Source organism: Talpa europaea, assembly GCF_964194135.1.
Source record: "Talpa europaea genome assembly, chromosome: 2".
Taxonomy (NCBI): Eukaryota; Metazoa; Chordata; class Mammalia; order Eulipotyphla; family Talpidae; genus Talpa; species Talpa europaea.
The window spans coordinates 93,909,720-94,019,893 of record NC_140068.1 but is presented as its reverse complement, the minus strand read 5'-3'; the positions used below and the strand labels follow the sequence as shown (position 1 = coordinate 94,019,893).

General features: G+C 51.5%; 2 protein-coding genes across 4 annotated transcripts; one reads left to right on the top strand and one right to left on the bottom strand.

The window, feature by feature from the left end:
- Positions 1 to 3,609: 3,609 nt before the first annotated feature.
- LOC311187827 (galanin receptor type 1-like) lies at positions 3,610 to 4,653 on the top strand (the record flags this gene model as incomplete). The annotated part of the gene is made up of 1 exon (XM_084259206.1): positions 3,610 to 4,653. The coding sequence occupies one exon, from the start codon at positions 3,610 to 3,612 to the stop codon at positions 4,651 to 4,653; it is 1,044 nt and encodes a 347-aa protein (XP_084115332.1).
- Positions 4,654 to 9,922: 5,269 nt separating this feature from the next.
- CPNE5 (copine 5) lies at positions 9,923 to 105,184 on the bottom strand (the record flags this gene model as incomplete). 3 transcript variants are annotated; one of them, XM_084257573.1, is made up of 22 exons in its annotated part: positions 9,923 to 10,141; positions 11,346 to 11,419; positions 11,857 to 11,914; positions 13,043 to 13,145; positions 13,383 to 13,510; positions 14,350 to 14,531; positions 16,122 to 16,168; positions 20,043 to 20,104; positions 22,916 to 22,969; positions 28,316 to 28,391; positions 30,280 to 30,321; positions 38,729 to 38,833; positions 43,624 to 43,727; positions 56,352 to 56,415; positions 56,705 to 56,755; positions 58,751 to 58,810; positions 61,200 to 61,276; positions 61,465 to 61,504; positions 62,845 to 62,948; positions 87,159 to 87,205; positions 87,906 to 87,946; positions 105,090 to 105,184. In XM_084257573.1, 22 exons carry the CDS (start codon positions 105,182 to 105,184, stop codon positions 9,923 to 9,925), a joined length of 1,833 nt encoding a protein of 610 aa, XP_084113699.1. The 3 variants fall into 3 exon arrangements, with proteins under 3 accessions (XP_084113699.1, XP_084113700.1, XP_084113701.1); XM_084257574.1 differs by lacking the exon at positions 56,705 to 56,755; XM_084257575.1 differs by lacking the exons at positions 56,705 to 56,755; positions 58,751 to 58,810.
- Positions 105,185 to 110,174: the final 4,990 nt, after the last annotated feature.

The following is a 110,174-nucleotide window of genomic DNA, read 5'->3' as shown; positions in this document are numbered from 1 at the left end:
AGGAAACTGGGCTCAGAATCACCCAAGGACTCCTCTATGGAAACCTTGTGGGAGTTGCCAGAATTGCCCAAGTTCATATAACCTGGGGCTGGGGTTTTCAGTGCCCTGGGGGACCTGTTCTGAGCGTCTGAGAGAGAAGAGTCCTCTTAGCACAGGCCTGTCTCGCCATCCGCATTTGCCGCAGTCTGTCTCATCTGGCTGCTAACCACAACAACGCTCATCACGCTCATCACGTACTGCGATCCAGTGGGGCAGGACGTTGAGTTGAGGGCTTTGTAATCCTTCCAATTCTGGTGAATTCCTCTGCTGAATCAGAGGAAGCCCTAGTTTCATAGACAAGCAAAGACAGCTCGAGAGACAGGTACAGAGCAAGAGAATGAAGGAGAAAGCCCGGCAGGAGATGGAGGGCTTGCTTACTTAGTCCATCTGTCTCAGCTCCTGACCCTTTCCTGCTGCTCTGTTCTAAGGGGGTGTTTCTGCAGCGGTGAGCTCTCATCACTAGGAGCACATAAGCAGACTTTAGGTGACACTTGGCAAGAGGTGAAGTGAAGATTCAAGCAACAGAAGCACTGAAATGGGCATCAGATGCCCTTAGTGGACTCATTCAACCTGGAGACTTACTCTTTCTTACCTCCAGTGTCTCCTTTCCAGACCCTGTCAGCCCACAAGCCTCCCCCTGCTCTGAGAAGTTTCTGGGCTGTAGTATGGGAGAAAGGGAAAGACAAAGCAAGGTGGGCTGGAGTGAGTGATGCCAGCCCTGGGAGAGGGTGAGGCAGGACCCGCTGTTGTTAACGACTCTCTCTCTCTCTGGGGTCCAGAGGCCTAGCAGGCACCAACACCTCTGCCCTGTGGGCCAGTGAGCTAATGAGGCAGGTAGGCAGGGTGTGATTCCTGGGGGAGCCAATAGAGCAGATACAGACCCTGTCCTTTGGGGGATCCAGTCCAGAAGTAGCCCCTAGACCTGCCCCTCCTTACTTAGTCCTGATCCAGCCTTGGGCAGCTAGCTCAGATTCCCTGGAGGTGGGTGCTGGACGGGACCACACACCTCCCGGCTTCTCTGGCTGGATCTAGCTTTGGTGGAGAAGCTGTAGAGGGGCTGCCAGCTTTTCCTGGTGTCAAAGATCTCCAAGTCATCAGTGAAGGTCCAGGAAGCTCGGACCAGCACAAGTAAGTGAAAACAGCAGGAGGGGATACTCAAGGTAGACTTCATAGTGAACCTCCAGGCAAGTGTTGAGCTGTTGTGTGGGATTAAGAAAAGGTGGTGGGAGGACCTCCCTGGTGGTGCAAGGGGTTAAGAAGCAACCTATGAAGCTGTCCGTAGCCACTGCAGCACAAGTTCGATCCCCTGCCAGGGAGCAACCCACATGGCACAGCAGACCTCTCCTGACTTGCCCGCTGCTCCCCTCAGCAGTGTATTTCAGTAGATCTGCCTGTTCTGCTCCCCACTCTGTCTTTGGTGAATCCTCTCACCCCCACACCTCTGGCCTGTACCCCAGTGCTTGTATGCATAAATAAATCTTTAAAAGAAAAAGAAAAAGAAAAAGAAAAAGAAAGAAAAGGTGGTAGGATTGGGCTGATGAAGCTCAGGGTGTGGAGTGAGAAGGCAAAAGGGTGGGGGGAGTGGTTGGGTTGTTAGGGAAGAGGACTATCCTGGAACCAAGGGTGGGCAGTGGCAAAACAACACCTAGAGCAGCTACTGTGTGCCAGGCACTGTTCTGAGCTCTCACTTGTGTCACCTCATTTAAGCCTCACATCAACCCGCTGAGGTGGGGCTTGTTCTCCCCATTTTACAGGGGAGGAAAGGGAGGGCTGGAGGGCTAGATCACGTGTCCACCGTCACACAGCTCGTAAGTGGTGCAGTGGGGTTTGCAACCAGGCACCAGCCCCACAAGTTTAATTATGAAGTTAGGGAGCTTCGTACAGGAAGGCATGGAAGCGTAGGAGGAGCAGAGGCCAGGCTCCTTGGCTCCAAGCCGCCTCCTCCCCTCGCCCTTTTCTAGCGTCCTCTCCAGCCATGTCCCTTGTCACTGGCAGACAGGCAGAAGAAGTGAAAAAAGCAATGACGAATGCTGAGAGAGGGGCTTGATTACCCATCCTCTAGGGCAGTGAGGATGCTGGGCCTGGGACCTCAGTTCCTCCTTCCCCTCCAGTCCCGGGAACGAGACTGAGACCAGGGAAGAATGTGGGTGGCAGAATCCGCAGACACCACTCGGGGCTCTTCTCAGTTGTCCTCAGGCAAGTGGCTGCCGTGGGGCTCAGAGAATAAGCACAATCCCCAGGCAGGAGGAGCTCAGGAACCCCCCAAGTCCTGGCTCTGAGTCAGCTAATGTCCTTGCAGCCCTCACCCCAGGGTAGGAGAAAAGGGGATGGGAAGTAGCATCAGGCCCCAGTGGACTGTCTTATTTGCTGCTGGATCCCTAAGACCTAGCTCAGGGTAAACACTCAGGAAATATTTATTGAGTCACAGGACAAGCTCTCCCCACTAGAGCTGGGGGGTCCTGGCCTGGTCTGTGGGGTGACAGATAGTGATTATCTGCCTCTGGGCTGACTCTGGGATATGCAGATCCCACCTCTCTAGCATGTGGGGGTGAGGTGGAAGATCTGACAGCCAGGGTGCACGCTTCCCCCAGCCTGCCAGGTCTCGGTACAACACAACCATGCAAGGCTGCGGTTCCCAGGACGGTCTGCCCCAGCGCCATCTGGGGTCTTGCATGAATTGGTGGAACAATTAAATCATATCTGGGGGAGGGGGAGGCAGGCATTAGTGTCTTTCAACCTCCTCAGGTGCTCCCAACTCACAGATAGGGTGGGAACCTCTGGTTGGGACTTTACACCTTTTCAACATCTCTTTATACCCACTTGAACCTCAAATTAAAATTTGCTGGCTTCATAGGCAGGGCAAGGTTTTATAAAAATAAGCATGTGATAATATGTGTGTGTGTATACATATATGTATATATTTTTGGTATTAATTTATTAGATTCAATTTGTACTACCTGCAGAAATTTTAGAATTAAAGAAGTTAAAAAGAAAATAAAAACCACCTGACATCACTCATAAGTGACAATTACTTGCGACATGTTTATTTATTTTTATTTTTTTTATTTATACAATAGCTGGCGTACAGGCCAGAGGCGCGGGAGGGTGAGAGGATTCACCAGAGACAGAGTGGGGAGCAGAACAGGCAGACTGACCAAAAGCACTGCTGAGGGGAGCAGCAGACACGACAGGAAAGTGGGAACTGAACCCATGCTGCAGAGGCTGCGGACAGCTTCACAGCGCTGCGCTCAACCCGCTGCGCCACCGGGGAAGGCCCGGCATGTTTTATATCCTTTATTTTCTTGCTTTCATACAGTCGAGGAAATCCAGGTTGAGAAACATTAAGTAACTTTCCCGAGGTCAAGAAGCTACCAAGTAGCAGAGTCCGGATTTGAAGCCAGGACGGTGGTGGTGCCCATCCCATCAGGTTGCCATGAGGTCAGAGGGGCTGACGCATCGTGAGGGCACCCACTGGACATAAGGTCTGTGAAAGGAGGGGCTCAACAGGGAAAGAAGGAGGCGGCCCTCGGGCTGTTTTCTACGCTGCCCTTAGGTGTCTGCAGCCAGAGAATGGAGCCTGGGCCAGAGCCCAATGCCACCTTCCCTGCCGGGCTCACGGCCACAGCCGAGCGACACCTCCGACTCGTCTTTGCGGGGCTGTGTGGCCTCATCCTGCTGGTGGGGCTGCTGGCCAATGTGCTGATGCTGCTGGTGGTGGGCCGGGGCCCGGGCACCCCCCGCCCACTGCTCGCCCTCACCAACAGCCTCATGGTGAACATCACGCTGTCTGACCTGATCTTCCTGGCCTGTGTGGTGCCCGTGCTGCTGCTGAGCTTCCTGCAGCCGGACTGGTGGCTGGGCCCTGTCATCTGCACCACCAGCCAGGCCGCCAACAACGCCACCATGTTCTGCACTTTCTACAGCATGGTGGCCACGGCTCTTCTGCGCCATGTCGCCGTGGCCCGGCCGCAATTGGCCCTCCCGGCCAGCCTGGGCGCCCGCCTGCTGCTCTGTGGGGCCATGTGGGTCCTGGGCTTCACTGCCTCACTGCCCAACTGGCTGTTCCAGCGAGTGGAGGGAGAGGTCGCTGGGGCGCAGGCTTGCCTTTTGCTCCTGAACCCTGTTCAGACTTACTGCTACTTCACTCTGCTGGGTGCCCTGGCCTTCCTGCCTTGCGTGCTGGGGCTGGGCTGCTCTTTCAGCCACGTGGGCTGGCTCCTGTGGACACAGCCCCGAGGCCCCATAGGGGAGAGCCCCCGGGAGCACCAGGAGAACACGGGGCTCATCCTGATCGTGTTAGTGGTCTTCGTGCTGATGTGGGGGCCGTGCTCCGTGCTGGGCTACATGGCAGCTATGGGGGATCTGCCCGACACGCCGGTGACTTTCGTGGCATCCAGCCTCTGTACCATCATGGCCTACTCCAACTGTGCTGTCAGCCCCATCCTCTGCTTCTACCTCTCCCGCCCCTTTCAGGCAGGCCTCCGGGATCTCTTCTGCAGGCCGAGGGTAGCCAGGCACCCCAGAGACATGGGAGGGGCTGCTAGGGTGACTGGGCATGTCCAGTCTGGCCACGACAGGGCCCCAGGAGGCCTATGGGGCATGGCAGGGGTTTGAGAAAATAGCTGATGGGAGGAGGGCTGAGAAATAAGAGAAATGGACAGACGCTGAGTGATAGTACAGCCGTCCCCTCCATTTTACCCGTGTGTGCCTGAGTTGAGTGGACAGGTGGCCCAGCAGACACAACACAGCCACCAGAGAGCAACTAGGTTATTCTTCCCATCCCACCCTGCGCTCAGATAGCCACAGACTCTAGTGCTCTCTAGTTACATGATTTTGGACAAGTTCCTTAACCGCTTATGCTCAGTTTTCTCATGTGGAAAATGGGGGAATGACAGTACCTATTTCACAGGGTTTTGATGAAGATAAACTTACTGTTATGAAGATAAATCTGCTTACCACATGTAACATGACTAGAAGAGAGCTTTGTGCTTAGAAAAGGCCCATGAGTGGCCATCATTACTAGCGTTATCAGCATCATCTCATTTTTTTTTCCCACTCAGGGGCTTTTGAGGTGAGTATCCTAGAGGGTGGCAGAGGAACTTTTAAAGGCAAAGAAGTGGGCAGAGGGATGATCTGGAGGCTTATAGTCTGAGCTCCTTAATGCTGAAGGTCTGGGGATTAAATGCGAGGTGGAGAGGAGGGGCCGCCACAGCCTAGGTGGAGGGTTCTTAGCCCAGGAGAGCTTTTCAGCTGCTTTTCCCTTCTCCACCTGCCCTTCCTCTCTCTGTCACTCACACCCCTCAGTCCAGCAAGAGAACATAAATAAAATCAGCCATGGAATGATGAGTCTGTGTACTTCTGAACACCTGCTTTTCTTCTGTGTTTCTCTGCCCAGCAGAGAAATTTCTCGTCCTCTTTTGAGGCCCCTTTCTTCTCTCCAGATCCAACATAAGGTGTCCGTCTCCTCCAAGAAGCTCCCAAACTCTACCATCTCTTCTCCTGGAAGCAGACCTCAGGCCTCAGACTGCTTCTCTTGAAATCCCCAAGGCAGTACTTCCTGCTCAGTAACAAAGTTACGGCTATAGGGCCTCCCTGGTGGCGCACGGGTTGAACGCTGGGTTGCGAAGCTGCCTGCGGCCTCTGCAGCGCCGGTTCAATCCCCGGCTGCTCCCCGGTCACCGGAGGAGGGTCCCACATGGCGCGCAGACCTCTCCTGCCGCCCGCTGCTCCCCTCAGCAGTGTACTTCGGTCCTTCAGCCTGCCCTGCTCCCCACTCTGGCTCTGGTGAATTCTCTCACCCTCCCGCACTTCTGACTGTACCCAGTGCTTGTATAAATAAATAAATAAATCTTAAAAAAAAAACAACACAAAGTTACGGCTATAAGCACTGCACTGGCCCACACATACAGGGAAGTCTCTGTTCAAAGTTTGGGAAACAGGCGCCTCCTTGGTGGCATAAGGGGTTAAGTGCAGAACTATGAAGCTATCTGCAGCCTCTGCAGCACCCATTCAATCTCCAGCCAGCCAGGTAGACCTCTCCTGTCTCGCCCGCTGCTCCCCTCAGCAGTGTGTTTCAGTCAGTCTGCCTGTTCTGTTCCCTTCTCTGTCTCTGGTGGATCCTCTCTCCCCACACACCTCTGGCCATTACACTCCAGTTTTTGTATGCATAAATAAATAAATCTTTGAAAAAAAAAAAAAAAAGAAACAGGCCTCCCTGGTGGTGCAAGGAGTTAAGCACCACACTATGAAGCAATCCTCAGCCTCTGCAGCACTTCGATTCCCAGCCGGCCAGGGAGCAACCCACATGGCGCAGCAGACCTCTCCTGTCTCGCCTACTGCTCCCCTCAGCAGTATACTTTGGTCAGTCTACCTGTTCTTTTCCCCACTCTGTCTCTGGTGAATCCTCTTATCCCCCACATCTCTGGCCTGTACCCCAGCTCTTGTATGCATAAATAAATAAATCTTAAAAAAAAAACAAAAAAACAAAAAACAGGGCCTCCCCCGTGGCGCAGCAGTTGAGCGCTGGGTTGCGAAGCTGCCCGCAGCCTCTGCAGCGCCAGTTCAATCCCCAGCCTCCGGGCGAGGGTCCCACATGGTCGCAGACCTCTCCTGCCGCCCACTGTTCCCCTCAGCAGTGTACTTCGTCACTCTGCCTGTTCTACTCTCTGCTCTGGCTCTGGTGAATTCTCTCACCCTCCTGTGCCTCTGACTGTACCCCATGCTTGTATAAATAAATAAATAAATCTTAAAAAATATATTGTTAAAAAAACAAACAAAGTTTGGGAAACTTAATTGAATCAAGTCAGACTGCTCTCTGCTGCAGGACTTATCAGAGCCTCACACACCTTTTAACTGTCATTGGGACCTTCTGAGAGGGACTCAGAGCAGGCAGCTTCCCCAAATCTATGCTGGGGAACCAGTGTTCTATGTAACACATTTGAGAAAGAACCCAGGAAAGCAGCTACAGTGTGGAACACAGTCCAAGATGCTCTGGGGTAAAAGAGCTGAGCCTTGATTTCCCCTGCCAAGCAGGCATCTCCTCCCGATGCTTTCCCATAGCCAAGGTGAGGCAAAACAGGGCCGCTGGTCATGGGAACTTGCCTCCTCCCAAGCCGTGACTCCACCCCATCTCCACTCAAACGAGTTGGAATGCAAGCCAGAGGGGCATCTAATTATAGGGACAGCCATGAATCAGCTCTAACTTACTATAAAATCATAAAAAGTAAACAAATCCCAAACTTTGGGATAATTAGTGCTAAATTTCTTGTGATGCGCAGACTGGGAATGACTGCCTCGGGGCTGGAGCAAACCTTTCCAGAGAAAGGAGAGGCCCCTCTCCCTGTGGTGCTGGTCCTTGATGGCCACAGGGATTTCTGGTGAATAGGGGCCAGGAAGAAAATGGTATTCGTTGTGTACCTAAAACTCAGCATGTCTCATGCAGGTCCTACACTCCACGAGCACAGACTTTAGTGTTGCACCACTTGACCAATAATCCTGCAAGGGAGGGTGCTCCCCATAGCAGAAAGGAGCAATAACTTATCCTGAGCCTGAGTTGGCCAGACTGTGCCAGGAGTCGCTCCTTCGTGCCCACAGACCCTAGTCCCTCCCAATCACTGGGCATCAGCACCCCAGGATTGTAAGATTGCTTTTTCATTGCTGCAGAGCAGAGGATAACCCCCCGAGGGTACAACTGTGTGTGTGAGTCACTGTCTCCAGCCAGCCCTGAGCAGGGCCTAGCAGTATTGCTCAGTAAACACTTGGTGAGAGATGCATGACTGAGTGATCAAAATGCAACAAAGTGAATGGTCCAGCATAATCTGAACAGGTACTGACCCCTCTCACCTCCTGAATGGCTCCCTGTTTCACTCGGAGTAATGCTCAAGGCCTTAGGATCCATGTGATCTGTAATCTTTACCTTCTGACCCCAGCTCCTGCATTGTCTCCTCCTTAATGCAGCTCTACCACACCAGCCTCCTTACTGTCCTTCAAACACTATGCAGGCTCCTACCTGAGGACCTTTGCACTTGCTGTCCCCTCTACATGGAGCCCTCTTCCCTCAGATATCAGATGCTTCCCTCATTCATTTCCTTAGGGCTCATCCCAACTGTCACCTCCCCGAAGAGGCCCTCCCTGACCACCTCATCTAAACTATCAACCGTGCCACTCTATCCTCTTATTCTCGCTCTACTTTTTTTTGGTAACTCTTATCACCACATGAAATTGTTCTTTGCCTATCTGTTCACATGTTCACTGCATTTCCCCCTCTGACTGTGTGCTGCTATGAGTTCCATGTGGATCTCTTGCTTTGTGTATTCCTGCGTCCCCAGTGCCGACCACGGACTCTGGCACACAGCAAAGCCCAGTATATCCTCGTGGAACAATAGAACAGAGAGAGGGGAAGTTGGACTCAGCCAAACAGCAACATCTGTGCTATTTATCACAGGAGAAAGGAAAGCAAAGAACTTTAGTAAAAGAACCAAATTTACTGTAGTTTAAGGCAAATTCCACACGGAGACTGTCTCGGAGACGGGCACAAGACCAGACAGCAAAGAAACACCACCATCATGCATGACAGGGAGGGAAGCGGTGCTGGGCAGCAGACTGGGTGGGGCCTGGTCTGCAGTGGGCTGAGGGGCCCCATGCGGCAGGCGGGACCGGCATGCATGACCTGCTCCCGAGTGGGTAGAGTCTGGGTGGGCCAGGGGTGAGGTCGCCTTTCTCACCTTTCCCACATCAGAGACAGGGGTTTGGGCTCAGATTCCAGAACCCAGGACTAAAGGGTTAGGGTATATTTGGGGCAACAGGATGACCCGAAAGCCAAGACGGCCTGGGGGAGGGGTTGCCCTGGCCGAGAGTGGGAAGGGGAAGCTGGGCTTGGAATGCATGGACCCTCAGGACATCAGAGCCAGGGGAAAAGCGGGGCCCATCTCATCAACTCTCTTGCCTTACAGATGTGGAAACTGAGGGCCAGGGGGTTCCCACGGCAGGCAGGGGTGGAGGCAGGGCCTGAACCTAGAACTCCTGTCTCCTGTCCCCGTGGGTAGAGGAGCACATGGGAGTGCCGGAGCTGGGATACTCTGTGCCCAGACCCCCAGATGGGCAGCAGAGGTGTGGGCACCAAAGACTCTGGGTAGCCTCTGGGGGGCAGTGGGATGCCTGCAACCAGAGTCAAGTGTGGAGGTGCCTGTGGGCTCACACAGAGACCTGTGGCTCTGAGTGTCTGAACCAGCACCCCCTCACGGGCTTGAGAGGCATCATAAGGGACTCTGTGCCTGAAAAGTCTCCATTACTGGCCCATCCATGGCCTGCAGTTCACATCCCAGATGCCCCTTGTGGCTCACCACCTGAAATTATTCTGTGGGCTCTTGTCCCACAGGACCATGCCTGGGCGGGGTCCCATACTTCATGTACAAACCCCTCATGGGGCTCACTGGATACAGGGCACAGGGGAGATACTGGGCAGGAGCATACCAGGTACAGGAGTAGACACCATAGGAAGCTGCTAGGAGAAAGGGACTGGGAGGAGGGAGGCCAGTCCAGGCTTCAGGGCTACAGGAGAGCAGAAGGGACTGCCCCGGTAGGCTGAGGGGACCCCAACCATCTTGATTGTTAAAACTTTCCTAGCCGGGCTAGAACCCAGTGACAGGCAAAGAAAAGCTGGGGTCCAGAACCCCATTCCCACCACCTACCCAGATCCCCCAGCCTGGATTTGAAAGGAAGTGAGGCCAGAAAATTGGGGAGGAGACTCCATAAGCCCCGCCCCCTGCCTGGGCTCCCAGGCACACAGATGTCCCAAAGGCTGGGCTCCCGACTGTTGTGGGGGAAGCCTGGGTATCCTGCCTACCATTCTCCAGGCCTCCCCAGGGCCCAGCCACCTGCTGGCTCAGATGTGCGTGTGCAGCGGGGATGCAGGGGGTGTGCGTTCAGGGGACTGGGGGGGCGAGCTCCCGGGGGCTGTTGGCGGAGGTCGGGGGCGGATGCCCTGAGCCTTCATGTAGGAGACCAGCTGATCAGGGATCTCCGCCAGCACATCGCGGGCCAGGCGCGCCATGCTCAGCACGTGGTTGCCGGTGCGGTCCACGTAGTCCCTAAAGGGCACGAACTGGCCAGCAGGAAAGGCAGCGTCAGGCCCCAGCCCCCCACCAGAAACTCCAGACCTGGGGTCCTGTTTCACCCTCAGCTCCACCCACTTCACTCAACTTTTTCCCTCATGGTGAGCTCCCTGAAGGCCAGTATGGTAGTCACTTCCTTCACTAGCCCACACCTCTCCAGGGCCTACTCCTCCGTGCCAGGACACACCACTGAGCAAGAGCCCTGAACCTCAGAAGTCTTGGCACCAACCAGAGGCACCTCGCGGGCACTCAGGAAATAAGGAATGAATCCCTGACTTCTGGAAAACAGACCCTGGGGTCTCCACCCACCTCTCTGGCAGAGCCCTTTGTCTCTGTCTCTTTGGCCCTACTGTTCCTCTTTGCTCTCCAGGGCCAACACCTGAAGTCAGGTCCCTCTGGTTTCCTCCCAGGGGAGTTCCTCTACCCCCCCCCCCCATTGCCTCAGGCCTAATCCCACCTCCAGGACTTTGCCCACATGGGTCCTGCCTCCCAGATTCCCTGGCTCTGGCTTCTACTCCCTTATCTCTGGTATGGAATGGAGTGCCATGCGGGGAATGGTCCTTAATCTACTTTAATTTTTTTCAGCTCAGGGGGTTAAATGTCAGGGAGACTGTCAGTTTTTCATTTTGAATCTCCTAAGCACAAGGGACTCGGTCTGCAGGAGATTCAGTGAGGGGTGAGCACTCTGAGGGATTCCCTGAGGACAAAGATCCATCTTCTCACTAAACCTGCATCCTACATGGAGGTGTTAAGACACTCAATGAACTGGGTGTCCTCTTGAACCTGTGGCGTCCTCTTGGAGAGGATTGTGGCAAGGCTCAAGACACGGCCTCCACCTTCTAGGGGTCTGCCATGTCACTGGGAAAGTGACCAGGCAGAAGCAACGGGAGGTGCGTGTAAGCAGGCCTGTGTTCTGCAGGAGGCCATGGCAGCCTGGGGGCACAAGAGGGCAGGTAGAGCATTCTGGTGAAGGAACAAGTAACATGTTAGCGGTGAGTTAGGGGCTCAGCACAGAGAGAAATGTGACCGTAAGACTGACTCTTATTCCCTTCTATGGTGGCCAGCCACTTTAGTGCTCCCAGTATCCCCCTTCCAGGACCCTTTCCCAGAGAAACCCCCACAGGAGGTATAAGGCAGGGCTAGCTAGAGAGAGGTTCTTGCATTTTCCGTGGGGCAGGCAGGTCTGGGCTTCACCTGGACAATGTCCCGCTCAGCCAGCTTGCCCCGGGAGGAGATCCGCACGTCATCACCATCCAGTTCCACCATGGCTATGGGGGGAGGAGAGGCATGGGGGAGGGGGAATTGGTGTTGGACATTTGGGCTGGCAGGAGAGTAGACTTGGCCTTCAATCCTTGGCCAATTCAAGGCAGAGACCACCTGCCTAACCCCCATGCTAGAGATCAGGAAACTGAGACCATGTAACAGGAGGAGCCCAACCAGGTGAGTCTGCGCAGCATCCCCACCCTCCTAGCTCATGGAGTTGGAGAAGAAAGGAAGAGTGACTTGGGGCCTCCTCCCCACAGCCTTGGGATGGGCATGGGGTGCACACCCTGACACACCCATCCCTGTGCAAACAAACACACCCTCACGCCCTGCCTGCTCACCCAGACGTCACACATGCCCAGGCGTCAGCTCTCACTCATTGGGAAGATTCATTCCAGGGGCTGAAGCCTCTAGGGAAACATCTAGGGTGATGGAGACTCACCATCGAACTCTGCCTGGCCCACGCCGATGATGATGATGGACATGGGGAGTTTGGCAGCCTGGAGGCAGCATGGGGAGCAGGGGGAGAAACTGAATTCAGCTGGGGGACCAGTTAAAAGAAAGGGGAGAGGGCCTCCCCAGTGGCGCAGTGGTTGAGCACTGGGTTGTGAAGCTGCCCGTAGCCTCTGCGGCGCCGGTTCGATCCCCGGCTGCTCCCCGGCCACCGGAGGAGGGTCCCACATGGCGCGCAGACCTCTCCTGCCGCCCGCTGCTCCCCTCAGCAGTGTGCTTCGGTCCTTCTGCCTGCTCTGCCCCCCGCTCTGGCTCTGGTGAATTCTCTCACCCTCCCGCGCTTCTGACTGTACCCAGTGCTTGTATGTATAGATAAATAAATAAATCTTTAAAAAAAAAAAAAGAAAGAAAAGAAAGGGGAGAGCATGTGTAGGGACAGAAAGGGTGGTCAAAAGAAGGTAGGAAGCCGGGGAGGACAGGGAAGATGTGGGGGAGAGAGCCATGAAGGCATGGAGACACAGGAAAGCGGGGAAGAGAGGGAGCTAGGGCAGCCAGGATGCAGACCAAAGAAACGCAGGTGGAGCACCAGAACAGAAGAGGGGTGGAAAGGGAGAAAGGCTGAAAGGGAGCTGGATCACCAGTTTATTTCTGCAAGGCACCCCCACCCCTTTTCTGCCCCCAGGCCTCTATCCTGTGCGACTCTTTTATAGGGAAGACCACCCAGTCAGAGGGGCCCTGTCCCTGGACATCCCCAACTCTGGGTCTGCCCCCATCCTCTACCGGGTCAGGCCAGACGGGAGGCTGCGGCAGCTGTGCTAGAGATGGGCTAATGAGGGAGTTCCGGACAACTGGAGAGAGTGTCCACCAGGGTGACTCAGAGGTGGGTTTGGAGCTCACCCGCTGGCTCTTTCACCAGCCAGACACCCGGCCCCCACCCCACACCCACAGCTGGTCTCTTCCTCCTGACTCAGCAGGAGAAGCCAGGAATAGGGTGGTGGTCCCAAAGGACGGGAGGGAGAACACGCCCAAGCTATGCCCGTCTCCCTAAAGAGCAAGAGGGCACCCCCCTGGAATCTGCTGTGTTCCTGTCCCTCCTCTGACTGGCCTCCCACCTCTGTCCCAGGCCCACAATTCCTCTCCAGTTCCCTGTCCCTCAGCCCCAACCCGCAGCTCACGTTGACAATCGCCTCCTTGGTCTGCGCCATGTCCGAGATGACCCCGTCGGTGATGATGAGCAGCACGGAGTACTGGGAGCCGTCCTGCACGGTGGCCGCGTTCCTGGGGGAGGCCGGGGCACGTGCGGCAGGACTCTGGGCAAGTCAGCCCCTTCCCCACGAGAACACTTAACACTTTATAGGGACAGCTCTTAGGTGGAGGGGTCACCCCAGGGCCAGGGCTCCCTGAAAGCCAAGTCAGTGGGGAGATATACTCCCTCCCACCTTCCTGAAGTGACAGATGCAGCAAGACCGACCTTGTGAGCTGTCGGGACGGGGGTCCAGGGATGGGAGCACTTACCTGGCCACATGGGTGACCACAGGGGCGAAGTTGGTGGGGCCGTAGAGCTGTACGGTGCGCAGGCTGTGGTGGTAGGCCTCCAGGATGCCATCGATGCCACAGCACGAGGGGTTCTCCTGGTTGCCATTCTGGGGTCACAGAGGATGGAGAGGCTGAGCCCAGGAAGGAAGGAGGGGTGGGAAGATGGGCAGCTGATGGTCTCTGGAGGCAGAGCCAGGGTGCAGGTGGCCAGTAGGCCTGGGATCTTCTAGACTCTTCTCTGGTGGGGTGTGGGGAGGAGGAGAGGGTGTCCCCAGGGCCCCGCAGAAAGGGCTGCACAAGCTCTCAACCAGCAGAGTCCATGCCTGCTTCTTGCCCCGCCCTCTCTATCAGCTCAGAGCCCCCCAGCAGAGCCTGGCCACTTCCCTGGGGGCTCCTTGGGCAAACCAGCACACCCTAAACTGACTACAGGGTCTGAGCAGCTCTAGAAGAGCCAGCGACTAAACCATCCTCCTGTGTCCTGTGCCCAGCACAGTGCCTGGCACTCCAGGGACACGTGAGGAATGTTTGCTGTGAGCAGTGGAGTGGGAAGGGAGGGAGAGGCATCATTTCCATGGGGCCTCCGTCACAGCACCAACTCAGGGAGTCCCTGGATTTACTGGACTTGCCCAATCCATACCCCTTCATCCCCTCTTTGGGATTTTGGGGCATAGTTCAGCCTTGGCTCCACTTTACCTCCACCTGGTCTTGTCGGGCTAAGGAGGCCAGAACCTGCTATGGGTGACTGCAGACAGGGCAGTGGGGGAGGTGCTTATGAGCAAAGTGGGGAGTGGGTTTCTGGAGGCCCTGATACAAGCCCCACTGCACATAGCAGGCAGCTTACCTCTCCCCCGAAAAGACTGCAACTTGAGTCCCCAGGTGGTGAGGACAGGAGATGCCCCCATCCCAGTCTGATCAACCCTCTGCCCTTTCTCCGGGGACCTCCTACCAGCGGGAACTCGTGGGACACCCTGCCATCAGGGGGCAGCTTGGCCCCAAAGCCAAGGGCAGGGAACATCTTGTCACTGTCGTAGTGCTGGATGATCTCCCCGACGGCGGTCAGCGCCAGCGCGTAGGCGTTCAGCTGGTAGGGGCTCATGTAGTGCAGGGACGTGGACTGCGAGGGGTTCCCTGTGACACAGGACATGGAAACATTTGCTGGACTCCAAATCGCTCCAAACTCAGAGTGCAGAAAGGGGTGTCCAAAGGCCTCCCTTTTATCTACTTCCCCTTGACACTTTCACTTATCCCATATTCATTCCTTTAGCAAACCCTGGTTGTGGCGCCTTCGAAATATATCCAGAACCCCACCTGTTGCTCCCGTCCCCCACAACGCCACCATCCTCTAGCTTGTGGGATGGCAGCTGCCTCCTAAGTCATCTCCCTGCTTCTATCTGCAGCCTGCAGTCCATCCCCGGCACACCAGCCAGGGGGAACCTGTCAGACCTCAGGCAGCTGATCACAGCTCTTCTCTGCTCAAAGTTCTCGTATTCACCTGCCATTAAACCCAAAGTCCTTACGAGACTCCACATGCCCGTCTCCTACCATCCTCCATGTCACTCACTCAGTCCCTGTCTCAGGGAGGCTCACAGGTCATCCCCGTCTCTAGCGCCCTCAAAAATGGCTGTTCCCCTGCTCTGGGCACTGTTCCCAGATATCACATGGTCTACTCCTTCACCTCTTCCAGTGACTCAAGGGTCACCTTCTGTGTGGCCTTTCCTGAGGAGCGAATTGAACGTCACAGCCCCTCCCAAGCTCCTATCCTTTCTCCTGGCTTGAATTTTCCCCACAGCTCTTATCTCCACTAAAGTCATCCATATTTTGCATATTTGTTGACTAATGAGAGGCAGTACAGCATAGACTTCCAAGACACCAATCCTGTCTCTACCTCCTATTAATTGTATGACTTTGGATAAGTTCTTTAACCTCTCAGCCTCAGCTTCCTCATCTGTAGAAGGGGTTTTAATTGTCCCCAGTTGTAAGATTGCTGTGAGGATTACATAGGTGTTGTTATTACAACTCTCGTCATTGACATTATCACCAAGGCCCCTCCCAACTCTGCCACCCTACCACTCTAGGAAGCTGGGACTGCAGTCCTGGCAGGGGTTTCTGACACACACACACACACACCCCCAACCACCACCACCAGAGTGCGAGACCCGGGCATCTTCTGCCTGACACAGTAATGAGCACCGAGCACCGCAAAGGGAGCTTTAGAATCCAAGGAAGATGGTGATGTTTCTAACAGCATTAACTTCACTGTTGGGATTGCTCCTAGTGACCTGGTCACAGCCCCAAACTAGAGAAGGTCAGAGGGAAGTAAGCCGAGGCAGCCCCAGCAACGCCGAGGCCCAAGCCCAGGGCTGCGTGCCTGCCCTCACCCAGGACCACAGAGCTCAGTGTGACTCTAGCTTTCCCCTCCAGACAGTGGGATAGACACAGAGGACTGGGGTTTGATCCTGTGAAGAAACGTCTCTGCTCCAGGGCTCCTCACGGAGACAGGGTGTCCTCAAGGGCAAGGCTGTGCTAACGGTATGTAGGCCCAGAGTCCACAGCTCTTAGTGATCTTGGTCCAATCTGGTGATACCTTCGCCACTTGGATGGTATCTTTGGTCCTCCAGAGGCTCAGAGGCTCATCTCCAGTGAGGAGAGGAGAGAGAGCCGCAGCTCTAAGATGCCCTCTCTTCCCCCATGCCGTTCCCTGCCCATCCCCCCACTCACCATTGGAGGCGGTGAAGTCGATGGCCACTGTGAAGTTGATCTGGGTCCTAGCAGAGGGAGAAGGGCAGGAGAGTTACCTGGACAGAGGCAGGCCAGTGGGGAGGCTCACAGGTCAGGAGGGGGCTGAGAAACCTGGCTTCCACCCCAGCCTTGCTGCTTGCCAGGTTTCTGGCCTTGGGAAAGTCATTCATCTCTTTCCAGTGCTAGAAAACTGGGGGAGTAGTGCCAGCCTCACCCTCCCCCCAGTACTGTTGTGAGCATCAAAAGAGTTAAGCAGCATGAAAGGTCTTTGAAGATGATCTTGTACTCTGTGGGCACGTGGTTATAATTACTTATTTCCTCCCCAACCCTGCCCCTGGGCACACCTGAGGCCAGTGATGTAGGGTCTCACTGCATTTCTGGCTCAAATTTGGAGTCAGATTTGGGGTTAAAATTAATTTGACAAAGAAGACAAATAGACATCATGCATCTCCTGAGGGAAGAACAAAATACCACCTTATAGGTGTGTCTTGCCAAGAACATTGCACTTGAATTCCGTTGAGCTTCTAGAGCTACCTACCAGTTGTTTATGGGTAAATACAGGGGACTGAGGAACATGGGAAATGACACCATGGGGACAAAGCCAGTAGTACCCAGGCTGCAGGAAATTGTAGGAGCAGCAGGAAGAGAGGCCTAAGGAACAGCAGCCTGGGATCCTGTGGGCACTTGTGAGGAGTCTCAGGAGTCTCTGATTCTACTGAATCAGAATCCCTGGGTTGGGGGGCGTGTGCAGGAATTTGCTTCAGCAAACTCTTCAGGTGCTTGGAGGAATCAACCAATGAAAAGAGAATGAAGAGACCAATGAATCAATTGCAATATATAGCTCTTTGCCTGGATTTCTGATTTGAAAAGCTAATTAAAAAAAATTTAAGACAACTGGCGAAATTTGAACAGTGACTAGATATTTGGTATTAAGAAATTGTTTGATTTAGGAGTGTAATTATGGTAGGGTGATTACAAAGAGAGTCCTTATAGTTTAGAGATACACCCTGAAGTATTTGGGTGATGAACTATGTCTGGGATTTGCTTCACAATACCTGGATGAAGGGGAGAGTGCATGGAACAAGACTGGTCATGAGTTGGTAACTATGGAATCTGGGTAAAGGGTACTTGGGGGTTCATTTTACCACCTCTCCACTTCAGCTTGTATTTTTCCCTAACAAAAAATTAGGTTTTGAGGATTCAGGTTCAGGGTGAAACTGTCTAAAGATTTGACTGTTCTAGACCCTCATCTCTCAATGTGCTAGCTGCTGACAGAACAAAGCTACAAGACACAAGGCCCTGGTAAGGTCTAGTCTTGTGGTTCTCACATTGCAGTGAGCTAGCGTCGCCGGCAGAGCTTAGTTAAAAAGAAGATCCCAGGACCCATTCCCAGGGATGCCAATTCACTTGGTTTGAGATGGGCCCCTAGAATCTGCTTCCTTAGCAGACATTCCTTGTCCTCATCCAGGGATTCTGAGGAAGGGTTCTCGGATGAAATGTGAGGAAACCATTCTGGTGATTCCAAGTTGGGGCTAGTTACGATATAAAATGAGGCAGGGCTCATCTCATTGGCATTCAACAGATGGTCTCTATCAGAAACTACAGCCCTCTCTCCACTTATCACAGTTTAGCTGCTGCCCATGTAGTCTCCACCTCCCTTCCAGAATCCCACCCTGACTCACAATGGTCAAGGACACGGGTAGCAGGAGATCCAAGCCAGAGAAATCCTCCCAACACTCTCTCCCCCTCATCTGCTGCCTGAGGGCAGAGCATCCAGTGGACTCCACAAGAGAGGGAAAGGGAGCCACAACGTGGCAAGAACCTGGGTCTCTCACTGACTGCATGGAATATCTTCCACCCGACTACCCTGCATGTGAAAACCCTTCATTCATATTACACCTTGAGGTGGAGGGATTTTTGTTATAGCAGTTCATCTACTCTGATCATCTGTTTTTTGTTGTCATCTCTCAGTGTGAAATATAGAGACTGCATCTTTGTTAGAGGAAAGGAGACATATGGAAGGTAAGAACTCTGCTAGGGGTGGTGGAGGCTGAAGAGGTGGGGACAGCCTTGGGAGGGTGGTTCTGGCCTACAGGATTACAGCTAAGGGACGTTATCAGGGCTTCCAAATATCTGGTGAGGAGAGGCAGGCCTTACTCTATAACCACTCTTCTCTTGCTCTGGGTTCTGAAAGAACTCAGGGAAGGAAGGGCCTGGAAAGAGGTGCTTTTGTGGGAAAATTAGTCCCTGCAGACGCTCCTCTCCTGCCTAAGGGCAAAGCAGGGCAGAAGGCAGGCTGCTGAGCAACTAGCTCCTCCTCTGATGTAAGTGCAGAAGTGCCCACACCCCTCCTCCTGGTCCAGGTGGGTGGAGTGGGGGAGATCTTCCCTAGACAAATGCCGCCATCCACTGCCTGCCTGGACACGCAGGGCAGGCCAGCTTGCTCTCTCCCTGGAGACAGTTCTCTCACTCAGGTTCTCCCCAGAGTTCCCAGAGAGGCATGGGGAGGGCTGGCTCTGGTGTCCAACCTGCCCAGTGCTCCTGGCACCACAGGACCTCACAGCACCCAGCCCTTTAACTCCTCAGGCTCCACCTGAGTCAACACAACACCCCTAGTGGTAAAGAGGGCAGGGCTAGGTCTATTCACTACTAGGGGAGAAATGCAGCACATGGCAACAATGGAGCCCTGCCGTGACCAGGCTGTGGCCCCTACAAGTTGTGTAAAGTGAAGAAACATCCTCACTCTAGCTGTGTTCTCTAAGTTGAGGGCACCATGCAAATGAGGAGATAAATGGGTGTGTTGGAGAAGGAGCCATTTGTGGGGGGAGGGGAGGGTAGGGGGGGTCTGGAATGGCTCAGAGGGGCAGGGAGGCCTCTGGGTGACTGGAGGGAAGGTGTGTACTCAGCTGATAGAAGGAGAGACTGCAGGTTCAAGGCGGCAGGGAGGGGAGTCACGGGAGAGTGAATGCGGCTTCCCAGGACCTGACGTTTCCCTCTGCCCCAGAGAACCCAGCAGCCAAGTTACTTGGCTAGGATGAGTCTTTGGCAGCTGCCCCTACCTGTCTCCTTTCCAGACAGGTGTAGTTACTCACCTGCCTGCACCTGTGGACTCTCGGCTGCCCATGCCCTGACCTGGCACCTGTGCTGGCAGAGCATATGCTGGGCGTCCTAGGACCTCGCCTTGGAGTCAGGCTTCTTTCTATGAGCTCCTGGCTGGAGCCTCCAGACTGCCAGGCCTACCTGGGCCTGGACTGACCCCTCTTGTTCTTTCTGTTTCAAACTAGTGTTTGACAACTAGTGTTGACCACCTGCTGGCCCTAGGACCATCCCCTGGCTCATGCCCCAGTCTCTCTGGCCCCTTACGGATCCCCAATGACCCTGAACAGGTGAATCACTGTTCCCCTCCCCACCATCCCACCCAGAAGCAGCAGAAGCTCAGAGCTGGGAGGAAACTTACAACTCAACTCACCTAGTGCCAACCCCTTTGTGTAGGAAGGAGGACACTGATGCCCAGGGAGGGAGGGTAATCTGCCCAGAGCAACCCAGCAAGTTCATAGCAAAGAGGGGCCAGAGCCTGGGCCTCCTGACTCTAGTCCAGGGCTCTTCCCACTTCCCCAGGCCCTTTGTTCTTTTTTGTCTTGGTGCAGCTGCCACCTCCCAGCCCCATCTCTGCAGGGGCATCTGACATGACACAGGCAGTCTCTGTGTTCAGGGGCCCCTCAGAGCCAGGGGCATCAGGGCTCTGGGTGACTTGTCTGAGTTCAGACACTGGGTTTCTGCTCAGAGGCCAGGATGGCTTTGGCCAGGGCCTCAGAGACGCCAGCGTGGGGCCGGTGCTGTTCACATGGAGGTCTGGGGCCCTCTCCTGAGACTTAAGAATCTGGCTGCATCTCTTCTCACCCTCCTTTGATGTAGTCAAGAAATGTGCACTCCGACTCCACAGCAAAGGAAAGCAGCGTGACCTTGAAAACAAAAGGGAGCTTGGTCAGCGGGGAGCACAGCAGAGGCAGCCGGCTTGCGGACAGCTATGGGGCACTAGCCATGTGCCAGTTTTGTGCACAGCTGCACACAGCGCCCATAGCAACCCTCACAAGTACTATGCTTAGCCCCATTTTATAGCCAAGGAAACTGAGGCTGAAAGAGGGGATGCACTGAGCCCAAGGACACAGCGGGGATGCGAACGAGATGGAACAGGGTTTGCTTTCTCTAGACCCTGAACCACTGACCTCAGTGCCAAATAACATCCCCTGGGCACTGGGAAGCACAGGGCCTCACGCCTGAGCGTTTCCCCTGAGTTAGCACCAGCTTCTAGACCCCGGGCCCTGGCATGGGGTCTTGGGGGGCAAGGGGGCTTCCTGACACACTCTGCCAATGTTGACAAGTCCCACATTTGCAAGTGGGGTAACTAGTAATCCTACTAGTTACAAGTCCTACTAGTTACTAGTTACAAGTTACTAACTACAAGTCCTGGTAACTATAATCCCCTTTGGTCTGTGCTTACCTTACACCTTAACTTGTCCCATCTCATTCCTCTGGCACCTCTCAATCTCTAGCCTCTTAGACACAACACCATCCTTTCTCTGAAGGTAACTGGTCAGAGGCCTCTTGGCCCACGCTCCCTGGTGGCTTTAGGATCAGCTTTGCCAAGATAGGCAGCTACCTGGCAGCTCATTATAACAATTTAGGATCCCAGTGGCAAGTGAAAGCTGAGCAGACTGAACCAATTAAATGAGGGAGATTGGAGTAGGAAACATTTTACCTGTGGAAGAAACTCCACTCCAGGATTTAGGGAGTTCCCCTCCCACCCTCCCTCCCCCGCCTACCCCACAGGTGCAGATTCATCCATCTCTGTTGACTCACTGGGTGGGCCAGGTAGGGCCTCTGCTTGACAAAGCTTATGAGCCATTAGCCCAAATAATGGGAGGGCCTGTGAGTGCTGAGCTGGGCCTTGGAGTCGCCTACCCACTGTGGTTAAGGTGTAAGGCACCTGGATGGCCAAAGCCCACTTTCCCAGGAATGGACTGTGGCAGGGGCTCCAACCTTGACTGATGAGCATTAGATCCTTTGAGGCACTCTTAAAAAATAACCTCTTGGGGGCCTCCCCTGGTGGCGCAGCAGTTGGGGCGCTGGGCTGCGAAGCTGCCCGCAGTCTCTGCAGCACCGGTTCGATCCCCGGCCGCCGGGCGAGGGTCCCACATGGCATGCAGACCTCTCCTGCCGCCCGCTGCTCCCCTCAGCAGTGTACTTCGGTCCTTCTGCCTGCTCTGCTCCCCGCTCTGGCTCTGGTGAATTCTCTCACCCTCCCGCGCTTCTGACTGTGCCCAGTGCTTGTATAAATAAATAAATCTTAAAAAATAATAATAATAACCTTTTGAAGATGCCAGGCCAATTACTGAGCTTCTACAGGGGGGCTCTGGCCATGAATCTCCTCCACAAGTCTAACCTGCAGACGGGGACAAATACCCCTCCAGTCCCCAGATGAAGCTGTTCTCTAACCACCTAACAATATGGATTCACTCACGCTACTCACTGGCGACTCAAAGTGTGGTCCCTGGACCAGCAGTATCAGAATCACCTTGATACTGGTTAGAAATGCACATGGTAGTAAACTATTAAAATCACTAAACACAGGTTCCTGCAGCCCAGCCTGGCGCTCCTCAAATGGAACTCCTGGGAACTGGCCTGGGTATCTGTATTTTCATAACCATTGTGATTCTTCAGGGTCTGGGGTTGCAGTCTATCTGACACTGATGACTAAGTTTGACTGCATTAGATAACAACACTCCAGACCTCCAGAATGGGAGGGACACAAAGGGTATGTGCTTGGGTGTGTTTGTACTACAAAGACATTGGCTTGTCCTATAAATGCATTGTGGGTTCCACCTCAGGGCCTTTGCACATGCTGACTCCTACATCTAGAATTCCCTTTACCCAAGAGTCTCAATACTTGCTCTCTTGCTTCTTTGGAGCTCTGCTCAAATACTACCATCTCAGAAAAGTTTTTCTTGACTACCTTATATAAAATAATAGTTTTCCCTTTATGTTATTAAATATTTTCCCACATACGGTATATGTGTGTATGTGTGTGTGTGTGTGTGTGTGTTTTCTGTCTCCTCTACTACAATAGAAACACCATGAAGACAGAGTTTTGGGTCTATCTTGTTCCTAGCTATATCCCTGTGCCTAGAACAGGGCCTGGCACATGATATGTTCGGTGAATATTTGTTCAATAAAGGTCTGAAGGTCCTGAAGATGGGCCCCCAGGAGCCACCGGGCTGTGTGTCACTTCAGGATGATTGTGACTACAGCAGCCGCCAGCACTGACTTTAACTGCAGTGCTGAGTCCATCTCTACCACTTTCTAGAGGTGTGACCTTGCTTGAGTCACTTTCCTGCCTGAAGCCTTGGTTTCCTCTTTCATGACAAGGGGATGAGGATATCTGCCTCTCAGGGAAACAATCTAAGAAAAGCACCTAAATGGGGAATTTCCCAGAGTAGGGCCCATTAAATACTGCTCCTTTCCCTCTTCCTTCCTGCAGGAAGTGCCCCTGTGAGTTTCTCTCAGGAATTTCTCATTCTGTATCACAGTTGCTGAGCCACCTCCACCCTAGCCCCTGGGCTGGGCTGTTGCTCCATCGACTCCTCCCCTCCCCACCCCCAGCCCTCAGGGTCTGGTTCCCACACTCTGCAGACACACACGACTCCCTGACACCAGACTTAGCTTGGGGCTTAGAATGTCTACACCCAGGAGAGAGAGGGTAGCTAGCTACTCACTGTGCCAGAATTCACGTATTTCTTTTTCTTCATTTTCTTTTTTGGGTTTACCACCTGCAAGAAAACCAATTGCCACTTAAGAGCTTCCAAGCAGTCAGGGCTGCTTCCAAGGGTTTCCAGGACCCCTGAGTGTGGCCCCACCCCCAGCAAGCAGAGTGTGGGGTGCGCAAACCTGGGGGCCCAGGGGAGGAGGATTTTGTGGGGAGAATGCATTTAGATTTATGAAACTAGTCTTCCCAACTCGACCCAATGTCCCACGACCAAACACACCAGGAATAATATTTATTTAACCTTCTTTCCCACTGTTCCTCCAAACACGCCCTCTGCCCAGAACAGCCAAAAGAGGCTGGACGTCTCGATGTCGCAAAAGGGCCCCTGTCTGTGCCTGCCCCGTGTTGGCTCACGCTATTCCTTGGACCTGAAACACCCTCCCCTGTCCCTCCACCAAATCCTATCCTCTGGCTCTTCAAGATCCAGTCCAAGGGCCACGCTGGGGACCACAGCTCCACCCCCATCACCCTTGCACTGCAGTTAGAATCTCCCTCCCTGTTCTTCACCTGCCAGCTTTCGTTTCAAACCAGACCTATCAGTGGAGACTATCACAGGGCTGCGTACATAGTAGGTGCTAAAAATAAACCTGTTGGGCTAACTCAGTGGTCTCAATTGGGAGTGATTTTTGCCACCCAGGAGACAGTGGCAATGTCAAGAGACATTTTTGGAGTAGTGAGAGGCAAGGGGTGTTTCTAAACATCACACCACACACAGGACAGCCCCTCACACAAAGGTGTCCAGTGCCAGGACAGTGATGTGGAGGCTGGGGAGCTGTGGGCTCCGTGAGAAGGGCCCCCTCACCTTGGGAGCCCTCCACGGCTCTTTCATGATGCTTTTGTACTTGTTTGTGTCCGCTTTTGTGTGTGTGTTTTTCACATGGGACATCCAGGCACAATCTTTCCCTAATCTCCCACCAAACAAAGCAAGGCGATTTTCACACCATCTGTCTCTGCAAGTCTGTGGTGAAGTCATTTTCCCCCTCCCACATCTATTTCTGCTATGGGAGCCAGCCTCATCTTTACCCAAGGTCTCTTCTGCCTTAATGAGGATTCACATTCATTTCTGGAGATAAGGAAACCAAGGCACAGAGACACCAAGAGGTTCTGTAAGGTCATACAGAGGGTCAGGTAAGTGACAGGATTAGAAACCAGGTTCCTGCCCTTAGGCTAGCGCTTCAGACCTGGTGCCTCCCTGATAACAATCACAAACACATCTTTTCATAAAGATGTGTGGGCTAGACATTGGGACCAAGTCCTCTTCTCACAGATCTCTACTCCAGTCAGAAAAAGAAGATAATGAGGCTACAGGGGACAAGAGCCACCCACACAGGAGAGCCAGATTAGTGTGAGGGAGGCAGAGGAAGGAGAGACCACTGCAGGAAGCACAATCAGTGAAGGCTTCCTGGGGCAGGTGGTATTGGAAGTGGACTTTGAGGGACAGGAAAGATTTGGGCATGGAAGGATGGAGGGCAGGCATTGTAGTCTGAGGAGATATGAGGAGTAGGGTACAGGGAGCTCAGAACTGGATTTCAGCTTGATTGCAGAGTCAAAGAATGGAAGAGTAAATTGAGCTGTTTAGAAGAAAGCCTAGAACGCCTAGTTAAATGTCCGAGCATCACCCACCATCTATCCAGAAACTTCTCTAAGTAAACAGATGTCAAGATCACAGCAGACTAGGATGCTGGGAACTGGTGAATGCTGGGAGGTGAATATTAAAGAAGGGACACCTGGGTGATGTTCGCCAAGTTCTTCCTCCTAGCAGCTGTGTGACCTTAGCAAGTTAGGTAACCTCCCTGGGCCTCAATTTCCTTATGTGTAAAATGGGAATAAAAGGCACCAACTTCTTAGGAAGGTATGGGTGTTTCCGATGGAGTCTGGAATGCAGTAAGTACTATAACCATGTCAACTGCTACTTTTTATCACTACTCTACCACTACCCCACCATTCCAGGTGAGCGGTAATGAAGGACAGGTACCAAGCTACAGACAAATCAATATTGTCAAGAAGCGACCACAGATCTTGGGCTTTGAGAGTGGCTGTGAGGTAGGAGAGAGAGACAGGTAGACACAGAAGGAAGAACTGGACTGGGACACAGATGGGAAGTCCGGATGGAAACCCAGGGCCTGGAAGAGAGGCTGAGAAAGGAGCCCAGAAAAGCTGTGGAGCAGCCACAGGCCCCTCCGGCTGCCCAGATGAAGGGCGCTTAGGGACACACTGTGGGGAGTCTTACTAGGTAAGCTGCTGAGATGAGGGCACCATTGAAACCCCAATGCTACACTGTGCCTCAGCTTCCCAATCTGTCCCATGTGGGTGTGAAACTTAGAGCTGAGTGCAGCTCACGCTGTTACTCCACGACAGCCCTCCCGGCTGAGGAGCTTGAGCGCGGACTTTCGGGCGTCTGGGTGTGGTCCCAAGACCTGGCCACAGACACAACCTTCCTTTGAAGTCGTCAGTGCTCTCCTTAAATTAGCCCATATGCCACATTTCCACCCTTAATGATCACCGTTTTCATGTAAAAGCAGTGTTTTGTTCTCAGACCTTCATGTGAAGTGGGCACTGAAGCGCCCCGTCGATCCTGGGGTTTCATGGGCGCTCCCCAGCTCATACCCTCCCCCACCTCCCAGCCTCTACCGCCAGAAATAGCCGCATCCCTGAGTTCTGTGTGGGGAACCAGTGCCCCCTAGAGGCCATCCAGGAACCACCCAACTCCTGGGCTGAAATTCCAAGCCTCTTCTCCCTGTGGTCACCACCCTCCTCCTCTCCTCTGGGTCAGGGGACAGTGAGTGGCCCCCAGGGGCCAGGAGCTGTGCTGACTCGGGATAAACACCGAGTATGACAGCCCGTGCCTGAGACCGATGGTCTTTTCAGGGTGGGAAGTAGGATAAACAAGTAATAGAGACAGGGGCAGGGGTGGGGGGCACAGGAGCACCAGACACTGGGGGATAGAGTAGGTGTGCAGGCAGAGCAGGCTTCCTGGAGGAGAAGGTCCAGTAGATCCAACCAGGTGAAGGAAGAGGAAATCCCAGAGGAGGCAATAAATGTGCGAATGGAACCACAGAGGCCGAGCCAGCATGGAGGTCACAGAACCTCAGGCAGCACGATCTGGCTGAAAGTGGGGATGGATAAGGGAAGGGGCCAGGGCCAGACCCTAGGGCCCCCTAAGGGTGTGGGGTGTATGTGTATGTGTGTGTGTGTGTGTGCACACCCACTGCTTGTGCACAGCTTGCCAGAGGCTGGGGCATAGTGCCAGCAGGAAGCTCCATGTAAAGGAGCTTGGATCTACCCCACAGGTTAAAGGCCCTGTTGGATCTCAGCTGATGTGGAGAGTCTTTCTGAATTTCCTCCCTGCTCCCCTGTGCGGTCCAGGCTGAGGTGTTGGGTGAGATGCATGGCCAGATTTTAAGCAGGGCAGAGGATGTGGCCAGGTTACCATTTAGAAGGAGCACTCAGGTTACTGAGTGGAGGATGGAAATCAGCAGGAAGTGGTTAGGGGGCTGTTCAAAGTCCCCATGCAGAGGAGATTATGGCAGCAGGAGTGGACAGGAAGTGAGGGGAACAAAGGTCAGAATATTCCCGTGGCATAAGAGTTGGGGCTCAGCTGTGGATTGGATGTGAGGGTGGGAGGTGTCAAGGATGAACCTCCAGGTGCCAAGGACCTGTGAAACAGCTGACTGGCCAGGGGGCAGGAGAGCTGTGGGAAGGCTTTAGCCAAGGTGGTCAGTTTGGGAAGGCTGAGCGGCCAGCACACAGACAGCTAGAGAGACAAGCCTCACACACCCTGGGTGATGCCAGGGCCTGAGACTCTAGAAAAGCCTTCCTGAACCCAAATTGGATCCCCATCTGTCTGTCTCTGTCTCTCTGTCTCTCTGTCTCTCTGTCTCTCTCTCTCTCACACACACACATACACACACACACACACACACACACACAGAGTGCAAGGGCTGCTGTTAGCTTCCCAGCACTGCAGTTTCTCTTGTAGACTGCAAAGGAACAGGAATCAGCCCGAGAGCTGAGCCAAGCAGCCCGAGGAGTCAAATTCCAAGAGAGCTGACCCCTTCCCTGAAAATGTCCTTATAAGTGGCCAGAGACTGAACCTGTTTCTTTTTCTTGGGCAGTGGAGGTAGTAATTTGATTTCTTTGAAAGGGTCAGATCCCTTTCAAAGATTTCACCCACGCTTCATCTTCACAACAGCACCAGAAGTTCTTGTGATGCATGATCAGCACCTACTGTGTACCTGGCAGTGCCCAGGCCAACATGAAGGAGGCAAGAGAAAGTGCTGCCCCCTTCCTGGCATGGGGAGCTTGTCTAGCTGAACAAAGACCTGCCCACCAGAACAGCAATAGAGAATGAGGTCTGTGTTCAGATTTGGACTCCAGGATGGAAGTCAAATCTAACTTTTCAACGTCACTGGCTGAGTGACTGTTAATAGAGACCATTTGTAGGATGATTGTGAAATCTCCTGGCACACAGGTGCTGAACAGATGATGCTGAAAGCTAACCCATCATATTTACGAGGGGCTGGACATTGTTTTAGTGACTTAGATAATCTCAGTGTGCATGGCAGAGTGGTTGGGGAATCTTGCCAAGGTTACATGCCTAATAAGTGGCAGAGTTGGGATCTGAATCCTCCTTTTAGGGCTGTAAGTACCTGCCCTTAAGTGGGTTTGGCATGAACTGTGCTGTCTAGGAAGTTCAAAAGAGGGCGAAGTCTGGGAGGCCAGCATGGCAGCGAAGGTCGCTCAGAGGAGTGGGACCTGAGCTAGATTTGGAAAATGGGCAGGGCATCCCAGGAGGGAGAGCACACCAGCCAGGGCTCAGCGCAGAAATCGCCCGATGAGGGCAAACACGATTTATTTCCATGTCTAGATCAAGGTATCCTGAGTCCTGTTCCTTTGGCTCTTTCCTTCTGGAAAAGGTAAGATCTTCACAGGCCCTGAAACTGTTCTGATAGAAGGCAGAGGGCCACCTTGAACTCAGGACCTTGGGTCTCAAGCCCAGAAGCTTCCAATACTCTCCCCCACCTTCCGCCCCATCCCCACATCTATCCCTCACTTTGTTGGAAGTGTACTTTTGGGGAGCACTATAACTCAGTGATTTGGAGCCAGGCAAGCTTACGTGGTTTGTCTCTTGATTCTACCACTGACTGAATTATGTGTCTTTAACCAAGGTCCCTAATTTCTCTGCGATTCAGTCTCCTTAATTGTAGGATGGAACACTAGCACCCATTTCCCAGGAGAACACACAAACCCAACCCCCACCCACAGCTTAGCGCTTGGCTCCCAGCAGCCCTCAGCAATGGGGAGCTATGTGTCAGCAGAGCCAAGCCCAGACATGGGGTGTCCACCTCACCTCGTAGATGTTGAATTGGCTCTGCCCGCGGGCCAGCTCCCGGTAGCTGGTGGTGAATTCCCCAATGAAGTCATGGCTGTAAGGGAAGGTGGCGCTGAGAGTTGAGGCCCAGGCTGCATCCTGCCTCCTCCCAGTCCCCTCCCCGCCTCCCCTGCCTCCCATGCTGCTACAGGGCACATGCCAGCTGAGAGGCTGGGTCCCTGGGGAGAGTCCAGTGTCTCCCAGGGAGGAAGAAACCCAGTGGTCACCTAGCAGAGAGCAGGGTCCTGGAAAACAGACCCTGATCTTCCTTTGATTCTTGCCTTGAGTCAATGAAAGGTATGTTGGGAACAATTAGGGAAATTTGAATATGACATGAATATTAGATGGTATTCAAAAATTATTGTTCAATCTGTCAGGTGTGATAATGGCATATGTAGCTATGTAGGAAACGGTCGTTATTTTGTCGACATTTCCAATGACCTATTCAGAGGTAAAAATGCCGTGATGTCTGTAATTTAAACTAAATCAGTAAAACATAGCTGAAACAGAGATAAATAAGGCAATCTTTAACCATTGTTAAATTCAGGTGATAGGCTTAGAGGTGCTTATTAAACTTTTCTATTTTTCTGTGTATTTGACATTTTTCTAATAACCATTCTTAAAAAGACAATCAGAGCTGGGGGAGATTTCAACATTGTCTGCCCCTTTTGGGCTCTCCCTGACTAGTGAGTATTTATATATCAGGTGCAGCAAAAGTTAGTAGAAAGCGGAGCTCTCATCTCTCCTGTGGCCGGCTGCCTCTCACCCCGGCCCTGGCAGAGGGTGATGGCTGATGTGCTGGCATGGGAGTCCGCTAGTGAGTGATAGCAGGAACTGTCCCTGAGGCCTTGCCTGGAGCCTGGAGCCCACGTTGTATTCTGACTGCATATTTACAGTGCTCAACATTCAGATGAGCTCTTGTGGAGGCCCCAGTGGCACCTGGTGGCTGCCCCCAGCTGAGGTGGAAGAGAACATTCCCCGTAAAGAAGTGTGGGGAACTTATGGTAAGAAGAGGCAAACATGGGTGGAAACAAGAAGTTGACTTGGCTGGGAAGTGGTTAAAGAGGAGGGAGAGAAGGATAGGGCGGCTTAGTAGAGACAGAGTTGGCACTGGAGTTTCTCTATAGGAAGGTCTCAGGGGAGGTGGAGTCCTTGGGAGGGGCTGCATTTGCACAGTCCTTTACCCAAGATGAGACATTAAGTCCCATCCACACCACAGACTTGAGAGGCCCCAGTCATGATTATGGGCTTAAAGCCCCTCTAGCACAGCCCCTGGCATTGCCACCCAATGCAGGGGTCAGGAAGACATATTTGGATTTGGTTCAACAGCAAAGTAGGAATCAGTGTGGCTCCCGGACAAAAGCTGTGAGAGACCCTATCTTGTTCCTATCTATGAATTCCTTGGGAGGCACTGGACTTCCAAAGACCCTGATGGAACTGAACTCTCAGCATCCAAACTGGGTCCCACTTGGCACTGCCTTATGGCCCACCCCTCAGGCTCCTCACAATAGCTCCTCTGAGGAGCCAAGGGCTGCCTTGTAGGGAGAATCTGAGAGCTGAGCATGTCTTTTGCATCTCAGCCAGCCCACGGCGCTTAGCTCAAGGTCTCACAGAGAATGTGCCCATGAAGAGTCAGGACGTCACTGTTACTAAACTCTAGAACATGTACATTTTTAGAAAATGGTAAATTTCACCAAATGTAGGGAGACTGCATGTAATGGCTGGCTGTTAGGCAGTTGTTTGGGGGAAAAGGAAGCCTCTTGGGCCCCTCATACCACATCCTGCAGGACAGAGGGCCTCAGTGGGGCTAGGTGAGACAGGCGGCAGACAGCAGCTCTCCCACAGGAAACTCCAATTCCCCTCTCCCCAGATGAGAGCAAGGCCCAACCTCCCACAAGTGGCCGCCCCATCCCTGCTCACCTTCTGCCCTTTCACTTGCTTACCTGCCATCTCGATCCCAGTCATACACCTCCACCTTGATGGTCCTGTAAGATAAAGGGTCTGTGGTGGGATGGGCTTGACCTAACACCAGAGTGGGCTGAGGATGGAGCCCTCCTCATGCGTCTGGACCAGGAAATGTGGGGACATGGACCAGGGTCCAGAGCCCTTGGGGAAGAGGTAACAGGCAGGAAGACAAAGGGATGTTCTTGAGGCCTTTTAGCAAAGATCTGAGGGATGAGGCAGCTGTGCAGGGACTTGTGGCCTCAGACTTCAGCTCACCCCACCTTGTCCCGGGCCACCCCGGATCGGGCAGAGGTCCCGCCATGAAGCCATCTGTGCATTTAGCAAGGGGGGATCATCCTGGTGGGGGCGTGGCATTCTCAGGTCCCAGACCTCAGCAAGGTGGGGTCCTGGGGTCCGAGCAGTTTGAATAGTGAGGAAGTAGCCCTTGATGTTGGAGATGGGCCCAGGGGCCCTGATTTTCCATGCAATGACTGGCTCCTGAGTGAGGGTGTAATTATCTTCACATTTTAGCCTGGCTGCTTGAATTAGTTTGTTTTGACTCCTGTGCATGGGGCTGGGCTTTGGGAGCCCATTTTATTTTTAGCCGGTTTCCATGGCAACAGGCTAGCGGACCAGAGGCAGTAGGAGGGAGGTGGAGGGCTGCAGGTTAACCCTTAGTGCTGGCAGTCCTCCAGGGATGCCCAGGGATGGGGGAGCTGCCAGGGTACCACCAAGGGGCAGGGACTGGGGAGTGGGGAGAGGTCTGGTGAGCCCGGGTCTCCAGACTTCGGTTCTAAATGGGGCTCACAGAGGCGGCTGCGTGGGCTTGTCTTTTAACATATCATCTTGCCCATGGCCACAGCCCATCTCCTCGGGTCTGTGGAGTCAGTCTTGGGGTTCTGGAACTCCCAGAAGGAGGCGCTGTCTCCCTTCAGATGAACCTCCATGGGGCATAGGGGTGGGGGTAGAATCCCCTGCCTCAGGGCAGAAACTGTTTCCCAATGAAAGAATGCCCGGGAGGGACCGTGTGCACTGCTGGGATTTTGTTGCCAAATGGAAAAGGGGGTCAGGCATAGAATAATAATAAAGATTTCTTTAAATTCCTGTGGAAAACAAAACCTATGTCTCTTGAAGGGGAATTACTGTCAAAATAAAAAAAACTCAGCCCCTGGAGGTGGGCGGTAGTCTGGAGAGTGGGGAAGAAACTGCGTGCACTTGGCTTGACACAGGCACCTATCTGTGGGACCTGGATGTGACCTGGCTGACCACAATCTACCATTTTAAAGAGAGGATAGGGCCTCCCCGCTGGTGCAGCAGGTTGAGTGCAGCGCTGTGAAGCTGTCCGCAGCCTCCGCAGCACAGGTTCGATTCCCCGTCGGCCAGGGAGCTACCCACGTGGCGCAGCAGACCTCTCCTGCCTCACCCGCTGCTCCCCTCAGCAGTGTTTCTGGTCCGTCTGCCTGTTCTGCTCCCTGCTCTGTCTCTGGTGAATCCTCTCCTGCGCCTCTGGCCTGTACCCCAGCTATTGTATAAATAAATAAATCTTAAAAAAATAGAGGATAATAGTGGCCCTGCCAAACAGCTACAAAGACAATTGTAAAGCCCACTGGAAACCCGGGAGCGTCTCTATAAAAGTGCCTCCTCTCCACTTTATATTTGGCTATCCTAGGATAGTTTTTCACATGAAATTTACTTAAATCAGGGATACCTGAACCTGGGTGCCTGGGATCTGGAACTTTCCATGCCTCGGATGATAAGGCTAGAAATTACCTTGATGGCATCCCAGGAAGATTACACACAGACAGACTCCAGGTCCAGTTCTCTGCAGCTCTGGGTGGGGCCCAGGAATCTATTTTACAGGCTTCCCTGTATATGTGCTAGGGCGATGACCTCTAGTCCCCTCATTTGCAAATGGGAAACTGAGCCCTAAGGGTCCTAGTAATCAAGGGTCACATGCTGTGAGGATTCTGACTCAGGAGACTGTCCCACATTGCTAAGTCCCTCAGCCCTTCCCCAGAGTCCTCCAGCTCTGCAGGAGACCTGCAGGGACCCCAACAAAGAGGGTGTCTCTTCACACCACCAACGCCAGCCCCTCAGGTGACTAGATCAGGGACAGCCACATGCTCAGAGATTGTAGGTGGACCTGACAGTCCCCACAGTCACAGTCTTGAATAGCCAAAAAAAATCACTGAGGTTTAAAAAAATTCCCACAGCCAGAGGGCCTGATTTCATTGGTCTGCATGGTACTCTAGCACGGGTAGTTTTGAAAAGTTCCCTTGCTGGTTCTAATAGGCAGCCAGAGCTCCTACTTCTATAGAAGAGAGAACTGGTTCTCAACTTGGTTGCACACCAGACTCCCTGGGGAGTTTTGTAGCCTGATGCCCATGCCTCACCACTAGACATTAAGACTCAACTGGCCTGGGGTGCAGCCCAGGCAGGGCATTGTTAAAAGCTCCCGGGGGATTTGAGCTTACAACTGAGGTCTAAACCACCGAATGTGAGGTTCCTGTGTAAACTCAGTCCAACCACAGTGGAGACTCCAGAGATGGCTGCATTCTGGGGGTGAGGTTAGCCCCGAGGCTGTGACATCCAGCCCTGGGGGAGAAGGAGGTATGAGAAAAGGTTCCCAGAGGGAGGTGGAGACAGCAGCAGAAGCCAGTTACAGCTTTGGCCATTCTGATGACAGTTCTGTCGCTGCTCAGCCCTGGCCGTGCTGCCCCAGGTCACCTCACATGCCATTCATGGGCCGCAGCCTAGGGCTCCCAACCCCTTAGCATGGGCCCCACAAACATGTCAGATCAGCTGTGACTTCTAGGGACAACACCCAGGAGAAGGGACTTCTGGGTGTGGGACAATAAAAGGGGCCTCTGCTGCCCACAACGTTTGTCATGAATGGTCTGGAACATGGAGTCCCTAATCTGGGAAGCAGTGGGGTGAGCAGGGAAGACCATGATTCTGGGGTGGGCAGCCCTGGGGTGCAACCCCAGCTCTTCTGGGAACTAGCTGGAAGGCCCTGTGCAGCTGGCTTCACCCTTGGGACTATTTACTCCTCTGTCAAATGGGCTAATCACAGCCACTGTGGAGCTGCTGTGGAGGTCAAGGGCATCACTCACAGGCGGGCAGCATTGGACACGTGGATTCTGTTCCCATCTAACACACTCAAGCCTCTTCTCCGAGCTCCTGCCTCTCAAACAATTCCCATTCACCACAAAAAATGTCAGCTGTGCGGGGCCAGGGATTTCTGTTTGTTTTGTTCACTGCTGTCTCTTCAGTTTCTAGAATAGTGCCAATGCATATATTAGGTGCCCAATAAATATTTGTCAGCTGACTGATCGCCTAACAACTTTATGAAGTGGCCCACACAGTAACAACAGGTTCACTCCACACAAACACAAAGGGAGCCCAGAGAGGCGGCTTCCCCAAACCACACAGAGCCAGCAGGGACTCCAGGCCTCGGGAACCTGGGCCCTCTGGTCTCTGGATGCTTGGGTCAGAGCGACAGAGGTCAGAGCTGGCGGGGGTGTGTGGGGGCAGTGTGAGCCTCAGCGGGCCCACAGGGGACAGGGACCCTGGCAAACAGGCCAGGCTTCCCTCCCAGTGCAGCAAGCAGCACTATCCATAGTCTCCCCACAGCCCAAGTGCAGGTGTGCTTCCTAATGAGCCGCTCCCAGGCAGGAGAAGGTACATTTCACTGCTGCTCACAAATGGGCTGGGATTGGGGGGGGAGGGGGGCTGTTGACAGGCCCTGAAGGGTTCTTCTCAGCTGACTGAGTCATTCCAACAGTCAGAGAAGCTTCAGGGAGGAAGGGGAGCAGGGCCTCACTGAGATGAAACGGGACTGGGACTGGAGGGCACAGAGCAAACACCAGGGGGACTGTGGGCCTCAGGGTCATGGCAGTGAATTTACCTCCTCGGTCTGCGCTTAGCTACTGCGAGTGTGAGCGAGGGGTGCTAAGAGGCCCTTCAGGAGGGGCACACATGTTCATCCTGGGACCTGGTGATGGGAAAGCTCTGCATTTCCAGGAATCCTCTGCTCGCTTCAGGTGGGGACCGAGTGTATTAACACTCTCTTAGAATCCACTCACTCAACATTAGGCTGAGAGGAAATAATAACGGCCAGATCCAGGGGAACCTAACAGGGACAAGCTGTCAAAGTCACAATGGGTCAAGGACAGAGTAAGGAGGGCTTTGGGGAAGGCAGGGGAGTGCTTCTTGCCATCACCCCACTTCACCCCACAGCAGGGCTGCACTGGCTCTCATCCTGAGGCCATCTCCTCTGACTCCAGCTCTGCTCAGTTGGGTCTCGCAGGTTTGACCTCACATGGACTGAAGATACAGCAAGCCATGGGGTCCCCAAAACAGAGGGCCAGCCCAGAGGTGACTCCTGGAGAAGGGACGTGTATCTGCTCCTGTCCCAGCAAGTTACACGATCTCTGATCCTCTGCTTCCCTATGTGAAATGGGCATATCACTAACACCCACCTCCTAGGGTTACTGTGACATTTAAATTCACAAAATAAGAAAATGTATTTAAGCCAACTACAACACAATTTGGCCCATGTCTTAAATGTGCAGTAATTTTGTTAATATTAGCTGGTTTCCACCCCCCATCATTCCAATGAAACTGCCCTTTCTTAAGAGGTCCCTGGTGCTCAGCTCTGGCTGTTTTTCACAGTATACCAGGTCCTCAAATAACATCCTTTCTTTCAAGTAATTCCCTTATAAAGTTGACGAGACCAATCTCTACCCAATGCTGAGACATTATTTGAAGACCCACTTTCACTATACATGGAAGTTTCTGGAACCTGTCGATGAGTTAATTGAGGACTTACTGTAAGAGCTGATACTTCTATGTGACTTTTCCTCTCAGTTCCCTGCCCATGCCAACCTCCTCCTGGCCCTTCCTGTTGCTTTCTGCTCATCAACTCTTCTTTTTCCTATTCCCAACCTGTGGCACATGGCCTGGGGACTTGGGGTCCCGACCTCCATCAGAGTCCCCTCCTGGGGGGCTCCCAACCTCTCTCCTTTTTCCGTCCTCCTCCAAGGAGCACCTCAGGCCTGTCCCACAGCAGCCCACTCTCCACGAGGCTAAAACTAGGCCCACCAATTCTCTCCCCTACCCTCAACTGTAGCAACAAATTTGTAAACACAAACATCATTCTTATCATTTAAGGAGGCTCTTTTTAAAAAAAAAAAAAAAATGGGTTGCGTATGGTCTGTAAAAGAAAAACACAAAACAATATCTGTGCATGTGAGGGACTCTGGCTCCAGGCACACTCGCTGTTTCTGTCTGGGCTACCACCTTCTCTGGTGCCCCAAGCCCGAATGATCTGTCTCAGATCTGATCAGTCTTTTTTGAGTCTTCCGTCTGCCTGCCCCTCTCGCTTCTTCTCTTCTCTTCTCTATGAATCATTTGGAAGTGGATGCTTGAGTCTGGCACTTTAGACCTCTAGGCCTTCTCTCAATCATTTGGGGTTAAAGTAAAAAGGACAGGCAATGCTTTCAGGACTAAAACCTGCCTGAGTACAAATCCTGGCTGTGCCATTGACTGGGAGTAAGACACTGTGTGAGCTACTTACTCTTCCTGGGCCTCAGTTTCCTTAATTGTAAAATGTGAAGAGTACTCCTATTAATACAAATGGCTGGGACGATGAAGTTAGTTCACACACATAAGACACTTAGAACAGGGCCTGCCCCACGGTAAGACCTACAGGAGCCTCTGCTATTATTACCACCTGTCTGTCTCCTGCACCGGCCTGGGAGACTTGGGTCTGACGTCTCAGAATGCGCGCAGCATGCAACATAGTGCCTGGCACCTGGCTGGATGGAAGCCACTGCTGCTGGGGCCAACCCACTGCTCTGTGAGGCTACAGAGTTGCCTCAGAAGTAAAGGGGAATGGCTTCATTCTCCTGCACAAGGCCCTCCCCCTCCTGCCCTGAGAGTCTGGACATTCACACCTCCCTAATGGCTATTGGGTATGTGGGTTACCCTGGGGCTCAGTGCAGGACAGGGGTCACTGTTGTTCACCAAGCCAGCCTGGCCCTTCCAGGAACATTAGCCTCACACTGTCAGCCTGTTCCCTGTTATGAAGAAGGGCCCAAGCTGCCCAGTCATCCTGGAGGGACACCAGGCCAGGGATCAGCCTGGCAGGGGCAGATGGGAGCCTGCCTGGGCTCTCCCACCCCCACCTGCATCCCCTAACTGTGTGCTCACCCACTCAGTGGCTGAACAGTGAACCCAGGCCTCTGAGTCTCTGTCCTCCTCACTGTTCTGACAAGACTGGGTTCTGAGGTCTTAGGAGCCCCTCCTTAGGGATAGTCTGATAGTGGGTTGAAGTGGGGTCAGGTGGACCCCCAATACCTCTGGGCAACAGGGCTTCCACCCTGTGAGATGTCAACTGCCATGCTTTCCCATTCCCCAGTTGTGAATTTCCTCTCCATCCCAAGCATTCTTCCCACATCCCTCTCCCCAGGAACCCAACCCCACTCTGCCCAGTCCTCCTGAGCCTCCTTTAGACCCCACTTCCCCTACCAGATTGTCCTCCCGTCTCCCACCCACTTCAGAAGCCCCAGGACCCAGCCAGACATGTAATGTTTCGTTTGGCTGAATGCCTCTTTCAGTTCCAGCCTCATTTTGCTCAATTATGTAGCTATCTCAGATACAAGTACACACACGGGAGCTCCTGTGGTCAAGCTACAACTCCCTGAAGACAGAAATGTGGCTCCATTGCCCTGACTACCGCGCACCTGGAGGCCTAAGGCACATCTTGATGACACCTATGAAGCAGATTGTGGCTTTTCTGTCCCAGCCAAGAGGCAGGAAAAGAAGCCACCTCATCCGCTGTATCAGTGGCCTAACAGCAGCCTACGGGTTTCCTGGAGGGAGACAGGGGTGCCAGTGGCCTTTTGTCGGTTCACTCTTGCACCCTCCACCCCCACCACTGTCAGAAGCTGCTGTGAGAAGGATTCCTGGGCGCCCATGTCACCAGTCAGGATGCCCTGAGTGTCTGTTTGACACCCCAGTGTTCCCACCTGAGTGGCCAGCAGAGACCTGGCTTGCTTGAGACTGCTGGGCATCCTTGCCTGTGAGGTCCTTGCCAGCTCGCCCACCAGCTGCAGAGTCAGCAGGAAGCAGGCTGGGTTCTTATGACTTAGCACAGACCAGCGCCATCCTGCAGCTCCTGCCTCACAGGCCGCCCCACTCCCCGGCACTTCCACAATTTGTAATTATATGTTTCTTTGTGAGATTATTGGATTAATGTCTGCCTCCCCCACTAGCACACAAACTCCTTGAGGTTGGGTGAAGGGTGAGGACTGTGTTTTTTTCCCTGCCAACTTCCCAGCATCTCGCATGGTGCCTAACACAGGGCAGGGAGTCAGTCGGTAAACACTCGGGGATGAAAGGCTGAATTTGGTATTTTATGCCCACCAAAGCCTTCTTGTGTGGGCTGTGTCCTGTGAGCTTCAAAGCAGTCCTATGAGGTAGGCAGGTGTGTCAATGCTCATTTGACAGATAAGAAAGCTGAGGCTGGGGTCTCCTTGGTGGCGCAGGGATTAAAGACACAGTGCTATCAAGCTATCTCCAGCCACGACAGCATGAGTTTGATATCCCTGGCCAAGGAGGTGACCCATAGGGTGTACCACACCTCTCCTGTCTCGCCTGCTGCTCCCCTCAGCAGTGTATGTCAGTAGATCTGCCTGCTCTGCTCCCTACTCTCTCTCGTGAATGCTCTCACCACCCGCACCTCTGGTCTACACCCCAGTTCTCGTATGCATAAAATACATAATTCTTAAAAAAAAAAAAAAGAAAGAAAGAAAGAAAGCTGAGGCTCAAGCAGGGGGAAGCTTGCCCAGGTTACAGTGTTTTTGAGTCAGAGAACCAGATCTCCCATATCTACACTCAAAACAATCTACACTCAAACGATGATGGTGACGAAGAAGAGGCTAATGTGTACACATCTGCTGGCTAAGTCACACCGAAAAATTCCGCGAGCTCCTTGCACCACACATCTCCCCAGTTCCTGGGGAGAAGGATCTCACCCCCATTTATGGGAACTTCGTTGTCAGAGTGCTCCAGGATTCTGATACCCCAGAATCTATCAGTCAGGAGTTGGGGCTAGTGGAGACCAGGCCAGCTCTGTCTGCATCTGGAGCCCTTGCTCCCTCCCCTCACCCACCCCTTCCACTGTGAACACGGGAGAGGCAGACTGCTGAGTTCCAGCCCTGGACACCCTCATACCCATCAGGTGCCTCCCATCCCCTCAGCCTGGGTGGTTCTTAGCACTGGGCCTGCCTGAATGGGAGAGAGGAAGTAGAGGAGAGGGAGGAGGGAGGAGGGTGGAGGTGGGGAGGGAAGCACAGGCTCTGCTCCTATTGACAGGACCGGCAGCATCAAGGGGAACCACGCCTCCCCCACCTATACTTGTGGAGGGACATTTTCTCATCTCACCGGTCATAGTCGCCATTGCAGAGCGCTCTCACAGGAATGGAGAACGTTTGCCAGACTGGGTTTAGGGTGTTCTTCATGACCTCGGTTTTGTGGCAGATGGTGAACCTGGTAAAGAAAGGAAAGTTGTCAGGCCCGAATCCAAGTGAGGCAGAATCCAGGGAGCGGGGGACCTCCCTGGTGGTGCAAGGGGTGAAACATCAGCACTATGAAGCTGTCTGCAGCCACTGCAGCACGAGTTCAATCCCCGGCCAGGGAGGTGACCCACATGGCACAGCAGACCTCTCCTGACTCCCCGATGCTCTCCTCAGCAGTATATTTTGGTCAATCTGCCTGTTCTGCTCCCCACCTTGTCTCTGGTGAATCCTGTCTCCCCCCACACCTCTGGCCTGTACCCCAGCTCTTGTATGCATAAATAAATAAATCTTAAAAAAAAAAACAGAGGGAGCAGTTAGTGAACCCCCATAGTTGCCAGACAGTGGACACTGTGGCCTTAGGAGGAGATGGCTGCCTGTCACTAGCAGCGTCTGTTTCCTGGGGAGGCTAGGGAGGGGCTCCCTGCTCCAGGGGGCTGTCAGGACACAGGGTTCTTCTTTGCAACCCTTTCCTCACGGGTAACCGCAGGGAGGTGGCCATTATCAGACATTCTTCAACTGATATCCACGGAAGAACCTGAGGGTGAGCGCGAGGGGCCTATGAGCCATGGAAATCACAGGTCAGATTGAGAGTTGACTCTCATATGTTTGCTGTCCCTCCCCACCTGGAATATTCTCCCCAGATTCCACATTCACAGCTCACCTCAGGTCTTTACTCCAGTGTCACCTCCTTGATGTGAGGATCTCCCCTGAGCACATTATCTAGAAGTTACAATTTCCTACTCCCTTGGCCCTGAATACCACATGTGCCCTCCACACTTCACCTCTACCATCTGACATTTAACATCGTCTATTTTTCTCCTTAGCTCCTTTTTGGTCTGTCGCTAAAACCTCAGCTCCTGGAAGGGAAGGACTTTTGTCTTCTCAATCACTGGTCTAGCTCCAATGCCCAGAACAGTGTCTGGCAAATACTATATTTTTTTTTTGGAAGAACTAATGAATAAATGTGTCTCTCAGGAGAGGGACCCATAGCTTTCACTGGCATTTCATATCAGTGAAATTCAAGTCCCTGGTTTAAATGACCTCTAAGACCCTTACAGAAATTCCAGTCTAAATCCATGAGCTTGTTTTTGCAACTGAAAATGCAGAATTGGCTTACCCTAGCTGGGCCCCCATCCAGCTTCCCTGCCCACCCTCTATACCCTCCCGGGCTGGCCCCTTCCTGGAAGTTGGCCACAAGGAGGGGCAGCAGGGAGCCAGGGTGGAGCTGGGGCAAGGGTCACCCCCTAAGATTTCCAGCATCCACCCAGCTACCTCATGGCTTGGAAAGGTCAGCCAGGAAAGTGCCTGGGCTCCACCCAGGCCCACACAGCCTGTGCCATTTCTTCTCTGGCAATTTTCAAGTCAAAATGTCATTCCTGTCACTTCGGCTCAGCATTTCTCTTTTCTGCTCCTTCTCGCCCACCCACTGGAGTGTGGAGATATATGTGGGAGACCTCCCCCGAGGCCCCCAGAGCTGGTGATGAGGAATGGAGATGGGAAGAGGAGGGGCAGCAGCCGCCCCTGCCTAGGGCAGGCAGGTCGGGCAGGAGAGGGGGTGGGCAGTGGCAGGAAGGAGAATTAGGAACAGCAACTGGGCGGTGAAGGCAGCAGGCCACACTGCTCAGAAGACCTTTTGAGCTTCAGAGACCCTCTCCTGCCTATGCAGGGGGACTTGCCCCAGCTCTCCACCTCTGGAACCACTGTTTCTCTCTACTGTCTCTTGCCAGCTAAACTTTTAAACCAGGTCTTCTGAGCTATTAACCCAATTTCCTCCCTACTTGTTTCTCTCTGAGCCCTGGGTAATTGGGTTTCTGCTTCAGACTCTTATCTGAAACCACTTTCTTTACGTTACTCCTCAGTCCCAACATCAAATCCACAGGCCCTTAAATCCCTGCTACACGCACCTTGCACAGGCCCTAGTGTGGAAATGGTCTCTGTGGTCATCTCACTGCTCAGCTTGGTCCACGTCAACACACACGCAGTGTGAATGAGGGGTGTTAACTGACAGGCTCAGGCAGATGTAGGCTCAGTCCCAGGACTACTGCTCATCAGCTGTGCAGCCCTGAGCAAATGACTTTCCCTCTCCGAGCATCCCTCCCATTGCAAAATGGAGTAAGAACAGTAGCTCACTTGGCCAGGCTCGAATTCCACATATTAACTCATTTACTCCTCAAGGCCACCCTTGAGGGAGTTGTTATGATTATCCGCATTGTACATAGCAAGCAACTGAGAAGCAGAGGTTATGACTGCACTGTCCAGATGTGGCTATTGACATTTAAATTAAATGAAATTAAAAATTCAGTTCTTCAGTCTCACTAGCTCCATTTTGAGTGTTCAGTAGCTACATGTGGCTAATGGCCACCAGGCTGGACAGCGAGATGCAGAGCATTTTCATCACTCCAGAAAGTTCCACTGGGGTTAGTGACTTGCCTAAAGTTACACAGCTAATAAGAGCAGCACCAGGCAGGGCCCAGCAGGCAGACTGACGGAGCCCTGCTCTCCATCATCATGTTTTTTACTCCCAGATGAGTTCTTTGCATTGAACACGACCAGGGAGGGGCACCAGCAGCAAGAGCCTCCTTCCTTTCTCCTCCCTGCTGCTGCTGGTGTGGCTGGCCAGACATTTCATTCCCCACTCCCTCCCTCACCTTCTTCTTGCCCTTTTCCTAACTGGGGGTGTCTCCCAAACTTGCCATTCTTCTCTCCTCCATCCTCAGTGACCACCCTGCTCTCACCAGTTCAGCCTCACCTGTGCACCCACCTGTCAGCAAGTGCCCACACACTGGCCCACCTCTTGGGAAACCCCGGGGTCGGCTTTTCTAGCTGCCCTAGGTGTCCCCCACAAATAGGTCCAGGCTTGAAGTGAAACTCACCCCCCAAATAAACTCCTTCCACCTCCTCCTTGCACATTTTGAACACACTGGTCCCCACAGCACCTCTCCTAGGGTAGGGGCAGTGACTGTGATCCCCACCCAAGTTTGGCCAAGGGAGGTCTCCCGGCTGCACTGTCCTTTTGCCCCACTGTCCTTTAGTCTCTCCCCACTACCTCCCCTGCATTTCCACAGCTCAGCTCCCCCGGTGCTCGGAGCCTCCCACCTGCTCACCGTGTCAGTCACTGCAAGTCTCTCCCTTTCCCCACCCCCTCCCATCCATCCTACACATCGCTCTGCTAGAACAATCACTGGCAACACACCCCTCTCCTTCTCCAAAATCCGAATCTCTCCCTCCTCCTGGCCATAGGCCTTCACCTCAGAGACAAGCCTGGTGCCATCCTACCCTCTTCTCTGAAGGGGGCCTGTGCGGACGTACCGTGGGCGCCCAGAAAATGGCTCAGGCTTTTTCCTCCCTCCCTCAAGACAGTCAACGTCAACAAGAATTATTTAAAGAAATCCTGCTGGGAGTCCTTTGGTGAGACAAAGAATCCTTTTGTTATGCAAATGATCACACCTAATTTCCCTTGTTTTGTACTTTCAGGTTTAAAATTCAGTTTCCCCTTGAACTGAAACATACCTCCTCCCTGCTGCTCCCCTGCCCCCAAACTCTCTCTCTCTCTCTCTCTCTCTCTCTCTCTCTCACACACACACACACACACACACACTCATGCACTCACACATGCACTTCACACATGCACATACAAGACACACACACACTCTTGCTCACACATACACACACTGAGACATATGCATTCACTCTTTCAAACACGTTCACACCTACATACATACTTGCACACGCGAGTGCATACACACACACAGAATTTCAGGAGCAAGGGGAACTTGGTTCTTCCTGCCCTTTGCTCACGCCACACTTGCTCTGCATATGTCATCCATTCTCCAGCCTATTCTTCCCTGCTCCTCCCCCATGGACCCATTCTCTTCCTCTCCTTCAAATCCTGCTTCCAAGTTCCCCTTCTCCAGCAGCGGTTCTCTAATTAACCTCCTTGGCCCCATCACTTCCTCATTCTGCAGAATCCCAGCTGTAAGTGGCAGCAGCCTCCCAGAGCCAGAGCCGTGGTGCTTAAAGAGACCGTGGAGGCCACCTAATCCAACTGATTTACTTTTCTGATGAGAAAACAGGCCCAAAGAGGAAGCATAACTTTGCGTGGTCACACAGCTGGTTGGTAGGGAGGCCCTCAGTCCCCAGACCCTCAACCCAGAATCTGGCCCTCCGTGTGCATTGCTGACCTACATTTACCAACATGCTGTGTGTGTTTCTATCACACTGTGGGTGGCTTCTAGATTAGGGAGAGGAGAGGAGGAAACGGGGGCTTCAAAGACATTGGAGTTTTGAATGAAGACTGTGGTAGTGTGCTGGGGCCAGGAAAAGGGTGATTTTCCAAGCCTAGTGTCAGTAGTGATGTGTGGTAGTGGGGTGTTCAGAGGGCTGTGGGTGCAGAAGAATGGCTTGGAGATATGATTTGTGTGGAAGGAAAGAAAGAGCTGTCAGCGGGGTCCCTCAATCTTGCCTTAGCCCTGTTTTTGCCCACTCCCCTCACCTCCAGTGTATCTAGCACCCCCCATTGTTGAGGCCCTCAGAATGACGCTGTTGGCTTAGAGGCTGCCTCCACCCACACTGGCCCTATCCATGTGTTCAGGGTGATGCACAAGCCCCAGACTTCCTCCAGGTGTCCCTGCGCTCTCTGGAGCAGGGGCTGAGGGCAGAACCAAGAGGAGGGAGGTCCGAGCCTCTGTGCCCTGCAGGTCACCCCAACCTGTTGTCCAGCCCGGAACCCAGAAAGGGGGTGAAGTTTGCTGAAGAACTCACGTTCCGTCCTCGTTGCTTCTGTAGAACACCAAGAAGGGGTCAGACTTCCCAAAGAAATCCTTCTTGTCCAGCTTATTGGCGCAGAACTGCATTGTGGCCACATCCTAGAAAGAGGGGAGGAGGGAGAAAGAACAGGGATGTGAAGCAGAGGGCACCATGATTCCTGTGGAAACAGCCCCAGGACCCTGGGAAACATGAGGATTCCAGGTACAAGCTTGGTTAGAAGGGACAGCTCAGGCTAACAGCAGGTCCTGGGCTAACACTGGAGCGTCTCATTCCATCTTCAACCCACCCCACCCGGCAGATCTAGTAGAGCAGTTGGTTGGTGAAGCAGGTTAACTCTGGAACTGGGTGTCCCAGTTTGAACCCTGGCTCTCTCACTTTCTAGCTGTGTGATCTCCAGTAAAAGAGGCAAACTGCTTGGAGCCTCAGTTTCCCCTCTGTAACATGGGGCTGATTACAGTACACACCCCAAAGTGTCCTTGTGAGGGTTAAGCAAGACCAAGTGTGTGAAGTACTTAGCAGAGGGCAGGCATGTAACGTGGTGATTGTTAACACACATAATCCTATGACTATTTCACTGAGTGGCTCAGCGAGGTGAAATGACTAAGCCAGGGCCACCCTGAGCTTGGTCAGCCAACCCCAAAGCCCTTGTGCTGTCCACATCACCTCACTCCCTCACATATGTGTGTCTCTTAGAGGACATTCAAGTTTAGGCATCATTCACATCCACTAACTCACAAGAGGTCCACCCAACTCTGCAAGGTAGATATGGCTGGGACCAGGACCCATTTTACAGTTGAGAAGGCTGAGGCACAGACCAGGGAGCAACTCCCCCACAAATTCACCAAGCAGAATCCTAGGTTCCTGCCTCCTCTTGTTCCCCCTGACCAATTCACAGGCCCAGTGACCAAGAACACAGAGAAATACCTAGATCCTGATGAGGACTGCCGGGCCCTTCTCTTCATGTGGCCTCCAGCCCCTCAACTCACTGTACCTGATAGATGCCCTCCTATTCTCTTCTCCACCCATCCCCATATGGTCTCTTCCACCTGAAAGATCAGCATCCTGAAAGATCAGCAGGCCAGCACCTGGCCTGCCCTCAAGGGCCCATTTGAAAGTCACTCAGCTCTTCCATGATGCCCCCTTCCTCTTCATGAGGAAGAGTATCTCTTGAGACCTGTGTCTAAAAGATCCATGAAGCCCAAAATGGTGGTCAAGATGAAGATGCAATTTCCCATAAACTTGAAAAACAAAACCAAGGTTGGGGATGCAGGGTGGGTGTGACTAATCCTTAGGAACATGGTGGCTAGAACCAGCTGCCTGCTTTAGCTCTGTCCCTTACTAGCTGCGTGACCCAGGACAAGTTGCTCACCCTCTTTATTTTTTTTTTTAAGATTTATTTACTTATGCAGGGGGTGAGAAGATTCACCAGAGACAGAGTGGGGAACAGAACAGGCAGATCTACTGAAACACACTGCTGAGGGGAGCAGCGGGCAAGGCAAGAGAGGTCTGCTGCGCCATGTGGGTCACCTCCCTGGCCAGCCTGGGATCGAACTCGTGCTGCAGAGGCTGTGGATAGCTTCACGGTGCTGTGCTTAACCCCTTGTGCCACCAGGGAGGGCCCTGTTGCTGACCCTCTTGTACTCAGTTCCCTTATCTGTAAAATGAAGTAATGTCAGTGCCTACTCAGTCTTCTTGTGGGGATGTAATGAGTTCCTACCACGTCAGCACCGAAAATGGTATATGGGCTCACTAAGTGCTGTGTGCGTGATTATCTTTGGAAAGTCCCATCCCTTCTTGGTGTCTTGGTGTCCCTGTTCTACCCCCACCTCTCAAACCTTATTTGTCTTCCTTCAGGGACATCTGATGGCAGCAAATACAGAGCACCCCTCCATTCACTCATTCATTCATTCAACAAACATTTATTAGATACCATCTGTGTAGACCAGATACTGAGCTCCACAATTTATATCCTCATCATATTTGGCTCTCAAAATAATCCTTTGACGCTTTTTACAAATGAGGAAGCTGGAGGTTGGCAAGTTTAGGTAACCTGCCCCCAGATCACCAGCTGGTAACTGGTTGAGTGGAAAGCAAATATGTATGAGCTGATTTCAAAGTCACGCCTCTTGCAGCACACCAGCCTGGCTCCCTGCATTTCACGCATCCCCTTCCCTTTGTGCTGAAGGCTCTGGGCATGTGTGTGCAGGGAGGGGATGGACAGGTTAGCCTGGGCTGGAAGTGTCTGCTGAAGCAGGCTGGGAGAAGGTGGCGCTGAGGTCCAAAGGCCAACACACACAGGTGCCCAGGTAACCACAGACCCTCATCATGACTCCCGTAAAAGGGAGAAGGAGGCTGGACTGGAGGCTTCCAAGACCTACAGGTCCCAGGAATCCTAGAGCCTCCAGAGAAATCTAGGACTTCAGACCTGGAATTAGAATGGCTGACTGATGCAGCACTGACTAGACGACAGGCCTTGTCTGTGTACGGATTATTTCACTGAATCCTCATAACAGCCATATACAGTAATTTCTAGTCTCCCCATTTTACTGATAAGGAAACAGGCTTTTAGAGGTTGCCCATGCCCAAGGTCACACCGTGACCCGGGCAGACAGACTTCAGGGTTTTCCCTTTCACCCTCCCAGCATCAGGACACTGTCACTCCCTAGTTCCAACCCATCTATGCTGGATGGGGAGCTCCATCCCTCCAGAAAAGGGAGGAGGCTCAGGGCCTGGTGGGCTCCTCCCAGCACTGGCTATATAGCTTGTGGAGCCCAGTCAAAGGGAAAGCGTGGGGTTTCAAAGCAGTGACAGCAGAGCGCTAAGCCCAGCACAGGCCGGCCCCGTGTGATGGCACAGGTCTTATGCCCACGAAACTGGTCCTGGCTCTTCCCATGGAGATGACCAGCAGTGGCATCAGAAAACCACTGAGAGAGGAGCAGGCTCTGCTGAGGAGAGAAGTGGGGACAGGCTTGGCCAGGGACCCTCAGTTCTGAGTTCTTGTCAGTCCCAGCGTTCCTCAAGCCCTCTGTGCCTCAGTTTCCTTGTCTGCTAAGTGACAAGTTGGACAGGATGACCGCCACTGTCCTTCTAAGCTGGGAAGGACACTGCACAGAGCACATGCGACAGAGCAATAGCTAGAAAGGTACACGCTCAGGGAACAGCCTGGGAATATCCAGGGTCTCTCCAGCCTCCCTAGAACAAGGCTTGGTTGTTATCACTGTGACCTCTCATAACTCTGGAGGTCATCTGTGTGACACCCTCACTTGAGCAAACACAGGAAAGCTGCACCAGACAACTTGCACTGCTTGACTATAAAATACACAGATGGATTTGAAATAACTGAAACAGATGCCACAAAATCTGGGTGCAAAAAGCTCTTCTTTTTGCCTCCTTGGGGCTCTGCGGTAGGATTACTAGAAAATATTCATGCAAGAACATAATATGCCATAACGTCCAAGGTCATTCAGTGACCCCACACAGGACCTGACAGTCCAATGAACTGCAGTCACCTGGTCAGACCCCAGCTCTGCCCTCCAAGCAGCCTGGGGCAAATGACTTAACTAAAGTCCTGACGTTCTCCTCTGGTAAATGGAGTAATAACCCCAGATAAGCCTTTGGAGAAAACTAAAGGAGATGGCATATGTGCAGCGTCTGTCCACAGCGTCTAGCGCAGAGCTAAGAGCGCCACCTTTTACCAGGCATAAGATGTTGTCAATATTCAAAGAGAGTTCACCTACAAAAATGACAAGTGAATACAGTTCTACCTAATATGTGCAAGGCACTACTTTTTTTTTTTTTTTTGAAGATTTATTTATTTATGCATATAGGAGCTGGGTGCAGGCTAGAAGTGCAGGGGGTAAGAGGATTCATCAGCCACAGAGTGGGGAGCAGAACAGGCAGATCTCCTGAAATACACTGCCAAGGGGAGCAGCGGGCAAGTCAGGGGAATAGCGGGCGAGTTAGGAGAGGTCTGCTGCGCCATGTGGGTAGCTCCCTGGCCAGGGATGGAACTTATGCTTCAGTGGCTGCAGACAGCTTCATAGTGCTGAGACTTAACCCCTTGCGCCACCAGGGAGGCCTGGCACTACTTTTATACCTATTAATTCAGTTAATACTCTCAACAACCCATGAGATAGGTACTATTACTATTCTTCCCATTTTAAAGATGAGGAAACTAAGGCACAGAGAGATTAACATCTTGCTTATGCTACTTTAGTAATAGCTGGAATTGGAATGCTACAGTCTGGCTGCAAAGATTAATAACTGAAATTCCAAATGATGATCTTGGATCATCAAGATAAATTTAATTATGTTCTGGAGTCTTGGTTTGAGAAGTCAGAGAAGTGTGAAATTCATTTTAGAAAGACCTCTGTGCAAACTAGTTAAAATTAAAAAAAAAAAAAAAAGGACTGGCTCTGAAATTCAGCTAACTGGAAAAATCAACCAGTGAGTCACACCTCATTTTCCTGTGGATGGTACAAATGCTGGGGGCTTTTTTGTGGCTCAACCTGATCTGCCCTCCAAAACACAATCTAGACAAGAACATTAGCCAAAAGTCCATTATCATAATCATTATCGTGGCACTGTCGAAACCATGGGGATAAGACAAAACTTCAGAGAGATCTGTAGCTCTAACCAAGGCAAACTTCTTTCTTAATGGTGTGCACCCCCTAGGGAGTCCTCCAGACAAGGTAGTGTAGTTGTCTAAGGCTGTCCTTTAGAAGGTGGCTCTGACTTTATGTCAATAGTCATATGAACAAGACTTCAGCTGATGTCTTTAAATCAGGATTAGTGAGTGTGACCCGATATATAATGACCCCAGAAAGAGGCTGGGGCAATGGCCCTAAGGTGGAGTTGGCCAGCAGGATTAAAGGCACTGCAGGTTCTGCCCAGGGTCAGAAGTAGCAGTTTGACAGCCTTAGTCTGGGAGTGGGTAGTCCTCTGAACACATGAAATGCTGTGCCCAAACCAGAAGCATCTCTGGAACCAACTGTGGAGAAGATAAAGTAGCTCCTGCAATATAGAATTTCCTGCAATTTCTGCCTTTTCACCCTGTCTTTTTTAAAAAACATTAAGTTCTTCTAAAACAGCAGGATTGCCTCAATTTACATCTCTCCGCATTTTAATCAGGCTGTTTGGAGACTACAGCTAACAGCTTTTCTCTCCAGGGTGGCCTGGCCCACTCTAACATGTTTGCACTCCCTGCCCCAGAAGAGGGTCCTAGACGTCATAGGTTAGGCCAGAGGTTAGCTGGTGGGCTGGGAGAGGGTAGCACTACCCAGGAAGAGAGAATAGAAGGCTGCCTGGGCCTTGCTGGCAGCCCCAGGAGCAGAACAAGGGTGTGTGCAACTTTTAAGGGGCACCAAAACCTCATTGCCAGGGCCTCCCTGTCGTGCAGAGGTTGAAGTCTCAGTGGCATCAAGCTATCACCAGTCACTGTGGTCTGAGTTTGATCCCCAGCCAGGAAGCAAGTTCCCCAGCCAGAAAGCTAGCCCACATGGTACAGCAGACCTCTCCTATCTCCCCTGTTGCTCCCCTCAGCAATATATTTCAGTCAAATCCACCTGCTCTGCTCCCCATTCTGTCTCTGGTGAATCCTTTCACCCCCCAGCACCTCTGGCCTACACCCCAGTTCTTGCATGCATAAGTAAATAAAAATAATTTTAAAAAACCTCAGTAACCAAAATAAAGATTTTCATGTGATATTTTTAAAAGTCAATACAAAAGGGCCTCCCCGGTGGCGCAGCGGTTGAGCGCTGGGTTGCGAAGCTGCCCGCAGCCTCTGCAGCACCGGTTCGATCCCTGGCTGCTCCCCGGCCATGGGAGGAGGGTCCCACATGGTGCGCAGACCTCTCCTGCCGCCCGCTGCTCCCCTCAGCAGTGTACTTCGGTCCTTCTGCCTGCTCTGCTCCCTGCTCTGGCTCTGGTGAATTCTCTCACCCTCCCGTGCTTCTGACTCTACCCAGTGCTTGTATAAATAAATAAAAATAAATCTTTAAAAAAAATAAAAATAAAAAAAATAAAAGTCAATACAAAAATCTATGATAAAACATCAAAATTGTAAATAAAGCCATTTTACAAATGAAGAAATAGAGGCACAGGGGGCAAGTTACTCGCCCACAGTCACACAGCTGGTAAGCAATGGCATTTAATCTGGAGGCAGAGCCCAAGTTCTTAACCACTTTGCCCTCCTGCTGATCCACTATACCACTAAGAAGTACTTAAAATAACTAAGTAGTCATTTATTGTCTTCTCCTTAAAGTTTGCTGTGTCTTTCAAATTTCCTGGAATTAGTACATTGTCTTTTTTTAGTCAGGAAAAAAAGAAGACATGGATTAAAAAGAAGTCTCATAGGCTAGGACTCTGAAATTCAACATTCTAGCAGGAGGGACTACGACCCAAAGTTGGGTGTGATTCTGCGAGCAGTGGCCTTGAGAGGGTTTCTGCATTCACAGAGGAGCCCAGGATCCTCTTTTGGCAGGATAGGACTGCAGAAGAAGAGATCTGGGGTGCAGACAGCTGTGCAGGGGTGTCAGTGAAGACCCCATAGGTCACAATTATCCAGACACAGATATGCCCACAGATGGTGGATGTGAAAGTTGGTCTAGGAGACTGGGCCCATCTTTGTGCACTGAATATCATCATCACGTCAAGATCACACTGGTTTTCTTTACTAATGAATGACTTCTCAAACAGTCCAACCAGTTGTGCATCTGTTGAGTTATTCATCCAGAGTTTTGTCTTCAGAAAACCCCAGATTGACCATTTTCCTTCCCACTCACTGAGCTTGTGTGACAGGATACTAACCAAGACTCACCAACTAAAGTTCAAAGGAAAATGGAACAATTCAGCTATAGGGATGCTAACTGCAGTATTTGTTATATTCCTAAAAGATAATATAGTCTACAAATGATGACCCATCCTGCCAAACATGCTGCTATTAAACACACATTATCCAGAAATATCTATTGATATGGAAAAACACACCTGGATATCATAGCTTATTAATTATAAGAAAATATTTACATATACATACACTCGGAAAGAAATTGTTTTTGCATCAAAATGTCAAAAAATTGGGGACTCCCTGGTGGCACAAGGGGTTAAGACGCAGCACTATGAAGCTATCCACAGCCACTGCAGCACGAGTTCCATCCCCAGCAGGCCAGGGAGCTACCCACATGGTGCAGCAGACCTCTCTTCCCTCGCCCGCTGCTCCCCTCAGGAGTGTATTTCCATTAATCCGCCTGTTCTGTTCCCCACTCTGTCTCTGGTGAATCCTTTCACCCCACACACCTCTGGCCTGTACCCCAGTTCTTGTATGCATAAATAAATAAATAAATTTTTTTTTTTAAAGTCAAAAAAATCATCTCTTGGTGATTTTCCTATTTTTTATATTCTGTATTTTCCAACTTGCCTATAATGAACACTTTTTTAACATCAGAAAAAGACTCTTTTTTTAATCAAAGGAACTATTTCTAGGACCAAAAAATCACAAACTAACCTTTCAAAGGGTGATGTTAGAATGCAGGACACTTCCATCCATGCTGACCTGATCTATCTTCCACAAACAACAACCTGCATACTTCTAGAAAGACCTTCACTGCTTCTCCCACCCCAGTTCTCCTGACCTCTTCCTTATGCTCCTGCCCTCCCAGAGCTCTTCCCTAGTTCACAGGGAGATCCTGGGCTCTCCCACAAGTTGGTCTAAAGACAAACTTTAGAACAATGAGAGTTCTGACTTTATCAGATTCAAAGCTGCTGAACTCCTTCTGCTGCAAAGCCCTGCAAAATCTGGTCTCCACTTTCACCTCCACTAGTCTCCCACATCATTCATCCCAACCTCAGGGCCTTTGCACGTACTGTTCCCACTGCCTGGACGGACTCAACTTCCCCCAGGTAGCTTCAGAGGCTCATTCTCTCACCTGCATGAGTTTTAGCATATTAGATGGATTTATTCATGATTTTTATTTCAGAATAGTAAAGAAAGCTATAAAATATTTGTTATTAAAAAGAGGCAATGGTCTGACGGGGTTGAGGTTCACCGGTTAATACGCCTGTATCTCACACTAACCTGGAAATTCTGAGATAAAGCAAACTTGCTGATATGAAATGAATGAACACATGAGCAGGCTGGTAATACCTGAAGCAAGGTGCAGGAGGTGGGCAGCTGCAGTATGAAAAGTAAGTCTCCTTGGCTTGTAAGAGGTGAGGCACACTTGCTGGTGAGCGTAGGGACCCAACGGGGAGTCAGTGAGGACAAGCTATCAGGAGCCATGAAGTCAGGACTCCAGAGTGAGGCAGGTCTGGCTGCCAGGTGGGCATAGGGGAAGCCTTGGGTCTGGGAAGTGGAGGGGGAGGAGGCCAGCACCAGCAACAGCCTCCCTCCTCTCTCCAGAGAAAGGCCCAGCTGCTCGTCAAGCTGGCTAATGATTCCTGGTCCCACAAAGACTACAAGGCCCGTCCCCGTTCTGTGTACCACGATGGCTCATGGCTCCAGGTGAAGGCAAGCCTCCCTGAGGATTTGGAGTCCAAGTTTGGGTTAGAATCCAGGCCACTCAGACCTCTGAATCTGTAACCGAGGTCACTCACATACCATCCTGCCCCCAGTCCTGCCGTGAGAATCAAATAGCCCCCACACAGGAGAGTCTGGCCAACCATAAGTGTAACAGGGTGGTCCCCCAGGAAAGGGGGAGGTTCCAGGTTCCCTGCCCCACCCAAATGGAGGGTGGAGCTGAGCAGGGAGAGAAGAAACTGCAGAGGAGACTGAGGAAGGAAGTAGGATGGAGCCAGGAGACCCGGAGGAGGCACGTGGAGCAGAGAGACACGTGAAGAAAATTGCTTGCTTTTTGTCGTGGCCTGGGTGACACAGATGTGGGTGAGACCCGTGGGGAGGTGACAATGGTGGTTTTTGTCTTGATTTTGATTTTGCTCTTTGCCCTCCGGACTTGTCTGGTTGTTTCTGATGCTTTTCCGTGTGTCCCCACTGGAAGATGCTTTAGACTTGGGGCAGGCTTTGGGGCCTTGCTCTGGGCCAATCCTGCTTGGGTGGACTTTTACCCACGAGGGGACGGTAACTTTGGGTGCTTGATTTAGAAACTGAAAGGTTCAGCGCAGTAAAGAACAAGAGAGCCAGGCTAAATTTCTCAAAGGGAGGGAAAGTTTATTGCGCCCCGGGCGGACCTCACACACCCAAGGTGGGGGTCAGTGAAGTCGCGCACGTTGTTAGGGGGAAGCAGGGTTTTATAGGGTAAGGAGGGGTCAGGTGGGAAGTTGGGCTCCTATGGAGGGAAAAAGTTTGTTGGGCGGGGGGAGTTTCGTGGGGCAGGTAGATGTTCTTTGTCTGAGAAGAGACTCGTAGCGGGAGTGGGGAGGCTTACTGCCCGAATCCTCCAGGCAGGTATCCACATTCCTGCCCCCCAGGTGGGCTTCCTGGTTGGCTTCTGCATTCCGGCCTCCTGCATGGACCTTTCAGAAACTATATTCTTTGCCTTTCCTGTATTGTTTCCTAATTGTATTAAAGTTCCTTCCCATTAAAGTCTCATGTTTTGTGTTAATGCGGCGGATGTCAGGACCCATTTAGAGTAGGCAGGTTTGTGGGGTCTGGGGTGCCCCTCTCCCTGCCCTGTAACATAAGGACTATACAAATGTTGGTCAGTATTACTGGGATTAACAATAGTTTAACTGCTGAGCATAATTCAATCTTTGGTGAGTCAGAAGATATTCAGATGCTTAAGCCCATTATTGCCAACCTCAAGTATCAGTGAATAGTATTTTGGATCAAATTCTGATTGTTGGGACTTTCTTGGTATTTAAATTCTAGCCGAGCAAGGCTTTTCTATATAACCTTTCAAAGCATGTGGTGACACGCCAGAGTCCACTCTAATCCTTTGCTGGTCCCCGCCCGCGCGCAGCCTCCTCAAGGGAGAACGGAGGGTTTGTCTACTTGGGCAGAATGTATTCATTTGAGCAGGAAACCCTGCTCGGTGAAAACCAGCTTTCAGACTCCACCCTCTCCTTTTGATCCTCCCCCTGAATGCAGAGCTGGCACGGCAGAGGCAAAGCCATTCAGATGTAATTATTTTAATTCAGCCAGATGCTGGGAATTAGTCTCTTTTCCTTGCAAGTATTCTAGAAAAGACAGAACTCAGCCAAAGATGCCCCAAAAGAAAAGAAGCTGACAATCTCAGGAGAAAGGAAGGGAAGGCCCGCACCCCCACCCTACTTGCAATGGAATCATTTAAAGCTAGGAAATTGCTGCCATCCCTGGATGATGGAGAGGAAGGGAGGAATGGGTAGCTGGAGGAAGAGGGAGGCGCCTAATAGGTGTTAAAAGCAGACTGTTTACCAATCTCGGAGAACTAGACCAATAACAGCGCCAGTATTGTCTAGAGCTTTAGAATTTCCAAGGCATTTTCACTTCCATTACCTTGCTTAATTATAAGCTAGGGAGGAAGTCACCAGTTGGCCTAGAAGTTTGGGGGGGAATGCAATTTAGGCTTCAGGGAATTCAGATTTAGTCTTTGGCAGGTATTCCTAGGAGCCAAGCGCCTCTTAGGCAAAGCCACCCCCATAATCTCCTTAAATCCTCAGTCAGCCCCAATATACAGGTGGAGAAACTGAGACATGGGGAGCTTAAAAAGCAGCTCAATTCTACATTTCAAGCAGTTTCTCTCCCTGGTCTGAACTCCAGGGGCATCCAGATCCTCAGCATGCACAAGCATAAGCGTTTTCATCATCACCTGCTACATGGATCTGCGCTTCCCACTCGCTCAGTCACATTTTCATGCCAGATACTCCCTGAGCATCTAAGGTGAGCCAAGCCCTCTGCCAGGTTTATATATTGTGGAGGTTTATTCCTGCTGTCGAGTTCCTCCAACCCAGCAAGGTAACAGAAGTAAAATCAGAATGAACGGCTCAGTTGGCTGGTCATTGCTATCCTGTCCTGTCCTGTTAATTCTGTTTTCATGTGTCTTATTCTGCAGCTGGAAGCCCCTGAAACAGTTTAGAACAACACAATCCAGTGGCTCAAGATCCTGGCTCTGGAATCAAACTCCCTGGATTAAAATCTCTCCTATTGATACTCAGCAGCTCTGTGACCTTGGGTAGGTCACTTACCTTCTGTCACTTACCTTATGAAGACCATAAAGTCAGTTATAAGACACTGTAATACATATTACATTACACAGTATATTCTTGCAAATAAATAAGTTGATACATGTAAACTACTTAGTACAGTGTGGCTCAGAATAACAGCTAAATCTTGGCTAATTCTACTATACTTCCCTGTGAGCAGGTCTCAAAGTATAGACCAGGAACCACCAAGGGGAGTGGGTGTGTGTGCAGGAGGCCAGGAGGCCACAGCTATTTTCATAATAATGCTAACAGAACATGGAATTTTTTAGAGGTTACCAACAGTGATAGCACAACAGATTGACTGCAGAAGCAGATATGAAACTCCAGTTCTCTTCTATTAAACCAAACAAAAATATAAAATAAGGCCACTCTTCACTACATGATTTTTGGTTTGGGAACTAGAACTATTTTTCAAAAAACGATGTTATTTATGTTAGCCTGTAATGGGTTAAATTGCTGTTATTTTTACCTTAATTCATACATAATTTTAACTCCCCAGAAAGGTCAGAAAATCTTGTTTCTCCTAGTTTCTCCCTCTATCCTGAGTTGAACTCTGCCCCATGGAAGTTGGGGTTCTGGGTTACCTTGGGCTTGATCTTATGCTCACTTTGCTACTGCCTTTACCTCTTCAGCCCAGGACCCAGCCCATTCCTACCAGTGACTCTTGGTTAATCTAAGAGGCATCTGAGTCGTTTGGGGGCATGAACCCTGGTTTCAGGGTCAGGCTGACCTGGCTTAGAACCCTGACTCTACCACTTATTGCCCTTGAACAGGTGAATTGGCCTCTCTGAGCTTCAGTTTACTCATCCATAAAATGGGAATAACAATGGTACTGACCTTTAAGGATTGTTGTCAGCAGTGATAATTTATGTAAAATGCTCTTCACTTGATGATAATCACTATCATCATTATTATGTTTTATCATTATTACTAGCCACTGCATCCCCTCAGCTCGTGGGGTGCTCAGTTACCCCTTCAGTTTTCTCCCTCACCTGCTTTCCCACAATTCCAAGGAAGAATCAAAACCAAGGGCAGCCTGGGATTGCAGACTCTAGCGTGTACACACACACACACACACACACACATGCCAACCCCACAGGCATTTTTCACTCAACCCCATTCAGGCTGTCACCTGACTCCAGAGCCGGAAGTGGAAGCATGACAACTAAATGCCAAGCGTTCAGGCTCCAAGACTGAAAAGACTTCTCTGCGGCCAGAGTGGGGCCAAGGCTGTCTTGGCTCAAAGACATGTGCACTGTAGCCATCGAGGGAAGTGCAGGGAGCCCCAGGTGGGCGTAGGGGAAGGTCAGGGCTTCCAGTCAGATCTGCTGGTGACTAGGGGTGAGTTCCTGGCCCATCTGGCCTCAGTCTGCTCAGCTGTAAAAAGGGGCCTCCTCGCTCTAATGCCCTGGAATTCTATGACAGTGAGGTCAGACCCAGGAGCTCTGTCTCCCCCCCACCACACACACCCTCTACTCCCAAACCCCTCCAGAGACTTAGCTCTGGGGTGACAGGGAGGCCAGCCTGGCTTCCACCCCCTTCACCCCACAGGTCAGGACCCATCTCAGAGTCCGTCTGCCACTCACCCTACAGTTGCTGAGCTCCTCCGCGGACAGGATGATGGTGCCACATTTCTTCCCTGGGACACCACTGGGAGAGAAGATCAAAGCATGGAGCGCAGACAAAGACAGAGACACTCCCTGCATCAGCCCGCTGCACCCTGCACCCTCCCCACGCGCACCCCTCACCAACCAGCAGATCTGCCCCATAGCCCCTGAGGGTCGTGTCTCCTGAAATACTGTGGCAGTGTGGCCTAGTGCACTGCTTCCTGGACCAGGCCCCCAAGCCTTGAGCTGCCCCGCCCCTGCTCCCCGAGAGCCCATGGGAAGGGTATTATCTGTAGTGAAAGTCCTAGAATCGGAAAAGCATCCAGACTCACCCGGAGGCTTCCAGACCAGTGGTTCTCAAACTTTCCATCCAAAGACCACTTCTGTGGGCAAAAGACCTCATGGGCTAGCCACCCCACCCTGTACCCAGCTGACCCCCAAAGTCCCAGAACTTTGCAGGTGGAGCTGCTCTGATTCACCATGGGAGAGAGAGCAGCAGGAGGGAGTAGGCAGAAGGGCAGCACGCTCTCAGCTCTCAGGCAGTTCTCTCCCGTGGCTACCTCCCCTTGAACTCCCTGGCTGGGGTCTCTCTGAAGGAGAGCGCCTGGCCAACCACACAGCTCCTCGGTGAGGTGGGCCACGGGACAGTTCACTACGGAGTCCCCCCTAGGAGTGGCTCCATCCAGGGGACCTGTATAGCCTCTTCCCCTGGTCAGGTGGGACCCCTCCCCCAGGCACCAGCCCATCCCACTCCGTGTTTGGGACTAACTCAGGGAGTCCCCAGTGCAGCCAAGGGCCTCTGGGAGGAAGAGGGGAATGTCAAGTGTCCAGCAGCTGTGTGACTTTGTCTTCATTGCTGCACCTCTCTGAGCTTCAGCCTCCTTGCCCATAAAATGGAGGTGACAGTCACATCCATTTTTCTAATGAAAATGCGCCACAGTGCCCGCACACAGAAAGCCCTCAAAGAGCATCATTTCCCTCCCTGCCCCCTTTCCAATTGGGCAAAGGTGATGAAATCTAGCCCCACAGCTCAGGCCAGCCGGGGAGCCACCAGCATGCTGTCTGTGGAACACACTTTGAGAACCACTGATGGAGCTCTTCCCAGCACAGCTTTTGGAGGGAGAGGCTCTCAAACAGAGGAGGCAGGACAGGCCTGGGAACCAGTGCCCTGGGCTGACAGCCCAGATGGCTCCAGATCAGGTGAGCAGAGCAAGGGGTACGACTGCAGCTTCCTCTGCCAGGGGCAGTTGGAGGTGCTTGTCGGCTTGTCCCCCACCCAGGACATGGGCAGCCCCAAGTCCCCTCCCCACCCCCAGCCTGGCCCTCCTTGGTAGTAGAGCTGTGATTTGCTTGACCAGGGAGGCAGAATTCTCACACCAGCCTTCTCCATCCAACGTTTCTCCATCTGTTCCTCCCATTGCCCCAGAGCCCTTGTCTATTTCCAGCTCTCTTTCCCTCCTCTCCAGCCCCAACCTGCTCCCACCTGCTCTGCTTGTCTTCCCTACTCTCCCTCCCTCTGTTTTTCTCTCTGTCTCCTGCTCCTTCTCCTTTCTGATTCCTGCTCCCCCTCTGGCTGTTTATCTACCCTCCAAAGTAAATTGGTGTCCACACCCTTCCTGTGCTGTGAGCCTTCCTGGGTCTCCCGGAGACCCCTGTCCCACAGCCAGCTGCTGGGACCCCAACTCCTGGGAGCCTGCAGCAAAGCCCTGTGGAGCGCTGGTTACCCAGCCACACTGCGCATCCACCACAGGCTCCTCCAAGTCAGGCCCCCAGGCAGATGCTTCTACCCTCCCCGCCTCCGCCTCTGGGGTGAAGACCTCCCTCCAAGAGAAAAAGAAAGGGAAGCAGGGGGGGGGGGTCTAAGTTGCCCACACTTGCCAAACACAGATGGTCAGAGTGAGGGCTGGGGAACAGGCTGGCCCACCACAGCTGGTGAGCAAATGCAAAAAGTGAGGCTTTAGCTGTGTCTGCTCTGTAAGGAGGAGACTGAACGCCAAGCGGAGGAAGAAGCTGGAGGGGCGAAGGGTGAGGAGACAAAGAGCAGGGGGAGAAGAGGAAGAGAGTACAAAGAGAGGGTGGAGGTAGAAGAACCAGGCTGAGGGAAGGGAAGGGAAAGTGGCTAGCCCCTGCCTGTTCCTCTGGGCCCCGCCCTTTCCCCCAATTCCCGTGAGCCCTTGGGACTGGGAATGCTTCAGCCTGGACTGGGGAGGGCCAGCTGCAGAGCAAGGTGGGGGAAGGGGCTCTGCCCAGGGCCCAAAGGTGTCTGGGTCCTTGAGGAGGGACCCAGGGCCTTCTCTGTTCCCCTGAATTCACAGTGTCAGGAGCAGACCTGGCTGGATGTTTGAAGACTCCAGGGCCAGAGATGCTCAGTGACCTACCCGTTGGACACAGCTGGCATGGGTTTGCCCGTTCTGGAATTCAGGCTGAATGCTCCTATCCTATGAAGAGAGGAAGAGAGAACATGCCATGATCAAGTGTCCCTGTTTTGAGTGACCAGAGCACTTAGCATCGATACTTAGAGTGTCTGTTCTGGATCAAACATCAAAATAGCACTGAAAGCCACAGGCCAGGGGAGAGGTCTTTTTCCCAAACCTTACTGTGAAGGCCTGAGCAATGCTACCTCAGTGTTTCCCAAAGGGTGTTTCCTGGGGTGAACATCCCCTGGGAACCTGTCAGAAATGTAAATTCTTAGGTCCCATTTCCACCAGCTCAATCAGAAACTGGAGGCAGAGCCTCCAGGATATACTAATGTCTGCTACAGTTTATGAACCACCTACCTCTTTGAGCCTCAGTGTGTGGGGGGCTGTGAAAAGGGGAGACGGCTGAGAACCACTAGCTCATGGAAGAAAGCACTGTGTGGCCCAGAATAGACACCAGGGAAAAAAGCAGCTGTTCACAGCAGGAAGTCAACTGGATTCAGGCCCAAGAACCCTCCAGCAGTGTCCCTGCTTCACCAGTGCCCAATATCAGCCCCCACTGGGACATAGATCCTGCTTGCTCTTGAAGGCTCAGCTCAGTCGCCATCTCCTCCCCAGAGCCTTCCTCCAACCCCCCAAGTCTGCCCCTCCAAAGCTGGACAGGCCACAGTGGGCAGGAGACAGACCCAACTGGCTCATGGATGTTTAACCCTGGAAGTTAGGAGCTGAGAGAGGCAGATACACTCATTCCTGAGGCACATCCAACATCAATCCAGGTAAAGCCATGGGGTGCAGAGGGAGGGGGAGATATACGTTAAGGGGTACACAGGATTTAGCAGGCAGTGAACCCTTCAACAGACAAAGGGAGCCAATGCTCCCAACCCCCAGGAATAAAATTATAAATAGAAATTGTTTGAGACATGTCCAAGGAGGGGGCCTAGCTAATTTGAATGTGAAATTTTCATTCTCCTTTTTTAAGAGGCCCTAAATTGGGCCTCCCTGGTGGCACAAGGGGTTAAGCACCACACTATGAAGCTGTCCACAGCCTCTGCAGCACGAGTTGGATCCCCGGCCAACGAGGGAGCAACCCACACGGCATAGCAGACCTCTCCTGCCTCGCCCGCTGCTCCCCTCAGCAGTGTACTTCGGTCAATCGGCCTGTTCTGTTCCCCACTCTGTCTTTGGTGGATCCTCTCACCCCCCGCGTCTCTGGCCTGTACCCCAGCTCTTGTATGAATAAATAAATAAAATCTTTTTTAAAAAAAAGAGGCCCTAAATTTTCTATGCTTCAGACCTCCTCCCCCAAACCTGGGTTTGTTCCCTATTCTCAATCAATGACAGCTATTGTTTTTAGTGAACTCCAAGGAGGAGACCACCTTCAGAAACAGGGAGGCCTTTTTCTGTCTCCTGAAATTACCAGTTACTGGGGACAAGAGTCAGAGAGAGAGATTCACCACCCCCACTCCCACCATCACACACACTAACACATTCTGTTCTTATTGATGATATGTGGTTTATTGATTCTGTAGTTATGGATGACGGTGAGGGGAAAGCATCCAAGGTGAACAGATATGAGCAGGGGGTTGAGATATAGGGATGAGAAGTCACCCCACACCAGGCCAGCTCTGGCTCTCAAGCTGAAGCCACTCTCAGCCTCCATTGTGAGAAGGCTCAGGAATCTTCCTCCACAAGTTGCTCAGAGTAACAGCTGTCCACCAAAAGCACTTAATAAGGCTGGCAGTGCAGACTGTCAGGGACAGGATGAGGTTAGGAAGGTCTCATCATTATCACAATGTGTGGACCCAAGGAATGTTCCACGTGAGCAGAATCCTGTATTAAAGCTTAGTTCTCACACGATCTAGCTGTGTGACCTTGGGCAAGTCATTTACCCTCTCTAGCCTTCAGATTTCTTCCCCTATGCAAGGCAAGAGGTGCAGGGTGGGAAGGGACCAAACAGTATTTCAGGGTCATCCTAGGGCTCTAATAACCAAGTGTGGATTCCTTCAAGATAACTGGGTTTGCAATAATACACTCTAAAAATGTCTCACTGCAAATCTGAGACAGCTGGGGGGTGGGGTGAGGTGCAGAGGGAGGGGCCCAGTGGAGCGTGGTGGAGGACCACTGGGATAAGGTGGTGGGCACATTTGTAGAGGTTTGAACCTATAGCCTCCAGAGTAGGTACAAAGATGTAAGCCTGTTATTTTACCTCAATAAACAAAATTTGGGGAAAAAAGATAACTAGTTTTAAAGCTACAGGACATGGTCTTTGGATCTCTGGATCCTCATCATCCCTCCTGCTTAACTGCCTGCTTTGCCCCTACCCAGAAACCAACCCTCAGCAGGGGTGGGTGGAAAGGTAGCCCATCACTGAGGAAGTCCCCCAGACAGGGCCACTCCCCTCTACACTTACGTGAGGGGCTTCTCCAGCCGGCTTCCGGGTGACCCCACAATTTCTCCAAGGGTGCAGAAGGCCTGGCCCAGGAAATCCTGTATACACAAAATGCCAGGTTCACCCCCCCTGCTCATAGTCTCCCCTACCACCCACCCCTGCCAGTGCACAAGCTCTGGACACCGCACCCAGCCTCAGACACACTGTCACAGTGAAGCTCTGGGCCGGCCCCGAGTGGCATTTAAAAGACCTTCAGAATCGCAGCGCAGTCACTGGCAGAACTCACGTGTTTCGATAAATCAGGGCTCTTTGAGTCAACATCGTACCTGCAGGGAACAGAGAGATAGTGAAGGCAGGCGGGGCATCCTGCCCAACCCTGCTTGGCTCCCCCTAAAACAGGCTCCAACACATTGGATCTTTCTGGGAATAATGACTGAGAGGCATGAAAGGGAGCCATGTGGGTGCTGGACTTGTCCCGCCTTTTGATCTGGATGGTGGTTACATGGATGTAAACAGACATAAAATGCATCCACGGGGTGAACTCTTTAAGATCTGTGGACATCATTCATTAAAAATTGAAAAAAATAAAATTAATTTGGTCTGCCACCCTCACTGGTCCACAGGGGACTGAGCCATTTTGCCCCTCACTCCCTGTTAGCCCATCTTCCCGGTTAAGGCTCAGAGGCCCTTGGAGCTCCGCATTCCTTGGTGTGTCACCTTGCCCAGTCCTGCCCAGACTGTCTTTGGGGCTGGTCACCCAAAAAGGAGGGAGGCATTAACATCTTCACCTCAGCCAGCCACACTCGACACCCCTGTTGCCTGGAGCCCTTCCCTGGCATCCCCCATCCCCACCATCCTGGTCATCTCTGCAGCTGAACAGCCCCTGTAGGCCCAGGCAGCCCCTGCTGAGAGGCTGTCATTTTTCCAACTGCTGCCACCCTGAGCACTTCTCTCTCTTAAATGTCACCACAATGGACTGCATTGCGTATTCCCGGCTCAGGTCAGACATCACTCCCTCCACAGTCATTTCCTTCCACTGTGTTTTTTCCTTTGTTCCCACAGGCCCCAACTCACCCCTCTCCCCCATCTTTCCCACTCCGTCTACAAATCTCTGGGAAATAGTCCTTTCTAACCACCTCACAGCCTGTAAAAAAGGACAAACTCCCCCATCTATTCACCGGGCTGAATTCTGCCCCCACCTTTAGCCTTCGGAGAGGGGCACTCTGGATCTTTGTGATGAACAGGCAGTCACCTTAGGCCCCATTAGCCTGGTCACCACTGGGAGGAAGGCTGGACAGGGTGCTCCCCCCATTCAAGCTTTAACAGAGGGAGATGTCACTGGGACCTCTGGGAGAAAGGGTTTGGTGGGGACAGGGGGTAGTGGTAGTGTTGCCTCCAAGATCTTTCCGCAGTCTTACCCCTACTCCCAAGCATCTTGCTCAATGCCCTCTCAATTTAAAGGAAGCATATTATGGGGTTGCTTTTTTCTACCTCCCACCTCCTTACCAACTCCCGATAAAAGTGGGGCTGGATTTCAGTCAATTGTCACCGTTATCCCAGACCAACCCTGGACACCCTCTAATATCACGCCCCCTTCCATGGTGCTGTCAACCTGCCGGCAGCAGTTTCTCCCCCAGGTCCATCCTCAGCGGCCCCTTCCACTTACAGGTCGAATCGGAGGTTCTGCTTCTCCTCAAAGAAATAATCCACGATGAACTTGCGCACGAAGTCTGGGTTGAGCGTGTTGTCGATGACTTCGGTGCGTCCAAACTGCAAGAGGAGATGGTGTGGACCTCAGGGCCAACCGGGGGTGGGGAGAGCACTGGGCTCGGAACCCCTCAGCTCTGCCCCTGGTGGTCATGGAGGCCATGTCGCTCCTGGGTCAAGGTGAGGGCACCTCCACCTAACAAGGGGAACTGTCTGGGATATGGCTGCCATCTTCAGCGTGAGCTCTGTTCTCCCAGTCTCTATGTTGGATGGTTTTGACACCTGGATATATGAGTAGACCCTTCATTTCTTCACCTCACCACCTTTGCTTGTGCTATGTCCTCCACTTGGCCAACCCTTCTCAGCCAGTGGATGTTCTCCATTCCTTAGAGGACCTTTATTAATGCCACCTCCTCCAGGAAGCCTTCCTGACTCCTCCAACCAGTTTTACTTCTGTCTAAACAGCCATTGAACTTGTCCCCACCCTAATGACTGATACATAATTAGGTGTCTACTTATTTAATATTCCAATTAAACACAAAGGCAGAGATGGGGTATGGGACCTTTAAAGATCCCATCTCCTGGTGCATGTCTGGGTGTAGTCCCCTCCCCTTGAATGTGTGCTAGACCTAGTGACTCCTTTTTAATGGATAGAATAGAGCACGAGTCACTTCCAAGATTATGTTATAAATGACTATGACTTCATCTTGGGCACCCCCTCTTGCTTTCTCTCACTTGCTCACTTTGATGAAGCATCTGCCACATAGTAATTGGCCTTAGGGAGAGATCTGTGTGGCAAGGAGGGAAGGCAGACCTGGGCAAGAGCCAGCCAGGAACCAGTGAGTGAACTGAGACATAATCCTGCCCAGTTTACCCCTGAGATTGAGGTTCTGCCAACACTCGGATTACAGACTTGTGAGGGCCCCACAGGTAGAAGACCCCACAAAGCTGCACCCAGATTCATAAACTTGTTGTTTAAGAGGCTACATTCTAGGCTAATTTGTTACCCAACTACTAGATAACTAAAACTGGGATTCACTTTCTTGGTATCCCCCATATTTTGCACACATTAGACACTCAATTCCATTAAACTCCCCAAATGATTTAAGTCACTCCCTGTTTCTAGGCAGCAACATCACTTGAAGCTTTTGTTTAAACACAGACTATAGGCCTCCCTCCCAGAGAGTCCGATTCAGTAGGCTGAGGGCGAGGCCTGGGGATCTGCATTTCCAAAATTTCAGGTGATGCTGACTCTGCCGGTATGGAGGCCTCCTTTTGAGAGCCACTGGGCTGGTGCCCAGGGCTCTAAGCTCCTCAGGGTCTTCCTGTGCCATGGAGGAGGGCAGGTGGGCATGAATCCAGACTATCAGTTCCCCCAAAGCAGCGCTTTTACATCTATTCAATATACTGGACATTTCTGGTGAGAATTTGTTTCAAAAAAGACCATGGGACTAAAAGATAAAGCCTAAAAGCTCTGGACCGCTTTCTCCATGGAGGCAGGGCACAGCAGTCCCTAAAGTAAATAAGACAGGGGCCTCCCTGGTGGCTCAAGGGGTTAAGCACAGCACTGTGAAGCTATCTGTAGTGGCCAGCCAGGGAGCTACCCACATGGCGCAGCAGACCTCTCCAGTCTTACCCGCTGCTACCCTCAGCAGTGTATTTCAGTCAGTCTGCCTGTTCTGCTGCCCACTCTGTCTCTGGTGAATCTTCTCACCCCCACTCCTCTGGCCTGTACCCCAGGTCTTGTATGCATAAATAAATAAATCTTTAAAAGACAGACAGGTTTACAATCAATATTTTAAACAGGTATTTCACCTACCTTAACATATACACATGCTTTTTTCTCAACTTTGGCAGTAGTCACCAAAATAGAAAAATTCTGGGAGCTGGTCCTCCTTGATGAGTGCCTGTAGCCCAAAAGATTCCAGCACATGGGCCCTTTTCACCAGGGGTGGGCAAGATCTGGGTTATCAGGATTTATCCTGAGTGTCCCCTTATTGGAGGATCACTAAATTTGGCACCTTCTTGCCACCACCTCCTCATCACATCAACTGTCATTCCTGTCAATTCCATCAGCAAAATCTCTCCCCTCTGCTAGGCCAGGCCTCATTGTGTTGTCACCTCAATCACTGCAGCAGCCTCTTAGTGGGCCCCCCATGTGGGCCCACTCCTTGAAGATGTGGCTCTAACTGCCCACCCCTCCCCTGTGCTCGGTCACATCCCTGATAGAGGTCCCCATCAGCCTGAGCTTCTCAGCAGCAGGAGGAGCCAAATTCTCCTCATCTTCAAAGCCCAAGAGTCAACAAAGGGTTTAACAGAGTCACAGGCTCACATCCGTGAGGATGATGATAGCACTGAGAAATGTGTTAAAAATTTTGCATTGGGACCTCCCTGGTGGCACAAGGGGTTAGGCCTCAGCACTATGAAGCTATCAACAGCCACTGCAACATGAGTTCGATCCCCGGCCAGGGAGCTGACCCACATGGCACGGCAGACCTCTCCTGTCTCACCCGCTGCTCCCCTTAGCAGTGTATTTCAGTCAGTCTGCCTATTCTGTTCCCCACTCTGTCTCTGGTGAGTCCTCTCATCCCCTGTACCTCTGGCCTACATCCCAGTTCTTGTATGCATAAATAAATAAAATAAATCTTTAAAAAAAATTTTTGCACTGTATTTCCTCACTTACTCTTTTCATGGTAGGCTGCCCCATCTTTTAGATATGCACAGACCAGCTAAGTGATTTGTCCCGGGTCACACAGCTAATAATCACTGACTTCAAAGTACAAGCCATGTCTTCTGCCTCGTGCTGTCTGAGTCAGGCCACATGCCATGTAAGTCCTGACAGCCAGAATGGTAGAAGCTTACTGCTCCCAGTGATAAGAGCACAGTAGGTCCTCAGGAGTTGTTGAATGAAGCAAGACTGAATGAGGAAATTAATGAGTGGGTCTGAGCCCCAACTTCATCACAAGTTAATTGTATGTCTCGATCAGAGTCTTTCAAAGCCTCACTTTCTTCATCAGAAGAGGGAGAATAATACTACTTATCCCATTTATTTCTTAGAATTTCCACCCGATTAAATTCCTTGACAAATTCAACAGATGGTTTTTAAGCACTTAATGAAGGCCTGGCTGTGTGCTGTGTGCTGAGCTACAAACATAAACAAAACATGAACTCTGTACCAAAGGACTTCCTGATCATAGGTGGGAAACAGCAACGCAGCCTGACACCAGCGCTAACAGAGCTGCCTGCAAGGTCTGCGGTGGGCTCCTCAGCCTGGCTCCACGCTAGAATCACTATGGCAGCAGGAACGATATTAATGTGTATAAAAACAAGGACTACTGAGTGTCCTGTTTATCATACTAATCCACAGAACAGACTTCATAGAGGCTTGCACCTTCCATTTTATCTTTGAGTTACTTTACTGCTATGTAAATTGCAAAAAGCACAGAGTAATACAAATGATCCTTATCCACAGAAATGAAGATAATTTTGTTCAGTGAAATGCAATTGATTATTTCGTTGTAATTCTGGGATACTGACCAATCTTATATCTATTTGTAAATTCAGTTCAGCATTCTTGATTGCCTCTTTGTATGTGTTGTTTGAATCCCTGGTCTCCTCACTTAAATAGTTAAATATGTCTTAGCCAGGTTTTCATTTTATATTTCTATTTCTATTTTATATTTCATTCTGGAAATACATTTATATTTCATTTTATATTTGAGTCAAGGTTTTACCTTTTAAAAATGTGTTTTTCAACAAGAACTTTTGAAAAATACCCATGCTCTACCCCACCGCAGGTCAATTAAATCTGAATCTCAATGGGCAGGCCTGAACAAGTGTGTGTTTTTTTAAAGTTCGCTAGGTGACTCTGTGGTATAGCTGGAGTTAAGATAAATGAGCAGGAAGGACACAGGAAGAAAACCAGTATTTACTTAGCTCCTACTGAATGCTCAATAGGTCAAGTGGATCATTAAGTTATCTCATTTGATTCTCACAAAAACCCTGTGAATTATTAATTATTACCCATTTTACAATCAGAGAGGTTGAGCAATTTGCCCAAAGTCACACAGGTAGGCAGAGCTGAGATCTAAACTCAGGTAAGCCTAACTCCAAACCCGATTAAAGAGAGCACACTGGCCCTTCATAAAACTAGGCACCAGGGAACATGAGATAAGCAGAATCAGAGATAAAGCTGACAACAGTAAACAACTTCAGCAGAATTGATGCAGAGCCCCTCTGACAGAAGAGAACCCCTCATGTACACCAAAAATTCCGCAGTAGCTTAACCCTATAAAGACCCATGCTCCCATTTTGGGGTGCGACTCTTGGCCTGCAGAGAGTCATCACTTCAAGAACTTTCCATAAAACCTGCTTCAGTCTGATACTCTTGGCGCCTCTCTTTTCTAACATCTATTACATTTGTATTTCAAATATCTGCAAAGAATCCTCAAGCATCATGAAAATCAAAGAAAGATGAGGTTTACTTCATAAACATCTATAGAAGCCCGCTGTGTGCAAGGCAGTGGGGCAGACATCAAGTTGAACAAGACTGGAGAGCCTAAAAATCTTATAATGTAAAAATCTTATAATGTATAACACTTGTTCCAAAAAATTTCCTGCATTTTCCTTTCCTATCCTCTCTAATTCTTTTTTTTAAAACATTTATTTGTTTATGCATACAAGAACTGGGGTACAGGCCAGAGGTGTGGGGATTAAGAGGATTCACCAGAGACAGAGTAGGGAACAGAACAGGCGGATCTACTGAAATACACTGCTGAGGAGAGCAGCGGGCGAGACAGGAGAGATCTGCTGCGCCATGTGGGTCACTGCCCTGGCTGGGGATCGAACTCCTGCTGCAGTGGCTGTGGATCCCTTCATAGGTTGCATTCCAACCCCTTGTGCCACCAGGGAGGCCCATCCTGCTCTAACTCTTAATACCTCCTGTCTTCAGACAAAAGAAAATTTTCTCTTAATGACTTTGTCAAATATTTCAGGTAAACATACAAATTCCAGAGAATCCTCCCTTAAGGAAGGGAACATTTCCTCCCCAGAGCACTATTCACTCCTTCAAACACCTAAAAAATCCATCTGGGGCCTCCCCTGGTGGTGCAGCGGTTGAGCGCTAGGCTGCGAGGCTACCCGGAGCCTCTGCAGAGCCAGTTCATTCCCCACCTGCCGGCGAGGGTCCCAAACACACACAAAAAAAATCCATCTGGCAGAAGGAGCAAGTATTCCCAGGGTGGTCCCCTCCCCCACTTTCTGCCAGACACTCTGAGGAAGCACCCATTAGGGGAGATGACAGCACCACTTTCAAAATGGCACTTGAAGCTTCAATAGTGGGGAATTCCCTAGAGATTGGGTCTTGCTGGGAGAAGGGATGGAGTTCCCCTGGAAACAGAGCACGGAGGGGACTCCAAAGGCCCCCAGAATAACTCCTAGAGCAGGAAAGGGGGTTAGAGAGCCAAGCTGGGCGGTGATGAATTACCAGCTCTCAGAGGTAATTAACACAATCACATCACGAACAACTGCAAAATCTACAATCAGGGACTCACTAAAGATGTTTTATAGCCTTCATTACTTGCACTAATAACAAAAGGAAAACAATGTGAAATTTTCAATTTAAAAAATCCAAGAAGCCACCCAGTTCCCGTCAAGCCCAATTTACACCCCTATTCATGGTAATAGGAACACGACTGAGCTTATATTTAAAAAAAAAATCAATTTAGTCTTATTTCGTTTTACGTAGCATCACAGCGTTTTCAACCGGAAGGGACGTGGAGGGATGAGATATTAGTGCCGAGCCCTGGGAGGCACCGGAGGGCTTGGCTGACTGCTACAGAAAATCCTGCTGGGGGACAAAGGCGAGGGTGGGTTAACTCCTCACCACCCAACCACGATCAGGCCTGTCCTGAACACTCCTCCAGCTCCCTGGAATGCCAGTCCCTCCTTCAGCCCATTCTGAACAGCTTTATCCATGCCTGACTCTGGATGGGAGGAGGCCCCTGTGGTTCACAGTCTGGTGCATGGGCCACGGACCAGAGAAGCCTACAGGGTTGCTGGGTCGATGGGCAGGTGTGGTCTGGGTAGGCTATGGTGTGAAACTGGGGAAGAGGCTGAACAACCAGGGAGTGAGCGGGCGGGGGGCCCTGATCCCAGGGCCTGGGACAGCCGTCCACAGGAGAGGAAAAAAAGTGCTATTGAGAAAGAAGCCTGGAAATTAGGATATTTACCCTCTGAAAAGCTCTCTTCTTATCCCTGGCAACAAAACACAGTGGGAAAAGCTCCTGACAGGCCACAAAAGATGCTCCCGAGGGTTCCTGAAGCCTCTATGACTAAGCCCCAAGAATATCAATTAAGCTGCATTAATTACATATCATCAGTTCCAGAGAGACCCTCAAAGGGGAAGTAGACTTGAAACTTCTTTGAGGACTAAATTAAGTGGCTCCCAGGGGCTCTGCTACACACAGAAATTGGGATTTATAGGGGCAGGAGGGCAGTTTATCCTGACAAACTGTCCTGGGACAAGGGTCAGACAGGACTGGCATAGGAACCCAGGTCAGGCAATGAGGTCTTCCTGCCTCACCACAAACTACAAGGCCAGGAAGGTGAGCCTCTGTCAAGACTGGGGAGAGGAAGAGGCAGTCATGGTGCTGGCAATTAGGCCTGAACTGATTTGAAGGCTGCTGGAGGGTCTCCCGCTGCTGCCCTCCCCCCCCCCCCCACAGCTCCTCAGATTGTTTCCCTTTCAACCCCATTGTGTTAGTGCTAGTGCCCGGGGATTAGAACAGGGTTTGGCCAATAGGAGGTACTGGAAGATGGGAGATGGGAGGAGAAAGAGCTGGGACATCTCTTCCCACTCTGGCCCAGCATCAGTGTCTTATTCTGGGAAGGCTACTTGCCCCCAAAATTGCATTCTGCCCCTCTCTCACAACTAGTAGCACCCTCTCTTCCCGCGGCCCCTCTAAGTCTGGGGAGGGGACAGCTCCCTGCAGTTGTTTAGCCCTAGGTGTTACTCTGTCCCACGTGGGTTTCCTCAACCTCACTCACACCTTTCAAAGAAGTCCATCTAATCTCTTCAGTTAAAACAACTCGGTACAATTCTCTCTCCTGCTGGGATCCTGACTGATCTGTGTTCTCCCTCAAACACGGCCACACACTTGCAATTTCCAAGTCAGTTGAACACTGGTACCCCATTCTGCTCAGATACTGTAATATCCATGTCACCAATAAAATTCATGACTCCCGCCCATGCCTGGATACCCAAGGTCCCGTGACAGTCCCCTGGGATAAGGGGTCTCAGCACAGTCCCACCTCAGGGCCTCAGGGAGGACTGTCCAGGACCAGGGCACCCAGCCTCCTCCACTTTGGAGAAAGTGACCATCCTAGCCCATCCACACAAGGGCCAGAATGAGGGCCAGGGAGGGAGGACATCTAGTAGGTGAGAGTCAGGGTGTGAGGCATGAAACGAGCTGTGAGGGACCTCCTGAAACTGAAGGCAAATATCTGTGTGTCCACGCCTGTGTTTTCTGAAGAATGAAGCCATGATTTTGATCAGCTTCTCCGAGGGAAATCTGTCTTCAGAAAATTTGAACACCACCAATTCAGAGGGCAGATCTTAGGGTTTCACACATAAAGCAGTAAAGCAAAATAGGTAGTTGAACAGTATGAGGCCAGGCTTTCTGGGTTCAAATCGGCTGTGTGCCCTTGGATAAGTCCCTTCATCTCTTTGTGCTTCTGTTCCATCTTCTGTAGAATGGGACTGGCCACTTATCCTTGGGGTATAGGGTTGTTAGAGGCTTAAATGGTTTGATTTATGTAACAGACTTAGACATAAACATGCTTCGTAGTGATTCCACTTTCTGGTTCTTTCTAAGTCTCAAACCCTGGCTCAGACACCTAAGAAGCATCAACACCCCAAGCCTCAACCTTGAACTCAGCTTTGTCTCTAGGTTGTTCCCAGCCCTAACCAGTAACAGTTTCTGCTGTCCACCTGCCTATGGTCTCAGTCCTCCGTCTAAAGGAATGCCCTGTGCTTTTTGCCCTGGAAGCCCCAACTCTTAGGGGTCTCTCTCCAGACAGCTTCCACATATGTGTAAGGCGGATGGGAAAATGCAAGGCTGGCCCTTCGCTCTTACAAACCAGCTACTCAGTTCACATCCAAGCCTGCCCTCCCTAGAGGCTCCAGCTCCTAGAGGCTCCAGCCCAGGTCTCCACTGGAAAAAGGCGCAGGAATACGTAAGGTTTGCTTAGAGACCCGTGGGGAAGAAAATTCACTCTGGCCACTGGCAGGAGATGGAAAGCAGGAGGAGTCCTTGGACAAGGAGGCTGCTTAGTGAGGCAAGGAGGGGCCTGACACACCCACTTGCTGGCTAGGAGGTGCAGAGCAAGTCAGCCTGGGAAGAGGCTCTCTCTGTTGCTTCCAGATTTCTCAAATCTGGGCCCCTCCTTCTTCCTCCCATAACCCATCTGCTGGGGGCAGCAATGGTGCTCACTCCTGGACATCTCCCAAGATGCAGCGCCAACAAACTCCCAGCAAATGCCACGGCTGGGGTGGATGAGTGGGCCTGGGGCCCGCAGCCAAGGTGATATAGAGGGGAAGCCAGTTCATGGGCCCATGACCCCTGCTGGCTAGCCAGGTTCTATTGCTTAACCTGGGTAAACCCTCAGAAGAAGCGTTTCCCCACCACTAAAATGGAACAAATCATTCTCCTCCGGGGCAGGGTGGAAGGGAATATGCACAAAGTATTGCATGAAGCAGCTGCCCCACAGCTGAACTTCACTGCTCCGCTCACCTCACCACCCCGCTGCGCAGCAGCACTGTGTGTCTCCCGTGCATTAACTCGCTTAATCTTCATAACCACTGTACAAGGCAGTACTGCTGTTATCCCCATTTTACAACTAAGACTCAGAGAGGTTCAGTGACTTGCCCAAGATCACACAGCTGTGGGTGGTAGGGAAAGGATTCAAACCCAGGAAACTGGCTCCAAATCATTTAGGAGTTGATATAATCACTAACCAATATGAGGGTAAAACAGAATGAAGCTGGAACTATGTACTATCCAGCCTTATTCCTGTTGTTCTAGCCCCAGTCTAACCTCTGAACTTTAGTGCTTATTGTCCCTTCCACGTTGTTAACAGCTCCTGTGGGTCTGGGTGGTTCTAGGTGTCGGGTAGCACAGATGAGTGTCCCTGAATTATACCTCTGCTCAACGCCCACCTCCAAGCTCTATTCTCTCTCTCTCTGTCTCTCTGTCTCTGTCTCTCTCTCTCTCTCTCCCCCCCCCCAGTCCCTCCTGTGACTTCCATAAACATTTGTTGATTAACAAGTTGACCTAGAACTTGAAGGCTTTAGAATTGAGGGAATCAAATCCTCTAAACAATGAGAAAAGAGAGGCAGGGGAGGGGGGAGGGGTGCTCTGACAGAGGCCACGCAGCCAGTCAGGAAAAATGCCCTGACAAGACCCAAGGACAGGCAGCTCCCATAACGGGCCCCCCCACTTCCAGAAGCCTGTCAACACTGCTCTCAGGTCTCTTCCCTTCATCAAATCCTCCTCCTCTTTCCGCTTTGTATCGTGACTTCTCATCCTCAAAATACTTCCACACATCCATGATTTCATTTAATCCCCCACCGACCCTGTGGAGCTGATATTATTGTTATCCCATTTTCCAGGTGAAGGAGCAGAGCTCTAGGGGGCAGAGGACCCCCCAGAGGTACACGGTGGGTGGGGGAGGGAGGGCCAGGGCTCCCGGGGATGACGAAGGAGCTGCGTCCCCTGGTGCTCACGTCGTCGGCCCCCTGCCTTAGTAATGAGTGGGTGGCTCTGCAAGCCTGAACAATTAATGGCCCCTGATTTAAGCAGCTCTTGGCTCTTAACAAATTACAGCTGGATGCAGCCTCGGAGGCCTCCCCCCAGCTGCTAAGCCTCCAGTGGCTGTGCTGGCCAGGGACAGAAGGAGACGGAGCTGACAGAGCGCTCTCTACCTTAAAGCTGCCCACCCTTTTCTGCTGGAGCTCCCCTATAATTTCCATATATTATTGATGGCTCCTTAATTGGGGATTCTAAAAGTCCCGCTGTAGAGCCCAGCCCTGGCCCCTCATGAATCATGCTCACCGGGAATAAATTAGAGGCCAGAAAGTAATCCAACTCAAATAGAAATAGGAAAAAGGAACGTGCTTTCTCTGCCTGGCTCTGGAAACAGGGGTCTAGGAGGGTACCCAGGGCTGGGGAGGAGAATGACCCAGGAAGGAGGGTCTGGGTTTCTGGGACTGAGGGACTGCCCAACTCCCATCTCCAACTCTCTCTCTCTCCCCCTCCCTCCCTCCTGTGAAGTACATAAACACATGCCTCCACTTCGGCTGCCACCTTGGACCTGGAAAGTTCTCTTCTCAGTTTCTGGCATTAGAGGGGTGCAGGACTCTATGGTGAAGGGTCCCCGCCCCTTTGCAGAGTGAGGAAAACCAGAAACACAGAGAGGAAAGGGCTTGCCTATCATCACACAGAGCGAAGCATGACTTCTCTAGCCTGGTGGCTTCCCAGACCACTGAAGGCCTCTAGGTGGGGAAAGGCAAGTCTCAGTGGGGAGACCCGAGGCTCCGAGGTCTTTCCAAGGTTCAGGTCTGAAGAGAAAACATTCTCTCTCTGGGCCCCCGATACCAGCAGTGGGCTGAGCAATTTTACCAAGCTTTTAATGAAAGACTTCCTGCCAAGAAGCTTAGTTCCTAATTAGCCATTGTACCAGATAATCTGTTAAATTGTACCAACTCCTGAGGGAATGGCCCTTTTACCAGTGAGCCTGGCTGCCAAGCTGCTGGCAAAGCCCTCTCTACCCCCAGTCTCTCAGTCCAGCCTGGGGGGCTGAGCCTTGGGTCTGGGCAGCACTTTGTAGGAAGGGCCTGAGCAAGCCCACCCTACAGATGACCAAACATCATGGAGGAGACCCTGGACCACTCATCCCCCAGTGCACCCCAAAATGTCTATAGTTTTTACCAAATGGCATCAGGAGTCTGTAATATTACCGTCACAGCAGATCCATTCTCCTGGTACGGCATGGGTTTCTTACTTAGGGCTTCTTATAAGAACTATTGTCAAGAATTTTCTGTGTGCCAGGCACTTGAGATGAATGAGCTCTTTTAATCCTCACGGCAGGCTCTTGAGCCTAAGCACTTGTCCAAGAGCCCCAGCTGGGATGGGGGGGCCCGCATTTAGGCCCAGTCACCTTAACTCCGAAGCCCATGCTCTCAGCAGCTCAGTCACAATGCCAAACGCACCTACACACAACACCAAAGCATAAATACACTTTACCAGCCACCACAGGACTGACCTAGAACCTCAGGATTTACTAGAAAAACAGATTTCTTTCTTCAAATGAAATCCTGAGTGCTTGTCCAATGTATGATACAGAACTAACTGACAGGCACCTGGTTAAATGGACAAAGAGGGCCTCCCTGGTGATGCAAGGGGTTAAGCTCCGCACTATGAAGCAGTTCACAGCCTCTGCAGCACAAGTTCGATCCCCGGGCCGGCCAGAGAGCAACCCACATAGCGCAGCAGACCTCTCCTATCTTGCCCGCTGCTCCCCTCAGCAGTGTACTTCGGTCTGTCTGCCTGCTCTGTCCCCACTCTGTCTCTGGTTTGTCCTCTCACTCCCCTGTATCTCTGGCCTGTACCTCAGCTCTTGTATCCATAAATAAATAAATCTTTAAAAAAAAAATAAAAAAAAATAAATGGACAAAGGGCAGCAGGAGTCACAAAGAAATTCAGAGTTGGTCCCTGGGGCTAGAAAAGTCCACTTTGAGGCCCTCCCTGGTGGCACAAGGGGTTAAGACACAGCCCATGAAGCTGTTCGTGGCCACTGCAGCACGAGTCGATCCCCAGCTGGCCAGGGAGAAACCCCCATGGCGCAGCAAACCTCTCCTGGCTCGCCCGCTGCTCCCCTCAGCAGTGTATTTCAGTGGACCTGCCTGTTCTGTTCCCCACTCTGTCTCTGATGAATCCTCTCACCCTCCACACCTCTGACCTGTACCCAGTTCTTATATACATAAATAAATCTTTTTTTTAAAGATGTATTTATTTATTTATTTATACAAGCACTGGGTACAGTCAGAAGCACGGGAGGGTGAGAGAATTCACCAGAGCCAGAGGGGGAAGCAGAGCAGGCAGAGTGATGAAATACACTGCTGAGGGGAGCAGCGGGCGCAACAGGAGAGGTCTGAGCACCATGTGGGACCCTCGCCTGAAGGCCGGGGATCGAACCGGCGCTGCAGAGTCTGCGGGCAGCTTCACAACCCGGCGCTCAACCGCTGTGCCACCAGGGAAGCCCCATAAATAAATCTTTTTTTAAAAAGTTCACTTTAAATGATAGCGGCCTGGACAGATGGAAGGAGCAGGGTCTGGACTCAGAATACCAGTCACATGCCAGCCCTGGCACTGTTCACTTGAGTCACTGGGTGAAGTAAGGACCCCTCCACACCAGGAGTGGGGTGAGACAGGAGGATGATGGGGTGCTTCTGATGTGGAGACTGCACGGGTGGCAGAAATGTTGTGTCCTGTCACTGAAGGAGTGGCAGGAGGGGACATAACCCTCACGCTTTGTCTGACAGGCGTGTAATAACATTTACGAGGACTGAACACAGCGAGGCACTGTGTGCGGTATGTCACTTAGTCTCCACCACAGCCCAGTGAGCAGGCTTGGGGATCCCGTGCTGCTGATGAAAAAACCCGAGGCTCAGAAAGGTTAAAGGAAAGGGCAGAGTCACAGGTATGAAGGAACGTGGTGAAAGCACCTCACTGTGCCAGAGTCTCCCTCCTAGGGATACTTGTCTCCTACCTGGGCTTTAGCAATAGCGATGGTGCCTTCATTAGGCATTTCATAAAGGTCTATGCTGCGTGTATAGAACAGGTTACTGGGGCTTATGGCCTGGTAGGTGGAGGGTCATTTCACTTCAGATTTAAATTCTGGGTTTACCTTACCACCGCCTCACCCCAGGACTTCCACAAGTTGCTCAATGTCTTCCTGCTTCAGCCCATCCCCCTGCACCCTGCTATGCGCACATGGCCAGAGTTATCTTTCTGATAATCTAGACTGAGTGACTCCCCTGTTCAAACCCTCAAATAGCATGAATCACACTTTCAGCAGAGTCCACTCCTGCATGGCCCACGAAACCTATAGGGTCTGTCTCTGCTCTCTGTCTGAGCGCTGGCTTGATCTGGATTAGGTCCATTGTTCATAACACTCAGACTACATTGGCCTTCTTTTGTCCTTTGAATGAAGTGAACCCATTTCAGGATCTTGGCACTTGCTGTTCCCTCTTCCTGGAATACATACCAAAAACACCCTACCCTACCCGGACTTAGCATGGCCCCTCTTAGCTTGTTTTGTTTCGTTTTTTTGTTTGTTTGTTTTTTAAGATTTTATTTATTTTTGTGTAGAAGAACCAGGATGCAGGCCAGAGGGGTGGGGGAGGGGGGGGGAGAGGAGTCACCAGAGACAGAGTGGGGAGCAAAACAGGCAGAACCACTGAAATACACTGCTGAGGGGAGCAGCGGGTAAGATAGGAGAGGTCTGCTGTGTCATGTGGGTCAGCTCTCTGGCCAAGATTGAACTCAGGCTGTTGAGGTAAACCTTCAAGTGATAGCACTGAGACTTAACCCCTAGGCCACCAGGGAGAGGTACGCCCTCCCCCTTAGGACTAAAATCCAGAGTCATCAGCTCCTCAGCAGGGCCTCCCCTCTTCCTGGTCACTCTATCTCATTACACTGGTTTATCTTTTTCACAGCACTTATCAATCAATATGTGAAATTATCCAATTTTTTTTGCTGACGTCACTAAGCCTCTCCACAGCAGGGATTCTGCCTGTCTTGTTCTCCATTATGTGCCTAGAGTAGGTGCTGAATAAATACTTATTCTCAGACTATTGATTCTTTGTAAACTATGATAAAATCCAAGACCTGGGGCCTCCCTGGTGGTACAAGGGGTTAAACCTCAGCACTGTCAAGCTATCAGCAGCTATCAGCAACCACTGCAGCATGAGTTCAATCCCCAGCCAGAGAGATAGCCCACATGGCACAGCAGACCTCTCCTGTCTCTCCTGCTGCTCCCCTCAGCAGAGCATTTCAGTCAATCTGCCTGTTCTGATCCCCACTCTGTCTCTAGTGAATCCTCTCATACCACCTACACCTGCACCTCTGGCCTACCCCTGTTCTTGTACACATAAATAATTAAAATAAATCTGTATAAATAAATAAAATCTAAGACCTTGCACGAATGGGGCTTCGCCATTCCTTCCTGAGCAGACGTGAGAATTCGTGTCTAAACTACTTGGGCCTAGTCATAGGCTAGCACTTGGGATCTCTGTTTAAATACCTTCATCAAAATAAAGAATATAAGACTATTAGATGCTTCTAGGTTTGTGTCTAGACTTCCCAGCTTCCCAGACGGTCTCTGAGGTCAGGGTCCTCCCTGCTACAGCTTTGCACCCTGAAGGATACAAGTTTCTTCTCTTCTCTTGGCGTCCATGTTCCTGTCTATAGAATGGTTTACTTGAGGTGAGGTATCTAACTGCCTGTACATTGCCTGATACCCAGGCACGATCAATGATATTATTAACAAGAGCTCTTTCACCAATGCCTGCCAGGCTCCACCCTACATGATCTCTAATTAGACAGTGCAGCAGGTGACTATTGTTACCTTTTAGCCGCCCGTTTTACATGTGAGGAGACTGAGACTCAGACAAGTGACTGTCTAGAACAAGGCCACACAGCTCTAAGGACCAGGGTCCTGACGCAAACCCAGATCTGTTTCACTCCCAAGAACTGCCCCAGACACCACCCCGCCTCTGTGGCTCAACAGTGAGAGAACATGGTTTCTAAGCCATGTCACCCGGGGCAAGTTCCTTCACATCTCTGAGGTCTGGGGAGAATCCATACCTGACCGCAGAGTTGTTATAAGGATTAGGGACGGTGAGTATGAGATGCCAGGCACATGGCAGCACTCAGGAAACTATGCCTAATGCCACATGGCAGGTGTGCCCTACATCTTGGTGGATTCTTTGATTCTCTGATTCTTAAATAATCATTTGGGGGGGGAACAATCTTGCAGGCTGAGTTAAAGGGGTGGTAGGAAACTCAACGTTGGATAAAGACATGGGCAAGATTGGATCAGAGTATGACGTAGTAGGTGCTCAATAAATGTTTGCTCATTGACTGCTGACTAGTGAGTGAAGATCATATAGCATAGTGAGGGTGGAAAGAGTCAAGACGTTTGAGGGAACAAATGCAACAGACTGAGGGCTCTAAATGCCTGGAGGCAGGGAACACAGAGCTAGGGAAGAAGATGGGTAAAAGACCAGGAGGGAGGCTAGGAACAGCTATTTGGCTAGGGGCCACTTGCTGATATTAGGTTAGAGCCTAACCTAACCATTATGCCACATAGCACTGCCAAAACTTTCAAACTGCAAATCCATACGCTTCAACCAAGCAAGCTGGTGCATGTGGCAGAAATCATCCAGAATCCAGTTTTTCATGGTTGTGCAGACCCCATGCCAAAGGCCCAACAACTGTGGACAGCCAACCAGGGTTTGGCGGCTTCATAGCAGATTTGAGTCCTATCCCTGCAGGGGCTCACTGCATGGTCTTGCATAAGCCATATCAACTTTCCCTGCCTCAGTTTCCTATCTGCCATGTAGGCAAAAATATCTCATAGGTCACTGCAGGATTCGGATGAGCCAGCAGAGCATGCCACAGGGGGCTGAATCCATAGCAATTCCTTTCCGGGGCCATTTTTAGAGTAGTTCCAAGGGGAGAGGGTCAAAGACCAAGCCAAGAAGTTGTGTGGTCTTAGAGGCTTGTAGAACAGGAGAAACCCTGAGCAGTGATGTTGAGAGCCACTGGAAACGGGAAAATCCTTTTCTGCTCTGGCAGAGTTAAAGGGGAGAGAAGAGGTGCTGGCTACCAGGGGTGAGTATGGGTGACATTTAGGGCCAAAATCAGGGAGGACAATAAATCTGGAAGGTGGCAGAAGCCAGGCAAGCCAGTGCCCAGCGAGGGAGGGTTTCGTGTGCAGACCGAGAAGAGGCGCTCTGGACAAACAGGAGGGAACACAGGCCCCAGAGCACCAGGGAGTGGGTTTCCTGACTGTCAGCACCCATGGGCCCTGCCTTTCCTGGTAGAGCCTCCTATGAGGGAACTCTTTCCACACAGCCTTGGGATACTGTCGTTCAAGCTCCTCTTCTGCTGGAAACCCCACTCCTTGGAGCCAATCAGGATCTCGAGCCCCTGGCTGAAGGGAGACACAGTCTTGTCCTCTGGGAGCATGAATATTTGGGAAGGTTGGCCATCCCTCTGTACTTCCTGGAGGTAAGGTTGGTTTGAAAGTTGGAGTCATGGCACATCACATTTGACATTTCCAGGCATTATACAAGCACCTTCTTAGTTGATCCTTCTGAGAAGGTGCCCTAGTCCCATTTTACAGATGTGCCAGCTGAGATTTGGAGAAGATGAAATACCTCCCTCAGTTCATAGAGTCAGTAACTCTCAGAGCTGGGATGGGAACCCAGGGTTTTAGACATCGAGTTCAGGATCTTGTCTCACAAGGCATTTGATGTTACTTATGATGTCCTCAGGGGTCAGATCAAGAAATATGGGATGATTTTAATAAATTTATGATGCCTTCAGGGGCCAGATCAAGAAATATGGGATGATTTTAATAAAGTTATATGGATACCAGGTGGCTGAACAGCATTCCCCAAAGGTCAACTGGAGAACTAAGGTCCACCTGGGAGAGCTCTCTAGAAGAACACTCCAGCCCATCCTACCCCATCACTCTTGGGCATGGCAACTGCAGCTGACCAGGACCAGGAGCAAGAACCAAGATGCTCAATGCACCTCTGAATTCAATACGACCTTCACAGACCGTCCAGCTGCCTGGATCTACCAAATGATACCAATGTGAAATCTCCCATTTAGGTTCAAAAACTCAGTTGTCAAGTTTGAACGGCGGAAATTCTGTTTCAATAGTAGCTCATGTGTAAAGGACAGAGGAGCCCCCAAATATAATATGAGGTAGAAAGTCAGATACCTGCCAAAAAGCCTGGTGAAGCACTGCATGGCACTGACAGACATCAGAGCCTCAGAAACAGACACAGAATGCAGAAGCCCGAGGGAGGAGCGAGATGGGGTAGTTCAACCCGTGTGAGGAGAGAGGCAGCCCATAATGCTCTGGGATGCACAAGATGGATCAGGACACACACTCTGAAAAGAACACTGACAAACCATCGCATGCTCCACAGGGCGGGCCCAGATTGGTAAAGGACAAGGGACAGAGCTACAAGGGACGTAGTCACATTCTGAGTCTGCCCGAAAGTAGACACACAGGGCCCTCTGAGCTGTCCTCAAATATTGAGAAAAAGCATGTGGAAGAGAAAATCAACTTACTCTGTACATTGAAGGGGGCAGATTAGGAACATAACGTTATTATAGTTCTGATAACATCATTTTCTAGAATCTGCTTTCACATTTAACCTTCTGTGTTTCAGTGTCTTCCTCCATGAAATGGGGCCAATAGTAATAATAGTCGTAACAATAATAATGATAATAACACTCCCCCATAGGGTTGTTGTGAGGATTATGTGAGTCATCGTATGTAAATGCTTACAACAGTGCCCAGCACATTTCTATTGTAAGTATTTGCTTATTAGCATTATTATTGCTTTTACTGTTTCCTTTCTGAATTGAAAGTAACCTCCTCTGATTGTAGGCAGTGCTGAGGCCTCCTTTGTTTCCCCAGCATCCTTTTCTGGCAGACAATAAGTGCCTACTACATGCTTTTTTTTTTTTAAGTAAATTTTCTTTTCTTTTTTTTAAAGATTTATTTATTTATTTATTTATTTATTTATACAAGCACTGGGTACAGTCAGAAGCACAGGAGGGTGAGAGAATTCACCAGAGCCAGAGTGGGAAGCAGAACCGGCAGAAGGACCGAAGTACACTGCTGAGGGGAGCAGCGGGCGTCAGGGGAGGTCTGCGTGCCTTGTGGGACCCTCACTGGTGGCTGGGGAATCGAACTGGTGCTGCAGAGGCTGCAGGCAGCTTCGCAGCCCAGCGCTCAACCGCTGGGCCACGGGGAGGCCCCCTACTACATGCTTTTTGAGTCAAAGTTTCAATGGGGGGGGGCCTCCCTGGTGGCACAAGGGGTTAAGTCTCAGCACTGTGAAGCTATCAGCAGCCACTGCAGCACCAGTTCAGTCCCTGGCCAGGGAGCTGACCCACAAGGCGCAGCAGACCTCTCCTGTCTCACCCACTGCAGTGTATTCTGTTCCCCTCAGCAGTGTGTTTCTGTCAATCTGCCTGTTCTGCTCCCCACTGTGTCTCTGGTGAATCCTCTCATGCCCTCCCTGCACCTCTGGTCTACACCCCATCTCTTGTATGCATAAATAAATAAAATCTTTAAAAAAAAGTTACATGGAGGCAAATGTCAAGGTGCCCAGAGAAAAGATTTAGAGATGAGCCAGTACAGCTGGTGTTGAAATGGTCAATGGACTGAGATTACTCAAAATCAGAGAGCATTCTGGTAGGATGTAGGCATGGCAGTGGTGGCCATATGCCCTGCAGGCAGTATGGGTCAATCAGCCAGACACGCTAAGATTCTGTATCTAAGGTGGATATAAGACTATATACCTGTCTACTCCTTTGCAAGGGGTCCTTGGCCAAGACAACCACTTGGTGAGAGAGAGGCAGGGATCACCACCCGGTTCTTCAAATGGGGAACCCAAGGCTCCTTATTATGTCCCGCTTCCCAGAGAGAGTGTTTCTGGGACCCTTCCTACCTATCTTTCTGGGACATGCAGAAGGCCCTGGCAACTCTTAATGCAAATAGTGCTCAATTTCCTGGGCTAAAATTACATCTTGAGTCAATTTTCATAAAATATGGTGACAGATTTAGGTGCTGGGAAGATGGAGCTTTCTCAGAAGGCATTAAAATGACCCAAATGGTTAAAATCAACTGAAATCAGGCAGCCAGAGGCCATAAGAAAAGCTTTCATCTTCTGCAGACTTATACAAACCCAGGTTGGGGCCTGCCTGGAGAAACTGCTTGACCCCCTCTGGTCCTAGAAGGTACAGCTCTTGACCAAGATTCTGCAAGCAGAGAGCCCAGAGAGATGTCCTGCAATCAACTAGCTGGTGGAACAGTGAGAATTGGTTCCATCCCACTGGGGATGGAACAGTGGGATAGTTCCAAAGAGGTGGATTTTTCTATAAGTTCCCCATTCCCAAAACTTTTCTCTGCAGGTCACACAAAGAATCATGAGGAGAGACAAGGATATGTCTGACTTTATCTTCCCTTCTCTAGACAATAGCCTGAAGCCTGTGTTCCAGGAGTAACCCACTGAGCCCCTGTCACTCCTGAAATGCTGGTGCCAATGGTCTCCTGTACATGAGGTCAGTCTCCTTGATATTTAGGGACACCCCTGCTCTGACATTCTGACCCTATGACCCCAGTTGTTTTCAGCCTGAAAGGCTCAATTCTCTCTTACCGTGCCTTGCCAACCTCACATATGCCTGCCAGCTCAGCTCATCAGCTCACTGTCTATTCTGGACCATCTCTATTTGACCCCCCTAGTGCACTCCTAGCCCTTCTCCACCTTGCCCTATGCCCAGGAGGCTAAGCTATGTGCTGCATCACCACCTCCACCCCCTAGCCCTTCTAGTAGGGTTTGTGGGCAGGAGAGCAGGGCTGGAAAGAGGATCAGGCTGCCTGGCTGGCCATGTCTCTTCACTAAAGGTTCTATTTACTGTCTGGAAGCCCCTTGGGGTTCAGGAACCACTCCCTCCCCTTACCCCCTCAGGTCTGAGTAGTAACAGCTTCCCACTGTTACCAGCCCCTGTGATTCACCACCCCTCACTGGTTTCCACCCACTGCTTTATAAATAGTCCTTTATTACACCCCCCAGCTCCCAGGACCCAGACTGACCTGCTCATTCCCACCTCCCTCGGTGCAATTGCTTTCACCGCCATGGCTACGGCTGGTTCCTTGTGTCCCTGCTTCATTGAAATGCAGCTCCTCAGAGTGGATACTCCCACCATGTTGGGTTCTAGCACCCTGATTCCAATACCTGAGACCAAGCTTGCCCTCTCTAGGGAATGAGGAGACTAAGCCAGATGATCCCTAAACTCCCTTCTGACCCAAAACCCCTCCGCTCGACATAATGTACCCCTTAGCCAGATGGCCTATGTTTAGGTTCAAATTCCATTTTTAAAAAGCCAAGGAGCTATAAAGGGCTTCAGTCAAACCTAGCATTCTGACTGCAACTCTCCTCTGTTTGCCCATTTTACACGTCTCATCTCACCACTTCCTGTTGGCAATGTTCACGCATGTGGCTCACCCTTTCCAGGCTACAAACTCACAGTTCATGCTTTTAGTGAAACTCTACTCTTCTTCCTATCTCCCTCTTGCTTCCAGCACCTCATAAATATTTACTGGTGCAAATGTTGATTTGCCAGGAGGCTGGGAACACTCCAGATTATGCTGCGCAAGGATAGACACTGAGCAGTGACAATGCACCAAGCACGTCACATCCACCGTCGTATTTCTTCCTCACCATAAGCCTACAAGGTAGGTGTTATCTCATTATTACCTAAGAGGAAACTGAGGCATAGAGAGGTTGCAGACTTGCTCCAGGGCCCACGTCCAGAAAGGGTTGGAGCCAGGACCAAAGCAAGGGTGGATTCGACACCAAGCCTTCCACTTTTCTCCACTCCACCCTGTGGGTGCCAGAGGTAATGAGATACAACAGGGATAATCGGAGACCCTGACCCAACTAGAGGCAAGTCTCAATTACAGAATGTAATTAACAGCTCGTGGAGCACTGACCTTCTAAAGAGGCCCTTCCAGATTTTCCTGAATGAATCACTAAGACATTAGTACACTCCTTCTTTCTATGAAGCTCGGCCAAAAGGTCTCAAAAGTAATTAGTTCACTTAAGTAGGCTAAGCATTTCCTCAGTGATCTGGTTTATGCCTTAATTGGCTTAGAGACTTGGAGAGGGTGAAAAATTCAACTTTAGCCCAGCCCCTGCAGAAATATTTCTCATATATTTTGTGGATAATATCCACCCCTCCCCCTCTTCGGCCACTTGCTCCTGACAAGCCTGAGGCATGGGGAGCGGGGCAGACCGTGCTCCAGCCAGTCTGCTAACAAGGAAGGGGAGGTTTGTTTAAAAAGTCTTGAGTTGGGCCTCCCCAGTGGCTCAGCGGGTTGAGCGCTGCTCTGTGAAGCCTTCTGCAGCTTCTGCAGCACAGGTTCGATTCCCGGCCTGCCAGGGAGAAACCCACATGGTGCTGCAAACCTCTCCTGTCTCGCCCACTGCTCCCCTCAGCAGTGTCTTTGTTCTGTCTGCCTGTTCTGCTCCCCGCTCTCTCTGGTGAATTCTCGCACCCTCCCACGCCTCTGACCTGTACCCCAGTTCTTGTATAAATAAATATATCTTAAAAAATAAAAATAAAAAGTCTTGAGTTACTAAGGCTTTACAGGTCATTCTCATTTTCACTGGGTCACCTGAGGGGTCCCCTTTCTCCCCATGGGGACCCCTGTCCCTGTTCTCAGCATTGGTCATCTCATGCACCATTCCCCTTCCTTGCCTTTTCCACAGGCCCTAAGGGACTAGGCCTGTGTTCTCCTGAGCTCTCTGAGCTGCCTCTGCCCTGTTAGCCACCGGTGCTTCCCTCTCTCATTGGAGTCCCCGAGCGGGGTCTGTATCCAAAACCCATGGACCTCCTTCCCAGCTGTGGGTGGAGAAGGGCATGGGGTGGGGCTGCCGAGGTCAAATCTCCTCTTGTCCCATTCTTGTTCCTTTCTTTCCCCCCCCCCTTATTAAATTTATTTATTTATTTATACAAGCACTGGGTACAGTCAGAAGCGCGGGAGGGTGAGAGAATTCAGCAGAGACAGAGTGGGGAACAGAACAGGCAGACTGACTGAAACACACTGCTGAGGGGAGCAGCGGGCGCAGCAGGAGGGGTCTGCCACACCATGTGGGACCCTCGCTGGCGGCCGGGGATTGAACCGGCACTGCAGAGGCTGCGGGCAGCTTCACAGCACAGCTCTCAACCACTGCGCCACTGGTGAGGCCCTCGTGTTCCTTTCTGATCACCAAAAGGACTGAGCTTAATTTCCTGCCACTTCAGATGGCTATGAAGGTCCCAGGAAGCTGGCTTCAGCAACAAGGCCCTGGAAGCTCCATTCATATCCCCATCACAGGAGAAAAAATGATCTGCACCTTCGACCTCTGTCTTTGCTTGACCAGACCCCGGGTCTGGTCTCCGAGGGTAGAGGTCTGCTCCTTCTATGTTAAAAACAAAGCCAGGGGCTACAGGACCCCTTACCCCTACCCCAAGCCCCCTTCTCCCCTTTGCACCTGAAAACCAGCTGTCATGGAAGGTCTGAGGTAAGAAGGAAGTACAGGTGGGAAGCAGAAAAGGGACACCAAATCTTTGCCAGTCTCTGTGGCTCTGCTCCTTCTCATAAGCCATTCACTGCTTCAACAACCACTTGTTAAGCACCTACTGTATGCTGGGCACTATTCCAGGTGCTCAAAATGTATGGATAAAACAGATGAAAATAAAACAGATAAAACAGATGAAAATCCCTGCCCTTGTGGAGCATGACAAGATAAATAGGTAAAGGAGTATGGCTTATGGTGAAAAGTGATAAGGAGAAAAAGTTAGGGCCTCCCTGGTGGCGTTAAGATGCCATAGGGGTTAAGATGCAACCTATGAAGCTATCTGCAGCCACTGTAGCACGAGTTCGATCCCCGGCCAGGGAGCTACCCACATAGCACAGCAGACCTCTCCTGACTCACCTGCTGCTCCCCTCTGCAGTGTGTTTCAGTCAATCTGCCTGTTCTGTTCCCCACTCTGACTGTGGTGAATCCTCTCACCCCCCTCCCCCACCTCTGGTGTGTACTCCAATTCTTGTATGCATAAATAAATAAATCTTCTTTTAAAAAAGGAGAAAAAGTTAAGCAGGAAAGGGAATATGTATAAGCGAGGCTGAAAGTCAGACTGAGTAGCCAGGGAGTGGCCACATGGACATCTGAAAACAACATTCCTGGGAGAAGACATAGCAAGTGAAAAGGCACTGAGGCAGGAGGAAGCCAGTATAGAGTGATGGAGGGGATGAGCTTAGGAGATAAGGTCAGAAAGGTAGAGAAAGTCAGACCATGAGGCCCCTCTGGACCATCACAGAGACTGTGGCTTTGCAAGAAGGGAGGGCTCTGAGCTGAGGAAGGAAAGTATTTTCCTTGGATTTTAACAGGATCTCTCTGGCTGCTGGGTGGGAATAGACTTAAGATGTCTGGGAGACTGGCATCCACCCACTGGAAGTCTATGAGCTGCTTGAGAGTGAGCCCTGCAAGTCAGCCACCTCCATACACACCTTATCACAGAGCAAAAGGAGGCTGCCTGGAGGCTGGAGTTGGGGCAGTGGAACTGAGACGAGGCAGAAAAGTGGGTCTTCCAGGTTGTGTAGAAGTTGGAAGCCAGGCTGAGGAGGTTTCTGAGTAGGAGAATCATCTAACTGAGGCCATGTTTCCATTATTCAGAAGCCAGGAGATGTTTGCTGTGGATGAGACTCGGTGCAAGATGCTATCTCAGGCCACCCATGAACCTGGATTCCCTCTGTCCCCCCCAAACTAGGGTTCCCTGAGGCAGGGCTGTGTCTCCCCCTCAGATTGGGGCTCCCTGAGGGCAGGGCCATGTCTCCCCTCAGACTGGGGCTTCCTGAGAGCAGGAACTTTGCCCTCTATACTTGCAACAGCAAGCACAAAACATTCCCCACCCCCCTCACACCTTACTAACCTCACAGGAGTTTAGATGCTGCCATTAAAAACACATCAGGTAAGGGCCTCCTTGGTGGCACAATGGGTTAAGTCTCAGCACTATGAGACTTGCTGCAGCCACTGCAGCAAGAGTTTGATCCCTGCCAGGGAGCTACCCACATGGCGCAGCAGACCTCTCCTGACTCACCTGCTGCTCCCCTCAGCAGTGTATTTCAGTCACTCTGCCTATTCTGCTCCCCACTCTGTCTCTGGTAAATCCCCTCACTCACCCCCACCCCACCCTACACCTCTGGCTTACACCCCAATTCTTGTATGCATAAATAAATAAAATAAATATTTTTAAAAAACCCAAACATATCAGGTAAGATGTTTCCAGAGTTAGACAGACAGACAGATAGAAAAAGGATTGTGTTTCCCAGGTGAGAAAGGGCTGTACCTACCTCCCGCCACTGCTTGTTCTCCATCCCTTGAGTATACATGACACACACTGTGGGGAGAGGAGAAAAAAGGGTCAACCCCAGGTCAAGAAAGTGAGGGCTTTGGGGGCAGATAGCTCAGGTGGTTCCAACCTGGGTAGCACTGTTGGATCTGGGCAGCATGGGTGGGGAAGGCAACCCGGAACATAGGACTATTTGAGAGGGGCACCCTTTGGGAGAGGGGCTCAGGGACCATTTGAGTCTAGGCCAGAGCAAGTACGAAGAGTGGGGAAGGCAGACAGGTGGGGTGCATGGACTGGGTGGCAACAGAGTGGCAGAGGAGAGTCCCTGGGGCCCCTTTAGAGCACAAGGCCTGTTCTAACACGAGGCCTGTTCTTATCATCAGTCCTACTTCACTGATGCAAACTGTCGCTCAGAGAAGCCAATGGCCTGTCAGAGGTCACTTACTTGAGGAGCACTGCTCAGGCCTAGGAACCTGGGCACGAAAATCACTGTTCGTCCCCAAACCATGGCCAATTTGGGTGTCTTGAATGCCCTGGCTACCTTGGGCCTGAGACCTTCTGGCCCCAGACACCTTAACCCCTCCCAACCTGTGGGTTTGTGTTAGAGGGTTTAGACCCCCCCAGTTCTCTCTCTCCAGAGAGTGTCAGTGAAGCAGGGGCACGGTGCCAGGCACCCAGGAGTGGATGGTTAACGCCCAGCATAATATCATGGCTTTGTTACTGGTGTTATCGTCAGAACAGGACTTACGTGGGTCAGACTTGGAAAACATGTCTTTGTCCAAAAGGTTCCTGAAAGAGTGGGAGAGAGAAGGAGTTAGCACAACCCGAGTAGAGGAGGTCATGTGGGGGCAGAGGGGCTATTACTTAGACCCCCAAGGCTGCCTGGGGTCTGACCTCAGGCAGAGCAGGAACACAAAGAGGCTCTTTTGCCCTTTTGAGACATTTTAAGCACTGATTAAGCCTGGCTGGCCCTGGACACTTCTTCTCAGCTCTGCTTCTGCTTCCTAAGGGCCACTCCCTCCCCTCCACCCCCTCTACCTCCACCCTGGTGCCATCTGAGCACCCTGGTGCCCTGGACCCCACAGCCTCATGCTCTCAGGACAAATCCCACGATGCCAATGTCTTAGCCTATTCTACAAATTCTCCTCTTACCACTTCTCTGTTTCTCAAAAAAAATCAAATCAAATCAAGCCATCAAAAGTTAATCACCCTGAGTCCCAGGCTCTACTTAGCCAGTTTATCTCACCCTCTCATCTGTGCAGTGGATTAACAAGTCCCAAGACAGACGGGCTCATTTAAGCTGTCCTGGGCAAGGCCAGAGCTAACCACGGTGCTGATCATCCGGACGCAAGATGACACATGCAAGGTTTGGGGACTGAAAGATTTTGCAAGAGGCACGGAGCTCCTCCTGCCTGCCCCCACCCTCGCCCCGTGATGACACCTCCTACTCATCGAACCCCACGGATGGTCTGGCACTGTGCTGCATGTTCTGCATATATTAGCCCCCAATTTTCACACTCCCTGCAAGGTTGATGTGGGGTGGGCATCATCCCATCTGACAGATGTGGAAATGGAGGTTGGAGATCTGACAAGGCGTAATCAGACAATGCATGTCCCACACATCTGGTGTCCTTCATTCTGTGTGACCTGCTGCTGTTAGGAAGCAACGTAGCCCAGTGGAAACTTGGTCTCTGGCTAGAAAGTGTGTCAGTCTCCCAGAGCCTGCTTCCTCCTCTATGAAATGGAGACAACAGTGTCAGCCTTGAAGGCTGTTGATGCCCTTCCCTGACTTCCCTTCTAGTTCCTGCTTCCCTTCTACACCCAAGCTTCCATGGAGCCTGCTTCTCTCCCGAGGGAGCTCTTAGCCTACAAATACCAGGAAGTTAGAGCCCCTAAGCAGGAGTTGGGGGATAAGTACCCAGCTTCCTTGCTCCCCCTGGGACAGCTGTGAGGCACTCCACACATTCTCCCAGAGGGGCTCACTGGGACACAATCTCACCCAAGCCCCCTGTTGATTGACACCAAGGGCCAGCTCCTGTGCTATCCCTGAAAGAGCTTCCTGAGACATCCCCCCTGCTGCCTGTGTGAGCTACTGACTCCTCCCAAACTATTCTAGAGTCAGGCTCAGACATTGTCAGCCATCTCAGCCTTGTCCTCCCTCCTCCCAGATGTTGCTAGGGATTGTCTCACCTCCCCCCTCTACTCTTACACTCCCCCACTGGCCTCCATATCTCTTGCACCTACTCTTTCCCAGAGAGGATAAACAATTGACACTAGTGTGTGTGGCTTCCTGACAGCCAACTTCAAATGTCAGTGCTGGAGGGGACCCTTGGGATCATCTGTCCTACCTCTGTGAGCAGGGGAACACTGAGGTCCAGGGAGTGGCTAGGAGTGGCCATGCCCCCCAAATAAACAGTGGTAGAGTCAGAAAGGTCTAGAAGGAGGCAATATCCTGAGTCACTGTCACCAAAACCATCAGCAGCAACAGCCTATTCACAATCAACCCCCCTATACATGCCCCCCACATTCTGAGGGTGGGCGCCAAAGACAAGCTAGAGACAGACAGACAGACAGACAGATGTAGCAAACCCAGACTGCACACTCATGAATGACCAGCTCAGGTCCCAGCACAAATTCCCAGCAACGTCCCCAAGAGAGGGATAAGCCCCAGATTCCCATCCTCCACTTCGGCCTCTTCATTCAGGGCCTCTGCCCAAAAGCTAGCACCCCCTGTTAGCCCTTCCTGACCCCATTGGCACACAGCCCCTCTGCTGGCTCCCACCATCCTGTTTCTAGCCAGCTGTCACTTTGGAAACCATCTGATAAACCTCCCAGCCCACCTCGGTGAGCAGCAGATGAAACGATACACCAGGAGGCTCTGAAAAGTACACAGCAGAGGCTCCACGGAAGAGCCCACTTTCTCTGTGCCCATCCAAACCAGGCGGCTGACCTCTGCCTGGGGTGACCTTCTCCTGCTGGGTGCTCCTAGCAGGGTGCTAGGTTTGGGGCCAGGGCATCTTCTTGATTTAAACGAAGGACAAAATGCCTTTACACCAGAGATGGCCCGACAGTAGTGAACCCAGAACTCAGTGAGAAGCTGGAGAATAGTAAAAAGGGCTAAAGGGGGAAACTCTCTGAAGCAAGTACAGGGTTTATCTTTGAATTCAGTAGTGAAATTCTGTAATTATGGAAAAATCCTCGAATGCTCAACTGGAAAGGACCTCAGAGGTCACCGTTTCCAGTTCCTTTATAAACCAAGATTCTGACTCAGAGCCACTGACTTCTTCAAAGTCTGGGGTTTGTCCAAGTGTGACTCTGGAACTCATTTAATCATGTCCAGGCTAGTAAGAAAGAATGTGAGACCCTGGATTTCAGCCTAGAGGGGAGGGAGCTGGAATCTTCCCTTCAAAGAGAAAGAGACAGGAATTTTCTTAGCCCTGCCCACCCTCCCAGCTGGGCCAGAGACTACAGATTGGTCTGAGAAATCAAATCCAGCCACTGGTTTCAGTGGCTCCCTGCTCTGTGACCTCAGGACTTGCACTGACCCCCAGGGCGTGGGTCACCTGGGTAGTGGCACCCAAGTATAATGCAAACCCTCTCCCTTCTACTCTGCTGAAATAACCTCCTTCCAGCCCCATTCCTATCCTTCCCCTTTTTTATCCCCCCTTCCCTGGACACGGACTGAAAACCGCTTCCTCTCTGCTCCCCAGGCTCTCTCTGATCTGCAGGGAGCAGCCCCATGACCGTGACCGTACTCAGCAAACCCTGTGCTGCAAAACCGGGCTTCTGTCTCTCACAGCAGCTATGCAATCCTTCAGGTCAGGAGCCCCGCCTCTGCCACAGCCCAGCACCTGACTGAGGGGCCTGGCAAAGTGGGTGGTTGAAGAAAGAATGGCCAGATGGGCAAGCGAGACTCTGGTCCCCCCGCCTGCTAGCTGGCGGTCATGTTCAGATCCTTTCTTTCCTCTTCCCTGCACAGCCTCACGGTTAAAGGCAAGAGCTGCAGTCAGACTGGCTGGGCTCACGTTCCAGCTCTAGACAATTACTTGCCTCCTTTATGCCTCAGTTTCCCCAGCTCACAGTGGGGGTAAAAGCCATTCCTCCCTCAGGATTGCAGTGGAGTGCCTAGACATAGGGAGGCTCGTGGGAGCTGAGCAGAGCGCTATTCCTCTCTCAGTACACAGGCTTACTTGGGGACCAAGGAGAGATGGGGTGGGTGACACTCTCAAGCAGTTAAAAAAGCCCACCCCCGACACATACACTCCTATTGCCCTGTTCTGAAGTGTAGTTTGAATGCCCTCACTGGCTGCGGACAGATGCCCTCCCCCCACCTCCTTGCAGGTTCCTCCTTCCACCTCCCTTGCTTGACTCATCAGCCTGAAGGGCCCCTTGACCTCTGCCACATCCCGTACCCTGGCCCCTCATCTCTTTCACACTTGCGCCCATCCCACTCACCCCAACTGCCAGTCCTGACCGAGGTCTAGGGGCCCTGACAGCCTGCTCTTGGCCTGGAGATGAGGCCAAGGTCATGAGCAATGATCTTTCACTTCCTGGGACTCTCTCTTGCCCCATTTCTAAAAAGGCAGAATCTGGGCCTCCCTGGTGGTGCAGGGGTTAAGTCTCAGCACTATGAAGCTATCTGCAGCACGAGTTCAATCCCCGGCCAGGGAGCTTCCCACATGGCATAGCAGACCTCTCCTGTCTCACCTGCTGCTCCCCTCAGCAGTGTATTTCAATAGATCCACCTGTTCTGATGCCCACTCTGTCTCTGGTGAATTTTCTCACCCCCAAAACCTCTGGCCTACACCCCAGCTCATGTATGAATAAATAAAATAAATCTTTTTTTTTTTTAAAGGCAGCATCTACGGCCCCATTCCCAGAATCTGGTTTTGTGGGTCTGGACAGGGCGCCATAATCCATATTTAAGCTTCCCCACCCACCCCCAGAACACAGAGACACACAGACACAGACACACACACACGCAGTGTCTCTAATGGCAGAGATCCACATATCAGATGTCACATGTCAGGCTATCAGGTCGTAGACCCCCAGGTCCCCACCGCAAAGTCAAGGACAAGGACATACAGACACAGCATTTGAAGTCACTACATGATCCTCGCCCTGACACAAGGAGACTCGCGGCCCAGAGCGGGTGAGTGACTTGCCCACAGGCACACAGCCAGCAAGGAGCTGCGGGGGAAGAAACCAGCTCTTCAGCCCGAGGCAGGGCCTGAACCACAAGGACATAGACAGACCAGACCATAAGTGCTTTTTCTCTGCTTTATATCTTTGGAAAGCTCAAAGGGAAATTTTTCCAACAGGCAAAATGTGTTTTTTTCCCAAAACAGCATAAAACCCTTCAGCCAACACACTTGCGGCAGCCTGGAGCTAGGCTTCTTTTGTTCCTTAAATCAAGGCCAGGGAAGCAGAGCTGAGGGCCCCTTTCCTCCAGCCTCCCCCAAGGAATCATTCCCAATTCAGTGGCAGAGAGAGAATGACCAAGCACTAAGCTGTGAGGTCGGAAGTCCCCCAAGCCCCAGCAAAGGGAGAAGGAACTGGAAAGGCTGAAATGAGAATTCCTGGCAGGTGCGAAGGAAAGTGCTTGAGGGCAGCATCCTCCAAATGGTAGTGTAGTTTGGAAAAAGAAGCTGGGCCTTTACAGAGAAGAGGCGACCTGGCCCTGTCCTGAGGGAGCCCCAATCTGAGGGGGGTGTATTCACTCTCGAGCTGAGCTGCTGGATGAAGTGCCCCTCACACACCCTCATCCCCTGTCTCTAAACAAAGTGCACAAAATCTGCCTGGATGCACTGAGCAGTGACTGACTGGAGCACAGAAGGAAACACCCCAAGAACGCTTGCTCTCAGATTGTCCTGGGCTGAGGGTCCTTAATGGAGGCCCATGGACTCCCTGAAACTCTAAATATAGTGTGGCTTATTGGTATATATGGATGCATTCTTTGGGGAAAGCTTTAATCAGATTCCCAAAGAGGTTTATGAAGCTAAAAAGGTTGAGATGACTTATCTTCTCAACAACCACCCCCCCTCCGTGCCCCCCACCCCCACGCCTCCAACCTCCAGTGAAAGTGTGTGTGTGTGTGTAGCGGGGTGGCGGGGGGGGAGCCGTATTGAGAACAGTGCCTCGGAGCTTCATGCTGAGTCCAAACCCAGCTCTGCCCCTGCCTGGCTGTATGACATCACTTAGCCTTTCCTGTGCCTTAGTATCCCTTCCTGTAAAGTGGGCAGAATAACAGTCCCCCCCCTTAGGGGTTTTCTGAGAATTAAAAAAAAGCTCCTATTGCAAAACAGAACAGTGTCTGGTACACAGTAAGTTGCAATTCAGGGCCTGGCATAGAGTAAGTACTCACCTATGGAAAATGAAATGACTTCTAGGATGCCTCACTTTCTCCCCATGGCTGGGGCAGGACCTTGCCCTCAACCCTCAACCACCACTGCTTGACTGGTTATAGGCCTTTCTTTTTTTCTTTTTCTTTTTTTTTTAAGATTTATTTATTTATTTATATAAGCACTGGGTAGAGTCAGAAGCGCAGGAGGGTGAGAGAATTCACCAGAGTCAGAGTGGGGAGCAGAATAGGCAGACTGATGAAATACACTGCTGAGGGGAGCAGTGGGTGGCAGGAGAGGTCTGTCGCGCCATGTGGGACTCTCGCCAGTGGCCGGGGATAGAACCGGCACTGCAGAGGCTGCGGGCAGCTTGGCAGCCCAGCTCTCAACCGCTGCACCACCAGGGGAGGCCCTTATAGGCCTTTCTTGAGGGGAGCAGACTGGGGACAGGTGGACCAACATCAGTGAGAAACAGGAATCGTTAGGGGGCCTACAGAGACCCCTGGGCCTGAGGAGTCCACCAGCAACACCCTATTTCTGTATACAGCAGAATACAGAATGCCTTTGCCAGGCAGGCAAAGGTGGGAGAGTGATGCCATGAATCACGGACATAACCTGTGGATGCAGATATAATCCACATCCTCTGTTGGGTACTTAACGTTTGATGCTCTATTCACCCTGCTTATCAATGCCAAGAGGTAACATCCTCCCATTCTACAGACAAGGCAACTGAGGCTGCAAGCTGTGCCCTGCCTGTGTTCCCCAGGCTGCCAGGGACTGAACTCTGAATTCATTTGGAGGCGCCATGGGGAGTGCACGAGTAGCATGTCTTCCTACCCATCTTCCCGTCCTAACAGGCAGAAATAATCAGAGAAAAGAAGGACTGGGAGGAGAGGGACCTTGGCACCCAGCCCTTGTCACTGGCCCAGGTTCCCTTTCAGATCTGCTTCTCACCCACCCTCCTGCACTGTACAAGCACTGTCTCCCTGCCAAGCTGCAGCGCCAAGGTCTAAAAAGCAATTTGCACATGACTTAAAGAGCTCGCCTTCCTGGGGCTATTTGCATTTTTATTATTATTAATTACTGTGATAATTGTTCCTCCCGTGCTGCATAGCTGAGAGAAAAGAGCATGAGCTTTGCCTCAGTTGCATCCAGGCCAGAATCTCCACACTGTCACATGCTGTGACCCTGGACAAGCTACTTAACCTCTGTTTCCTTATCTGCACATCAGGTCACAGACCTGCCTTATTTGGATGTTGTGAAGCCAATAGCTTAAGACAGAAATGAAGGAAGCATGTTCCATTCATCTCTCCCTGATGCCCTCTCCTGTCCCATTCATCGAGTCTTAAAGGTTTCTACTTCAGAATATATGCCAAACTAGCCCCCTCTTCCCCAGGACACCATCATCACTGTCTCGCATCAGAACACACAGCAGCGGCCTGCCTAGCAATGTGCCTCAATTCCTACCACTCCCCACCTCCCATAAGCACATTCTCCTCACAGCAACCAGAGAAATTGTTATAGGTCAGTCAGATCCCATTAGTCCCGTGTAACTCCCTCTCCCCTTCTGCTGTTAGAATAGTCAAACCCCTTAGCATGGGTCACAAGGTCATGAGCTGTACCCATTTCCTCTCTGACCTCACACTCCTCCACTCCCCCCACCTTCTCCAGCCACACTAGCCTCCTGTTGTCAGGCAATATACCAAGGTCTTTTCTTCCACAGGACCTTTGCACTTGCTGTTCTTCCTATTCAAATCACTTCCCTCCAGATCCTTCCCCAGCTGGCTTTTTTATCCTAAGAATCTCAGCTCAAAGTTACCAGTCTAAAGTGTCCCAAACAACCACAAACTTACTTGCAGAGCATTTATCTCTGTCTGACATTATTTGCTTTAAAAAATGTGCGTATGTATATTTTATGTACATATTTTTTAAAAGATTTATTTATTTATGCACACAAGAACTGGGGTACAGGCCAGAGGTACGGGGGTTGAGAGGATCTACCAGAGACACAGTAGGGAACAGAACAGGTGGATCTGTTAGGGGAAAGGATGTCCTAAAGCTAATTCCATACAGGCTTTGTGGACTCCACCCAACCCCAGGCCAAAGCCAAAGACACTGGGAACTCCAAATCCCATCACCACCAAAGGGAAGGTGTCTGGGACCCGAGGGTGGGGTTAAGCAGTCGGGTTGGTATAAAGCCAGACACATGGGCTTTGGAGCAGGGGGGTCCCCCATTTTGGCTCTCCGCCAGCTTGCAGTGCTGGCCAGCTCTGAGAGTGCCTTTGGGTTTCCAGGTTGGTGGATCAGGTAGGACGCATTAAAGATTTTATTTCCCTATTTTCTCCCTGAGTTGTACATTTTCCTTATTTCCTTTTCCCTTGTAAATAAACCTTTTATTAACCTTTTGTGTGTGCCTGTAGTGGAGTATTAATAAGTCCCTTTTAAGCGCGCGGGTGAGGACCCACAGCCAGGCAACCCATTCAATATTGGGGCTGTCCTATAACAGCTGGCGCCCAACTCTACTGAATTACACTGCTGAGGGGAACAGCAAGCAAGACAGGAGAGGTCTGCTGCGCCAGGTCTGCTCCCTGGTTGGGGATGGAATTTGTGCTGCAGTGGTTGCTGATAGCTTCATAGTGCTGAGACTTAATCCCTTGTGCCACCAGGGAGACCCCCTGTGCATACATTTTTTTGAAGATTTATTTTTATTTATTCCTAGTGGTGCAGGGGTTAGGTTTCAGTGATATCACACTATCATCTATCACTGCGGCCTGAATTTGATCTGTGACCAGGGAGCTAACACACATATGTATATATTTATTTACACACTTGTCATGATTGTGAGTTCTATGAGAGGAGAGTTTATCTATCTTGTTCATCATTGTGCTTGTCACAAAGAGGACTCTTAATAACAAATGAAGATCAACATCACTTATCGAATGAATGTAACAGTAGTGTTCAGTTATGATATCTATTATTAAGCACATTCCAGTTGATATAGAACATTATTGCTTTCGTCTTCAGAACAATCCCATAGGATGTCAGCAGAAACATTTCTTCTCCCCATTTTACAGACGAAGCAACTGAGGTTGGAGAAGTTAAATGAGATGATCAGGGTTTCAAAGGAAGCATGTCAGGCCTTCCTGATGGAGTAGGGGTAAAAGTGTCAGCGCTATCAAGCTATTCCCAGCCACGGGGGCATGAATTCAATCCTGCCCAGGGAGCTGACCCATATGGCACAGTAGACCTCTCCTGTCTCGCCCGCTGCTCCCCTCAGCAGTGCATTTCAGTAGATCCACCTGTTAGGATCTCCACTCTGCTCTGGTGAATCCTCTCACCCCCCTGCACTTCTGGCCTACACCCCAGTTCTTGTGTATATAAATAAATCAAATAAATAAATCTTTAAAAAGCAAACAAACAGGGCCTCCCCAGTGGCACAGCGGGTTGAGCACAGCCCTGTGAAGCTGTCCGCAGCCTCCACGGCATTGGTTTGATACCCGGCTGGCCAGGGAGCAACCCACATGGCGCAGCAAACCTCTCCTGTCTCACCTGCTGCTCCCCTCAGCAGTGTATTTCGGTCCTTCTGCCTGTTCTGATCCCTGTTCCGTCTCTGGTGGATTCTCTCACCCTCCTGCGCCTCTGGCCTGTACCCCAGTGCTTATATAAATAAATCAATCTTTAAAAAAAAATAAAAAACAAACAAACAAAGCATGTCAGGAACTGCATCGACTTTCAGGGGCATACGCAGGAGGCTTCAATACCCAAAGGCACAAAGCTCTCCCACTGGGACCCTTAGGCACTGTGTTAGGCCAGCAGAGGTGAGTGAGATTAGGGGGCAGAAGAGCTTTGCCAGGTTTTGAAATCACATTAAGTCTTTTTTTTCTTGCCCAGGAAACTGACAGGAAGAGAGGTTAGTCAGGGGTCCATCCAAGTTGGACTGTGCCAGACCAGACCCCAGCCACCTACTACTGGCTACAGAAGAATCTAAGGAGCCAGCCCTCAAAGAGGCCAATCTCTAGGCCCCATCTACCCCAGGGAACTCAGGTTGCCTCTTCCCCACTTCCTTCCTGCTAACAGAATCCACATTGGATCAGACATATGATGGAGACCCCCTGCAGTCAGAAAAGGTAGGTTCATGTCTCTTGCTGCTATCTAATTGAACTGTGTGTACACAAAATTCATACTATCTAGTCCTGATGGTATTTGGAGATGGGGCCTTTAGGAAGTAATGAGAGCTCTATGAGTTTGTAGAGTCCTCCTGAGGGGACAGTACCCTTCTAAGAAGGAACACCAGAGAGCTTGCCCATTCTTTCTTTCCCTGCCATGTGAGAACATAATGAACAGGTAGCTATCTGAAGCTGCTGAGGAAGACAGTCCTCACCAGAATCTGCGCTGGCATCCTGATCACAGACATCCCTCTTCAAGAACTGTGTGAGGGGGCCTTCCTGGTGGCACAGCGGGTTGAGCATAGTGCTGTGAAGCTGTCCGCAGCCTCTGCAGCACGGGTTCGAGTCCCAGCTGGCCAGGGAGCTACCCACATGGCGCAGCAGACCTCTCCTGTCTCACCTGCTGTTCCCTCAGCAGTGCTTTTAGTCCGTCTGCCTGTTCTGCTCCCCACTCTGTCTCTGGTGAATCCTCTCACCCTCCCACACCTCTGGCCTGTACTCCAGCTATTGTATAAATTAAAAAAATAAATGAATCTTAAAAAAAAAAAGAACTGTGTGAAGTAAATTTCTGTTAAGCAACCAGTCTATGGTATTTTGTTACAGCCTCTGAGTTTACTAATATACTAGTCTAGAGGTGGACATGAGACCCAGTGTTAGTCATTGAAATAGAAGGGGAAGTCTGCTGAGAACTCTCAGGAAGGACTACATTTTGCAGATAAAAAGAACTTTGGGGGCCTCCCTGATGGCGCAAGGGGTTAAGTCTCAGCACTATAAAGCTACTGGCAGCCACTGCAGCATGAGTTCAATCCCTGGCCAGGGAACTACCTGCACGGCACAGTAGACCTCTCTTGTCTCACCTGCTGCTCCCCTCAGCACTGTATTTCAGTAGATTTGCCTGTTCTGCTCCCCAATCTGTCTCTGGTGAATCCTGTCACCCCTTACAACTCTGGTCTACAGTCCAGCTCTTGAATGCATAAATAAATAAACTTTTTTTAATTTATTTATGCATACAAGAGCTGGGGTACAGGACAGATGTGTGAGGGTGAGAGGATTCACCAGAGACAGAGTGGGGAACAGAACAGGTGGATTGTCTGAAGTACACTGCTGAGGGGAGAGGTCTGCTGCACCATGTGGGTTGCTCCCTGGCCAGCCGTGGATCAAACTCATGCTGCAGAGGCTGCAGACAGCTTCATAGGCTGTGTCTTAACCCCTGCGCCACCAGGGAGGCCCCAATAAATAAATCTAAAAAAAAAATAAAAAAGAAGTTTGGCCCTATGCCTTGTTTCTTATCTTCGGATGTGGTCATGATACATGGGACAGGAGCAACCACTTTGTAACAAGGAGGGCCACTATTTTTGCATGATGCAGAATAAAAACACAGCTGAGTACTTTATGGCAAAGTGAGTTGACAAAACAGCACTGAGTTAATCTACCCCCAGACTCACTGTGAACTTAGAAAAATAAATGTATTTGGGTTTGAGGCACTATCAATCAGATTTTCTGTTGCCTACAGACAAAACATTCCTAACTGAACCTGACTCCTCTGTGCCCCAATAAGCTTTTCATCCTTATTCTCCTACCCTAATTTCCCAATGGTAGACCATTTCCAGGGATGGCTGGGAAAGGAGAGATGGTCAGTTACTAATATGGAATGGATGCCATGGAAGACTGACGGCCTTCCCACACCTCTCTATGGCCGCTGCTCCCCAGGTATTACTTCAGTTCTGGGTTTGCCTCCCAGAGCCAGAGGTATGCCTGCACAAGGAAGGCTCTGGAGACAGAACACCTAATTCTTGGTCATACCTGTGATGGTTGGTACTCAGGACCCCACGGTGAACCCCATGGAGACCCCAACCACCAACCTCAGGAAGCCCTCAAGGCTTTGAATTCTGAGGAAACTGGATTTGGATCCCCCTCTCTAAAACATGCTAACTGTGTAATCTTGTGCAGACCCTTGAGCTTCTCTGAGTCTTGACTTCTAATTAGCAAAAAGGGAAAATACTATCTACTTCATAGGATTGTTGTAAAATTCAAGAGACAGTAATTATGGTAGGCTGAAAACTAAGCTGTTCCCCAATATCCCCACCCTCTGGTGTACAAGCCTGCATAATCCCCTCTCCCTTCTTTTTTTTTAAACTAAGATTTTAGTGTCTTAGATTTTAGTGTCTTTTTTTAATTTTCATTTTTGCATAGAAGAACACCTCTGGTGTAGGCCAGAGGTACGGAGGGGGGAGGGTGTATGAGAGGATTCACCAGAGATAGAGTGGGAAGCAGAACAGGCAGACTGACTGAAATACACTGCTGAGGGGAGCAATGGGCGAGACAGGAGAGGTCTGCTGTGCCATGTGGGTAGCTCCCTGGCTTGGGATCAAATTTAGGCTGCAGTGGTGATAGTGGTGAGACTTAACCCCTCGGCCACCAGGGAGGCCCCATAATCCCCTCTCCTTGACTGTGGGTGGAACCTGGGAATATGATGGGATATTCACTCTTGGGATCACATTAACTTTCTGTAAGACTTTGTCTTAGAAGACTGTGGGAGAGTCTCCTGACAGATATGAAGAAGTAACTGCCATGTTGTGAGAAGCCCACGTAGTTAGAACCTGAGGGCAGCCTCTGGGAGCTGAAAGCACCTCCCTCCAAGAACCAGCTAGAAAACTGGACTATAATCTTACAGCCGGAAGGAACTGAATTCTGCCACCAATTTAAATGAGCCGGGCTTGGGCCCCAGGTCTCAGATGATCTCACATGTCTTGCACACACTTCAGTTTCAGCCTGGGGAAACCTTGAGCAAAGAAGCTAAATTGTGTACCCCCAAATCCTGCACTGAGCTTGGGCTTCTCACAGAAATGGTGAAATAATAAACGGCTGCTGTTTTAAGCCACTAGGTTTAACTTGTTACACAGCATTCAAAAACTAATATAATAATCTTAGTTTGAACCAAATGACTATTTGAGTAGGGTAAACACAGTTGCGTATGGACAATTGAAGGTGGTTCAGTCTAATATAGATGTCAAGTACCTAGCACATAGTAAGCAGTGAATAAAAATCTCACTGTTATTATCCCCCTGGCTCCAATAAGTGAGTGCCTTGGCACATTTAAAGGCCAAATGGACCTCTTTTTCCTAGCTCTGGCTTTGACAGCTGCCACTCTGTTCCAGGCCCCTCCTTCCCCAAAGTCACCCTCCCCTGCCTGTCAGAAGAAAGCATTCAGAGCTCATTCACACCTCTTCTGGGAGGCCAGGGCACTGCTCCTGAGCTTGGCTGGATCCCAAGGCAGCATGAACACAACCTGAACAGACAGCAGAAAGCAATATCTCTGGGGCAGAGGCAACAGCTGCCCACCAGCTCCAGGCCAGCTGGTGGGGAGAGGGGGGCTGCCTGAGAGATTCCTGCAGGGTTTAGCAACCACCTGCCTCTGGACTCTCTCCCCTCACCTTCCATCTTGGTCTCAGGAACCCCACCATATGGAACCGTGCATTGTTTCTTCCTGCAGGACCCTTCAGAAGTGCAAATATTTCCTGTTATATAAAAAATGCAAATCACTCTTTTCAACCAAGACACACAGGTATAAAAACCTGAAGATAAACAGGACCCTTGGAGAATGGAATACTGGACAGGGAGTTTCCATTGGGTCTGCAAGGAGCCAACAAAGTCCGGAAAGGTCTGGAACAGACCATCAGAAGGGGCAGTTCTGGGTTCACATTGTCTACTGGTATCTGGTTCCACAAACTATGTGCCCTTACTCCCAAAGCAACCCCTACAAATCTCTTAATATACACAATTTTATATATCAATTGTATCTCAGTAAAGCTGGGGGAGGGAGATGGTAAGAATCTCTAGATGCCTCCAGGACCTACAAAACCCTGGGCACAAGTAAAGATAGATCTTTATTTACTATCAGATATCAAATAACAGGATATCATGGATCAGTCCATTTAGTCCCTCTAACTACAGTAAGGATTTGCTATGCTTCTTTACAGATGGGGAAACTGAGCCACAGCTTAAACAGAGACTGTTGGGGTTTGAACCTAAGTAGACAGATGCCGAAGCTCATGTTCTTAGCCACTGTGCAAAAAGATCAGAAGCTTTATGATCTTTGGTCCTGAGTCTTGCCTAAGTTAGTAAAAATAATTATTCAGGGGTAGACTACAGATGAGACCAAGAGATAGCCCACCTAAAAAGGGGCACAAACATGTCCACCTCACAATGTCAGTTGCCTCCAGCAGAGGCTTGGCTGACCACTGCCATGGTCCTGGGCTGAGGCTCAGATGTACCCCATAGTGGGCAGCTTTGCTCAGCTAGGAGTGCCCTCTGATAGGCACAGGGTACTGTGTCCTCCTCTAGGCAACAACAGAGCCTCTTGGGCTGCAGGGCTGCAGGGACTGGCAGGGACCTTCCTAAGGAACAGAGAGGCAAGGGAACTGAACACAGGAATGTTAGTTTCCCTGAAACTTAGGCCCCTGGACTTCTCACCTCACCACCCCTGTTTGACCTACGGTTCCCTGCCCACCAGCAAGTGTTGCTTAGATGCTCAAGACACAGGAACATCCCACACCTCCTCTCCTGGGGCCTGGTCGGTGTTGACCATGGGGTGTAGGGGAGGATCATTAACGGGTGACCATGAATGAAGACTATGCTGAAGAATATCCCATGTGTTGGATTCCCTCTTCCCCCGCTCCTTCCCTCCAGTCCTTTTCTTTCTCTCCCTATTCTAGAACTTGGATAGTGGGACATGGTGGAGACAAAGAGGTAGATTTCGAGTTTCTTTTAAAACATATTTTTTATTTCTTTATTTTTAATTGAGGTCATATTGGGATACACCCATCAGGTATTGCCACCCTGAATTTACCATTTCAAGCCTACCCCGATTGTTTTCTTGCCTCTCCTGGCTCTAGGCTAACACCTCCCTGCTCGCCCCTTCCAAAACCCACATCTCTAGGGCCTCCCTGCAAAGTTGCCCACAGCCTCTGCAGCACCCTTTGATCCCCGACTACAGGCAAGGGTCCCACATGGCGCGACAGACCTCTCCTGCGACGCCCACTGCTCCCCTCAGCAGTGTATTTTGTCAGTCTGCCTGTTCTGTTCCCCGCTCTGGCTCTGGTGAATTCTCTCACCCTCTCATGCTTCTGACTGTACCCAGTGCTTGAATAAATAAATAAATAAACAAACAAATAAACAAATAAATAAATAAAACAAAAACAAAGAAAAAAAAACCCCACATCTCTGCCATCTAGTTTTCTGCAGAGCAGGAGCCGGGCCCAGGTCTGCCCCTCCTCAGGCTGATGGATCACGCCCCTGAAAGGGAACAAAAAACCCGGGGCAACCCAGACACACCCCCTGGGTGTGAGGGGGAGAAGTCTGTGTCCTTTGAATACCCCACTTTGGGAGAGCCAGCAGGAGGGGCTACTGACTTACAGCGACCACACCAGCCCCTCCTTGAGCAAAGTATAGGGCTGGGTGTTTCAGGATCTTCTTCCTGCGAATACCTGCGATGTGCCAGCCTCTCTCGGGAGCTACCTCAGTGAAGGTTTTTTGCCAAATCTGTGTTCATTTTCGTACTTGACAAGCGGGGGTAACCAAGGCTAAAAGTTTGCCCCAAGTGGTAGCACAGAGATCCATTTCAAAGAGTCTCTAAGCCACAATGTCATGTGCTCTCTGCTGCCTCTCTTCCCCACTGGAGTAGAGGATTCGTGAGTGGGAGTCAGGGTGGGGGTCTCTGCCTTCAAATGCAAGAGAGGAGGGATGAAGTCTGCACAATTTACATGACTTAGGGGGTTGAATCCTCAGTATGTGAGTGACCCCGTGGCCCAGGTTGAGCACCCAGGGACACAGACACAGCACCTGGCTGGGTGTCTCATGGAGAAGAAGCAGGGCTGGTCGTGGGGAACATATGGCCAGGCTTTTCAGGATGGAGGGCTGTGAACTGGCAGAGAAGAAGGACTAAAATCTAGATGGGGAATGGGCCATTCTGAGGCTCCGAGGTGAGAAGGATGGGGAGACAGCTCTGGCAGAGGCATGACTGAAGGCTGAGAGGGATGTTGCTCCTCTGCCTGCAGAAGAGGGCAGGCTGTGGCAGCTGCTGATGGCTGGGGAGGTGAGACTGGAGCTAATGGGCCATCAGGAATCTCCCAGCAGAGTAATGGCAAGATGCAAATGGTTCTGGGAGATGGTTCTGACAGCATTGTGTGGGGGGGAGCATGGGAGAGATGTGGGAGTTCTCACAGGAGGGCCTGGCTCAGCTGTGTCGGACCTCATCAGTCCTTACTCCCACGCATCCCAAGTCCCCCTGAACCCCTCCCTCTCTCAAGCCCCAGGCTAGATATCTGGCTCTACGACATCTCCAATGAATGTAGGGTGGGGCGAGGGGCATGAGTGTGGAGGAAGGGTCTGACCAAAGAGTGACCTGGAAGATGGGGTGGGAGATTTGGAACTAGGGGACAGGTAGGACCCAAGGAATGCTGGTGGTCACTGGGGGAGGGGGAATGGCATCTCTAGGGGAGCCCCAAGGTGGGCTATGCTTAAGGTGAATAGTCCCAGCAAGGCAGTGGCCCTAGGCCAGCTGCAGGGTGATGTTCTAGGGAAAAATCCCTCCTCTCCACCTGTACCTCTCATACCTGGGGCAGCCTTCCCCTCTGACAGGAGAAGGTGGGAAGATGCAGCTCTTAGATAGAGAAGTTACCCCCGAAGCCAGTGTAACATGACTGAGGGTTCAGGGATGGTCGCCCTCAAATTCAAATTCCTCCCCTTCCCCTGCTGGATTCTGAAAGTCCACAGTGTTTTAGTCCTTGGGCTTAAGATTTTGGACCCATGTTATTGGTTTGTTTTTTTAAATGGTGCCGCTTTAAGTTGTTTTCAGTTGCCCACACCTCAGTATGAATGAAAGGATCTGAGCCTTTTTCCAGTCTTTTTTTGTGGTTGTAGGTGAAGAAAGGCTTTAGAATCCTGGGGTCTAGAGCAGTTGGGGTGGGGTGAGGGCTGGGGAGAGGATGAGGGTGTGGGCCAAAGGACGAAGAAGAGGGGAGCAAAGGAAGGCAGGGAAGACAGAAGCTGGGCAAGCCTAGGAGGGATGGAGCAAATCACTCCTCTACTTGGGGAGGGGTTAGTCGGAACCCGGCGAAGACCCCGGAGCAATCATTCACTACCTCCCTCTCCGCGCGGGGAGCCTCGGCCCCAGCCCCTGGCTCTTCATACCCCCTCACAGCAACAGCCCCGAGGGCGAACTTTCGGGATGCGACCCCAAGCCCGGCTTCCCATTCAGCGGCAGCCACCCGCCGCCGGGCAGGGGCTCTTGCAGGACTGGGGTGGGGGGTGTCCAGGAGGCGAGACACTCCAGAGCGTGACGCGCGCAGGCTGGGGTCCCGGCCGCAGGGGCCGCGGGCTCCGGGGCCAGGGGCGGGGCAGGGACCGGGCCGGCGGGTGGCTCACCTGCAGGACACGGTGATCTCCACTTTGGTGGCCGGGATGCTGCCCGCCAAGGAGTCGAACTCGCTCAGCGACGCCATGTCCTCAGGCTGCTCCATCACCCACCGCGCCCCCCACCCCAAATTAGTCAATCCCTGGGCGATTCACGCCTCCACAGGAGCAACTGAAACCCTGGGCTCTCCCCCAACTCCAGAGACGGGGCTGGGCGGCCAGGGAGGAGAGAGGAGAGCGAAGAGGGGGCGTGGGAAGTGAGAGGGAAGGGAGGTGGAGGGAGCGGGGGCCGCGGGTAGAGGAGGGGGCGCGGGTGACGCGAAGAGGAGGTTGGGGACCCAACGGAGAGGGGGCCAGGTTCCCAGGGAGCTGGGGCGCAGGGCAAAGGCGGAGGGGCGCGGGGAGTGGGCACCGGGAGGGACGCGCGGAGTCTTAAAGAGGGGCGCAGAGAGAGGGGCGTGGGGACGGGGGAAGAGGAGGCGCGAGTGCGGGAGAGGGGCGTCGGGGGCCGGGGGTGCTGCTGGGGCGCGGGCGGCGGGGGTGGCCGGGCGCGGGCAGCGCTGAGCCGGGAGCCCGGAGCGCAGGGGCTGCGCCGTCTCTCGCTGGATCTCGGCGCGGGCGGCGGCGGGGCTGGAGACGCGGCTGCGAGCGCCACCTCCTCGGCTCAGGCTCTGGCTCCGGGGCGCCCCGGCTGCGGGAAAATCAAATCTACCCGAAGCCGCCGCCTCCCGCCTCGCGCCACCCGGGGCGGGCTGTGCGCTGGTTGCGAGCGCCGGAGGGGGCGCCCGCAGGGGCCGGGGCGGGGCCGCGGGCGGGGTCTGCGCTCGGGTGGGAGTGTGCGGTGTGCCCGGCTGTGTGTGCGTGTGTGCGCGCGTGCCGGGCGTGGGGACGCGGCTCCGGCGGCTGGGAGCTTGGGGGCTGGGGAGGGGGTGACGGCCGGAGATGGTCCGGGCAGTGTGCGTCTCCATCTGCGCCCTCCCCGCCCCCCATTCCCAGCCTCCCAAGGGGGTTCCAAATGAGAGGAGAGGGCAGGTTGTGTGAACCTAGGGGCGTCTGCTTGGGAAGGGTCTCTGCGGGCCAGAGCGGAGAGGGGGTGTGCAAAAGACATCACCCCACCCCTGGAGGCTTGGAGCAGGATCTCTGCTGAGGGTCTGCGCCCTCTGGGGAAAAGGGGCGGGCCTCAGTCCAGAAACGTGTTCCACCTCTCCAGGTGGCGGGCGCGTGCGGGGGCGACTCCGCTGCCCCAGGGGCCGCCTCAGTTTCCCAGGGAGGGCCGTCAGCCTTGGAAGAGTCGGCGCACGGCTGCTTCGCCATCCCGCCTCTGGCTCCCGCCGAGTCAGCCACCTAAAACACGTGCCAGCGCCCTCCCCACCCCCGGCCCGTCGTGACCACCAGGCTGAGCCAGTCCCCGTGTCTAGAAGCTTCTGCCGCCAGGGAGAGGGCGCGCTGAGCTCCCCAGGGCGTCTCTGCCACCAGCACCAAGTAGGCGCCTGCTGTGTGCGGGGCTCTAGGCTCTGTCCTGCATGCAAGGGGAGAACTGAGGCTCCTCTCCCGCGGTCCCACTCCCAGCAAGGCCTGTCTTGGGTTCCACCTTGTCCCGGTCTCCCCTTACGGGCTTGGGGTTACAGCTCTGTGGCTTCTCCCCAGGACTGCGCGCCTAGACACGTCTCCAGAAAACTCCCCGTGCCCTCTCCTCAGCCCCAGACTAAGCTTTGTTGAGGGGGAGCCTCCTCTTTTGCGACCCCCGCCCGCTGCTTCGCTGGAAGGAGAGGTGGGGGAGGTTAAAAGCCCAAGGCTGGGCCGGGAAAAGCCACGCCTCTCTGTCTTGCCTTTGGCCGCCGGGCTTTAACGCGTGCGTAGAGATTCTGATTGAAGTCAGTTCCCAGAACATCACATATAACCGGAGTCAAGATAAATATAAGAACGCATTCCTGGGCCTGAGACGTGTTTTCCGTTTATCCTTGGCTGGAGCCCAGATACCTGGGGCCGAGGCAAAGGGCAGAGGCACTAGGTTTCCTATGGCGGTGGGACACCGATGAGATGGGAGGCCCCACTCACGGCGTTGGGCTTGAGGTCCTCTCTTCACCGAGAGTAACTGGGAGCTCTTTTCTTGCGGGCTACAAAACTCAACTTAAAATCTCTATGCTTACCCCATCCTCTCTCCCTCTCCCCCCTTTGTTCATCATGCTCCAGATGTTCTTGTGAAATGTTATCCATTCTTTCCACCCTTCAGTGTTCTGAGTACCTGCTGTCTGGCTGGCGCTAGGGCTGCTTAGGAAACTGTTGATACCAATGATAACCATCATTCTGTTTTCAAAGAACTTCCCCAGGGTCAAATACTATGCTTTTTTTTTTTTTTAATATTATTCACATACCATGAAATACACTATTTTAAAGTGGTTTTTAGTATTATTCACAAGGACCACGTATGACTTTAAATTCTCAAAGTAATTATGGGTATTATTATCCATATTTAATAAATAAGCATGCTAGTGACCAGAGAGGATAAGTAACTTGCCCATAAGCACTCAGCTGGGAACTGGCAGAGTAAGAATTTGAACCCAGGTCACTGAGTCCAAAAACAAACTGAATAAGAGGCATTTCTGCTCTTAGGATGGGGCCAGATGATGGAGGGTTTTAATAAGCATGCATGAAATTAGGCCTTGTTGGGGAGGGCAAGAGTAGAGAACTATTGCAGGTAGTTGAGTGGATTGAAATTTTACAATGTAACCTGGTAAGGTGACAGCACCTGGAGTAGTAGTCCCTGGGTCTCTTTCTAGAAAGATCCTGGGGCTTCCCTGGTGGCGCAAGGGGTTAAGCACAGTACTATTAAGCAAACCGCAGCCTCTGGAGGTGACCCACATGGTGCAACAGACCTCTCCTGCCTTGCCAGCTGCTCCCCTCAGCAGTGTATTTCAGTAGATCTGCCTATTCTGCTCCCCACTCTGTCTCTGGTGAATCCTCTCACCCCCTGCACCTCTGGCTTGTACCCCAGCTCTTGTATGCATAAATAAATATTTTAAAAAAAACACACATAGAAAGGTCCTGAATTTGTCAGTTTGTCTTCATTCCCTCTTACTCATTGCATTTCCACTGCCAGCAAAGAAAGAAAAAGAGAGAGAGAGAGAGAGAGAGAAGGAAGGAAGGAAGGAAGGAAGGAAGGAAGGAAGGAAGGAAGGAAGGAAGGAAGGAAGGAAGGAAGGAAGGAAGGAAGGAAGGAAGGAAGGAAGGAAGGAAGGAAGGAAGGAAAGAAGGAAGGAAAGAAAGAAAGAAAGAAAGAAAGAAAGAAAGAAAGAAAGAAAGAAAGAAAGAAAGAAAGAAAGAAAGAAAGAAAGAAAGAAAGAAAGAAAGAAAGAAAGAAAGAAAGAAAGAAAGAAAGAAAGAAATTGTATTTGTATTGGGTTCCTTCTCTGTGCCAGGTGCTCCCCTAGACTTGGAGAATAAAAGAAAATAAAGGGACATAGTATCTGTCTGCAAAGAGTTCCCAGGTTTGTGGGGGCCATGGACATGTAGAGAGATCAGCCACAGTGCAGCACAGGGAATGCTGCTGGGACAGGTATAAGGGCCCTGGGAGTAGAGAAGAAAGGCCAATGGTTCTGCTGGGGAGTGGGAGAAGGGTGGTCCAGGGAAACTGCAAAAAGGAGATGGTACTGAGGTGGACATTGACGAGGTCTGTCTAGTTTCAGAACACTGAGAAAAATTGTAATGTGAAGTTTACATGGGAGGTTAAGGGAACACTGTGTGGGGATTGTGAAGGTGACGGAGGGAAGGCAGCCACTTAGGGTGGTTTCTCAAGCCAGTGATCACAGTGGGCTTATTCAGTGAAGGCTCATGTGGATGTAGGGCTGGTTCCTGCTGAGGAGCTCTGGGAGACTGTGCCGAGGGCTCCTCAAACTTGGCCTGCCAGAGGGGTGAGGGAGCAGAGGTGTGGATATGCCATCTTGGCCTGTCCATTGGCTCAGCAGCTGGGGGCTGCTTCTGGAGAGTGTTAACTCCCTCACCCTTCTGGTCCAACTAGCACAAAGAGGCAAGTTAGGTTCCAGAAGCCAGAAAAGGCTTGAGGCAAATAAATGCAAGTGCTGGCCATTGGGTGTGGCACCTAAGTGTGCTAAGGTGGTAAAGGTGATGGTGAGGGCATGGACAGGAAGTGGCTACAGAGGATGACCATCTGCCTGGAGGAGAAGGCAGAGCAGGCACTCTGACCAGGGGCCGGCATGATAAAGGACCAGAGAGCTGCATTTGGGGACCCTAGTGTGGCTGGAGCACAGGGTGAAGGTGGTAGAGGTAGAAAATGAGGCTAGGAGGTGAGAGTGCGGCATGATGGCAGGTCACAGGCCTAGGCCTCTTCCAGGCACAGAGGCTTTTTAGAAGGGGTCACTGAAGGAGGGAATGACTGGAGACACCCCTCAGTGGCATGACCAACCAGTGAGCCCCAGAACACAAAACGTGCTGATCAGGCCCAGGGCAGAAGGCTCACAGTCGTTGCTCAGATGAATTGCTGATAGTTCAAAAGCAGTCCTTGGACAGTGCCACCGGATGGGTCATTTCTCCTTTGAAGGATATAATAGTGCCGAGTAACTAAGGGCACCTGTGATGTTCAGACAACAGGCAGCGGGCCAGCAGGGCTGCAAACACGCTTTCTGGGCCTGGCAGCCAGATGAGAAGCGACCGTAACCCTGGCCCACCCGCCACATAACCAACACTTGTCCCTCTGATTAAGAACTGTGAGCACGGAATGGGCCGTGCCCAGATCTGGAATAATCAGCATCAGCGTTTTGCCTTTGCCATCCAAGACTGCAAACACGCTCTCATCTGACCTAATCCTTGGTGTTAATGACGGCAGAGCAATTTGGAGAGGCAACTTGCCGCATCGATAAGGAGAGGAAAAGCACCAGGGGGCTTGGAGGCAGAAGCATTACAGATGAGGCAGCTGCTGCCTGTCCCAGCACCCCCAGCCCCATCCCCAGGCATTGCAAGTAAATGCAGCCCTCAAGCCCTGCCTTGACTGAGGCTGGAAAATGACACAAAAGAGAATAAAGAGTGTGCGTGGGACAGGGAAGTGGGGCTGCCCACACTGCACCTTAGAACAAACTAGAG